The 141774-nt window shown below is 41.9% G+C and overlaps 11 protein-coding genes and 1 long non-coding RNA gene across 16 annotated transcripts in view; 6 read left to right on the top strand and 6 right to left on the bottom strand.

The window, feature by feature from the left end:
* atp2c1 (ATPase secretory pathway Ca2+ transporting 1) overlaps positions 1 to 41274 on the bottom strand; it is a 73358-nt gene extending 32084 nt beyond the window's left edge. The window contains exons 1-5 of one of the 3 annotated variants that reach the window (XM_078171292.1): positions 41181 to 41267; positions 15658 to 15790; positions 10699 to 10803; positions 8915 to 9031; positions 1922 to 2011 (exon numbers count right to left, since the gene is read on the bottom strand). In XM_078171292.1, the coding sequence (XP_078027418.1) occupies positions 1922 to 2011; positions 8915 to 9031; positions 10699 to 10803; positions 15658 to 15693 (348 nt within the window). In that variant the 5' untranslated portion in view covers positions 15694 to 15790; positions 41181 to 41267. Of the gene's footprint in view, positions 1 to 1921; positions 2012 to 8914; positions 9032 to 10698; positions 10804 to 15657; positions 15791 to 41180 lie in introns of all 3 variants that reach the window. The other 2 variants (XM_033640551.2, XM_033640552.2) reach the window with 2 other exon arrangements.
* Positions 41275 to 49759: 8485 nt separating this feature from the next.
* Positions 49760 to 52259, bottom strand: LOC144464456 (uncharacterized). 2 transcript variants are annotated; one of them, XM_078171290.1, is made up of 4 exons: positions 52068 to 52259; positions 51779 to 51944; positions 50371 to 50479; positions 49760 to 49964 (listed from the first exon to the last, which is right to left on the bottom strand). In XM_078171290.1, the coding sequence occupies exons 1-4, from the start codon at positions 52177 to 52179 to the stop codon at positions 49830 to 49832; spliced, it is 522 nt and encodes a 173-aa protein (XP_078027416.1). In that variant the 5' UTR covers positions 52180 to 52259; the 3' UTR covers positions 49760 to 49829. The 2 variants fall into 2 exon arrangements, with proteins under 2 accessions (XP_078027416.1, XP_078027415.1); XM_078171289.1 differs by having other exon boundaries at positions 52071 to 52237.
* A 5926-nt stretch (positions 52260 to 58185) lies between these two features.
* On the bottom strand, positions 58186 to 62778 carry LOC144464455 (uncharacterized). 2 transcript variants are annotated; one of them, XM_078171287.1, is made up of 4 exons: positions 62617 to 62778; positions 59642 to 59786; positions 58497 to 58617; positions 58186 to 58379 (listed from the first exon to the last, which is right to left on the bottom strand). In XM_078171287.1, the coding sequence occupies exons 1-4, from the start codon at positions 62693 to 62695 to the stop codon at positions 58254 to 58256; spliced, it is 471 nt and encodes a 156-aa protein (XP_078027413.1). In that variant the 5' UTR covers positions 62696 to 62778; the 3' UTR covers positions 58186 to 58253. The 2 variants fall into 2 exon arrangements, with proteins under 2 accessions (XP_078027413.1, XP_078027414.1); XM_078171288.1 differs by having other exon boundaries at positions 58497 to 58605.
* Positions 62779 to 67129: 4351 nt separating this feature from the next.
* Positions 67130 to 70715, bottom strand: LOC144464453 (uncharacterized). The gene is made up of 4 exons (XM_078171285.1): positions 70563 to 70715; positions 70303 to 70423; positions 67438 to 67546; positions 67130 to 67342 (listed from the first exon to the last, which is right to left on the bottom strand). The coding sequence occupies exons 1-4, from the start codon at positions 70639 to 70641 to the stop codon at positions 67217 to 67219; spliced, it is 435 nt and encodes a 144-aa protein (XP_078027411.1). The 5' UTR covers positions 70642 to 70715; the 3' UTR covers positions 67130 to 67216.
* Positions 70716 to 72051: 1336 nt separating this feature from the next.
* Positions 72052 to 99727, bottom strand: LOC117266359 (gamma-aminobutyric acid type B receptor subunit 2-like). Its single transcript, XM_033641519.2, has 19 exons — positions 97505 to 99727; positions 94069 to 94206; positions 92874 to 93044; positions 92660 to 92761; positions 90327 to 90392; positions 89726 to 89914; positions 88561 to 88803; positions 88397 to 88457; positions 86520 to 86600; positions 82790 to 82940; positions 81323 to 81455; positions 77782 to 77883; positions 77574 to 77696; positions 76134 to 76244; positions 75539 to 75766; positions 75219 to 75359; positions 75024 to 75126; positions 73734 to 73842; positions 72052 to 73562 (listed from the first exon to the last, which is right to left on the bottom strand). The coding sequence occupies exons 1-19, from the start codon at positions 97751 to 97753 to the stop codon at positions 73418 to 73420; spliced, it is 2646 nt and encodes an 881-aa protein (XP_033497410.2). The 5' UTR covers positions 97754 to 99727; the 3' UTR covers positions 72052 to 73417.
* A 132-nt stretch (positions 99728 to 99859) lies between these two features.
* On the bottom strand, positions 99860 to 104777 carry rpp25l (ribonuclease P/MRP 25 subunit-like). Its single transcript, XM_033639913.2, has 2 exons — positions 104639 to 104777; positions 99860 to 101980 (listed from the first exon to the last, which is right to left on the bottom strand). The coding sequence occupies exon 2, from the start codon at positions 101978 to 101980 to the stop codon at positions 101300 to 101302; it is 681 nt and encodes a 226-aa protein (XP_033495804.1). The 5' UTR covers positions 104639 to 104777; the 3' UTR covers positions 99860 to 101299.
* A 3701-nt stretch (positions 104778 to 108478) lies between these two features.
* LOC144464454 (uncharacterized) lies at positions 108479 to 113322 on the top strand. The gene is made up of 3 exons (XM_078171286.1): positions 108479 to 108638; positions 108756 to 108885; positions 108968 to 113322. The coding sequence occupies exons 1-3, from the start codon at positions 108545 to 108547 to the stop codon at positions 109152 to 109154; spliced, it is 411 nt and encodes a 136-aa protein (XP_078027412.1). The 5' UTR covers positions 108479 to 108544; the 3' UTR covers positions 109155 to 113322.
* A 2081-nt stretch (positions 113323 to 115403) lies between these two features.
* On the top strand, positions 115404 to 117663 carry LOC144464451 (uncharacterized). The gene is made up of 4 exons (XM_078171282.1): positions 115404 to 115564; positions 115682 to 115856; positions 115939 to 116044; positions 116867 to 117663. The coding sequence occupies exons 1-4, from the start codon at positions 115486 to 115488 to the stop codon at positions 116990 to 116992; spliced, it is 486 nt and encodes a 161-aa protein (XP_078027408.1). The 5' UTR covers positions 115404 to 115485; the 3' UTR covers positions 116993 to 117663.
* Positions 117664 to 119744: 2081 nt separating this feature from the next.
* On the top strand, positions 119745 to 122004 carry LOC144464450 (uncharacterized). The gene is made up of 4 exons (XM_078171281.1): positions 119745 to 119905; positions 120023 to 120197; positions 120280 to 120385; positions 121208 to 122004. The coding sequence occupies exons 1-4, from the start codon at positions 119827 to 119829 to the stop codon at positions 121331 to 121333; spliced, it is 486 nt and encodes a 161-aa protein (XP_078027407.1). The 5' UTR covers positions 119745 to 119826; the 3' UTR covers positions 121334 to 122004.
* Positions 122005 to 124069: 2065 nt separating this feature from the next.
* On the top strand, positions 124070 to 124724 carry LOC144464449 (uncharacterized). The gene is made up of 3 exons (XR_013492142.1): positions 124070 to 124211; positions 124329 to 124503; positions 124586 to 124724. It is a non-coding gene; the product is annotated as an uncharacterized LOC144464449 (long non-coding RNA).
* A 6297-nt stretch (positions 124725 to 131021) lies between these two features.
* Positions 131022 to 133274, top strand: LOC144464448 (uncharacterized). The gene is made up of 4 exons (XM_078171280.1): positions 131022 to 131175; positions 131293 to 131467; positions 131550 to 131655; positions 132478 to 133274. The coding sequence occupies exons 1-4, from the start codon at positions 131097 to 131099 to the stop codon at positions 132601 to 132603; spliced, it is 486 nt and encodes a 161-aa protein (XP_078027406.1). The 5' UTR covers positions 131022 to 131096; the 3' UTR covers positions 132604 to 133274.
* A 5354-nt stretch (positions 133275 to 138628) lies between these two features.
* Positions 138629 to 141208, top strand: LOC144464452 (uncharacterized). The gene is made up of 4 exons (XM_078171284.1): positions 138629 to 138787; positions 138898 to 139048; positions 139131 to 139236; positions 140466 to 141208. Exons 1-4 carry the CDS (start codon positions 138691 to 138693, stop codon positions 140589 to 140591), a joined length of 480 nt encoding a protein of 159 aa, XP_078027410.1. The 5' UTR covers positions 138629 to 138690; the 3' UTR covers positions 140592 to 141208.
* The last annotated feature ends 566 nt before the right edge of the window (positions 141209 to 141774 follow it).

The following is a 141774-nucleotide window of genomic DNA, read 5'->3' as shown; positions in this document are numbered from 1 at the left end:
AAATTTATTTAAAAAAAAAACAAAAAACAAAAAAACAAAAATACATTTTTTTTTTACCATATAATGTAAATATTTCTACTTCATTTTTAATAAATTATTTTTATTATTTATTTATTAATTGGTTCGATTTGTTTTTCTGAAAGCAGAGACCAGACCTAAGCACAGACCTAAGACAAAAATTGCTGCTATGGTGCATCTCATTAGTACTGGTTTGGAGGGGCTGAATATTCATGCAAACAAGTTTTTTATATTTCATTATTCATTAAAATCTGTTTGTAAGGATCTGTTTTCACTTTGATATTTTGTGCTCTTTTTCTGTTGATCAGCGTCAAAACAGCGACATTAAATCTAATTTCAGTCAGTGTTGAAAAACAAGAAAACATGAAAACTTTCAATGAGGGTAAAAAGTTTTTATAGTGACTATATGTGAAAGACTGACGTACTAAAACTCCACAGAGACCATGGTAATAAGAGCCAGAAACTAGTATCTAATATTTACTCTTTAGATAAACAACAAATCAGTGAAGCCACAAACAAACTGTGTGTTTATCAATATTTGTAGATAGTTTGCATATTACATTCCTTGTTTCAGTAAAACCTTTTTAAGCTTCCTGGAAGTTGTGCAAACGTTTAAAGTACATGTTCAAACAGTGAGATGATGCAATGTTTACTACGACTCTTTGTCCTGCAGCCTCACAGATGGGCTCTCCCTACAGGGGTCAGATCAGCCAATCAGCCTGTGTGACACTTTCCTCCGAGATTTAGCCTCTGAAACTTACAGCTAATCATAACAGTCTTGTCTGCGTCAGGTCACAGAGCATTTATGTGAAAATCCACTGGCATATGACCAGTTGTGTTTAGACAAATGTCAGCAGTGTGTGGGGGAAAAGCAGCCTCTCATTAATTTCTATAAGAAAAGAAGGGAAACTAGAATTACAGCCTCGTGGTTGTCTGCCTCCCCAACAAGTCAAGATGCTTTTACAGTTTACAACCATGCCTGTCCAGACTCATATGTAGCCATGAAAGCTGACAATTCTTCAAATGTGGATGTTGCTGCAAAGAAGCTCCATATTCTAAAACATGAATACTTGGATACTACACACACGTTTTCAAATCTAACCTGGCCCTAAGATGCTCTCCTAAGATTAGTGTCACCAATTCAGTATCTCACCAAATGCCTCCCCCTCTGCTCCTGAGATATGACACTGAAAAATACCCAGAAAAATGTTTTTGAAAAACATTATGATGTCACGGTGGAGCTGACCTTTGACCTTTTGGATATAAAATGTCATCACTTCATCATCTTATCCTGTTAGACGTGTGTTCTGTCGTAATTAGGGCCCAGGCAGCTCTACTGTCAGTCCCTCGGGTACTTGCCAAAATTCTCTTCCTCCTCCTCCTCCTCCTCTTCTCCTTCCAGGGAATTCTAACTTCCCATGCATGAAAACTTGGCAACAGTGTTGGGGAAGCTACTTTGAAAATGTAGTTACTCTACATCAAAATTCATTTTCACTACACTGAAGCAATCTCCAGTGAAATGATGAATCATCAAATTGTGCAACACAACAGAACTTAAGTTGTACATTTTACAATCAGACATATTTCCTTTATGTTTCTCTGCTTTTCTCTTCTCCTGCACATAATCTATTCAATTATTCACTGCTGCAACAACCTTTCCCCCACAAGGATCCAAAAAGAAAAAATAACTTTTATATAATCTAATTTACCAAACTCGCAGGCAGCGGATATCCTGCATGTTTCTACATCTTCTCCACTGCTGACGCTGCCATAAGCTGCTGTGTCTATTAATAACTTTACAAGAACTGCAGGTCTCTGGGGCGTTTTCTCAAGGAAGAAGAAAAAACACTAAAGACATTAACGACTGAAGTGCGCCTTTATTTTAGTGCAAGGTGTAACATACCACTGTGATGCTGATGGCGTCATCAAACTGGTGCATGAGAATGCTGATGACGGCCGACGCCAACAGCAACAGGATGAGAGGGTCTTTGAACTGCAGAGAGCGAGACAAAGAAAGAAAGAAAGAAAGAGACATCAGGGAGCTGAGTTAGAGGCAACGAAACAACACCAGAATCACCGCCTTGTGGTTGTATGCGTCCGCGAACCAGTCAAGTTGCAGTCGCAGTTTACATCCACATCTGTACAGACTCATATGTTGCCATGACAGCTGACAATAACTCAAAAAGGGATGTTACCGTAAAGACGCTACAAATTCTAAAACATAGATGCTTCACACACAGAAGATCTATACAATCAGCACAGTTTAGAGATTAGAGTCACCAATTCAGTATCTGACCAAATGTCTCTCCTTCTGTTCCTGAGATATGATGTTAAAACATGATGATGTCACAGTGAGGCTGACCTTTGACCTTTTGGATGTAAAATGTCATCACTTCATTATTTTATCCTGTCAGACATTTGTGTAACATTGTGTCATAGTTAGCGTATGAATTCTTAAGTTACGGCCAAAAACATGTTTTTGGTGGTCGAAGAGACCTTGACCTGTGACCGCCAAATTCTAATCAGTTCATCGTTGAGTCCAGGTGGATGTTTGTGCCAAAATTGAGGAAATTCTCTCAAAGCCTTCTTGAAATATAGCGTTCACTCAGATGAGATGGATGCAAGGTCACAGTGACTTTGACCTTTGACGAAGAAAATTCTCATCTGTCCACTGTTGAGTCCAAGTGGATGTTCGTGCCAAATTTGAGGACATTCCCTGAAATGTTTCTTGAAATATAGCCTTCATTCAAATGAGGCAGATGCAAGGTCACAGTGACGTTGACCCTTGACCACTAAATTTAAATCTGTCTGTTCAAAGTTAAAAATTTTATGTCCATGGTGTCAGTGAAATATCAATATTTCTTAAGGTATTAACTGAGGTCAGACATTACAGTACTGTGATTTGGAACGAAGCCACTTGATATTGACGTCATTTTTAACATTTTGGGAGGTGAGTAAGTTTGTAAAATTAGGTTTGGGAAAGTGAGAACATTTTGGGACACTGAGAAAATTGGGACATTTTGGGAAAATAAAATCAGTCATTTTGTTAAAAGCTATTTTGATACTGGAAACATCGATAAGTCCAAAATGGTATAAAACATTTCCACACACTTACATCTTTGCACTTAACATCAAACACTGTATGATGTAAGTGTGGAAAATCTTTTCGACAACTCAAAAGTTTTTTTAAGATTTCAAGCATGCTGAACGCTACTTGTAATTGTTTTTCAATGTGAAGCCACTGTTCTGTGTGTGTAAACTGTGTGTTGTGAATTGTTGTGTGTTTGTCAATGCTTGTACTGTATATACACTGATCAGCCAAAACATTACAACCACTGACAGGTGAGGTTCATTCATTTCGCTTATCCTGTTTGGGATCACGGGGTGGCTGACACTGGGCGAGAGGCAGGGTTTACCCTTAACCTGCATGTCTTTGGACTGTGGGAGGAAGGGCTCCCTCACCCAGGGGTCCAAACCCCCTACCCTGGAATCGAACCGGGAACCCTCTTGCTGGGAGGCGAAAATGCTAACCACTGCACCAATGTGCCGCCCGATTGCATTAATCATTTTCTTACAGTGCAATGATCTGTTGGGAAACCTTTGGTCCTGGCGTTCATGTGGATGCCACACGACATGCAACACCCACTGTTACAGACTAAGCACACCCCCTCATGGCGACACTGCAAAAACTGTTCTGGAATTTAGACAAAGAGCTCAAGACATCAGGCCCGTTTCCACCGCAGGAACTTCGGGGTAATTTTACGGGGCCGGGGCCGTTGGTGCGTGTCTCCACCGCAGGAACCACCCCCGAAGGCCAGAGTTCCGGAACTTTTACAGGGGCTAAACAAGTCCCTGCCTCGGAGTAGGTACTCAGAACGGCCCCGCAAGACTCCTGACTGGGGCTTGGGGATTTACTTGGTGCTGATTGGATATACTCAAGGAGGGATGTGACGTCAACAGAAAGCGACAAAAAGCCGGCATTTTTAAAACTCAGCAGACGAGGGTTAGCTCGTTCATATAGCTTCCACCGCCATGTAAAAAAACTCACTAAATGGCCCGTGAAAAAAATATTTTTTCCAGCGGATATCTTAGTTACAACATGATTGAGCTAGCAAAGCAGTTTTGTGTTGATATGTGTGGTATTTATTCAGTTTTGGGAAATCATGATGTCTGAAAGCATCAGTGGCTGCAGCTGACAGGGACAGCTGACAGCAGCAGCAAAGCTAACATCAGGACGTCATCTGTTAAAAGCCTCCCGTTGTCGGATACGACATGAAACTACTCCAGTTAGCTCAATAATGTTGTAACTAAGACATCCGCTGGAAAAAATATTTTTTTCATGGACCGTTTATTGAGTTATTACAGACACCGCTAACGGCTAACAGCTAACGGCGTCCCTACGTCGCCCCGGTAAATGGTCGCGCAACGATTACGTCACATCCAGAGCCCGTAACTTTACAGGAACCTTCCTCGTACTCCGCTCTCTCAGTAGAGGCACGGCGGTTAAGAGGGCCGAGCGAAAGGACATTCCTGTAGTAGTTCCTGCCCCCAAACAGTACCAGGAACTTCTTCAGTGGAAACGGGCCTATCGTCCTGGCCTCCCAGTTGCCCAGATCCCAAACCCATGGAGCATTCTTGGTACCCCAGAAGTACCCGCAATCCACGGCAGAGCTTTCTTGCATCGGACTTGGCTCTGACTTGTTGAGGCATGGACACAGGACCTCTGGGGGTGTACTGTGGTGTCTGGCACCGAGACACTGGTGGCAGGTCCTTTAAGTTTTGGCTGATCGGTGTATATAAACATTGTGTTCATTCTTGTGCACAAGTCTCTTGATCTCACTGAGGCGACCTGTTTAATAAAGGATAAAATATGTTTTTAAAGTGAGGACATTTTGTCTGCATCCTCACAGGGCTGTTTGAAGGTTTATACACTTGTATTTGGGGTCTTGGTATTGGTTGTCCTATGAGGGTCTCGATAAAGACAGAACAACAAGTGTGTGTGTTTTCCATGATGTGTGGACAAACGGAAACAAGTGTCAGTCATCCATAGCTAGAAGGCGGAGCTTGCTGAGTGAAGCAGGCCAACAGTTCCAGCTCTATTTTCAGCTCCAGCATCTAAATGACCCGGTTTCCACATCATCGACATGAACGACTGAACACAGCAGCAGCGAAAACTTTAACTCTTCACTGTTTCATCCACAAAGCTGCTGGATAAGTTATTTATCTGCCATCTGTTAGCGACACGGTCTTATTTTTCGGCATCAACACATCAACACTCCAGGGCAGCAGCTGTGGGACCAAATTCACACCTGTAGCGTGGCTAATTCCTCAGTGTGGATGGGTTTATGTTGTGAGTGCGCCATGGCCCACAAACTCAGAGTTTTACTGTGCAGATGCAGACATGAATCTGCACATGAATATCAGCAGCAGAGACACTGTGGATCCTCCTGTTGATAGAATAAAAGACAGACTGCCTCTCCTCACCTTTCAGGCCTGTCAGGTTAAGTGTGAACGAACCTGACAGATTACGGCTGATAGTGAAACAAGTTCACGCAGAAATCTCGAGGGTTTCATGTGTGCAAGGAGCTGAAAAGATTCAACACCTCCTCTCCTTTCCTTCACTCCTCTGCCTTCTGTCTCATCCTCGCTTCCTTTCCTTCTGTCCTCTGTATCCTCCCTCCCTCTCCTCCTCTCGTGCTGGCGTTCTATATTTAACCTCTGTGTTTTGCTCTCAGAGGTTTCTCGTCCCTCCTCTCGTCCCTCCTTCCTCTGGCTGCTCAGCTCAACAGCAGCAGTTTCTGTCCTTGTCGAAGTTCATGTGGACAAAACAGACCAGCAACAAAAACTCCCTCAGGCTGCCTCCATTATTTAACCACTCCACTCTGAATCCTGCGTTCAGTTTGTTTCCTGGTGTAAAAACTCCTCTGACTGTCTGGTTTGGTCCTTTGGTCACTTTGCCTCATATATGAGGAAAAGATTCATCCAAGTGCACAATACATGACATTTAAATCTTAAAGAGTCAAAGGTGAATATGTGGAAAACAACACCCTGGGGTCAAATTCAGACCTTTGTCCCATTTCATCTCCCTCTCCTCTGATTGGTCCTGTTTTCCTGCAGTGTTAACTATTAACACAAAAGGTGAATGAACGTTGTCTTTAACATTTCCCTAAAAATATCAAACTAGGAAACGAAACATGATGTTGGGACTGAAAAACAAGATTTTATCTTCGGAATTTATGTGAGCGAAAAGAAATCAAAATGCCTTTTGTAATATGTTATCCTTCAGACTATAATCTGAAAAGCATGTGATTATTTTTTGTTTGAAAAATTAAATAGTGTAATACAAAAAAAACAACAAATTATAATCAAATCGAACCCTGTCATAAAACAGTTTCCCCAGGCTTTTCTTAAAATCATGGCGGCCGTAAACTCCTGATTTCACAGCAGCTTTTCTAACAAAAACGTGACGCATATTGGGATGTTTAAAGGCATTTCTTTTCAATGAAATTTCAAAATTGTTCTGTTTTTAATTTTATTTGTATAAATGATTAAAAATCCAAAGCAACTTGTTTGAGTGAGAATAAAACTGCAGTGCTCTGAGTGTTTTTAATGACCTTACAGAGAAGGCTGAATAAAGTTTTCACACCATGTTTAAACATTTTTAGACTTCGACTGAGGAACTTTTCTAAAACTATTTCTTTATCACACACATTGAGTTTTTCTTTATCACTAACCATGCATATTTCATCAAACTCATCTCGATTTGAGGGATGCACCGATTTATCTATCGCATAAGGGCATCGGCTGATATTCGCCTTGTTTACTGCCATCGGCCTATCAGCAAAGAAGGGAGAGGCCGATGTTTAATTGTTGTGTCACATCAGTTCTGCATAAGCAACAAAGCAGGACTCGATGACTGACAGCATACTGACGTCGTGGGGACAATTCAAAACGTGTTTGAGGCAAACAGAGATCTTCCACAGGATGTCATCAAGAACAAAAGGACATGACAAAAGGACACAGTAAACACAGTGTCGACACATCAGGGGACACACCCTGCTGACGGAGGTTACACTGAGTTACATTATGATGTGTTCAAGCTCTATATGTAGAAATGGGTATTAGGTGAAGGTAAATTATCACGTCCTCATGATGTGTTTGAATGTAATCTAGTGAAATGCCTGAATAAATACAGACATTTTAAGGAGAAGCAGTGTTTTTAATAAAATATAAACTAGAGGGAATCACGATTTGTTGTATGTAGTAAAAATCCTATGGAAGCAGTAATTATTTCATGTGGAAGAAGGTTATTTTAAGAGTTGTTTCAAAATTGTGTATGATTGAATTTGTGCTCATTCAAAGGTTGTGTAATGAAGGACTGAATGACCTTCAAACTGTAAAATTATTTTTTATAATGAAAATTTCTTTGTGTGGCACAAAGGCAGGAATGAATAACAACAAAAACAAAATAAAAAACAAACAAAATAAATTGGCTATCGGCCAAATCGTCTCTGATACGGTGATTTTCAGTGAAAAAGTTTTGCCAATTTTTGTTGGTAAATGTGAGACATTGGTGTTGCATATGCCTGCATCTTCACAACCATAAACAAGGAGGAGAGTTTGGTGACTCGTGGGAAAATAAGATGACTAGTCAAATATGTGAAACGTTTTGGTGACTGGACAAAATAAAAAAGTCACACAGAATTTATAGTGATTGGTTGAATTTGCGTCAGTTGTTGCGGTCACAACAGTGCAACATCCTGGAGGGGCTGATAATGCAATAATGTTTGTTACTTCTTTTTTTTTACTTAAAACTATGTAAATGAATATGTAATACATTGAAAGTAAATTAAGTTATTTGTGTATTCATACACACATATACAGTTAATTTACACTTTCAAAAAGGTAAGGAGGGTTTCAAACAGTTTTCAGAGCATGAAACTGTTTCTAATCTCAACCTGCAAATTTCGGAGGTGAAGCATGTTTCCCTTTGAACATAACACACAAATAAAGAGATAACATTTGCAAACATCACTCGTAATATTCAACACTTTTCATTTAGTTGCTGCAGCATAAGACAAAAAGTCCAGTTTTAAACTACCAGTACACTAAATTTATTTTAAAGCTTCCTTTACATATTTTAATTCTTCATCTTCAAGTTATCATCACAGTGAATTTCAAAAATCAGTGTAAATGGATCAAGAATGTGGCAGTTATGCATTTAATCTTGCTTCCTTTATTTCTGCGTCACGTCTCCTGTAACTGTCTTGTCTTTTCTTATCAATTCAGCAGATTATCGAAACAACATGTTAAATAAAAAAAGCTTAATGTTACAGGTCTCTGCGCTCTGTTAGCGTGTAAAATGTGTCTTTTGTCAACTGCTGGAAGTCGACGAAGAGTTGTAACTGTTACGTAACCTAATGTGGGATTTAGGTGGAATGACACAAACGTGTTCATGAAATATTAATAAACCATATTTAATATAAAACAGCACAGTATTGTTCTGGTAACTGGATTATCAGTTTGACATGTATTCTGTCTGAGCTGACATTGTGTTGCTGTGACAAATCAATGACACACTGGAACATGACGAGCCTCAAGACATTTTATCAGGCACAAGATAAAAATAGTACGTTGGCTTTATCCCGGAGCTGCGTTCAGGCTGCTGCTGGATGTGTGGAGGGCTTCCTGAGACTCTGATAAGGTAGCAGCAGCGTTAAAATGTGGACTGTCAGATTAGCAAATGAGGACAAACTGCCGTCTATATTCTGCAGACTGGAGCTGACACACAGTTTATTGTCAGACACACTCGGTTATGTTTAAATGGTCAGAAAACAAACAAATACTGAACATTCCTGTATCAGACACAATCTCAGCGTGATGGATGATATGTTACCTGTAAGATGTATTTCTTCCATAGCGGCTCCTCTTCACTGATGTCAAACTCATTCCAGCCGTGGTAAGCTCTCCTCCGGCACACCTCCTCATGGGTCAGACCCAACTGCAGGTCGGCCTGTCGGCATCACAAACACAAACAGGTTCATTTTCACATACAAGTTATTTGCCTCAGTGTTTTGGTGCATTACAATAAATATATAGTAAATATAAAAAAAACTGTGACAGTCAGGAAACACAAATAAAATAGAAAATTTCATACTAAAAATATTTTTAAAAATATTAAAGAAAAGAAAAGAATATTATTATTATTATTATCAGCACCAACATGTCGGTGGCTGCTTTAAGATAAATCTAAGAAAAAATCCACCCGTTTACAAAGTTTGTGGCTAAGTTAAATAAGGCTATTGTTTTTTACAGGTACAGCTGTGTACGTGTCCCTGCCACAGATTTACTGGGCATCAAATTCAGTGCAGCATCATCTGCATTACAGGCTGACTGATAGTGGATTTTACGGCTGATATAAAGATGACAGTTTGGAGCAAGAAAAAGCTGATAAATGATTAATCGTGAGCTGCGTGTGGAGGACAGATGTTTACCTGACATTCGACACCTGTCCAAAAAACAGTGACTATGTTTATATGCACACTAGTATTCTACTAGTATTCTCACTATGACAATATTCTAATTTGAGGCATGTCATGAAAACAGCTTATTTCGTTTAGTTATCATGCATTAGGTTGATTAAAACATGTGGGATACGCCACGTTTAACTGAGTTTTGGGAGCAATCTATGAACATGTGTACAGTGCATTCAGAATATGCATCTCACTGGGGTTCTTACTTTAGTTTGTGACACATGGCCTGTTGTCTGTTTATGGTCGGCTCTGTGTGTTTTGCACAAACCAACAAACCAACAGTTTAAAGGCTGGTGTAGAGATGCACGCCCAAAAGAAAACCCCACATTACTGGTCAGAAGAAGAAACACAACTACTTTTAAACATTATTCAAGAAGGTTTGTTGAAGGAATGAAAGAGGGAGGCTGCGTTCACACAGTCCACCCAGCAATATTTTGATGCAAAGAAGTCAAAGAGTTCTACTGTTTCTACTGTTTCTACTGCTGCATTGCATGTGAAACCAAAACTACCTGGATCAAAAATATACAACATAACATAAACCTGCATCGAACTTTCAGAAAAAAAGTAACTCTTTCTCAGGTTTAACTTAAATCAGACCATGATGTTAACCTTGAGCTCTATGCTAAACACCTAAAACACCCGGGCAGCAACTAACAATTATTTTCACTCTTAATTAATCAATTCTTTAAGTCTATAATAATGAAAGAATGTCAATCTGTATTTCTCATAGCCTGAGATGACGTCCTCAAATGTCTTGTTTTGTCCACAACTCAAAGATACTCAGGTTACTGTCATAGAGGAGTAAAAGTTCTAGTGAACACAAATCAATGTGAAAAGTTCACTGGAGCATCATCACTGATAAATAACACAGGCAACTTATTAGTAATTCTTCACAGGCTCTTCCCCCGTTAAGAAGAACAGGATGCAACCAAACTTTAACACGTACAAGTTGCCTGGTTGCCCTAACAACATACAAAGAGGAGCTACAACCAAGTGTGATACGACATTTTGTTCATCAGTGTCAGAGCTATTGATTTGTTGATTGACAGGGTAAAAGATCAATTGCTTCAGAGACTGAGTGGGACACGAGCGTTACACTGGGATTGAAAGAGCTTAACTCTTGGTAGGGTTAACAAGGACAGCATACCTGCAGGACACAGGCTACTTCGTTGACGGGGAGTTCACTGGCTTTTCTGGAGGTTAGTACTGGGACCATGGTCTCATCTTCACTGAATTGTTGTCTCTCGGAAAGCTGCAACACAAACACACAAAGAGAGAAGAACTTTAGTGAACCCGAGAGGACACACAGGAATCAGACCACTCTTCACTGAGCTCGAGGACAGAGGTCAGACAGGAACAGACGAGCATGTTTGTCTCGACATTCAGTGACAATCAGCTGAAGTCTTTCTGCTAACCTCATGTTCACCTCCACGTTTTCACAGTGGAGACAAGCTGTGCGACCACAGTCTGACACTGGAGACACTGAGCAGCTCAGCTGGAGCCGCCTGGAGCTGAACAACAATTTAACAACAAGTTTTTATTCTATTGTTTTCAAACTGTGACGCCAGGGATCAGTGCGCCCGGCACACCATCCACCCGACCCTGATTCCTGTTTGCAAACTTTGCATCTAAACACAAACAGCTGCTCCACTCATCCATCGATCTGATCTGATCAGCTCTGACTGGATCGACTGATCAGTTATTCACCCCGCGACTCAAAGCCCAACAAACTGCTACTGAGGAGAAAAGAAGCCACGAAGAGCTCCCGCAAAAACCCTCTAAATTTAGAGAGGTGACACACATTGCAAACAAGGACACACAGGCAAGGGACATAAACAAAAAAACAAACAAACAAAACGGAGCATTAGAACATTTCTACACACATATTAGTGAATGAGGCCCGAGGAGTCCACAGCTATGCTGGCAGCTCTGTGAGGACGTGACACAGCGGTGCTCTGAGCTTAATGCTAACATCAGTATGCTCAGATGCTCATAATGACAACACTAACATGCCGATGTTCAGCAGGTATAAAGTTTATCGTGTTCAGCATCTTTAGATTTCATAAACATTAAACACAAAGAACAGCTGAGGCTGACGGGAACTTTGTTAGCTCTGCAGATGTTTGGTCAGAGGACCAGTTTCGTCCTGAGGGAAACATGACTCATGAACTACACTTCATCAAAGTCCATTCAACAGTTGTGGAAATATTTCACTCAAAACTACAAATGTTAACATCATGAAGGCGTTAGAGGAGGAGTCAGGTGATTACCAAAGTCAATAGGATTCATCCTCTGGGCCGTCTATGCAGCAAAAAGACACAAATACTTTTGCTACATGACCAGACGAAACAAAAAAAGGGACTGTAGCATTTGTTTGGCTCAAGAGATAGAAAACCTACAACTACCAGAATGCACTGCACCACACCGCACCAATAAACACTCCCACTGGTAGGTGACGTAATGCAAATTCATCTGTTTGACACAGTGGCGGCCGGCTGATCTTGTATTAGAGTTTAACAGCAAGTTAAAATGTTCCTGAAAATATTTTAGGTGAGAAATAGGTACGTCAGGAACAGAATCTTGGTTTGATCTGCTGCTTAGTTTTACTGCTTAATCTGAGTTTGGTCTGAGCATGAGAGAGAGAGAAAGAGATCTACTGATAATGCAGAAGTACAGCCTGTAGTTTGAGCAACAGCCTGAGATCCAGCAAAACTCCATCGGATGACACAAAACACACTACACTAGGACACACTACACTTCTTAGGTAGAGCGCCTGATGACTGAGTCGACTTTTTCATGGACCAATTCAACCATTTGTTAAATTTTTTACTCGACACTGTGGCGATAGGTTCATAAAATCCACCCGCCACCGGCCAAATTCACCCACATTTGGTGGGTGGTAGGTGCTTATTTCCAACCCTAAATTAAAGATCTGTGATCAGATGTCAAATCCAGAGATATAAGGAGGAAAACCTACTTGGCAACAAACCCTTTTCTCATTCTGTTTCTGATTAACAACAATCTCATGTCTGTGAGAAAAGCTAAGAATACTCTTCAACTGAAAAACATCTTGACAGCTTCAAACTGTTAACACTTCTACAATCACACGCCTGTTATCATGTGCAAGGATGAATATGATTATTTCCTTCCAGCAAGCAGAAGAGGACCAAAGAGTTGAGGTCCAGAGAGGAAGGAGGAGGTAGAGGGAAGCTGACAGCATCCTGGCAGCGTTTAAAGACATCGGGAAACAAAGGGACTGTAGCTCCGTCACAAAAAAGCCCACAGGGGTTTAAAAACAGAACAAAGCCTGCTTTCACTTTAACTCCTGATGAAGAGGAAAAAGATTCATTACTTTGTCAGCTCATTTTCCATGTCACGACGAGGGGCTATTTAAAACACTTGTCAAAGGTTTACAGTGAGTTTACTTCATGTGCTTTGGTATCAAAGTTTCTCTGACTTCTTCTCAGAAAACTGGATTTGTACCTGAAACTGCTGCGTGTCAGTGATTACTGTTATAATTCATGACTTTAATTTAGAGAAATTATGAATTCTAGAGATGCTCCAACTGAATTTCCCCTCTGATTTCCATTATTTAAAAGTCTGACCTGCCCCGGCCACCTGCCACCATCTTCATCAGCCATTCATGTCACTGCTGCCAAACTTTAAATCTGTTCTCCTCTCTGCTCCTGTCAGCATCATTTTAGGCTGAATCATCGCGCCCTCCTCCACCTCATCACCTCCAGTCATCTTATCCAGAGCCCAGGACGAGCTCATCAAAGCTCACTCCTCTTCACATCCAGATCCTCAGCTCCCTCTTCATCTCATCACCACCATCAGCATCTAGACTCCACAGTGGAGGGTAACCTAATCTACCCTGTCTTTACCACCCTCCTGGAATAGATGACATCACGATGGGGTCCATTCGCAAAAGACTTTTCACATTTGTCACACTTATGTGTACTCGGAATGAGTCTCTCAACATACACAAACTTATTTGTAACTTTTCTCTAAAGCCACTGGAAACATTACTTCAAAATATATAATATCAAAGATGAGCATCTCATTAAGCATCCACAAAAATCTGGGTGACAATAAATGTTCATAACGATTAAAAAAACACTTATTCCACAAACAGGTCGTGAGCATACAGGCGTAATCAGATCACACTTGATTGACAGCTCCTTTCTAGCTCAAGTAACATGACTATTTTATTTTTCTTTCAGTCGCTCGCATTAAAATGTTTTGTCATCACAAAATAAACTACCAAATCTATCTAATGAACCCCACTTGGCAAGAAAGCTAACTAAGCTAACCAACTGTTTTATTCTTGTTAATTATACCTCACAGAGTATGGAGCTAATCTATGCACTTTCTATTCACTTCCATGAAACCGTTAGCATTAGCTTTTCTGTGTGAAACTTTATAGCATATTATCAACTCTCCCAGTAATTGGCTAGCAGCCCAGTATATCCACCCATGTTTGTCTTTTTAGTGAGTTATTCCTCCCAGACTGAGAAGAGAAGTGTTTTAGCGTCATACTTCAAGGACAAGAAATAACAATTGTTTACAAGAGATTCAAATTATTTTCTACTTTTCACATGGTCATTTTTAAAATTTGTTTATTTTGCAAGAGATGCAAGTTATTTTCTAATTTTCATGCGGCATTATTTAATGTTTACAAGATATAAGTTATTATTTTCTACTTCTGACATGGCAATATTTTTTTGCAAGAGATGCAAGCTATGCAAGCTACTTTCATTTCGTTGCACCTTTAATTTCGTTGTACATGTGACAATGACAAACGATATTCTAAACTAAAATGTGACCTTTTGGAAGAGATTCAAGTTATTTTCTTATTTTTATGTATCATTCTTCAAAAAATTGGTTACAAGGGATGTAAGTTATTGTTTTCTACTTTTGACATGGCAATATTTATGTAGTTTTTTGCAAGAGATGCAAGTTATTTATTTTATAATGTTTCAGAGAACTTGATTTTTATTTTAAAGCTAAAATGTGACCTTTTTCATAAGAAGTTTTTTTTTCAAGCAATGTGTGACTTGATTTCAATTGTTCTAAATATTCAATAAATAAGATAACAGATAACACATCTGTGTGTTTCCTTCTATGGTTTTAAAATCACAAAGATAAATTGCGCACTCTTTCATTAGAAAAAAATATCCCAGCTTTAATAGTTTACAGAACAAACTTTGTCATTGAACTATGGGGGCAAAAAACAAAAACAAAATAATCACTGATGAATCGTAACCGAGGTCAAATGTTCAATTAATGCAATATTAACTTAAGGTCATATTGCCCAGCCCTACATTTGAGCTACTTATCAACTTAACACTGACTTTTGTTTTAAGCCAGCTTCATTAAGTGCTTACAATGTTCCCTCTGCCTCATGTTTGCAAAAGTGTTTCACTGGAAAAATGCCTGCAAACAGTCACTGCTCTTTCGAACATAACAATCAATTGCACAACAACTTGTTAGGAGCTCAAGTCAAAGAAAATCAAACTAACAAACCTTGACGTCAAAACAAATTCCTTAAAAATTTGAAAAAGCCTCAGGGATTTTGTTTCCTGAAAGCGGTCTTCTCAGGAGAAGTTTGCTCTAAATTAAAATAATAAATAAATAAAACCTTCGCCAGTTTGAATCTCAGCAAACACGTTAACATTCTCCCTAAACTCAACCTCCTCTAATATCAAAATAAATGTTTGATTTATGAATCTGGCTGTGAGAAAGCACCACCTGACAGGCCGTATTCAGGGCAGTAACAGTCATTTAACAGTGTTTAACTTCCTGCCAACATGCATCAGTGAAAGACCACTACAGGAAGAAGAATCACCACTGCCACACTAATGCTGCTCTCTCTCATCAGCACGAGTATGTGATGACACCCAATAAAACAGATTGATTCACTTCTTTCTAACCGATAATCAGTGGATGATTGCTCTCTGTTGTATGAGTGAGCAGGAAGCTCGTAAAATCACAAACACAAGATGCTCTGAAAATCTTATTATTCCCCAGTGTAAACAGCCCTGTGCTCAAGGGACATATTCCATACACTTCACAATACTGTGACTCAAAATAAAAATCTACCTACCAGGATGTGTCCCTCCTCTGCAGCGCAACAACCCATCAACACACAAAGAGGTAGTTTTTTACTGCTCTTTGAGGAGTGTGCTTCAGATTGGACGGTCACCACTGAGATCTCTGGATGGACAAGAAGGATCAATCTAAGTGGGTAAAATAAAAGAGCAAAGCTTACATTCCCTCATAACCACCACTGAGGTGCCACTGAGAGGGGCCCTTAACCCAAAACCTTCACCTGCTGAGCGCTGTGTGAGTGAACTTGTGAGCTGTGGCTGCAGGGGTGAATGAATTCCAGGTATTTCTCATCTACACTCAATATTTTCACAGCCTGAGTCTAAAGAAGAGAAAACAACAACCAGATGAACCTGCTGCAACCAAAACTGGAAAAAAAAAAATCACCGCCCTGCAGCTCGATGTGATAAACAAACAAACTGAATCAGCAGCAGGTAAACTCAGCAAGACAAAGAGTTCATTGTGGTGATGACAGATCAGATGAGCTCCTGGTTAATGACCTGAGCTGCAGGTTCATGCTGCTGCAGAGCGTCTGAAAAACAGGTGGAGATGCAACACCTCTGTGGAGCTCGGACGCTTTCCACTCACCACAAACACAACCTGACTGCAGGTGCAAATGCTAGACTATTTAAACACATTTTTATAGGTCAACTACAACCTGTACAAGAGTTATTTCACCATAAAAATAAAACAGCAAACTTCTGCAGAACCAGAGCATCTGCAAACACAAACATTTCTCTCTAGAAAACTAGTGCAGGGAGAACAAACATTATTGAGTGGCTGGAGAAGAAAGTCTCATCACATGCTTTAGACGGCAGGAAATGCCTCAAATTTGGTCCAATTTAGCAATTATTTACAAATCAAAGACGATGCATGAGCAGACACACAAAGGTTTTTCCTTCTTGTTGATTGTAGATATTCAAAATATCTGACTGAGAAGTCACATGACTAGAATCACCACCCCGCGGTTGTATGCCTCCACAAACCAGTCATGTTGCAGTTAGAGTTCACGTCCATGTCAGTTCAGACACATATGGAGCCATGACAGTTTATAATGTCTCAAATATGGGTGTTGCTAAATGAAGGGAGAATTCTGGAAATATCTTTAGCTAAGGAGCAGTATAGGGAGTCTGAAAAAATGTGTTTCCAGGGTCTGTAAGAAGAAGAAGGAAAGAAACTGACAATGCCTGACGAAGGTCTTTGTCAGATTCTTACTGTTATATTAACTCTGGTGGGGGCTGTCAGTACAATGACAGGTTTTGGCATTGTCCTATTGTAAGAGCAGCTATAATCACCTGTGATCAGATTGAGGCCAGGGTCACTCCTGCACACACACTGGCTTCATCAGGCCTCCTCTTCCTCCATTCAGCTCTCTTCAGCTCCATTACAAAGACAATAAGCCAGCCATTGACTCAGTAAGCAGCAGAGGAAGACTCTCTTAGCATTAGCTAATAATACGCAGGCAGACATCCAGGATCTAGTCTCCTCCTCTTAATACCTTATTAACCAAACAGAAATATAAGAAGCATCTATGCTCTCCTCTGTTCCTCTGAGCAAACGTCCGTCCTCTGCTTTACAAAGTTTCCCTGGTGGAGCGTGTTAAGTAAGTGAGAGGTTGAGAGGATTATTTTTGATTAGGAGCTTAAAGGAGGATCTTCCTCCTCCCCACCTCCACCTGGAGGATCAAGGTCTGCCCTCTTCAGGACGGGAGGACAGCTGCTAGAGTTGAGTCGATTTCTGGTTCTGTCGCTCCAGTCCGAGGTATGAGTTTAAACCAGTTTGATTTGATTCAAACCAGATGAACTGGTATATACAAGGCGTAAAAGGGGGTGCCAAGCACCAATGGCGGGAAAAAAATGAGTTTAGCATGTAAAACAAAAACACACACCTGCCAGTGGCCAATGGAAAATTTTGAATTGCATGTGGGTTTTTTATGTGTTTCGACCATTTCTGCAAGCTGTGTCAGAATATTTTGACCCTCGCGGCTTATTGTACGTGTGCCGGGAATGCATGACGTCAGCTACCGGAACCCTGGGCGTTCTATGGTAACCTATGAGCAAGATGTGGCGACACATTTCTGCCGTGAAGCCACCGCCAGACGAGGAAAAACGAAGATGAACATGTTGGATTTGGACAGGAAGAACAGACAGTTAAACAGAGTACAAATGTCGCATGGCATTTTATTGAAAAATGGAAACTAGACAACACTGGCCAGCCACGGTCATGGCTGACCTACGACCCCCACACCAACACGATGAGCTGCAGCCTTTGCCGCAAGCACGCCAAAGAAACACGGAGGACAGGGTTGGATTTTCCTAAAGTTGGATTTTCATACGAAAAACTTAAGGTAATTATTTTTAGTCAAACAAGACACGATTTTTTTTATTTGGCTGGTGAAAAATATGTTTGGTCGGTAAATTTTTGGAGGTCACTAGCCAATGGCAGATGAGGTAAAAAGTTAATTTTACGCCCTGGGTATATGTCATTAAGACACTTTCTGGCAAATTAAAAAGTCGGCAACATCATCAACCTGTGCTGACAGTGTCATTACTAATATGACAACATGAATAACATAATATTATGTTTATAAATGGACTAAATGAGCCTCTAGTGTCTGATGGGACGTGTGCAATTCACTGCAGAGCCAAAGACGGTGTCGGCAACATGAAGGACATCAAATTTCACTTGAGATAGGAGGGAGCAGAGCGGTGCATGCTGTTTCTTTACTTGCAGGTTTATGTGATTTTTGAGGTGACAAGAGGAGACATGGCAGAGTTAGTCTGATAACACATGACAACATTCTGGATTTGAAACAGATGAAAAAGCCGCCCGAAGCGCCATTTTGAGCTGAACTTCCATCAGACACTGTGTCTCTATTCATTCTTGTCACTCACTTTGAAAGTGCCACAATGGAGGAGGAACGGCTGATTCATGAAGTTGAAATGAGGAATTATCTACACAATACCTCCTTCTCGCTACAAAAAAATCAAAATACAGTGGCAGCTGACTGGAGGGAGATCGTCAGGGAGGTGAAAGTTTCTAAGAAGCTAAATGACCATCACTGCACTGGTTGTATGTTAGATTGATAAATGAAGGCCAAGGTGTCCACAGGCACTTCTCAAACCACTTCAAATAATCTACGTTACTACTATCCATCTGTGTGACCAGTCAAACCATTAAAACATGCCAAAATACAGCTGAATACACTTCTGTCGAGGTTTTGGAGGCAACACACGTTTGTTTGTTGAAAGATGATCAATAACAAAACTGAAACACTGGAACCAACATGAATTTAAGATGATCACAGCTGCATTTCTCTGAATGATAAAACTGCACATTTGTGCAGCCATGATTCATGCCAACAGATGAGTGAGACTCAAAATACTTTTGGTTTGATGGTGTCTTTATTTTATTACCTGAAGAGCAGATCGTCAAGAATTTTCAGATGTTAAGACCTGCATATATATAACTGTGTAAGAGTTGAAATTATAAATGTCACCAGCCCTTTGTTCCTGCTTCTCTGTTATCATTTGTTAATTTTCTCTGTCTTTAGTGATCATACACTAAATATCATTAGACTTTTTTGGTCAAACAAAATCAGCAATGTGAGGGCAACACCTTGGGAGATTAACCAAGAGACTAGTCACCAGATTAACAGATAATGGAACTACTGATAGGTTGCAGGTAAGGCTGGGCAATTAATGAAAAATTAATCGAAACAGACATTCATCACCTCTAACTGGACGACACTGAACAGACTGAAATCAAATGTAAACACTGCGGAAAATCCATTTCACCTACCAAAGGTGATACCACCAATCTGTCTCGACACTCAGGGCACAATCACGTTACCGAATATGAACAGTGCACGGCTCAAAAAACCCTAAAGCCCTGAACTGTCTTAATGACTGTTTTTATTTGTATACTGGATCACACACTGAAATATCTCAGACTTACACTATTACAAACACAAACTAGATCCAGCAGCAGGACTGCGTCAGACCGACCACCTCAGCAAACATCAGACGAACACCTCAAAGGACACAAACAGAAGAAGAAGCGCTACATTCAATACAGTTTTAGATAAACAGCAGATTAATACCATTAATGTCAACGACTGTTTATGTCAGCCCAGTCGTAATGAAATGAGTCATGTGATTAGATGTGTTGGGTTCTGTCAGCTCGGCAGACATCAGTGACTGACTGATCACATTATAAGTTTCCTTTGCGGTATGTAATCAGAGCAGCACATCTCAAAGTCAAAGCTGAATAAAGGAAACATGAAGACAAACAGCTCAATCAAAGAGTTCACCGCTTCCTGTGAAAACCCTGTATGTGACTTGTATTTGCACTGATTGGAATAAAGTGCTTCCTCGATAATAATAATCCCTCTTAATGATGTTGACAGCTTGTCTGAGCAGACGAGAAAACAAACCACACACAACAGGAGAAAGAGAGACAGAAAGATGACGAGTACTTTGGGATATGTAGTTAGTTTAGTTAGTTTAGTTCATTTACTTTATTAATCCCCTGAGGGGAAATTCAATGTTTTCACTCTTGCTTGTCAATTACACACAGGTCTGAAAGACACACACATGCACAAACAGGACCTATACATGCACAAAGTGGAGAGATGTCAGAGTGAGGGGGCTGCCCTTTAGTTGTAGGTGGAGAAAGACTGTGGACAACCTGGACGAATGAACAGCAACATCAACCCACCAAATACACACTACAATAATCTATTTGTGTTTAAGAGCTGGAGACACTTATTATCCTTTAAAACCTAAATGTGTCCTGTGGCAAGTTTTTCTTTCGGCTTATCATTTTAATCATCTATCAGATTTTTCTAGTGATCACTGACAGGTTAAACTGACAGTTTAGTGAGATCAAGTCCACCTGTTACTATAAACTAGGGTTGTACCGATGCCGATACCAGTATTGGAAATGCCTCCGGAGTTTAAAAAGCATTCTACTGTAGCCTTCAAAATGTCTTTTTTATCAAATTGCGTGGCTGCACTTTAACCTGTGTCTTGATCTGTGTCAACACTGGATAACAATAATAAAAGAAAGTTTTATGGCATTCATTCTACTATTATGTATTTATTTCTTAATATTTTACATAGAGATTTAGGAGTTGAGACATACAACAATTCATATCCCATCCATTTTTATTTTACGTGCTGCTATCGGATCAGTACTCGGTATCGGCAGATACCAAAGGTTCAGGGATCAGAATCGGTATCAGGAAGGAAAAAGTAGTATCGGTACATCTCTACTATAAACTAAGCCAGAAGATCACTTAAATTATTTTTACTGAATATTTTCTGAAAGACTTTTGTGCAAACATTTTAGTGACTCACACAATGCTAACAGCTCTGTGTGGCTGTACTCAGGCACAGTGGTGCTTTCAACTAAACCCATAGGTGTTAAGTAGGTAAAATATTCGCCATGTTTATTGTCTATGTTTTGAATATTAATATGATAAAGTCCAGCTGAGGCTGATGGGACAATCAAGCAGGTACTTGGTCATAAACCAGGGTTGGAAATCAGCACCAGCCACCAGCCAAATGCTGGTAAAATATGAATGTGACTGCTGGATTTGTTTCACTGACCAGCCAAAAAAGCACAGTGGTAGGTGGACAAAAAAAGTTAATTTCCAACCCTGTCATACACGACATTATTGGACAAATTAAAGGAATACTTCACCAACAAAATGACCAGGGGTGGACATCTCCAGGCACCTCACGATTCAATTACAGAACAATTATCAACGCATCACGATGCATCGAAAATTGCTCAAAGATTTCTTTACATGATTTATTTTTCTCACTGTGTGACTACTTGCTATTTTTAAAATACAGCAGCACATTGGTCAAGGAAAAGCCGCTATAGCAGGCCGGACGCAGGGTTGCTGAGGTAAAACAGACCGAGCATAGAGTTCATTTCTTCACCGCAGAGTTGATTTAACTTGTTTAATGCTGCAGCGTGTGTTGGTCAGCCTGTGTCATTCGTTAACATTACTGCTGATCGCTGCTTCGTTACGTTAACGTTAGTCTCTGGGTGATGGCGTAGAAACACTTTGTGAATGTAATTGTTGAGACATTAAATTAAAACAAGTGAAGATGAATTTCAAGCTAACTCGAGCTTGTCCGTGCGGTAGACTGTCCGGGTGCCGCCTCTTTCATTTCATCAACATCTTGTTATTAATAAACATCTAGATAACTGATTTTTGACATTTGTGAATTGATGCCAAATCGTCCATGTTCGCATCATGATGCATCTAAGAATGGATTATTTCCCCTCGCCCCTTGTTAGCACGACAAAGTCCAGTGAAGGCGATGGGAATGTCATTAATTCTGCAGGTTTTTGGTCATAAACCAAAGTATTGGCGCCCAGTAGCTCAGTAGAGAAGGCGTCCCATGTACAAAGGCAAAGTCCTTGCATCAGCGGTCGTGGGTTCCAGCCTGCGACCCTTTACTGCATGTCATCCCCTCCATCTCCCCCTTTCACACTTTATACTGTCCTATCAATAAAAAGGCAAAAGCCCAAAAATAATCTTAAGATAAACCGAAGTATTAACACATTAAAGGAAGACTTTAAACTTGTGATGTTACCTTGAATTCCTGAGGAAATCTTTGCTTTTCTTGCATGCCTCCACGGAAAACAGCAGACATATTCATTCAATAACTGATTGCGAACCTTGCCATTTGAAACTGAACTGAAGCCCTAGTTATAAACTAATGAAAACCTAGATATGAATATTTTATACTACTCCATAGATGCCTCTAAATCCTGCACAGTTTTAACACCTACTGCCAAAAGGCCAATACACAGCTGTTTGTAAAGAACTTAAAGTAATAAGTTGACCTGAGAAACACAGTGCAGTAAACACAGTAGCACTTGGAGCAGGTTTTTGTTTTCCTGCCTGTACAACAAACTCCAGCCTCATTTTCTTACTGACTTCCCAAACATGCAAAACAGAAACAAACAAATGGAAAAAACAAATCAAGTCTGTGGACAGGTCTCAGATGTTTCAGTCTGTCCTCTTCGCAACCTGCAGCCTTTTATCATTATTTCCCAGCAGCAGCTCCAATTAGATCCAGGTCAAACTCTATTAGCGGGTTTAGAGTCAGTGTGGGCTGAGTGCCAGGTCGCTGCAGGGACCTCAACATCACGCTCATAAAGCATAAGAGGCAAGCAGCAGCAGACCAGGACCTGAACTTTACAACCAGGATCTAGAGACAATGCTCACCAACCACCACTTTATGGCTTTGTATGTCGTTTCTGGACTCTACACAGGTGTAGTGTCCATTTCAGGAGCCACAGCATTTAAACAACAGTCAGTAAATTCACCTGCAGAGGTGAAGTCAATACATTACATTAATTGTGCAGACAGTTTGGGCTGCAACAATTTCTGTTTTTCTTAAATTCATAATCATACAATTCATTTTCACTTCACTAGATCAGCCTACAGATGTAGTTTTTCTCTTCAGTGCAAATTTGTTGTTTACACAACTCCGGTAAAGGAGTGTTGTTGTTGATTTCAAGGAAGCACAAGAATTTTCCAGTTCCGTTGTTTCTCCATCATCACCAACTCAGGAAGTGGCCACAGTGGTTAGAGGTAAGCTATGCTGTGTTGTCACAGTTTTGTTCTCCCTTCAGACAATCCCCGCAACCAGTTAATCCCCGATTCTGTGTCTGATTTCAATGATTGAAATCAAATGCTCAGTTCGATCGACTTTCGATTTAGAATCAAAATCGTGACACCCCTACATCATAAAACACACACTAAAGTTACCAGTGCCCAACATGACATCGTCAGATATCTTGTTTTTTTCGACCAACAGTCCTAAAGTGTATGATATTGGGTTCACAGCGGTTAAAAACTGAGAAAGGCAGCAAGTCATGCCGTCAGGCTCTGGTTTAAATCAAAGCTCAGGCAGCTGAGGAAGAATAACAATTACCTAACACAGTAAAATCAAACACTGTGACCACATTGGCACAAAGATGTTTGGAAAAGTGGGTGATAATTTTCAGTTTTGAACTTTTTTCTTGTATGTAGCCATAGTGTACTGTGTAACATCCAACACCTGACTTATTAACTAACAGCCAGAGGAACAGCTCAGTGTCTGATGTAAGTGAAGTCACAGCAGGGCACTTTGTTGATCCTGACGACAGGAAACAAACAAAACCACAACAAAGACTCAACAGAGTGGGAGCACTGGCTCGGCAAGACTCTTAGACACAGAGTTAATGACATCAGAACATAAGTCTCTGCATTAGTGAATTATAGACCTCACTATAACACCTGAGTTCACACCTACGTTTCTACAGACAATCATTTCTAAAGCTAAAACAATCATTTATTGTTGATTTTGAGCAGAAACAATTCATTGTTTGACTTATTTACTAGGTTAGAGTAATAAACAATTGTTGTTTGGGTTTTTATAACATAAAAATACTCAAAAAACAATGTTTAAAAACTTCAAGTATTCTCTTTGAACTCTGGTGACCTGTCATGGATCATTATTTCTGAAGACTTACAGACTAAATGAAAACAAAAATTCTAATCAATAACAACTATTAGTTGCAGTTCTGATGTATTAAAAACAATTATTATGAGCTCTTCTCCTGTTCAGACACACTGTCAGTAGCTGTGTTTCCATCCAAAAGTGATTCGAATCATTGGGAAATGCGCATTAAAAGAAATACAAATCCTGTGTGTTTCCATTAAATGTACGGACTTTGGTGAAAACTACGAACTCGCGCGAGTTTTCCGCAGAACCGGAAACAAAACAAGTCCCGCATTCTTCTTCTTCTACATTTTCTGGCGGTTGGCAACCAGCTTGTAAATGCATTACCGCCTTCCCGACCCAGAGTGTGGATATCACCATGAAGAGAGGTGCACTACGTCAGACTTAATTCAAACATAACTGTTTCCATCCCCCGTTTTGCGAATCAACATTTTTTCGAATCAACCAAAACCCGGCTAAAGCGAGCGTATTTTAGTTTGTGCAAATCAGGGGATTTTAATTCGAATTTTGGCGTTTCCATCATAATTTTCTGATGAGATACTTCTAGACGCGCATCCAAACAGGCTGAAGGAAACATGGCTATTGGTGCATTTACATGGACCCTAATATTGTTCATACACATTCATACACGTTAAGGGCCTGTCCCAATTCCGACACTTCCCCTACAAATACCCACTTGCACTTGGTTGTGCGCGTTCACGTTTAGGTTAGTGGTGTACCAAAACAGAATTGAGGTAGTGGAAGTGGTTTCCAACACTTAAAATCTGCCCTAGATTCCAAGGGAGCCCCGACCCACACTTTCAACGAAGTGGAAGATGAAATTTCCCAGAACACCTTGCGAAGTCAGCAACTTCGGCAAGTTTTGTAAAACAATTTGTTACTGTACGATCGGAATGTATGCTATACAAACAACAGATGGCAAAATGTCATGGCACCACAGTGACTCCCAAACTGAGAGGTGACTCAAGTCAGTGTGTGAGACTCCCAGTTGACTGGAAGAACCAGACGAACGTGGCAGGTGAGTCTGGGCGTTACACCACTGTCCAAGAAATCTTTAGACTGACCAGAGTACGTGGCAACTTATGTGTAAGGAACCTCCTATCAGAGAAGAAACAAATGATGTCATAGAGCTGTACGTGTAAACGTCCTCTTATCAAAGTGCTTCATCTGTTCATGACACATTTAGCGATGATATGAAATTGCCTCAAAAATCTTTGGGTGGAAAAAGATCAATAGTGAACATGCCAAATACAATAATCTGCAAATGTTAATGAAATTTCCACGGATGATCATAATCTGATGGCAAATATCTATTGCACTGATTACGTCAGATAAAGCAGAGTGGTGACATTTTCCTATTTGGTGAGTTTAGGTGTGGTTGCTCTCGGAGATAAAAAGGAAGCTATTATATGTTGACAAAGTAGGTGTTAACCCACGGTGTACGTGTTTTAAATTGTCTGGTCAAAGACTATTGTTTGCAGAGTTATTAAACAGACTGAGGACACATCATATCTGGTTAGTAACAGTGACTTATCTTAACCATTGGAAAACGCTGGTTCTGGCTGAGCGCCGGAGGCTGCACCTAGGGCTGGGTGATATAACTGCTATGTACAATATATCTGTATATTTTCAAGCAAGTTATGAATTTAGAGACAACCCATTTTTTATCCATGTAGGGTCAAGCTGTGTTACATGGTGCATACCAGTGTCTATCTCCTCTCTCACGCTCTCTGCACAGCACTGCCCCCTTATTTACTCACAAGTTCTTCAGCAACACTTCTTAGCGCTGTACCCTGACGTGCACCTCCCCAGAAATGTAACTGCACATCACAGCGACGCAGACCTCCTGTCTGTCCCTGTAAGCTGAAACCATTTCCCTCAGTGGAAACAAAGCTTTGATTTACTTTAATTTCACAGATAAGAAACAATAAATTGTGAAGACAACAAAGCCTCCACTAAAATAGCATTTTAAGTCTTGTGTGTGATTTATCCTGGCTTCATATGAGCAGAGGAAATCTCTGCTAGTCGCTAGACTAATTTACACAATGTAAAATGCCATAGGCTTGTGCTAATAACGTTAGCATGTTGTATTTGTTTAGAAAACGTGTTTAGTATAAGACAGTTGTTTTGTCAGTGAACCTTGTGAGCTGTAATGGAGCTGAATTTTGTAAAGTTATCTTTGTTAAATGTTGCTGTTGTCCCTGGCTTCATATGAGTAGAGGAAAAGTCAACTAGCTGCTAGGCTAATTTATACAATGTAAAATGCCATAGACTTGTGCTAAAAACATTAGCATGTTGTATTTGTGGGGAAAATTTGTCCAGATAAGGGTCTGTCTGTGAATGCTGCGAGTTATAGTGAAGTTGATTTGAGTACTTGTGTTTTAAAATTTCTCTATTAAGGCATGTTAAATGTGTGTTTAATGTGTGTTTTAAGTGGGTTTTGAATCAACTAAACTTTACAGCACTTCACAGAAACCCCACCGCCCACTAGTGTTTTGGAGTTGTAACTGTTGTGCAGCTGCATATTTTCAAATGTTAATAAAATCCTTGTCTTTGAATTTAATTTTGATCACAGTCTGTTTTTTTTTTTAAACTGCTTGTGACATCTCAAATGTGGCTTCGACTTGTAACAGAACATATCACCCATATATCTTGGTACCACTCATAGAAAATACAGAGATATACATCGTGTATCACCAGTCAGCCTGTAAATACCGAGATGTGGATTTTTGTCCATATTGCCCAGGCCTAGCTGCACCCATAATTCACGCAAGGTATCATGGGTGCTACAAATAAGGTGGATTGAAACTACCAAAAACTAAACCACAAACACTGTATATGCACTGAGGCTTATTCTCTGAGAAGATATTCCTTCCTAAATTTTGAGGAAGTATCACAACAGAAGCCCCGATGTCATACAGGCAAAACAGATGTACTGAAACACATGGCTTGGCTCATGTAGTGTGCTGTAAGCCATCAGAGGTTTGTAGTGGACAACAGCTCCAGTTTCAATCTTTCCTGGCCAACTAGATTTGAAGAATTAAGTTAAACTCAAGATGACGCCTGGCTTTCTGCCAAAACGGCTATTAACAAACAGGCTTGTGTATCTGCTGGTGTTCATTTCACTTCCCGGCTGAACACACTGAGGGTCTGCAACTACAGCAGGATGGACATGTGTTTATTAGCAGCTAAAACATACAGACCAGTTCTCTTCCAAATAGTCATGAGGTTGATAATCCCCATCTTGCTCCTCTAATTTAATGAAGGCTACAGTGAAAAACTGGTTGGAGGCAGAGTAAGCAAAAAAAAAAAAAAAAAAAAAAAAAGACTGGTCGCCTTAGTCGCTCATCTTACAGAGTTTGAAAGACAGAAACCTCCTAACAATCAAACAGCAGCTTCTATTTTCAACTGAAAGACAAATAGCATTAAAAAATATTAGTCGGGCCCCGTTCATCAACAAACCAACAAACGTATACACACACACACACACACTCCCACTCAGGTTAACCTGGCCTTAGAAACGGTGAGATAAACCACAACCTAACAGGAACGAAAACAGGGGAACTGCCAACAGCAGCACTGGAGTGTAACAAATAGTACTGGTATTCTCAGTGACTAATAACTGTATCTGCTGCATGCTTGGGCAGAGTCTAATTTAATGTCTCATTAGTATCAGCTCACGTTGAGTTTGAGTACTGCAAAGTGAAAATGTACTTAACGCAACAAATGTTGTCTAGAAAACTTCATGTGTACAAAACTGCTGTATGTTCCCATTTAAACTTGACATTTAAAGAATCTTATATCAGGATAAAATCCAGATGAGATATTTTTTTTCACAGTATATTCATCTCTGGACGAAGTATAAATATGATTTGGTTCTGATCTGGTTTTCCCACGTTACATGCAAATCACCAGTCCAGAGGGAGGTGACGCATCTTTCTACTCAGAGGTGAGTATTGTTGTTTCCATGATAGGGCTGGGCGGTATGACCTAAAATTTATATCACGGTATAAATCGAATCCCTTCAAAGTAACAGTATATATCGCGGTATAAATTTAAGTGTAAAAGTTATAACAGAAGTGTTTCTGAATGGGTTTTGTAGTCCCTTAGCAAAGCTAAATTGATAAAAAAAAAACAACAACAACAAAAGCAAAGATATAATGTATTTTTTAGAGCATTTATTGTGCAGAATGCAGATCTCAAAACTCAAAATTAAAACCCAGTACTCTATGGTGCAAAATGTCCCCTGGGATCTATATCAAAAGGTAATTTCCTTCTTTTAGCAAAATCCTAAATGACTGAGTTGTGTTTTTTCCACCTGGACCTTTATGCTCTGCCATTTCTCCTCTAATCATCACGCTGTAACCTGTGACAGGCTGCTATGATACCACAACTATCACACATTCACATATGGAGTTTTTTGTGGAGCCCCTAGCGTCACATAGGTTTACATTACCAAAGGTTTATGACAAACTCTCTTGCCGAAAACCAACTCCCGTGTGTGCACGGCGAGAGAGGAGAGACGCTGTGCTGCTGCCAGAGGAGACACTGAATGAGTTCACTCTGAGTGGTAAGTCACTAAAAGAGTCTGAGAAGTCCAGGGCTGTTAATAAAACATTAACTCACTCACTCACAAGTTCTCCAGCAACACATGTTGCACATGCTACGCTAAATCACGGACGTGAACCAGCTCCTCTTGCTCCACTGTCTCTGTGCTCGCAGCCATTTTCACACTGAGGCAGGTGCGATGACGTCATCGACGATAGGACGGTAGAGCGCAAATCTCTACCGTGGGCCAAATTTATATCATTTCTACCATCTACTGCATATACTGTGCAGCCCTAATCCATGATGCAGTTTAGGGTTGATGATGATTACCAGTTTATTTAGTTCCTCAAAAGCAACAACAGTATGAATGCATATGTTGATTGATTTTATGATTGATTCAAAGTGTAAAAATAAAAATACATCCAAGGTGATGACTAAAAAAGGCTCGTTTTGTCTGATCAACCATCCAAAACCTAAAAAGATTCAATTTACCATGATACAAAAAGGGAACGGCAGCAAATCCTCACATTAGAGAAGTTAAAATCAGATGACTGACCTTTTTAGTGGAGCTAAATGAGCGGCAAAAGTTTTGAAAATTAAGGTAACTGAAAGACTAAAATTTGAAAAAGAAAGTTAAGTTTTGAGCTTGAATTCTGAAAAATACAACAATATATTCAAAGTAAAAATAAGTGAAGGAAAAGTTTTTTCAGTTTACATATAATTCACATTATATCGAATAATCAGCTGATTTAGTTAGATACTTTTTGCTTTTTAAATCACTTTAATAATTAATCAATTATCACATTTGTTCTAACCTTTATTTATTTGACTTATAAAATAACACTGAAATTGAAACCTGTTTTGCAGGTGAGACCGAGCCAAGACAGGGTCATATGGCAGCATAAATTACAGGTCATTCAAGCCAACTCACACAGAACTTCTCCCAGTTCATGTCAAGACGACATCATCTAGTACGCAAAACAAAGGCAGCAACAGAAAGTCTGCTGATCGGACAAGGGGTCGGGCCGGGATCAGACCCACGGCACAGAAAGATTCACATGCAAATATTATTTAACTGGAGATGTTTGGACACTACTTGATACTGAGTGATGTCAGTTGATACCTTCACGGTATTGAGTACCAATACTCATACCCTAAAGGTGAGCAGGTATGGGAGGACCCGAACCTGTCCACAAATACATCAATTAACTTCTCTCTGTCTCGTTTGTGGAAGACTGTTTTGAAGAAGGGTCCAGAAGTACTGCAGGGAAGCACTGAGTGGATGTTACCGGATATATAAACGCTGCCAAACGGACTAACAGGCTGCTGTGGAGGCCATGGATCAGTGTGACCTCACCACAGACACAAGCTCACTTTAATGGAGGGAAGCAGCAGCGTGTGAAAGAGGCTGAGAAACTCGGAGGATGCTGCTCTCTACAAATAGGTTATCATGAGGAGGGGAGGAGGGAGGGGACAGTCTGTTTAACTCCTCCACCTTTACACAAACAGAGACACACATCTGTCCTCACACTCCTCCACCTCCTCTTCCTCTTTGGCAGGCACACAGCAAGTGCAAACACACCACCCTCGGCTCGCCGCTCAGTCTCCGGATTAAATGAGACAGTTTTTTAATGTGATTCATATCCTGAACACCGCCTCACATCCTGGTCATGGTCTTATTATTCAAGATAAGCTGCTTATAGGTGTCTTTGTGTCCCACTCTGCAGGAATAAACAACATGTTACAGAGTCAGCACACACCAATAAAACCTACGATTATCTGCTCCACACTGCGGACATTTACACTGTTTTTCACCATGCAGCTGAGTCATACAGATACAGTCATAATAATCATTTCACTATCATTAGAGACCAAGCAGCTTATTAAACTCCACTATCAGACTTCTGTTAATGGCTTTCAGCTCCGAGGGGATGTGGAGTGGTGTTTTCATCAGGGATTGTAAAGTTAATTTGTTTACTTATTCAGTTAAATCATGCATTATTTAGTATATAAAGATGTCAAGATAAATGCTAAATGCTTGTTACAAGCAATTAAATATGTCCATTTGGGGAAAAACAACAATAAGTAAAAGGACATGTTCACATTTGAGAAACTGAAATCATCATGTTTGGATGTTTTACTTGATAAACAAATAACTGATTATCACAATTTTCTGTTGACGGACTTCAATATATTGTTTCTTTGAATGTTTTGGAACTGAGTTCTATAGCAACAAATGGTCAATTGAAGACAGAGCATAATTATGTTATTATCTTATTACATGATGATTCCACAGATACAAAATTAATTACACTGTTGAACCATGGAGTGGCCACATTTCAAAGAGCGTAGTCCTTAAACACTCAAACACAAGACAATGGGTCTCTGGATCACTGAATCCCATGTGACTTCGCCTGACCTCTGACCTCCATGTAAAGAGAGAAACAGCAGAGCTAAAACGATTAGCCAATCGACAGAAAAATTAATTGCACACTATTTTGATGATGGATTAATAATTCAAATTAGGAAATCTTTCTTGTTCCTGTCTCTAAATTATGAATATTCTCTGCTCTCCTTTGTCTTTTGTGACAATAAACTAAAGATATTTAGGTTTCGGACTGTTAGTTGAAAAACAACAAAAGATTTGTGATGGCTATTTTTCATTATTTTCCGACATTTAATAGAACAAACAAAAGCCCCTTTCACACTGCCAGATTTTCTGCGAATGTTGGGCCGTTTTGCCAGCCAGCTGCAAACGTTTAGACACACAGAGCTGGATTGGCGAGTTGATCCGAGGTGCCCAATTTTCCGCCTCGTAGGGTAGACATATTGATGAAACCCTTTTTGGTATACACAGAACGAGGCGGCCTTCCGCAACGGGAGGGGCTGTTTAAGACTTGTGGGAGGAGCTGTTGATGACGCCGCATGTGCAACCCACTGGCGGTGGATAAACAGGAAACAGCTGATAGCAGGAATTAGCGAGCAGCTAGTAGCAAGAGGGAAATGCAAACCTGACAGACACTGTAAAGATGAGCAACTGGGGAGACAAGGAATTGTGCGCCCTCCTTGTCCTCGCAAACAAAGAGGCCATTAACCGTCAGATGATGGGGACGGTGAAGAACGGGCTGACTTACGAGAGAATCGCCGAAGGACTGACCAGCGGCAGCTTCCCTCCCACGTCACTGTTTACGTCACACGCTGAGCTACACATTTTTTTACTTGCTCACGCCCCCCATTGCCCCGAAAAAGGCACATTCTGTATAAACAAAAGTAGGTAGGCGGCATTTCGCTGCACTCCCCGATTTTGTTTTTATACTGCCAATGCTGAAAAAAGACTGATTGGGCTTTCCTGCAAATTCCTATCTAAAAAGGGCTAAAGAGTAAGTTAAACAAGATCTTATTTGGCAGATTAATCATTTGTCATAGTTAGCTTAGGCCCGACACTGCGGTTTTCTCAGTATATAGTATGACAAGTTCAAAACTTCTTGAGACTTTGAAACACTGAAATTAATTTCCTTTTTGGGTCTGATCCTGATCCAGGTCCTTTAATGTTAGATGTCTGATTAAATGTATCTGACAGGCTAAATTAAAAGTTGCTTGATCCAAATACCAAAGGTCATAATAAAAAAAAATAGCTTTATAAGATGAATCTATTGATACATGATGAGAAATGAAACTTGAGGAAACTGGAGGAATGAGAGTTCTTGCAGGTGCATTTTCTCTGTTGCCGTCAGGACGTTGTTACGTTTTACCTGCTTGTATTGAATCTGTTATTCTCTCTGCTATTCCTCTTTTAAATTCTCTATCTTTTAATCTCTGTCAAAGATAATTAATAGTCTATTGACTTTTATTATTTATAGATTATTTTATTCCATTGAACTCCTTGAAATATTTTATATTTTTGATTTTTATTTATTACTCATCTATGTATGTGTCTACATGTTACTGTATGTTATAGTATGTGTGCAAGGCAAGCTGGTCAAACAAATCGCCCCTGGTGGGATTAATAAAGTTGTCTGAATCTGAATCTGTACCTGAGACTCCTGAAACCATTGAGAAGTGATGATCCACAGAGAGAAGACGTCTCACTCTGTGGGAACCACAAAAGCACTCAGCTCACTTGCAGTTGTACTGTGGTGTTACAGGGTGGAGCTCCTTTAAACTCAAACAATCATCGGCAGGGTACCAGACAAAGCTTGGGCAGTGTGTATTTTCATACTATCATACCTTTGTGACCTTTCACTGCTACTTAATAACTAAAAACACAAACCATGACAGCTGAGTTGCTGCTGATAGAATTCACCATAGCTTGGATGACTCAGACAAGTCTTGCTGGGTTTAAATACCTGTGGCCTGTGGAATAATGAATACATAAGATAATTACTGGAGGAAACAATGATGTTGCCAGTAGGGATGCACGATATTGGGCTTTTTGCCCATGTTCGATATTACAACTCATTTGGCCAATAACTGATACCGAAACCTGGAGGTACCAGAAGCTCAAAACAAGAGTCATTGCAACAGCGAAACAAAAAAAAACCAAAAAAAAAAAACGCTGTTTGGCATCGGCAGAGAAGATTAGGTAAATTAACATGGGTATACTCATACTCAGCTCTGCTGCTCATCCCACAAATGCATGTTCCTTACAAATGTGGCACCATTTAAAAAGGGAAATAAAAAGGCTTCCCAACGGTATAAGATTGACTGCCAAGACACATTGTTACAACAACGAAATAATCTACCAAACACAAATTTCCTTACTTTTTTGTGCTTAGTTTTTATGCTTGTACCCCTGTTTATATTTATTTGTATATGTAATTTAATTTACGTAGGCCTACTTATGTAACACCCAGGTTTAAGACCATGTAACCTATTTGTTTTTCAGTCTGATTTATCTGCAGGAAAATAATAATTCACAGCCTTTTGATTTACTTTGTGGTGGTTTAAGAAATTTCATGTAAGATGGAACAGATGTAAGAACTTGTTTTTAAAGCCATGATGAAGACCTGCAGTGGTTGAAACATGTTGGCTCTTTAAATGATTTAGCCACTACAATAAAAGCTTTAATACTTTCTTCCTGGTTTTCTATATTTGACAGGAGTGCCTGTCTGTGTATCCTGTTGTTTCCAATGAGGACCCGATCTATGTTTGATTATACAGAGCAACCAGTCGTCTCTATCTTGCTCTAAAAAAATTATATATATCTGTTTGTCATATTGGCAGAAGTCAGCATGTTGGCCGATTCCGGTATTTCATTTTAAAGCCAATATCAGTCCTGATGGTGCCAATATTGCAGCCGAATGGAAATGGTATGCAGGGTGTGGTGGTACAGTGGCAGCAGAATAAAACCATGTGGCTAATTAACAGCTTTCGTAGCTGGAAGCTCGAGGTAGTTGGCAAGCACTCCCAAACAGGGAGTACAATACCTACAATACATCACCTCAATACAGCGTCTTCATAGCAGTTCAACAGAAAGAGGAGTGTCTGTGTTTTTATATTGAAAACATACCTTTGGGATTTCTAAATACCCTGGCAGGGTTCCTGAGGCATTTATTTGTGGCAGGCCACCATGATTAAAATATCTGCCGCCACATTTTGATTAATCATTCACAAACTGCGGCTAAAGGAACTGTGCTGCATCCAAGGAGTTTAGTTTCTCTCCTGCGTCCTGTTTTTACTTTAGATATCTGCTTTATTTTACTGTTTCATTTCATATTTTTAATTTGGGAACTCGTCTAACCCAAGTTCACACACACACACACACACACACACACACACACACAGAAAAATTTACTTCTAAAGCATTTCTGATAAAATGAGCAGAACACTTCTGGACATGTGGAGCCATCTTGTCAATACGGACTTGATTTGAGACAGTGCAAAGTCCCAGTATCTCCTCCTCAGTGGTTATAATGGAGTGTATTATTACAAAGAGGAGCTGATTCATCACACTGACCAGTGGGTAAATATCACAGCTGGGTGGTCAGTCAGTCTGAGACATGGAGGGAATCTGCTCCTACTCTAGGCGCCCGACATAAAAAAAAACTGCTTCATAAAACAGGAAGCAGGTCGTTTTTTCTCAGCTGGGAAAAATCAAACCTAACGACACAGTAAAGTCCAGACAAGTGAAGTTTTTTAGGACCCTTATCGTTTACTAGTTTATATTTTTTTGGCAGTGTACATATTTTGGATTTGCACCTTGAAGGATATCACATATTTTCACTCCTTCCTCCTTTGTACTGCATCTGCTGCAGAACAGTTTCCCTCGGGATAGAAGTAGATCAATAGAGTTTATCTCATCTTATTTCACATCACAAAAAACCTACGTCAGTCGTGTGTCTTTTGCTTCAAATCTTTGATTGTTCCGAGCCAGCAACAATCTGCGACCACAACTTTAATCCAGAGTGAAACTAAACCTGGAGGATTTTATATCGACAGTCTTACAGAGTGGTACGGTCCCACCATCTGTCTGGAGTGAGTTGAGACAATATGCTGGGTGTGTTCGAGGCTGCTGGACTTTAGATTTGTTAACGCTGTTTAAACAAACTGCTGAAATCACACTGCAGCTCACTGTGATGCCACCGCTGCTGCTGCTGCATCTACTCAAACACCGACAGCAGTGTTACTCTGAAATCTGGGGCAGCTTTACTGTGGTCACATGCTGTAAAGTTGATCTCATCTTTGTTCGGTAAATCCAGCAGTTCTTCACTATAGTTTTACGTCGTCTAGTGTGTTCACAGGGTCATATGTCTGAGCTGTGTGTATGTAGAGCCTTACCTCAACCTCAATGGTCAATATTAAATCAACCTATCAGTGGTTTATTTCAGTGACTTCACTGTTACAGTTTGTTTCTCTTTCATTTTAGATCAAACTCCAGGGCTGCAGAAGAATAGGAAAAAGGGAAATTACATCGTATGTCTTTTCTGAAACGCTTTTCCTTGACCTCGATGGAAAAAGCCACGAGGTCAAGGAGAATTCGTAAGGACATACAGTAGGAAAGGACAACCGCAGTGCAAAGAGAAACCAACTGCACTTACACTGGTCTGCATAATGATGTGGCCGCAGATGTTACTGACGTGAGTCTGCTGTGGTGAAACTACAATGTTCTGCTTCATGTTCATCTTAGATATTTCACCCCTTGAATTTCCATTGGAAAATCTATGTGAAATGTATGTAATATAATTATGGAAAACAGTAGTTTCTAATAAATCTCAAATATTTTGCAAACTTTTACATTCATACATGTAAATTTGCTTAGGTAAAACCTCACTTTTATGTTTTCAAGAAAGAAATGGAGCATTTATATTAAGACAATAACAAGACCTGTGAGACTGTACTCTCAGTGTAATGTTTTCATTCATGCTACTTTATATTTATTTAAGTTGATCTTCGGCATGTTTTGTGTTGCTTTATGTCATTTCAATTTATGTGTTGACAGTAATATATGTAAATATTATTAAGGATGGGCATTTTACATAATTCTCACAATTAATTACCCGTATTTAATTATTATCAACTACTCGATTTCTGGCCCAAAAAACCCCAACATAACATAAGACTGGGGTCCAAAGTGAACACTTAGGTGAAACTGCGGGTAATGGAGGGATGCACGATAATATTGGTACATCATCAGAATCGGCCAACATGCTTTTTCTTATTACATCACACATCGAAAAGTATTGTATTTCCTGTCTCCATCTGCTGGTGGGCCGTCACAATATGAGTATGCATGTATAATATGATAATTCCACTAGAGAAGAGACTTGATGCCCACTAAAATTAGGTGGGAAAAAAGCAAATAAATCTATATCGATATCTATTATCAGCCGAATAACTTGTTACATATTGGCATATCGGATATTGACAAAAAAATCAATGATCATGCATCTCTAAATGTAATGTTTTCATTCATGTTACTTTCTTTTTATTTAAGCTGATGTTTTGTGTTACTTTATTTTATTTCAATTCATGTGTACCCAGTATTATATACATTATTCAGTATGGGCATTTTAAATCATTTCCATATTTGAGTACTCACATTAAATTATTGTCAATTACTTGATTTCTTGTAAAAAAATAAAAAAATAAATAAATTAAAAAAACCTAATGAAAGAAAAGGTTCCAAAATGAACGCCCAGACTACACTGGGACTACACAGACTGCAGAGATCAGCTACGATGTGCGAGTTTAACGTTACGTAGCCTGCACTGTATGTTTAGTATACTTTGTCAAAATACTTCCAAACATCCCTCATCTTTCATCTTTCTGTCCGAAATGTTAGATTGAGACGTTTGACTGAAAACACTGCGGCTGCACTGATCTGTCATTTTTGCTTTATAGATCTGTGAAGATATTCATAGACAACAAAATGAAACTTTTAATATAGGACAGTGTCAATGTACTTGACATCAGAATTGAATACTACAGTACTCATGCCCATCCACACTGTGTCTGTTTAAACTGAAGTGTTTTATTTCTATTACTAACTGATTCCGGTTTGATGCCTGAAATAAGGTCAGTGGTTAACACAAGCTGAAGAGACGGTCACGTTTTGTTCTACCACATAAAATATGTCAGCAGATGTCAAACTAAACACTGCTTTACAGCCTCGTTGTGGTGACGTGGTGTAGTTTGTTTACAGCCTAATGTTACCTTTTTACCTCAGGCGATTGCATTGAGGCCTCAAAAATCACAAAAGTCGTGTTTATTTGTGAAGATTATGTTGCTGAACAAAGCGTGTATGATAAACATTTGTTTGTAAAGAGCTAATTCTGTGCAATAATCCAAAATACAACAGTAAAACCCCATAGGCTTTTTGACACAGGAACCAGGAAGACGTAATTTCCAGGGCGACCTGCAGAAAAACATCATCCCAAAAGCACTCTACTCCAACAGCTCTCATCATGACTGCCACTTAGATATGTCTGGGTCACTTTTAACCTTCCTACCCAAAAAACACTGATCCATCACAGCCCAGTTTAATAAAATACCAGGAATCACTTCACTCAGAGGTTATCGAATCTCTTACCAAATGTTTAATCTCTCGTCATCTCAAGCAACAAAGTACAAAAACATTTAGCAGCTAATCATTTTTAGCTGCCGTTGACATCACACTGACAGCGTAGAGCTGCAGGTAATTAATGTATGCTAATTTTATCAGTATCTTGACCAAGTCCAGAATTACACTTCAGCCGGGTTTATCTGCTCTCTGCACGCTGATGTCTGCGCTCAGCCAACCATTGTGAGGATGCGAAACAACACCCTGAAGCATCACTACAGGGTCACAACAGGACTTCTGGAGTTCAACAGATGATCAGCTGATCACCTTCAGTTTCACGTGTCTGAATTTTCCTGGGAATTCATATCAAATCAATAATCAAAGCTTGGCTCTAAACCAGGACCTCTGTCATTTGGATCAAGCAACCATTGTTGTAGCTGTTTCAGTCAACACGCCTGTTTCAACATTGAAATTTTAGTAAACATTTACTATATTGTGCTGCTTGTCTCGTCTCAATACAGAGCGTCCTCATTCAGAGAAAAGGCTGCTAAATCCCTAAAGTAAACACAGTAGTAGTAGCGTCATATTAAGATTCAAATAACCATTCAACTCTTGCACCGCAGCTCCTAACTTTTAATTAAGCTGCCAATCAAAAGTGCAGTGATTCTGAATTCTCGCCCAATTAATAACATTACGTCACATGACAGCTGAACCTGATGGATGCCATCAGGGATTCAAAAGGATTCTCATCGATTCTTCTCGAACTCCAGGCTGGCTTGTGTAAAGCTCTAGAGGATTCTTTACTCTCTTATCCTGAGCACAGTATGTCATTATAACAGCTCAGTAGGGGATCCTTTCTGTTTCTTTCAGATAGACCTACACTAGGAACCAGTGGTTATACTGTTGTTTACCATCTTTCCTGCAGTAAGGGCTATTTTAAGAGACATAAAAACTATAATTAGGACACCAAAAGTATTATTTCACTCTGAAACAGTTTTGGCCCCACAAGAAGAATTGCATGATTTAAACTTTCATTTAATCGATGTCCCCACGATGTTGGCAGAAGATTCCAAACTTTAAAAAGTTAATGTGCGTAAGAAAATATTAGATAAGTCTTTATTGATCCCCAGAGGGAAAATTAAGGTGTTGCAGGACCACAAAGACAGAAGAAAGCACATAGAAACAGAGAAGTCCAAAACGAGAAATGAGAATAAATAAAATAAGTGGTAGATACAACTAGTATGACAGGAGAACTAAAAAAAGAACTATACAAGAGCAATTGAGGACAAGTTCATGAGGTAAAGTGAGAAGTGTGATTGATGAGTGTCTTTAATTACGAGCTTTTCTAGATAAAATAAAAACAATAATGTTATTTGTAGGGCTGAGTTAAAATAACCGATTCCTCTGATTCAAATCAATCTTCACTTGAATGACCTGTTGTCGATTTCTAAAATCCCAGATCGATCTTTTAACATTCACTTTTTCCTGCATATGTGTGAAGCTTTAACACTGTTAATCTCGCTGGTAGTTAATGGTCCGCAGCGCTAAATTACTTACAACCAGCTCTTTTGCTGGTGACATAAGCCCCTTTCACACTGCCAGATTTTCTGCGAATGTTGGGCCGTTTTGCCGGCAAGCTGCGAGCGTTAAGACACACAGAGCCGGATTGGCGAGGTGATCCGAGGTGCCCAATTTTCTGCCTCGTAGGGTAGACATATTGGTGGAACCCTTTTAGTTTAAACAGACCAAGGCGGCCTTCCGCCATGGGAGGGGCTGTTTAAGACTTGTGGGAGGAGCTGTTGATGACGCCGCATGTGCAACCCACTGGCGGTGAACTAACAGGAAACAGCTGATAGCAGGAATTAGCGAGCAGCTAGTAGCAAGAGGGAAATGCAAACCTGACAGACACTGTAAAGATGAGCAACCGGGGAGACAAGGAATTGCGCGCCCTCCTTGTCCTCGCAAACGAAGAGGCAATTAACCGTCAGATGACGGGGACGGTGAAGGACGGGGCGACTTACGACGGACCAGCCACGGCTTCCCTCCCACGTCACTGTTTACGTCACACGCTGAGCTACACGTTTTGTTACTTGCTCATGCCCCCCATTGCCCCGAAAAAGGCGCATTCTGTATAAACAAAAGTAGGTAAGCAGCATTTTTCTGCACTCCCCGATTTTGTTTTTATACTGCCAATGCTGAAAGAAGACTGATTGGGCTTTCCTGCAAATTTGCACAACTCCTGTCTAAAAAGGGCTATAAACTATTGTTGGATTTCCAAATTTCTGACAGTCCTTGAACACATTATGTGAGACAAACTTCCATCAAGAAAAAACATCAACAAAAACAAAACAAATCTGAGTTTAAAATATTAATATTTCAGCAAAATCACTTTATTCAACATCTCATTTGAAATTCGGCTAAAAATAAACAGTTTGCATGAACTAACCAGCATGACAAGAGTGAAACAGCAAGGCTTTTTTCAACTCCAGGATAAATTTCAAATATCAGAAGGGTAAGTTTTAAAAAACTAATTATTGATTGTATGATGGAGGGAGGGTCATGCACTCAGGAAAGCTCAAGGTAAAAATATCTGTAGCTGCAGGAAGGGTCACCCAAAAAAGCAACCCCTGCTCTGGTAAATTAAGAACACTCCCTTACATGATTTACATGGTATAATTTACATTAAAACTTAAAGGATATTTGCTTCATACTCTACATGATAAATCAGGCACGTTTAAATTAAACCTAGAAGACTAACACAGCCCAGATAAGTAGAGAGGAGCATCTTTTCTGTTTCATGTCATAGAATTTCAGGTTGTATTATTTCATACCATTATGTCATGTTGACATGAAGCTAGCTGTGAGAAGAAAACAATAAGCTAATTGAAATTCACCTGCAATCCCTGAGCTGGTTTCAGTGATAAGACAAACGCATCGTTGCTGTAATAATCCCACCGATAGTATAACCCTCACTATCACGGCATCACACACTCACACACACACCTACAGGACGTTTATGTTGATGTTAGCCACGGTTAGCTTGTTAGCTACCACCGCTGCCGGCTAGCTAACAGGTTCGATGAGCCATAACAAGGACGAGCAGAGAGAAAGCCCGAAACTGGGCACCTTAACTCGGCCAACAACACCAACACACCCCGCCGACTCGTCCACCACCATGTCAACAAACAACAACGTCTAGTCACCGGCTAACATTAGCGTCGCCCCGGTGACAGCAGCAGGCTAACAGCAGAGTACAGAGCTCCACTCCGGGAGGTAAACTACCCAACAAACCTGCCGCCCGGCTGCCTCCCATCGCGGCGGGGCTCCTAACTCCACAGGTATCGGTGTTACAGATGTCGTTGTTCCGTGAACAGTGATCCGGAGTCGGTCCTTTAACGCGTCACAATTTTAAAAATCAAAGTCAGTAACTGTTAAACTTACCAGCAGCTCCCGTTTCTTCAGCATCTTCCGTGAAATCCCACCGCGGAGCGATTTTGTGACAGAACAGAGTCCACTATGACAGGCTCACTGACGCTTCCGGGTAACCTTTCAATATAAAAGCATTTTGTTTACTTAGAAGGTGTGCCGGAAATGATCCGGGGTTTTTTTTTTTTATCCTTCTTCTTCTTCTTCTCATCATTATTATTATTATTATTATCATTTGGCACATTAACTACTATTTTCCCTTCTATTTTAGATTTTAAACCTTATTTTTTATCTGTTAATTTATTCATTTATTTATCTTAATGAGTCTATCTTTTTTGCCCTATCATCGTCATTCTTTTATTTGTATTTATTAATTTTTTTTAAAAAAATATTTTCTATCCTTCTGGTCTTACTCTCATTTGTCTTTACCATGACATTTGTGTGTTTAATTTTCATGGCTTTGCCCTCTATTTTCTCTGTTTTATCCAATTTGATCTTGCCTCTGTTTTGCCTGACTTTTCGTTGTTATTTGCCCCTGAGTATTCCGCTTTTTGCTTTGTTTGTCAAAGCCCTTTGTAAATTCTGTTTTTAAAGGTGCTATACAAATAAAGTTATTATTATTATTATTATTCACAGGTCAAGAAAGGTCATGAGCTCCCCTGTTCACCTGAGCTAACGTTACCAGGTGACACATACACGTGTCATCCCTCTTCCCAAAAACAACAAGCTGCAGATTGCAGCACTTGCAGATAGCAAGTGGAGAAACAGTCACTGCTTTATAAATTAGGCCTACTTTAATTTTTCTTGTCACGGGAAAAAAGGAACTCTAGCAGGACTGCAAGAGAGGTAAGTGTCGACTTTTCTAAACTCTTACTGTTTTGAATTATGATCCTTGTCTTCGGTCTTTTTTTTTTTTTTACTTTAATGTTTCTTGAGTTTTAGTTTGTGTATACAACCACAAGTAGGCTATTATAATAACTTACCAGAAAGGCAAAGAGATGTCCATTTTTAACTAAAAGGGTGTGTGCGTATACAGGATCTTGAAATTCATAAGCCAGTTAGTCAAAATGTTTTTTCCACTGACTAATAAATCATCTAGTTCTTATATTTACTTGTACATTTTTTCATTTTCTTTCCCCCATAGTATAAATCTCTAGTATCCAACCAATTGTTTTCTTGTAACAGGTTCAGTCTTGTACTAGTTCCTTGTTATTGCCTTCTTGCATATGATGAATTATATCTTGGCTACATATCTACCATAATCTATGACATAATCATTTATATTTCCAAGATACATAACCTTGCAGTCATTATGTGTCCACACTGTTGTTTTTATCATGTGTTTCATAGCACTTTGAGATTCCCCGGAATGTAAAGTGCATTATAAATAAAATGTATTATTATCATTATTATTATTATTATTATTATTATTATTATTATTGTTATGTGGCTGAAAGACATTTCCTCATATACAGCACCAGAATAAGGAGCTACATGGGAAATACTTCACAGTCTGTTGTGGGTTAGATATGTTTCATATGTGCACATGAACATGTGTGCAGACATGTATAACTGAATTTTATTAATATTTGATGCCATTACTTTTAATATGGCCCTTGGTCTGGTGGTGGGGGCCCTATCTTGTGGAATTATTACTTATTTTAATTTTCAAGTCTGTGTTTTCTTTTGCAGACTGCTCTGTGTTTGGGAAAAAACATCAATAAATAAATATACATTTTTAAAGAATGGTCTCGAGCTGATGGATCAAATCAGTCACGTTTTAAATGACAATTTCTACGCTTTTAATTTGAAGGCAAACCGTCTAACTTCCTGTTATGTTCCGGGTCACTTCACGGAGCTTCTAGGTTCAGACCGACGGTGGCTGTCATGTGCTGTCGGTGCCAGAAAGTTCCTTTTGATCCAAACAAAGATCGTGTGTGAAGAACAAGATGACTTAGTAATGGAAAACGTGACAACATCCACTCAGCAGTCAGACAGACTAATACTGATCATTGCCACATCCATCCATCCATTTTCTAACCGCTTATCCTCTTGTCCTCCTCCTGTCTCACATGTGTCCAAAAGGTAACCTAGAGGTCACCTGGATGGGATGGGAGGCAGGACATGAGCTCTCTATTGAATTCATGTTGAAGGAAAAAAGCCTCACGCCAATTTTTTCCTCCAGCATGAATCCTATTATACGTCACCTAAAAGGGGGAGACCCCCCTGCAGGTTGAAGTAAAGGGCTTGGAGATCACTTTGCCCAGACTGGAAAAGAACCTGCAGATGGCGTTACCTTTTCTCTGTGGTGTCATAAGGTGACGTGTAAAGGTGCAGACTGTATGATCAATTTCTGGTTGTTCTTGATACAAAGAAACCAGAACCAGCTCTGCATAGCCCCAGAATTCAACGAGGTCCTTGAAAACTGCCTTGTCCAGGCTTTTAAAAGTTTCCGGGGTGATATCAAAATCACCTCCCTGGACTTCAGCCCATATCTTCTTGGACAGGCGGTCGATGATGATATGGGGGTCGTTCAAGTTAATGCTGACCTTAGCTTTCTTGTAGACCCGTGTAACCAGCTTTTCAACAAGAATTTGGACAGAGAGTTTGTTTTTCTCTGTCTGCAAATCCCTGTCTGGTGTTACATGCAGCACAGGTTCAGCACCAACAGGGTCAACAACCTTCAGATCTGCACATGTTATTTTGCGACATAAACTGACGCTGCCCATGAATGATGTTATCATGGAGCTAGCGTGTTTGATCATGTCAGTCAGTCTGTGAGTCTGAAACCTAAACCGACTCTTCTTGTCCCGGCTCCTGTAGATGGAGGAGTTGATGCTCTTGGAAATCTCCTCAGACATCATCTTGATAAGGCTCTGAGAGCTGACCCCTGGATCCTGAACATTAACGCCCAGAGCCTGAGCAAAAGCCTCAGGGACTACACTGCCCAGTGTGGACGCAACGCTCTCTTCGGTGACCGATTGATTTCCTGCCACATTTGTCATGGTGGAGTCAGTCAGGTACACTATCAGATCCACGAGCAGCTCCGCCAACATATCTTTGGTGGCCTCATCAGTTTTCCCATCCTTCAGCTTTTGGAGCTGAACTCCTGACAGCTGCTGGAAAAACCTCTCCACAAATGGACGAACTTGGTCCACTCTCAACTGAGATGACTCTGTTGTCTGTGATGGTACCATGATGACTTTTAAGTTGAAGCTCTCATCATCATCATCCTCAGTGTCAACAACGGTCAGATCTGCACAGATCTGTGTTCTTCATGTTTAGATAACGTGACTTTCTTCACTCAGTATTGTGATGTCAGGAGGAATATTTATTTTAATCACATGTTAGATTTGTTTCCACTGAGACATTATTGAGTTTATATCGTGACTTTGTTGTTGTAAACATGACTGTTGCTGCCACGGACTGTATAAAACTATATCCTGTGTAGCTGACCTATAAGGAAAGCATCAGGAGGTGAGGTGTGTGCATGTGTGTGTGTGTGTGTGGAGGAGAGGAGAGAGGGAGATGCTGGTAGAGAGATAGAGTGTGTTGTTAGATACTGTTAATGTTACTTATTATGCTTCTGTGCAGTGATAGCTGTTTTTTATTCTGTTTCTGAATGCGTGTGTGTGTGTATAGGCTTACATATAGGCTATATATATGTAGGCCATTATCTGGTTTAAAATCCGGCCCAGATGAAATTGAAATTGAATAGCCCTGTCATAGAACTTGAATTGAATTAAAAGTTACAGTGCTGCTGGTTCCTGACTTTTCCTAAAAATGTCTGTATTATTATTTAAACCGTCATTTAACCAAATTGGACAAAAGGCATTAAAAATGTGATCATTTCTACCTATTTCGGCCACAGGAGGTCATAATGATAAATTGATCAATTTATGGCAGCAGATGCATCTTGATTGCTAGGCAACTATCACTGTCTCTGTCAAAAGGTAAACTCCGGGAGAGAATTCACTCACAGATCCGATTTTTTAACATGTCATACTAAAGTAAGTGTCGATAACTGGAGGAATCAATAATGTGTGAACAGAAGGGAAGCCTGGAAACTGATTCAGGAAATGGACAGCGCCAATTCAGATGCTGGTGATCAATCTGATGAGGAAGAGGATGAAAGTGACTCATCCTGGGTTGAGGAGAAAGTTCCATCCTCATCCTCATCTCAAAGTGATTCTGAGGAAATGCCAAGGAGAAACAGAAAATGTCAACTCTCATCGGAGATGGATCACCCAGATCCGCTCCCGACTGACGCAGGTGAGACAGGAGAGACCCCACAGACCGAGGAGCAGTGCTGCCATCATGTGTCTGTGCTGTTGGATCACATTCAGGAGAAAAAGTGCAGTCTCCAGCCTGCACAGGCCACCCAGCTTCTAGGTATGTGGCAGGATGCCAGAGCTGGGTTGGTGACGCTGTCACAGGAGAGCATACCTGTCAAGTTTTGGATTTGAAAATAAGGGAAATTTTTCAGCGCCCGCCGCAAAACCAATACCAGTGAAAGTATCATGGTTCTGAGTAGTATCACGACACCACGGCAAAAATGAGGCAGATGTGCCTTTTGTCATTTATAAAAAGATAAATCACTTTTCTATAATACATCAATGATATTTCAATGGAATAAATTACTTATTGACTTATTCATACTTCAAAAACAGCATCAATCAGTGATGAACACATAGGGGGGATCAAAATAAAATGAATAAATAAAATAAAAATCAACCAGCCACCCTCCTCCCCTGACAAGTAAAGAACAGTCCCTCCATAAGTAAAGAACAGTCCCTAAAGTGCGGTGAGGTTTGTGGACCGTTACCTGCCACAAACAGAGAAATGTGAACGGCTCGTTTCTCCTCTGACACGTCACATACCTGTGTGCAGGAATAGGTATTCCTGTCTCTGTGTGTGTGACCCCCGTTCAACCCACAACCGGCAGGATTCGCCGTTATTGACCAGCGCGCGCCGTTATTGGACGGCGCATGGACACTCACCCTCTTGCGACTGGACTTTGAACTTATCCCACAGCAGTGTGCGCGTCTGTGCGTGTGTGTGTGTGTGTGTGAGAGAGAGAGAGAGAGAGAGAGAGAGAGAGAGAGAGAGAGTGTGCGCGTTTGTGTGATTCTCCGCCGTATTCCTGTACTCCTCGCGAGGCTAGTGACAGAGTTCAGTTTGGAGAGGCAGAGGAATGTTTCTTTTTTTTATTATAGGCTATTATAATACGGGAGATTTACGGGAAAATACTAATACGGTAGGACGGCGGGAAAGAGGGGTAAAATACGGTAGCTTAAAAAACGGGAGACTTGACAGCTATGCAGGAGAGGCATGGTTCAATATGGGCCGCGCCTCTCTCATTTTCAGCTGGGTGCCAGGGTCATGGGGTGACTATGTCTCCACCTTTTGGGTCTTATGGCAACCTTGGTACAGGTGGTGCCATTGGCTCTCCTACACATGCCTCCAGTCCAGAGGCGCCTATTCAGCCTGGGGATCTGTCTGCAGAGACAGCTGCAGGCAGCGGTGCTCATCACTGTGCAGCTTTGTGCGGACCTTGGGTGGTGGCAAGACCCAGCCAACATCTAAAGAGGGAGAACGCTTGGTCCAATACTGCGTCACCAGGTGCCCTCTACAGATGCATCCCTGGAAGGGTGGGGCGCACTCCATGAGGGCAGGGGCACCAGTGGGGTCTGGTCCAGCAAATCAATGCTCTAGAACTGAGAGCCATTCACCTGGCTCCAGCATTTTCTCCTAAGTCTGCAAGGACGTCATGTGCAAGTAAGAACTGACAGCACAGTGGCAGCAGCATATGTCAACAGGCAAGGGCTTTGGGCCTGGTCCCTCGAGGGCCGGTCTGCTAGGCTCGGTTCAGACCATGCAGAGTGCTCGGGAACTATCTACAAAGGCGGTATACTCTTACCGCTGGGAGTTCTTTGCATCATGGTGCACAACTAACTGGATCAATGCACTGACATGTGCAGCCCCAGAGGTGCTCCAGTAGCTGCAGGGGCTGCTTGAGGCGGCAAGTTCACCTTCAGCCCTTAGAGGCATGGTGGCAGCTATCAAGGCTGCTCGTACAGGGGATAATAGGTTTGCAGATGGTGACTGCAGCCTCATCTCTCTGTTCCTGAAGAGTGCACAGAGGCTTGCACTGCCTACCAGGAGGCTGGCCATTCCACCGCAGGACCTGGGTCAGGTGCTGGCCACCCTGAGCCTTTGGAGTCAGTCAGCATTAAGTAGCTGTCTCTTAAAGTGGCTTTTCTCTTGGCAGTGACATCAGCCAAAAGAGTGGGGGAACTGCACGCTCTGTCAGTGGATAAGAGTTGTTGTGGTTTCCAGCTGTTAATGCTGGTGTCATGTTAGGTCCAAACCCTGCCAAAAGTAATCACAGACTTTCATTGGAATCAGTTGGTGGAGTTTTGACCCTACAACCCCCACTCCACCCCCTCTGGTGAGGGTCAAGAAGACTCAAACCTCTGTCCTGTTAGAGCCCTGAAGGTCTATGTCTGGCGCACTGCAGTGTTCAGAAAGACAGACCAACTCTTTGTTTGCTTTAAGGCCCAGTGCCAGGGCCAGCCGGTGTCAAAGGCTAGGCTGTCTCATTGGGTCAGGACGACAATTCAGCAAGCTTTCAGATTCAACACAAGGCGTAGCTACCTTGTGGGCCTTGTGGTGGGGTGCCACCCTCTCGGAGGTCTGTGCAGCTGCTACATGGTCAAGTCCATCCACATCTGCTCGATTTTACTGCCTGAATGCGGCTGCTGCCAGCTCCTTTGGGGAGCATGTGCTGGGTGCCACCACACACTAGGTCATGCAATTCCATGCCCCTGAGCTAGGGGGCATCTTACCCAGCCAGGGTGATGTCGTATATTATTGATATTATTGTCAGTGGCCTGGCAGCAGGCTGGCCAGCTGAGCAGTCTTCCTGCACCAAACCCCTGCATCTGGCGGGGTTGGTCATGCCAATGCAGTCTGGCACCTGGACTTCAGTACAGTGGCACACAGCGTCCAGCAGTGTCATTGACTGTAGTACGTGCATGATGGTGTACATCTGTATATAGTTCATTGGTGTTTTTTCATATATACACACTTATTGGGTATTTTCTGCTGTTAATGCACCTGGTGGCGGGGCTGCTCATTCGAATACCAGGGGGAGGGCCTGTGTATCTGCATCTGCTATGTCTCCTGGGGCCCCTCGTGGTGTGTCTTAAAGGTTTCCCATTGTTATGATTTAACTACTGGGTGAGAAGATAATCTCAGTATGATAGAGAACGTTCGGTTGCATTGTAACCTTGGTTCTCTGAGTGAGAAGATTATCTGCCCAGGCTCAAGGCCGCTCGGTACCCATTCCAATCAATGTTAATCAGTTGGTGTAAGGTGGGGCTTTTATATCCTGGCACACGCGGGCCACTTAAAGTGATGTGTCTAAAATCAGTTTCCACGTCCATTACCCCAGATGGGGATAATCCCCATAGTTATGATATAACGACTGGGTGGGGAGATAATTTCCTCACTCAGAGAACCAACAATGGTACCGAACGATATTTGGGAATGTGTGTGAGAACAGAGGTCACTTGTGATGATTGTGAAGCTTCAATAGCCAAGCAAGCTATTTATGTAATTAGTAAATAAACAATTAGAATTATGTCATAGTTTTTTGTTGTTAGCATTGGCTTTGTTCTCGGCTCTTTTATTTGTTTTAGAACAGCTAATTCTAAGCTTTTTAAATTGTTCTCTGTTGTACATGTGTTATAAATCTTAAGATGAAATATTTCAGAATCTATTCAAATGTAATCAATTGTTATATTCGTGTTCTGAGCTCTGTTTGGGGAATTCTCTGTTGAAACAATTAGCTTTTGTTTTGTGTGATGATCAAAAATATTGAAAAAATGTTTAATTGATTGTCTGATGATTTAAACAAAAACCAAGCCTTCTTGTGCTGGTTCTTCTAAAATTAGCGGTGGTTGATGTTGCTATATTCCATTACGATTGGGGAATTGATATGCAGACACTAGCTAGCACTAGCATAGCTAGCTAGTTGAAATGTTGACTTCTACCACTACTGTGAAGTGATTGACTGAATTTAATACGTTTTGACTGACGGAGGATTGTGAGCCTCTGAATAGCCACATAAAAAAAATAAATAAATTAAAAAAAAGACAGCTACCCTGCCCTCTTGAGCTTGCGCATGCATACATCAAATATGGTGGTTGTCTGGCTCTGCAGGGGGATGATACTGAGGAGAGCTGGCAACTGCTCCAGAGACAGACCTTTGCTCAGCAGCTGTAGTGGCTTGAATTCAGCCAGTACAAACCCCCCCCAGCGCCAGGTGTCACAGCAGGCTGGTGGCCAGCAGCAGCGCAGGGTCTAACCTGCATAATGGCAGCAGCCTAAAGTTTCCTGATTCAGTGAGCAGCTGGGGCTGTCTGGTCTCCCCGAGCTGTGGTTTGCGCTGGCTGGATTCAGGTTTCTGCGGTCGTTGACTGGGGGTCTGTCTCCAGAGCTGCTGCCTATATTGAAATTTGATTTGAAAGTAAATAAACATGACCTTACATTGGAGCCCTCTGGTGGAATGAAAACCACATGACACCCTGTGAGAGGTTTCACCTTTATTATCTGAGAGGACACGACTTTAAATGTGAACCTGTCTTAAAAATGAAGAGATCATTTTTCCTGATTCATCATGTCATGTGTTGCACGGTGACAGTTGGCTGTGCAGAGATCATAGGTTTCTCCTCCAGCTTCCACAAAGTCAGTCACGCGCTTTGCCCCGTTAAAGTCTCTTGACTCTCCCGTTTCCTGAGAGAAAACAAACAAAGAAGGAGGAAAACCACAGCGTCTGTCTCATATTGTTTATAGGTACATAGAACAGTTTGTTTTGTTGAACAAGACGTGTTTTTTGGGGGTACAGTCAAAAATCAAAAAGGTAACAAAATAATTCAGTTATTTAAGGTCCTGTGAATGAGTCTGTGAATTACTTTTGATGTGTATGAGTAGTTTCTTTCCATTTATGTTGTATGTCCTGTGGTTTATTATTTTACATTTTGAATGTACTGTTGGGTGATTTCAACACCATGATGAGGTTGGTTTTTGCATGTGTGTTGTGATACGTTTACTATATGGAAAATTTGATATAGTTTGAAAAAGTTTGAAATGTTAGCACAGACCTGTAAAAAAAACCCTAAACCTGTGATTTCTTGCTTACCCTCCATCTTTTGCTCATGTTGTCAGCGCTGGTCACCACCGTCTGAGAGGACTTGCCAAAGTCTGGTCCTTTGTGGATGAGCCACTGAGAATCGTCCTCTAGTGTCACTCTAAAAACCAAACAGCAGTTTAAAGATGCTTAAAATGTTTTATCTTAATTTTTCATATTATTTTGTTTATTTAACCAGAAACGTCCTCCTGAGATTAAAAATCTATTTGTCAAGAGTGTCCTGGCCGAGACAGGCAGCAACATAAAGTTACAGACAACATAGAACAAAATTCAAAATAAAAATATACAGCTCTAAAACAAGCAATATAAAACACCAAATGAGATTACTACAAAGAAAAAACAAAAAATATGTTAACATATGCTACAAGTGAACCTTAAAAACATAAAACAGAGGCAACTACATGTGGTTACAAAGACCAGCTAAAGTACTCGTGGCTTACTCATAATATTCATATCCTCCTGAGACCTTGTTTCCTCATATGAGAACATCACATTTTGGTTTGCTGCACCTTATACTTCATTCTGCTCAGCTTAGCCCTGTTGTCTTTGTTTGTGGACACATTTTGTCTCATCCAGTGGCAGTAAGAGCACAATACACTAATCCCTGTGAAAACAAGATGGCGGCCATCTCTGCCAAGTCAGTCTGCAGCTGATCCCAACACAAAAGTGAACAAGATCCAAAACCTGATCAAATTTTTATTCTTGAAACTTGTTTATGATTAATAATGTTTGTAGTTTGATATGGCAATTTGGCCAATTTCAGCAACAGTAACAAGATAAGATGCTGTTCATTATGAAGTACTCGAGGAGACATTAAAAATTTATACCAAACAAAAGTTCCAGTCTCAGGAGGATATAACTTGCGATGGAATCACTCCAGCTGTGATGCAGCCATCTGTGATTTAAACAAATGTTGGCCAGGGACGTAAAGAAGGAAGCTAATGGCACCTGACCTACTTCTGGCCCCCTTGCTTTGACCACACACATCTTCTCAGTTGACCTTCATTTTCATCTCAGCTAAACACCTGTAATGTTTTGTGACTCTACCTTGCATGTTGGGATGTTATCACAGACAGACATATAACATGGGGACTTACTCGAAACCGCCTCTGTGGTAGCCTCACTACAAACAGGCTGTTCTTCTAAACTTTTCGTTCTGTGCGTCCTTTGAAATGTAATACACCCAAATTCGTACATATCCCACCTAATAATGAGTCAGTAATTCGTGCATAACCCTGGTATTTTGGAAGGCTGCGATCAAGTGACCCATGAGCTGACAGAGTAACGAGGGAAGCTCTGAGTGATTTTAAGGTATGTCCTCACCATGTTTCTTTTCCGAAACCTGCCCTCTGTAACTTTTACTGTCTAAACTTAACTTAAATTAACTTAACTGACTGACCTGACTCCAGTGTGGCTGATCGGTTCCCTTGCTGGAATCAATGAAAATGGAAAGGGGAGGTTCAGTGGTCGTTCCACCTTCTCAGCTGTACTAACTGGAGAGTTTAAGAGATCCGACAGCTCACGACCTGACAGGTTGTCGGGGTAGTCGAAGCTCTTGGGGCTGCCTGTTGGAGAGGAAGGTCAGACATGCGTTATCTAATGTCACAGAGAGGTTTTAGAGCTGCAGCCCGTCACAGTTTGGAACCACATTTTACTGCAGAATCCCCGAAATAACCCAAAGTACTCACTACTGCTGCTGCTGCTGCTGCTGCTGCTGCTGCTGCTAAACCACCAGGACTCTGCAGGAAGAGCCAGCAGAGTGAGAGTCAGAGCACAGAGGAACATCCTGACGAAAAACATGTTGGATTATGATCTGGTCTTTGTCCTCCACTGTAGTTAAGTAAGACATTCAGGTCTGATTTTATAGAGTCCTGACTCTCCTCCCTGTTTGGACACAGTTATAATTTCCAGTAAACATCAGTGTTTGTCACTTGGCAGGAGGCATCTGTGATTTCCATGCTGTTGAAAAGTAAACATCCACAGGGGGAAATTCAAAGGTTAATATTAAGACTTTAATCACTGCTTTCAAGTCAAAATATTTATACTCTGAGTTTTATATAACCTTACCCTGTAGAACCTCAACATCTTCATCTCTGCTACCTCCAGCTCTGCCTCCTGTCTTTTCCTCCAGTGTCTCTAAACCAAATAACATCGCTGCTCTCACCACCGTCTTGTACACCTTTCCTTTTAATCTTGCTGGTACTCTTCCATCACACGTCACACCTGACACTTTTCTCCACCCATTCAAACCTGCTTGCACACGTGTCTTCACCTCTTCTCTTCACTCTCCGTTGCTCTGGACTGTTGACCCTAAGTACTTAAAATCCTCCACCTTCTTTTGTTCTACTCCCTGTAACCTCACCGTTCCACTTTGGTCCCTCTCATTCCCTCACATGTGTTCTGTCTTGCTACGACTAACCTTCATTCCTCTCCTTTCCAGGGCATACCTCCACCTCTCTGGATTTTCCTCCACCTGCTCCCTGCTCTCACAACAGGTCACAATGTCATCTGCAAACATCATAGTCCATGGAGATTCCTGTCTGACCTCATCTGGGAACCTGTCCATCACCATAGCAAACAAGAGGGGGCTCAGAGCTGATCCTTCATGCACACACCTACAACACACCTCGCCACTGTCCTACAACTCTCATACATGTCCTGCACCACTCTAACATACTTCTCTGCCACCTCAGACGTCCTCATACAACACCACAGCTCCTCTCTTGGCACCCCGTCAAATGCAAATCCCTCTGACCTTCTCTGTACGTGTCCTTCAGCATCCTCAAAGCAAATACTGCGTCTGTAGTACTTTTTCTTGGCATGAAACCATACTGCTGCTCAGATGCTCACTTCTGTTCTTAGTCTAGCTTCCACTACTTTTTCCTATAGCTTCATTGTATGGCTCATTAACTTTATCCCTCTATAGTTGCCACAACTCTGCACATCTCCCTTGTTCTTAAAAATCGGCACCAGCACACTTCTCCTCCATTCCTCAGGCATCCTCTCACTCTCTGAGGCCTCGTTAGAACCCAAATGAAATTTGGTTCTATGGATACCCACTAGTGAAAGTGAAGTGAACTAGTTTTTAGGGTTTTTTTTTTTACTCTTTTTACTGTGAGTACTCTCATGATGTTGTCCTTTTTATGTTATGTTTGTAACTGTGTTTATTTTATGCTGCTGCCTGTCTTGGTCAGGTCTATGGAGCTACATTAGGGTCAAAAGTTTTGTACTTGAAAAAATAAAATTTGAAACTGAAAATTCATGTGTTGATCTTGAATTTTGAAAAATACAACAATGTATTGAAAATACAAATAAGTGTGTGAAACGTTTTTTCAGGTTAAATATAATTTTGATTCACTTTGGTATTTCTTTTGAATGAATAATTTATTTTCACTTTTCACTTCCATATATATTTTAACATTTGAGGTCTTATTTTTTTCAGTTGCATGTTTTATCTTTTCAGATTCAGATCTTATTTTTACAGTTTCAAATCTGTTTTTTCAGTTTCAGACTTTTGACCCTGATGTGGCGTGGGGGGCGTGGCATCAACTGAGAGGGGTGTGGAATCATGAGTGACAGTGCCTTCAGGGAACGTAGGAACTAAACAAATTCTGACTCAACACTTATATACACCATATTCATGTGACTGGCAGTGTAAAAATTGATGCCAGTGACAAACTTCCATTTAGAAATCTGTTTTAGACAGTACTGAGCACCAACTGCGGTATAAGAGTGATAAATTATGCCAGATTTTGCAGTTCAACTGCCACATTTTAAGTGCTGATATGTCCGATTTCCACAGAGCACTGTGAATGCAGCGTAGTGTCCACTTCACTTGCGATGATGGCGTCCGGTCGGTCGGGTCAATCAGCTGGAGCCCATACATCCAGCACACAGGTGAGACATGTTAACTAAGTTTTGGGAAATCATAACAAACATTAAGGGGTCGTTTTTGTGACAACATACATTTTTTTGTGACGTCTTTTAAGTGGCGAATTTGTCAGAGCTGGAAAGTGTGATTGTCCACAGCTCCATCATCACGGCCCTGTTGATGCTTCCTCATCCAGTAAACGTGTCCCCTGGATGAAACCTTTGAGCTTGGGGAAAAAGAAACAATCCTAAAACACCTCCCTACTCACCTGACCTGGCTCCAGGTGATTTTTTTCCCCAAGCTTGACCTCGGGGAAAAAAAATCACCTGGAGCCAGGCCCTGTTCCCCAAGCTCAAAGGTTTCATCCAGGGGACACGTTTACTGGATGTGGAAGCATCAACAGGGCTGTGACGATGGAGCGGTGGACAATCACACTTAAAAGAAGTCACAAAAAAAATGTATGTTGTCACAAAAACGACCCCTTAATGTTTGTTATGATTTCCCAAAACTTAGTTAACATGTCTCACCTGTGTGCTGGATGTATGGGCTCCAGCAGATTGACCCGACCGACCGGACGCCATCATCGCAAGTGAAGTGGACACTACGCTGCATTCGCAGTGCTCTGTGGAAATCGGACATATCAGCACTTAAAATGTGGCAGTTGAACTGCAAAATCTGGCATAATTTATCACTCTTATACCGCAGTTGGTGCTCAGTACTGTCTAAAACAGATTTCTAAATGGAAGTTTGTCACTGGCATCAATTTTTACACTGCCAGTCACATGAATATGGTGTATATAAGTGTTGAGTCAGATTTTTTTTAGTTCCTACGTTCCCTGAAGGCACTGTCACTCATGATTCTACACCCCTCTCAGTTGATGCCACGCCCCCCACGCCACATCAGGGTCAAAAGTCTGAAACTGAAAAAACAGATTTGAAACTGTAAAAAATAAGATCTGAATCTGAAAAGATAAAACATGCAACTGAAAAAAATAAGACCTCAAATGTTAAAATATATATGGAAGTGAAAAGTGAAAACAAATTATTTATTCAAAAGAATTACCAAAGTGAATCAAAATTATATTTAACCTGAAAAAACGTTTCATACACTTATTTTTATTTTGAATACATTGTTGTATTTTTCAAAATTCAAGATCAACACATGAATTTTCAGTTTCAAATTTTATTTTTTGAAGTACAAAACTTTTGAACCTAATGTAGCTCCATACAGGTCTCCCTTGAAAAAGAAGTTTTTAATCTCAGTGGGACCTCCTGGTTAAATAAAGGTTGAATAAAATAAAAATAAAACAAGTCTCCTTCTTACAGACCTGCCCACTTTATGGTAGTCTCATGCAGTTTAGGGCAGTTATTGTATCTGAATATTTCTGCACACTGGGACATCTAAACTAATCTTTGAATTACATAAATTGGGTCTGACTGGAAAGCTGAGACTCTTGTAAATTCAATGAGGCCCAATTTGATCATGTGTGATGAAGTTAGTCCCCAGAGTAGCCATTTTATTGCCATGAGAGCATTTCTCTGAAACAAACATCACTCTTTAAAATGACCTGTGGTGACCTCTAGGATAATCACACCCTCTTAAACTTAAAGCTGATAATACTTCTGTACTTGTACTGCTGATACTTTAACTCGTGGAGATGATAATACTTGCGCATTTCTACTGTGAATACTTTAAGTTAACTACATGAACCTGAGTGGTCTCTGTACTTTTACTGTAAGACTTCTATGAAGCCAAGAATACGTGTCTACTGTTCACCCTTCATGTGTCTCTTCACCACTTCACTGATAACAGTGTTGGTCACCTGGCAGGCTGCAGACCGCTGACAGTAAATGCACCACAATGTCATCACTGAGCAGGCCATTTAGGAGAGAATCAATTATACAAACTCACCTCAGTAGAGTAAATTTTGAATACAAAGACCTGCGAATTGTCTCGCGAATTAAATGTATGAAAAAATAAATAGTCTCTCTCTCATTTAATTCTTTTCATTTCTGGAGAGAAGTTGTAGTAAAAAGATGTCTTTGACCTCAGGTGGTGCTTCTGTCACAGTGGGTGAATACAGGCACCAAGAGATCACTGGACCCTCGATCAGTTCAGTGTTTCCACAAGCTACTTTATCAGTGTTTTTTGGCGTCACATACCGACACCAAAAGCTTCCTTTCACCATGTTATGATACCCTGCCTGTGTTGGCAGTATTCTATACTGTCAGTTCATAATGTGGCCAGACGGCACCTGTTGCAGCATTATGATGTGCCACAAGACGGCAGTTTGAAATGCTGCTAGTAACAGTGTAATATAAGGAGCTGGGAAGTTACTATAGGGCAGGACGGGGTGTGGATGGGTCCAACAAACCCTGGACTTTCACCTGTGAGCCTGGTATTTGCTTCCTGTATGAATGTTGAGCCAAACCGTGATGTTTTTATCTAAACCTAACCACATGCTTTTGTCGACATCTTGGTAGCAGCATCCAGGAGCATCAACATCAGACGCAGGAGGATACCTAGCTTAATATGTAGACGTGAAAGTCCAGTGACGACGTGGTGATATCTGATGACTTGGGATGTTGCAGCAACTGTCCTTGTGAAATTAGCCTGTAACACCAACTGTCCTCTTTACCAATACATTATAGAGTTTTATTTTTCTAAATACTGAATTAAATCTTTTTTGAAAATCTGTCAGAAAATAATATAAATCTAAGCTTGATGTTTACAGTGTATATACTGTCACATGCACCTACCTCATGCATATAAAGCAACTTGTTACATGAATCATATCATATTTTTGACAGCATCACTTACTTTGCACAACTGTACTTCTGTCTTTCTGTCTACAAATATATTTTTAGATTTCTATCTGTAAATAGCAGTCAGTTTGTTTTACCTGTACATCTATTTCTGTGTATTTACACTGAAAGAAACAAAAGAAGTCACATCACTTGTGTGTGTGTATATTTGGCCAGTAAATCTGATTCTGATTTTAAGCATATCATTTTTTTTAATTTTCATTTTTTATATATACTTTATTAATCCCCCTAAATTAAAAAAAAAAAAAAACACACACAGGTCCGAAATACACACACATGCACAAACAGGATCCATACATGCACAAAGTGGAGAGATGTCAGAGTGAGGGGGCTGCCTTGGTGAGGCGCCCCAAGCAGTTGGGGAGTTAAGTGCCTTGCACAAGGGCACCCCGGCAGTGCCCAGGAGGTGAACTGGCACCTGTCCAGCCACCAGTCCACGCTCCGCATTTGGTCCGGGCGGGGACTTGAGAGGAGAGTGCACGGCCGGAGGGAGGTGAACAGGTTCTGGAGACAGAGGCCCAGTCAACATACCCTGAAAGCTTTATTCAAATTGACCAACAGGGGGCGCTGCAAATATAAAAAAGAAACAATGTGTGTGGCCTAACACCAATCAGACTATACATCACTGAGATTGTTTGTCTAATCATTACAAAACTCACAGGATATGTTAAACTATAATGTTGAACCATGTGTGTGAAATTATTTTTGAAATAGCTCAGTAACTGCAATGACAGTTTGTCTAAACATCATTACATTTCGTAGATTAATTTAATTGTGCTGCTGAAAGAGGTTCCCAGATTTATTTATTTTTTGTGCAACTGACCAATAGAGGGGGGCCGACACTGATGCTGAAGGGTGCAGCCTGACACAGATTTGGTCATAAATGAATGAGCGTCTGTCACATGACACCTGTTAGTTAGTCTTAACACAGGTGTTAGAAACTGTGAAACGTCTTGATGCTTCGTAGCTTTCAACTTTTAACAGTCTGCGCTGGCTTAAAGCACAGCATTGCTGCTTGCGGCTCTATATGTGTATTTTTTTAATTTGGAAGTGTATGGGCATCAAATATACACATGTATATATATTTACAATCAAAAACGTCATGAGACTTTCAGTGAAATTTCACCTTTATTATCTGTTCATCAGATAAACTTCACCTTTCACAAAAAAGAAAAGTTTACTGATTCATCATTCGACGAGATCCCAGGTGACAGTTATCAAAGATGAAACTGTAGTCGGAGCCACCGTCCGCCACAAAATCTGCCACTTTCTTCGTACCCTGGAAATCCCGTGTTGCAACAACCTGTAAAGATTTATAAAAAAAGAGCAGAAGAGTCTGACCCACTGACACTGTGCTCCGTAATGTTGTCAAATTGATTCATAGATATGAATCTATTTTTGGAAAGACATTAAGATTTACCCTCCAGTCTGAGCTCATGTGTGTAGCCCTGACCACCACCGTCTGAGAGGAGATGCCATAGTTTCCTCCTTTATGGATGAGCCACTGAGATCCATCAGCCAGCGTCACTCTGAGAGAGACACTGCAGTTTAAAGACGTTGAAGGTGTTTTGTTTCTTCATCGTCTCTTAGTACTTCCAGCTCAGTCAATAATGGAAAATGTCTTATTGAAGTGTAGAGAATACCTCTATTACTAATCTCCAGCTGTATTTGTTTATTGTGTAATGTCTGGTAGGTGTTCCTCAGGGTCTTCTTTTCGGGCCACTATATATATAAAATAAAATTGGGTCTGACTGGAAAGCTGAGACTTTGTGGATTCAATGAGCCCAATTTCATTCATGTGTGATGATGATAATCAGAGCCTCCTGAAACTTTACAGCCCCATCTATTGATCCGGAGCATTCAGAGGATGTTTGGCTTTCACAGGTATATTGACAATGAAGGGGTTTTTCAGTAGTTTCCAGAACAGGAAAGCTTGTCCAATCACAGAAAATTTTTTTATTTTTTTTTTTTTAACAAATGTCCAAATGTCAAAAGGTTTTCAAACCAAATCACACCATTTTTCTTTGGCTCTTGGTGTCTTAATGTGGTGTTTTGGAGGGATTTTTAACCATTTTCATCAATTCTGGAGTGGTAAAAACTAAAAGCTGATTAAATGTAGGACTAAACTGTGCCACAACTGGTATCAACCCAAAAATGCTGCAACAACTTACGAGATATAACGGAGCATTGAGCTGGGCATCATACGCTTCCATTTTAATGTTTTAATTCCTTATACACTCTAAACTTTTACATTTTGAAAGGCCCCTAAACATAACACAATGTTTGTTACAGATTTATGACTAGAAAAACTTGACATACCGCTGAGCTGCATCTCAAATTAATCTTCAGGTTCCCAGCATTCAGATGATGTCTTCCACGTCTATATGGCTTAAACTGTTGATCTGCTATTTCCCCCAAAGATCCCCTGCCCTCCCCTTGAAATAGGCAAAAATGTGTCTATGATCTACTGGCCGAATGAGGAGACTGAATCAGAGTCATCACTCTGGGTGCTACTGGATGATGTGCAGTGTGTGTGTGTGTGTGTGTGTGTGTGCGCGGACTGACCTGACTCCTGAGTGGCTGATCGGTCCAAGCACAACGGAAGTCCCGTCCAGTGGCCTCTTCATCCTCTCCGCCTTATAAACTGGGGAGTTGTAGAGTCTCGTCAGCTCTGAACCTGACAGCTCGTAGTTGTGGTTGGGGGTGCCGCCTGTCGGAGCAGCACATTTATGTTACTTGTATTTTCTACAAGCAAGCGTTGCACAGAATTACACAGCAGCAAAGATCATACATCAGCATATCAGCACAGAAACAGATTTCCTGTGTGACTCTGGTGTGGACTTCATGACAAATTTGATACACAAATTCAATTTCAGCTTAGAAGAGAGTTCGAATCTTTGCAGCAGTGGTGGAGATATCATGACTTTTAGTCTCTAGTTTGGATCAGACTCCAAAAACACTGGATCCTACATTTCACATGATGCAAATGGAAGTGTCTTTCATAGAGTCTGCAAGGAATGAGCCCTAAAACTTGGAAATGAGTTAGCATTTTACAGCTTCTGGTTCCCTCCCTTCAATAAGTTTTTGGTTAGATGCCTTAGATAAGGTCTGTGGTTCACACAACCTTAAGAGACTTTCATGTTTTGTTCCCCGACATTAAAATATGTCAGTAAATGCCCCACTGTGAACTTTGAAGCTTTTATTTGTCGAAAACAAGGTGGTTGCCAACAAGTGGCTAAATGAGACTATAGAATATCATCACGCTGAGCCGAACATGGCTTTACAGTGTTGTTATGGCGGTGACATTAGGTCATGCGACCGTAGTGTAGTTCCTTATAGCCTTATGTTAGCTTTTTACTTCCAGCGATTCCATTCAATCTTCAATAATAATGAATGAGGGAACCAGCGTGATGCTAATTCCTGCGTTGGCCTATGGAAAAACATCATCCCTGGCGGACTCTATTAGAGACTCTGGGTACATCCTAAGTCTCTTATCTGTCATTTCCTCGCTCCTCAAGGAAGTTGTTTTAGCGCGCCAACGTTAACACCATCCCAAAGTTCTTATTTCTGCTCTGGGAAGTTACACAAAGATACACCAGAGCCGACATGCTCCCATGTTGTACACTGCAGCTGATCAGACAGATAGTGATTAACGCACTCCCAGTTTTTATATTTTATTTGTTTTCTGACTCACCATCCAGTTAAATAAAATCAGCTGTGTAAATTATAGGTTTGAACAACAAAAGAAAGACAACTGTCCTCATTTATTAGAAAGATTTTTCTTTTCACAATCTGTTATTTCCCAAACTAACTTTTATTATGGAAACAAAGTCTGAGAGTCTGTCTGTCTGTCTGTCAGCAAGAAACACTTTGTACATCAGTCATTTCCATCCAGTCACATGTGAGGTTGATTATTTTTGAGCGTCAGGTTGATGAGTTACAGTCTTACAGAATTTCAATTTTCCCTGAAACATTTCGCCTAATAGATAATTTTCGGTGTTCAAAAGACATCATAATCATATTCTGGGTTATTAAATATCCATCCATCTATTTTCAGCCGCTTATCTGAGCGGGGTGACGGGGGCAGCAGGCTGAGCACAGTATTCCAGACGTCCCTCTCCTCAGTGACGCTTTCCAGCTTCCAAGGTGTGGGATGAGATATATGTAATCCCTCCAGTGTGTTCTGGGTCTGCCCCGGGGCCTCCTACCAGTGGGACATGCCCAGAACACCTCTAACAGGAGGCGCCCAGGAGGATCCTCATCAGATGCCCAAACCACCTCAACTGACCCCTTTCAAGACGAAGGAGCAGCGGCTCTACTCCGAGCTCCCTCCAGATGTCTGACTCCTCCCCCTATCTCTAAGGCTGAGCCCAGACACCCTACAGAGGAAACTCATTTCGGCCGCTTGTATCCGTGACCTCATTCTTTCAGTCACTACCCAGAGCTCATGACCATAGGTGAGGGTTGGGGCGTAGATGGACCAGGAAATCAAAAGCTTTGCCTTCTGGCTCAGCTCCCTCTTCACCACGACAGTCCTGTACAGCGCTCACGGACGCCGAACCAAACCGCCGATCCATCTCACGCTCCATTCTACCCTCACTTGTGAACAAGACCCTGAGATACTTTAACCTCCTCGCTTGGGGCAGTAACTCTCTCTGAACCCATTGAGTACTTCCATTTTCTGATATACTACTTAATTTATACTTCCTTTACATATGAAAGTAGACACATTCATGTCAAACGTAACTGTCACTGCCCACATACTTCTATGAGTCCTTTATGTTGGTATAGATACAGCCACCAGATGGCACTACGTACCATGTGTCTGACTTCTCCAAATACACATTTTAACGTTTCCTCTCTCCTCATATGGTTTCCTTGTGTCTTTTCATGCATCCCTGGTGGGAGGGACTAGGACACAAGGAAAAGACACAAGTGAAGGAAACATGGATATGATTTAAAAGACTTGGGATGAGCCTGGAAAACAGACCCTTCTTTCAGACTCCACATCTCCAGTTTGTGTCATTAAAATGTTCATCACTTTAACATTGCAACTGGTAAAGATTAAGCCCATCTCAATTACTTTATATACTGCTGGGTAGCTTGTACATTTACCCCAGTGATCAAAAATAAAAGTGCAGTATTCACCTCTGAAGTGTAGTGGAGTCCAGAAGTATTACGTAGTATAAAATGGAATACTAAAGCGGGTCTACTTTCTACAACTGCTCTGAAAATGTCACTTTGGTAAAAGAAGTAAGCACTCATTTAAAAACAAGTTTCAAACCCAAGATGACGAGTTTAGACAATGTCATTCTGGCTGAAACAAAACTTTTTTTCAGAGTTCTTTAAAGTTTGAAGTACAATATTTTCATCAACATTAGAAACAGCAGTTCTTTTGAATTTACCTCCTGCTGCTGAAGATAAAATAAGAATCGAACACAGTGACCAGCAGGAGAGGAGAGAAAACAGTCGTCTCCCCAAATGAAATTCAAACAAAAGAAGCAGAACTGCAGACAACCAAACCAGAAAAAAGGATTTACCTCCACCGGTTGACGGCTCCACAGTAACAGCCAGCAGAGTGAGAGTCAGAGCACAGAGCAGCATCTTGAAGGAGAACATGTTGGATTATGATCTGGGTGTTGTTTCCTCGTCACAGCACAAAGAGACGATCAGGTCTGATTTTATAGAGTCCTGACTGTCCTCCCTGTTTGGACACAGATACTGTTTATGTCCTACTTGTACAGGTTAATAAATAACATCAGTGTTTGTCACCAGGCTGTAATTTCCACACTGTGCACAGCAAAAACCCCAGATTACATCACATCAGTGATGAGAGCAGGACATTCTGGAGAAAATCAATTCTGAGACACTGTCTGTGTGATCTCCCCTTCTTTATCTGTTCGGCTGCACAATATATAGTTTTTTAAAATCATCATTGCAAAGTCAAGTTGCATGATAAACACAAAGACTGAGACCCCGTTCAAATCTGCATTAAAATGAGTCTCGTATCCAGACTGTATCCAGATGATATTTAGCCTGATTAATTGATACGATCACTCAGGGTTAGCTGTAACACTCGATCTATCTATCGATGATAGATATCCAAACACCTGTACATCCCTTATCTAACCACACAAAAAATTAAGGGAACACTTAAATCACACATCAGATCTCGATGAACGAATCATTCAGGTTGAAAATCTTGTGTTTTCTACTGATGTACAGTGTATAATTTGTTGAGAACAAAATGACCTAACAACGGTCAGTGGAAACCAAAATCATCAACACACTGAGAGCTGGATTCACCACACCAGCCACACCAGGAGGAACCCAGGGCCCTCTGCACCAGGAGGAACCCAGGGCCCACTGCACCAGGAGGAACCCAGGGCCCTCTGCACCAGGAGGAACCCAGGGCCCTCTGCACCAGGAGGAACCCAGGGCCCTCTGCACCAGCGTAAGCTCTGACAGTCGCTCTGAGGATTTCATCCTGGTACCTAACAGCAGTCAGGGTACTGTTGGCTATGACATGGAGGTCTGTGTGACCCTCCAAGGATCTGTCTCCCCAGACCATCACTGACCCACCACCAAACCGGTCATGCTGGATGATGTCACAGGCAGCATAACGTTCACCACAGTGTTTCCAGACTCTTTCACGCCTGTCACATGTGCTCAGTGTGAACCTGCTCTCATCTGTGAAGAGAACAGAGCACCAATGGTGGACCTGCCAGTCCTGGTGTTCTCTGGTGAATGATGGAGCTGCACGGTGCTGGGCTGTGAGCACAGGTCCCACTAGAGGACGTGGGGCCCTCATGCCACCCTCATGGAGTCTGTTTCTGACAGTGTGGTCAGAAACATGCACACCAGTAGCCTGCTGGAGGTCATGTTGTAGGGCTCTGGTAGTGCTCCTCCTGTTCCTCCTCACACAAAGGAGCAGATACCGGTCCTGCTGCTGGGTTGATGCCCTTCTATGGCCCTGTCCAGCTCTCCTGGTGTAACGGCCGGTCTCCTGGTATCTCCTCCATGCTCTTGAGACTGTGCTGGGAGACACAGCAAACCTTCTTGTACCATCCTGGAGGAGCTGGACTACCTGTGCAACCTGACTGGGCTGCAGGTATGGCCTCATGCTACCATAGTGACAAGGACACTAGCAGAAGACCAAACTAGAGAAGAATCAGTCAGGAAGGATAAGGAGAGAGCAACTGTCTGTGGACACCACATGTAAAACCATTCCCTTGTTGGGGGTTGTCTTGCTTTTGCCTCTCCATTGCACCTGTTGTCACTTTGATTTGCACCAAAGCAGCTGAAACTGATTCACAATCACTTGTGCTTCCTGAATGGACACATTGATATCCCTGAAGTTTAACTGACTTCCTGTTAAACTGTGACCATTAAGTGTTCCCTTGTTTTTTTTGAACAGTATATATCTGAGTGAAAGCATAAAGTTTGAGCAGAAGCAGAGCAAATTTAAGTGCAAGCAGGGGCTATTTGAGTGCGAGGGCAGGATTTCGAGGGAAAGAAACAAAATCTGAAAGATTAATTGATAAATCTTGTCCTCAAAAAAACAAAACCTTGAATGAAAATAGGAATAAAGCACCATAACATCCCACCTGCCTTTTCAACTGTTTTGTTGTCCTCCTTTTTAGCTGTTGTCTATTTCTGTGTGTAGCCTACACTGTGAGCAACGAAACAACAGAGTAAAGTCCTCACGTGTGTTCACATATTTGACTACATATTGACTTTGAAATTATATCGTCTTACCTTAAGACGAAGGACTGACACACTTGAATCTCCCTGTTCAGTACAGACTTCAGTTTAAGGTTCTACTGACAATTTAAAATCCCTTAACGGTCTGACTGCATGTTACATCTTAGAACTCATAACCTCCTGTTCTGCTCCAAGATCCCTCAGATCAGAAAACCAAATGTTGTTAGAAGTACCTTGTTCCAGGCTTCAAACAAAGGGCGATCAGGCTTTTAATATTTTAGCCCCAAAGTTATGGAACAAACTCCCCCTCGATCAGTCCTCAGTCTCGACTCCCATCATCTCCTCCATGTTGAGTTTCAGATGCATCCATCAGGGCAGAGGTTCAGCCTCCCTAAATGCAGCACTGAGTGTTACAGATCGTCCTTTGTGCCATCTGCTATCGCTTATCTTAACCAGCAGTGACCACTGGTAGTCCATGATTTCCCCTGACAGTGTGTGAGACTGGATACTGTGTGTTATGTGTCGTACTGTGTGTTTTGTTGTACTCATGACTACTGTCTGTATCCAGACTGCCCCTCGGGGACATTAAAGTTTACCTTACCTTACCCCTTATCATCAAATCAGCTGAGTCAGTTTAAAAAGCTGTTAAAAACCCACCTGCACAGACTGACATTTATATAACACTGTATGATTTTGTATGTGTGTATGCATGTATATGTGTATGTATGGACGTATGTATATATTTTATATATACATGTATGTATAATACTTAAATGGTGTTTTCTGTGTATGATGTTTTTTTACATCTTTGTTTTCTCATATTTTATGGTATTGTACTATGAAGCACTTTGTAACTCTTGAAAAGCACTACTGAAATAAAGTTTATTATTATTATTGTTGTTGTAGCGACAAACTTAGAATTCCTCTGCTCATATGAAGCCAGGATAAATCACACACAAGACTTAAAATACTATTTTTGTGGAGGCTTTACTGTCTTCACAATTTATTGTTTCTTATCTGTGAAATTAAAGTAAATCAAAGCTTTGTTTCCACTGAGGGAAATGGTTTCAGCTCACAGAGACAGACAGGACGTCTGCGTCACTGTGACGTGTAGATACATTTCTGGAGAGGTGCACGTCAGGCTATGGCGTCGGTTACAGCATAGGCTCTGCATTGACGCAGGCACGGCATCAACTCCCACTTCAGTGGGCAGAGCAGGCCTACCATATGAAGGCAATGTTCTTGCTGCAGCGGCCGCAGGTTCAATTACAGCCTCCGACCCTTTGCTGCATGTCATCTCATGTCTTTCTCCCCTTTTCCTGCTTAGACTGTCCTCTCTAATAAAGGCAAAACCCAAAAAACTAATCTTAAAGAAAAACAAAACAGTAAACAAATAAGCGTTCTCGTGACACTGCTCATTATGGAGGGGCTGGCAACTACAGTGGCTATTGTGAAAATGCAAAAACATGAATGCCCCTATCTAAAGCCAGTTTATCCATACTGGGCTACTGTAGCAACACAGTGGAGCAACATGGTGATCTCTGTAGATGAGGACCTGCTCCCGATAAATGACTCGCTTTATAGTAACAAAAACACAACAACTCTAATTTTCAGGTGATGACACACTGTAGAAAATATACTGATTATATAATATTACTTTCTGCAGATACATCCCCTTAAATCCGACACACTGGACCTTTGTGTGTAAATGAGGTAAATTTTCCTCAGTCATCTCATGTCTGTATCAATGAGTTTGGACCTCCCAGTCTCACTCTAAAGTCTTTGAAAAGCGACGCTTGGTCAGTGACATGCAGCATCAGACACCAACAAAAAAGCTGACCTTCCATGTTGGCATGATACATGTCCGGTCACCATTATTGTTTAACGGTGCCAGGTGGCATCAGCAGGAAACGCTGCGGGATGGACACTGACAGCCACTGACTTTCACCCAGGAGGCCAGTGTTCACTTCCTGTAAGGCTGTAAAGCCAAACCCTGTTCTTGTTTCCTGAACCCAACCATGTGTAAATGTAACTACATGCTTTTGTTGTTGAAGGGAAAGAATGTCAATTCGCGGTGTTGTACCGATGTAGTGCTTTTATTTTGAAAGAGACTGTATGCAAACTGTACATTTCCTGTGAAAACAGAAGTGTATTTTGAAAACAGACAATGCATGTAACAGGCTGAAGTTGACACGGCGTCCCAGAACGTCAACAACCAACACACCCAGGGTACCTTGGACGTCATATGTGGACGTGGAAAGTCCATGACCAAACGTGGACATGTGACGAGGTCACAGTGAGAGTGTGTTGCTGTAGAATCCTCCAGTGGAATAAAAAGCACATGACACCTTCTGTGAGGTTTCACCTTTATTATCTTTTCAGCAGAGAAGAAACAAACTGAAACTTCAACCTCTCACAGAGCAGAAACTCTCATGTTTACTGATTCATCATTCGATTAGATGCCCCGTGACAGTTATCGAAGAGGACGTTGTAATCGGTGCCACCGACCCTCACAAAGTCCCCAACGGTCTTCCTCCCACGGAAATTTCCGGTTCGGACCACCTGAAAAGATGAAGAGCACAGAGCAGAGTCTGACCCACTGACACTGTGATCTGTAAGTACATGAATCTATCTTAGGAACAAACACAAAGACTTACCCTCCAGCCTGGGCCCATGTTTCGGGCGCTGGTCACCACCGTCTGAGAGGAGATGCCGAAGTTGTGTCCTTTATGGACGAGCCACTTAGATCCATCGGCGAGTGTCACTCTGAGAACAGTCAGCAGGTTTATTTCATGTTAGTTTTTTTAACCTGTTCAGAACCTGATCATGTTCCGAACACAAAATATTGTCAGGGTGGATATTTACTCTAACTTTAAGAATTGATCAGGATACTTATGTAGGTTTTTTTCTGCCCATTCAAAGAGATGAAAACTTTTAGAAGGCTGTTTTTTGGAAATTCTGATTGCTTAATAATTCCACATTAAAGGTATTATAATCAAATCCAACTGCTTGAAATAGAATACAGCAATAAATCTGGAATTGACTGGGAAGGAGGAGGAAACGTGGCAGACAGTCATCTTATTTACACTGATCTTCCCGACCACAGATAATGGAAGGGTCTTCCAGAGGTCGATGTTGCTCTTAACTTGCTAAATCTTGTTTTGCCAATTCAGTCGTAAAAGATCATCTGGATGGTTTTGTTGTGGCGAAGATTTTTAACGCAGAAATCACTTAATAAGAAAAAACGACAATAAATGACCTTAACAGACTTTTTTCAACAAAAAATACAAGATTTTTTTTTATGAATGTTTTATGAAAGTGATGCTTTAACACACACTGTGTGTACTTTGCAGTGTGTTCATCATTACGACCCAAAAGCTCCTTAACTTCTGAAGTCCTACCAGAAAACAGTATGTGGAAACTTCCTGAAATGTATCTGTCTACATAATCCATAAAATACATGATAAACTGATTGTTTCATTCAAAAATCAAATCAGAACAGTAGTTTCCTATTTAAACGTATTTATGTGCTCATTTTCTACGGACAATATTTTGACATCTTACTATATAATGACAAAAACTCTGTGTGTCTGTTCCACGTTTTTCTCCTCACTGACTTGGTCAATCCATGTGAAATTTGGCACAGTGGTAGAGGGTCATGGGAGGATGCCAATGAAGCAATATTACATCAATTGGCCAAAGGGGGGCGCTATAACAACCCATTGAAATGTCAAACTTTGAATGGGCATATCTCATGGCCCGTATGTCGTAGAGACATGAAACTTTGCACAGAGATGCCTCTCCTCATGAGGAACACATTTGCCTCAAGAACCCATAACTTCCGCTTATATAGATTTTCCGCCATTTTGAATTTTTTGAAAAACACTTCAAATGGATCTCTTCCTAGGAAGTTTGAGCGATCTGCATGAAACTGGGTGAACATAATCTAGGGACCAATATCTAAAGTTCCCTCTTGGCAAAAGTTGGAAAACTTACTAAAACTGAGCTTCTATAAGGCAATGAATATTGCGGAGGGCGTGGCTCATCACATAAAGGTGTATAACATCTCAAGGGTTTCACCCATCACCACGCAACTTTGTAGGCATATGACCACACATAATCTGAGGGGACCCCTCCATTATTGACCCCATCAAACAAAATGGGGGCGCTAGAGAGCTCATTTCTTATCTAGGCCTAACCGCCATATGGATTTTTACTAAACTTGGTAGATATGTAGAACAGGACGCCTCAAGGTGACTGGAGAAATTTAACTCTAATTGGCAACTGGGTGGCGCTATAACAACAGAAAAATACTTCAAAATGGCTAAAATGCGACCGATCGCTGTGGCTCCCCCTGTGGACCAATGTTGGTGTTGTTTCTAATGTTTGGTATGACTAAGTCATGGTATGGTATGCTGTACATAATCACGGAAACTGTCAGTGTGTCATTCTGTCAGTCCCACGTTTTTCTACTCATTGACGTGGTCAATCTATGTGAAACTGCACATAGGCATTGAGGACTGGCATAGGTAGAAGGGGACAAAGCTACCAATGGGTATGGACTAGTGTATAAGTAATTTAACATCTCATGTTTACTTTAAACACAGTTTAAACACAAATTATGCACTTTAACTATATGATTCATGGACTGAAATGTGACTTCCTCCTTGCCTCACAGTCAGCCGCACTTGTTAAAAAAGGGGGCGTGGCTCTCTGCAGTCCATCGTAGATGATGTGGAACACTGTGATTGGCTTACTGGGTGGAGTCAGATGACAGTAATCATAGATCTAGCTAGAAAAGTTATGTCCATTAAAATGGACAGGGGATCTGAGCAGGTTAAAATATCTCCTGTCACCTAAAGCTGTATTTATACTTCTGCGTGGAATCAACGCTGTACCTACGTCGTACCCCACACTGTAGCCTGACGTGCACCTCCCCAGAAATGTAACTCCACGTCACAGTGACGCAGACCTCTTGTCTGTTTCTGTAAGCTGAAACCATTTCCCTCAGTGGAAACAAAGCTTTGATTTACTTTAATTTCACAGATAAGAAACAATAAATTGTGAAGCCTTCATAAAATAGTATTTTAAGTCTTGTGTGTGATTTATCCCGGCTTCATATGAGAAGAGAAAATCTCTGCTAGCTGCCAGGCTAATTTATACAATGTAAAATGCCATAGGCTTTAGCTAATAATGTTAGCATGTTGTATTTGTGGGGAAAATGTGTCCAGATAAAGACAAGTGTTTGTCTGTGAATGCTGCGAGTTATAGTGAAGCTGATTTGTGTTTGAAACTGTCTCTATTAAGCCATGTTTAATGTGTGTTTAACGTGTGTTTTGAATCAACCTAACTTTACAGCACTTCACAGAAACTCTGCTGCCAGCTAGTGTTTTGGAGGTGTAACTGCAGAGTGACACAGACACACCACTGCAGAAGTAAAAATGCTCACAACGGCGTAGGCTCTGCATAGAGCTGACGCACAAGTTAAAATCTGCCATCAGTGTGTGTGTGTGTGTGCTGACCTGACTCCAGAGTGGCTGAATGGTCCGATGGCGGACGAGCTGGATCCCAGTGGTTGTTTCATCTTCTCAGCGTAATACACTTTGGAGTTGTAGAGCCGTGTCAGCTCTGCACCTGACAGGTCTGACAGCAGCACATCAGGCACATTAATCGAAACCGCCTTTTTACAAACAGGAACGTCACGCAGATTTACAGCAGCACACTGAAACTGTTTTAAACCACATTTTACTGCAGAATCCCCCCAAAAACCCAAAGTACTTACTGACTTCAGACCAGGACTCCACAGCAACAGCCAGCACAGTGAGAGTCAGAGCACAGAGCAGCATCTTGGAGGAAAACATGTTGGATTATGATCTGGGTTTTGATTCTGCTACACAGTTCAGTGAGACATAGAGGTCTGATTTTATAGAGTCCTGACTCTCCTCCCTGTTTGGACACAGTTATCATTCACATCACTTTTTCCAGTAAACATCAGTGTTTCCACCGGGCAGGATGTGTCTGTAATTTCCACAGTGCTGACAGGAAAACCCCAAAATTTCATCACATCAGTAGAAGAAAGCTCAAACGTTGCTTACAATGAAAATAGACCCCAGACATTAGCAAGTTCTGTTGTCTTGTTTTAGACGATGGAGGAAGATGATGTGAGTGGTGCGTTCAGAAACACTCATTGTGAGTGTGGGAGCGCACTCTGACACAAACTGGAGCGTTGATAAATTGGGAGCGCTGTCTGAATGTAGCGTTGGGTTATCCAGAGCAGCGCACTCTCAGAGTGGCAGAGCGCACTCTGGACACTCTGTCTGTGGAGACGGAGCAGCAGAGCGCCGAGCGGAGTGAATGTGTGATTAACTTAACCGTTGGTTCATTCATGTAGAAATATAACGCTGCGTTTCTTCCACCAACAGGGCTCTCATTTTAGTGTAGAGCGTCAGACTGAATTTACCAACGCACCATGTCAGGTCACTCACTCTCCGGGACCGCCAGTGATACTGGAATAAGTAAACACTGACCAACGGGACCAGACTGGCCGACCCGTATGCTCTCACTCAGTGGATGGATGATGTCACAGGAAGCCAATCTTACAAAGGAGGACCACACTTGTTTGTTTTGCTATGGAAGCTAACGTTAGCTAATGTGCTAAAAAGTTAGCGTTCCAGAGAAATCCAATATTCCTCTTAATCCCTCCCCAGTTTCTGATGAGGTGGACATGATAACCCTTAATACACATAACCTTATTCATCCCTACAACAGGAAATACTTTTTCCCTAACCTGATATGAAGTGTGCGCTGCACATGTGAGCATTTTTGATGATGGCCTCCGTCCAGTCCTTTGGTCTTATCACATTTAACCACAGTTGTCTTTGTTTTTGTTGACGGGCAGTGGCGGCTGGTTTTGAGCCATGACTCCTTCTATTCTGGCTCCCAATAACACAACAAGACATACACATTTTTACACTCCTGTGGAGCCTACAGCCCTGTGGGGGAGAGGCAGCTGCACTCTCCAGATGGGCTACAGCAGCAGAAGAGCATCTCTGAAGCAACAACACCTTGTCCAACCTTGAAGCAGATGGGCTACAGCAGCAGAAGACCACACCAGGTGCCACTCCTGTCAGCTAACAACAGGAAACTGAGGCTACAATTCACACGGGTTTTCTCACCAAAACTGGACAATAGAAGATTGGAAAAACCACATTCAGATGGAAGCATGGATCCATCCTGCCTTGTATCAACGCTTCAGGCTGCTGCTGGTGGTGTAATGGTGTGGGGGAGATTTTCTTAGTACCAACTGAGCATGGTTTAAACACCACAGCCTACCTGAGTATTGTTGCTGAGCGTGTCCATCCCTTTATGACCACAGTGTACCCATCTTCTGATGGCTACTTCCAGCAGGATAACGCACCATGTCACAAAGCTCACATCATCTCAAACATGACAATGAGTTCACTGTACTCCAATGGCCTCCACAGCCTCTATAGAGCACCTTTGGGATGTGCTGGAACAGGAGATTCTCATCATGGATGTGTAGCTGACAAATCTGCAGCAACTGTGTGATGTCATCATGTCAATATGGACCAACATCTCTGAATCTATGACACCAAGAATTAAAAAGGAGGTCCAACCAGGTACCAGCAAGGTGTCCCTAATAAAATGGCCACTGAGTGTATTAGTTTGAGTTTATTAGGTGCCCTGTAATACCAACTCTCCTGCCTCTCCCTCCTGACCTGCAATAACTCTGCTGCCACCACACCCAGCTCAGTCACCAGCCCGGCAGTAGCCTACAAATACAGCTCATATCCACCTGTTCCCTGTCAGATTATCTGATGTGTTCCTCACTACGTGTTTCAGATGTCCGTCACCTGTCTCCACTGGTCGCCTCAGGGTGGACTGGTGCCCCCATGTTTGAAAAAATACAGCACAAATGCCCTCTTGGATGCCCCAAGGGTGGAGTCATTAAAAAAGATCTGTTTGTTCAATGTCGCCTGTCAGTACTTCTGACTGTTCATCCAGTCAGTTGTGTTTGGTTGAATTTTTGCCTTAATGTCAATATTTAGGATTATTTAGTAAAAACTATTCTAATCCTGTGGGAGAGTTTTCTTCATCTGCACGTGACGTCTGAACTGAACTGAGAGGTTTGTTCTATAATCAGTTCCCATTTAGAGTCAAACTCTTCTTCTGCTTGTTTGCAGAGTTGAACTGCAGCCTGAAGCAGCTCAATGGTCATGTTTACAAAGATACTGGAATCAAAAAATTTCCAGAGTTGGCAAAATCATGATGTTCTTTCAGAGCAAACATGGATCAGCTTCTCTTCACAATATTCCATCCAACAATTTGTTCTCTGTTCATTTTCGGGGAATTGCTGATTAAACAGGAATCGTTTTGGGATTAAAAAAAAACATTTTAATGGTAAAAAAACTGTAAACTCTGTCTTCTTTATATTCTTCTTACAAATCAAGTAACTGGCAGTGTTAGATTAACTCTGGGTGTGAACGTGTACTACTGTGTGTACAGATGGTCCCATATATCAGGACCAGAATCCTCTGGTTCAGAACAGTCAGTCACAGATGAAGGTCGACCGCTGTTTGTTCTGTTCAGCAGTAACATGGCCCCAGTTGTGTGGCGTCAGGTGAACAGGAAGTTGTCATTGCTGTGGACAAAGACGTCCTGGCTGCCAAACAAACTGGAGCTGCTGGCGCTGACGCCACCAACGGCAGGAAGGTAGGAATGATGGAGGATTGGCAGCTGCATGGACAGACGGCGCCGCACGCTGAGAGAAACCAAAGGAAGGAAATCAAAATACACATACTGTAGACCACTAAACACTGTGACGGGACTTTTACTTGTAACAGAGTATTTTTACAGAGTCAGTACTTTTACTGCAGTTAAGTATCTAATTACTTCCTCCACAGCTGTCTAATGAAGTAAATATGTTTCTCACTGTTCAGGAGAGTTGATGCCGTCTGGACTCGAAGGTTTCCTCCCCGAGTTTCTGTCCTGAGGACAAACCTGAGCTGCATGAGTCCACGTCACAGATCTCCCCTCACCTGCTGAGAGGAAACACAGCAGCGAGAGGAAAAGGTTAATTATGATTACTGAATACATTTCCATCATGAAGGGACATTGGAGAACAGTATGTCAGTGTGGTGCTTAACTTTCATTTCCCCCAACTGTTTTGCAACAGTTAACGCAACTTAAACCAATCCTCCTGAATTCCATGCAATGTTGCCAGTTTGTCCAATCACCGCAATTTTTCTGCAGACAGACAGATCATTGTAGCAATGTTCATTCTGACAGCCGTTTTAGATTTACTCTTAGTCTTCAGACAAAAATGTTTATTAGTTTTAGTCACATTTTAGTCATTTTTATCCTTCATAGTTTTAGTCGACAAAAAATTCAAAACATTTTAGTCACTGAAAATTCAAGACCTTTTAGTCAACGAAAATTTTAAACCTTTTTGTCGACAACAATTCAAAACGATTTAGTCAACACTGACTGTGCGGAGTCCAGCCGGTGGCTGCTTGCACCGCTGTCACTCAGCAGCTAGTGAAACATCTGTGTGCAGATTATTTACTGGGCGTTTCCCAGCCTGTCACTCATGCGGCATTTGACGATAATTGCAAGCACATCTGTTATCGACTTTCAGTGTCTGACAGTCCGCCACTAACATTTTCGTCACGTCTTGTCAACAAAAATGAAACAAAGATTTCATCTTAGTTTTTAATATCAAGATCTTTTTTTCAACTCATCATTGTCTTGTTTTCATCATGGAAAAAAGGTCGTTAATGAAACATTTTCGTCAACAAAACAAACACTGCATTATACCTTCCTTGAGTTTCACCAATCATTGCAGTCACCTCCCACAACCTCACCAAATCCACCTCCATGTTTCTGGTTGTGGAGATGCAGACATGTGCGACACAAACGTCACACATTTACCAATAAAAATGACTGCTAAAGGCCGAGCAAGACGATTCCTTAATGTTCTGCACTAAAGCTCCAACCTCAGGAAGACTAGCTGATGTTAGGCTGTTAGCTAATGGGGATCCTAATAGACTAAACTGTTTTGCACTGTATGCAACATTGTGGTTAACACAAATGACTTACACTGACAAACCATTAAAGAAGCCGTTAAAACTTAGATGCAGTTCTGTAACTGATCTGATGTTAGTTCAGTTTTTAACCTCTTTGGTTTAACAGCGTCTTTGTTTGTCCTCATGTTTGTGTTTACCGTTGTTTTGTCCTCTGGTCATGTGGTGAAGCTTCAGCTCAGGAGCAGCTGGCTCAGACGGTTCACACAGTTGCATGGTGATGGTTTCTATTTCTACATCGAGCTAGAAGAAACACAACAAACAGCGCTGCAGTGTTAATTCACTCACAGCGCGACAGACGAAAGTAAAGCCAGGTGATGTTTCTGCATCCTCACCTGAGCAGTTTGACTCCTCAGCTGCTGATTTAACCTGCTCAGCCTTATCTTCTCCTCCTCCTCCTCTTCTTCCTCTGCAGCTTCACCCTGCAGCTCTGACGGCTGCTGCGGCTCGCTGCTGCTCAAACACACGTGCAAGAACTGCGAAGAAATAAAACCACAGAAAACAAGTCAGAGGATTCTCCCTAAGAGGGTCGACTGCAAGTCAAGAGCATTTCATCTCTAACTTCACGGTCTGAGTTCTTTAAGTGTCCAAAAAGAGACTTAATGACTGACAGAAGAGAGAGCAGAGAGCAGACAGCAGAGAGCGTCACACTGACCTTTGGTCCGAACATCCAGCTCAGGGTGAAGATGTTACAGCAGAGGATGAGGGCGCTGGTCAGACAGAAGTGAACAGGAGGATTGTGGGACGTCAGCAGTGATCCTGACACTCCTGACACACTGAACACGGTCACAGTGAACATACTTAGAGCCAGGTGTTTGCTGCTGACAGCAGGGTGATCCACCTGCACAGTCCTGATGCTCCAGGCCAAGAAACATCCAAGACCCTGACGGAAAAACATTTTATCTGAATCAATTTCTCCCTCTCAACATACTGCTATGGTTATTTTGGAAAAAGATATGTGTGTCATTCTATATGGATCAGCTTTGGTCATTCTGGTTCATCAAACCAAATTCAAACACTTTCTCATAAAGGTTAAAATGTAGGACAAAGTCTGGAGTGAGGTCACAGAGTGATTTCTAACAGGATGATCGTGGTGTGAAAAAAAGAATTAAATCACTAGTAGGTGCTGAAGGCTGCAGACTTTCAATCTTGTCCAGTTTTACCAGTGAGTAAATTCTAAAAGACTCCACATGTGGAAACAAATGGCAGAGTTAATATCAGATCAGAGTACGTGCTGCGTGAGTGCTGACCAGCAGAGGTGCTTTGTATCCGTAGACAGCAGTGAGCCACAGCTCCATGTTGGTGCTGCTGCAGTGTTCAGAGTACGACCGGACGAGAACGTCCCGATCAGCTGAGTCTCTCTGAAACAAACAAAAGTATTTATTCATTAAACACCTGAGAGACAACTACAAGTAAAATAACTGCTGACATTCAGATGCTCCATGTTGTCTTGACTTTTGTTGCCCTCTACGGAGGGTCAGAGGTCAGAGGTGTCCCCTCCGTAGTGTAATATACAAAACAATTACTCAAGAAATGAACTTAAATTCTTGAGTAAATGTACTTTATATGAGTATTTCCATCCAGATCCATCCAACCGCTTATCCAAAACTGGGCCGCAGCGTCAGAAAGACAAGCAAAGTATTCAAGACGTCCCTCTCCTCAGCAACACTTTCCAGCTCCTCCTGGAGGACCCTGAGGTGTTCCCAGGCCAGATGAGATATATAATCCCTCCAGTGTGTTCTGGGTCTGCCCCGGGGCCTCCTACCAGTGGGACGTGCCCAGAACACCTCTAACAGGAGGCGCCCAGGAGGACCCTCATCAGATGTTGGAACCGCTTCAACTGACCCCTTTCAACACAAAGGAGCAGCAGCTCTACTCCGAGCTCTCTCCAGATGTCTGACTCCTCCCCCTATCTCTAAGGCTGAGCCCAGACACCCCACGGAGGAAACTCATTTCAGCCGCTTGTATCCGCGATGTCATTCTTTCAGTCACTACCCAGAGCTCATGACCATAGGTGAGGGTTGGGACGGAGATGGACCAGTAAATCGAAAGCTTTGCCTTCTGGCTCAGCTCCCTCTTCACCACGATGGTCCTGCACAGCACCTGCATCACTGCAACCGCCAATCCATATCACGCTCCATTCTACCCTCACGTGTGAACAAGACCCCAAGATACTTGAACGTCCTCGCTTGGGGCAGTAACTCTCTCCCAACCCACTGAGTACTTCCATTTTCTGTTATACTACTTAATTCATACTTCTTTCACATATGAAAGTAGATATGTTCATGTCAAACATAACTGTCACTGCCCACATACTTCTACGTGTCCTACGTGTCTACGAGGGTGGAGGCAAACATTCCTGACAACAACAAACGATGGCGATGGTGACGCTGGAGGGGGCACGTGCACAGACAGATCCCAGGTGGTGCTCATTATATAAGTGTCATTTTTATGAAGGTTTTCTTTTTCTAATTCCATATTTGATGTTCACAGTTTGGCCCATATTATCAATTCTCAATTAAAAGCGTGTTGCATCTGAGTTTTAACTCTGTGAGACGGAAGGAGCCCGTCTCTCTTGGAGTGCCCTGCAGAGCAGCGTCCTCGACCTCCTGACCTGTTTTCATGGACAGCCTTTGAGCACTTTCTCTCTTCCTTGCATCAACACAGTGAGATCTTCGTGTGGTTTTTACCTGTAAGCTATGCTGCAACACCACCCGTCTGAGAGGGTCCAGGATCTGCCAGGTGATTAAAACGAACACATCCAGCAGGAACATCCAGAGCACCACACGACTCTGCTGCTGCTGCTGCTGCTGCTGGAGACGAGAGTCAAACTTTACTGTGAGAGAAGTGATTCACAGACGCAGAGAGTCACATCAGGCTCTGGTGGTTGTACTTTACCATCTGTTTGACGCTGCAGCAGAGAGAATAAACCCTCCATGTTTTGGTGAACAGCACAGCGAAGCCCACAGTGTGTCCCACGGAGAGTGTCCACAGACGAACCTGAGAAACAAACATGACTCTGAAACCTCCACAGTGCAGATGGTGAGAAACTCTTTAATACCACACTAGATGCCAAACAAAGTTAATCTAAGCCACCGAGTGAAGGAGTTTTATTTATTTTGATGGCAGTAGTCTTTGTAGAAAAGTGAGATAATCCTGATTAAACTGGTGCAAAGCCTGCACAGATTTGACCCCAGGACTGGGGGAGGAGTGAGTGTCACCTCCAGTCCTGTCCAGTCGCAGCAACAAAACAAATGCAGCCGGCCTCAAAGTTATTTCAACGGTGCCCCTTACTTTAATGGTAGAGCATAATTTTGATTCAGGAAAAAGCAGCCAGAACACATTCTGTAAAGGCAGAAGATTTTGTGGATGTACATGTTTTTGTTTTTGCTTCTGTAGATAGCATTATATGTATAAACTGTGCTGTACTCTTTTTTTTAATGTACAGTGTGTCTTTATGCAGTGGAGGAATAAATATTCACATCTTCTACTACAGGGACCAGTGTGGAGAATTTAGCAGCATCTAGTGGTGAGGTTGCAGATTGCAACCATCTGAAACTTCTCCCGTGTGCCAAGCATGTAGTATCCCTTTTCAACAGTCATGGTTTGGTTTGGTTTGGTTTGGTTTGGGCCATCAGCCCAGCACAACAGGGATTTGCGTCTCCATTCCAATGGAGCTGCCTGCCTGAAGGTGTGTCTTCAATGGCGGCTTGTCTTGAGTGATGACGTTTAAAAGCAGCAGCTGATCCACGGCTAAAGTCCCCTGTTCTTTTTGCTGCATGTGTTTTTTCACAGCAGGGCAGGTAGAAGAAGTTCACCTGTTGGAGGTGAGCTGTTTGCAGAGGTGCAGGAAGAGCCTGTTGTCTGCAGCTCTTCATCAACATCTCACTGTGGCTGTTTCTGCTTTCACTCTTCCTCCCTGCTGTACTATTAGGCTTGTCTTTATTAAAAAAAAGCTGCTGACAAAGTTCTGCTAATTCAGTGATAAACACATTTCATTTCCTGTAGATTCTTCACAATAAAAGTCCCCTGTTAATTTGTTACGTAAGAACTTTTATTGTGAAGCCGCAAAATAAGGAAATGTTGAGTTTTTGAGCAGCAACTTCACACAACTTCTAATCCGGCTGATAGTGAACATGAAACAGTAAAATAAAGCAGATATGTAAAGTAAAAACAGAATGCGGAAGAGAAACTCCAAACCACAGAGATTCAGTTAGAAGCTACAGACGTACTGAGAGCTGAACACACACAGACCTTTAAAGGGCCAGTGTGTAAAATCGGTTGAAAACCATTGAAAACAGCGACATCAGTGGTCAAATTCTAGATTGCAGGGCTCACTCGCTCACCCCTCTCGTCGGGTAAATGACGGTGGCCTCGTAGGGACAAAAAGCCTTACGCAGACACGAGTTTTTCAGGAGTAGGTCTATCTAGCGACGAGGTGAATGTTTATTTAGAAATCTAAACCATGTTACGATATTGTAATGAATCCCTCACGAGCAGGAGACCAGAGGAGCGTTCGGGAAAAAGGCCCGTTTATTTGAGCACTCCAGAAACTCTGGTAACACTCCACCCCGTTCCAAACTCTGACTCTTCTAGCATAACACACACACTTCATACACACATACTCGTTTACGATACTAAGTGGGGACCCCCCTCTGCTCCGCCAATCTCCAGCCTGCACACTGACTGACAGCGTAGCCTGTAAACAGAGCTCAGCTGTTTATTTAGCCTAGCAATATCTTCGGACTATAGTAGCTGCAATGGACGACTTTGAATGCGATTTTGAAGAGTTTCTTGTAGCGGACACAGACCCAGAGCCATACCTGTTTGAGCCGGAGCACACAGATGAGGAACTTAGATGCTGAGCGGGCGAGAAGAGAGACTGAATCCTCCGCTCACATTTGGCTGCACAGAATGGGATTCGGTGCTACTGCTGCCATCGTTGGGGAGATATATCATCAGGAGGAAAAGCGCTGCAGAGAGTGCATCACAAGGAGTGAAGTTGCGTCTTCTTTTCCTCGCAGATGACGGTTCGGGTTCATTCTCTCCTGTTGCGTGGTAAGTGTGGTCCATTCGCAAACTTCATAACTAAAAAAACTTTTCACTACTCTCTATCGACGAACTACTAACGTAACACTCTCTGCTGTTTCCTCCTCCTTCTTCCTTCCTTCCGCTGTCTTCGTTGGTTCATTTATACACGCGAAACGCGTTCTCTGGCTGGCTGGATTGTCTGCTCGGTCTGCCGTACATACATGGCGGCGCAAGATGGTGATCTCTTTAAAGCAAGGCCCTTGATATATATATATATATATATCTATATATATATATATATAAAAGCATAATTTTAAGGCAACGAAAACCAAACAAATTTTATTTTATAGCGATTATACACTTATATAAACATATTAATGGGTAGAATATTCAGATTCAGATTTGACAATAAATCATGCCAAATATTACACACTGGCCCCTTTAAAGACGCCAGTCTCTCTGCTCTCCTGCAGACAGAGGGGAGGAGAGTCTCACAACACACATGGCTTGTTTAAAAAGAGGGGTTGTTTGGGGTTTGTTGCAGTTGGCGAGATTTCACCGCTTGCCCCTGAGGCCGGGCAGCCCGGCTTTTGGACCTACTTCAGAGAAGGTCTATCTCTGGTGCAGCTCAGTGTTGCACGGTGCGTCTAAACTGCCAAAAGTGACAGGAGAACTACATTGGCGGCCGCAAAAACGCAAATGGCCCTTTCTGGAGCCAGTGTTTAGTTTGTCCGTCCTGAGCTACTGTAGAGACTTGGCGGACTCTGTAGCCGAAGAACCGCTCTGTATGTAGATTTAAACGGCTCATTCTAAGGTTATGAAAAAATCTCAGCGTCAGGTGAGTATACACTAAAGAAAACATAGTAATAAATATCATATTGAATTTTTACCAATATGTCCTCTTAAATCCCACACACTGGACCTTTAAGTCAAAATAACAATACTGCAGTAATAAAATACTCCCTTATAAGTAAAAGTACAAAAAAAGTACAAATGTATTAGCATCAAAATATACTTAACTAACACTAAAAGTACTCATAATGCAAAATGGCTAATTTCAGAATAATATATATTACTGTATACATTAATGTGCTCATCACTTTAATGTTGCAGTCGGTGAAGGTGAAGCTCATGTTTATTACTCCATAAACTAAAGAGAAGTTTGATCTATAATAACACATCATCGTTTGTTAGCTGATTATATTTAGTCAATAACCTGAATGTGTAAAGTAACTAAAGTAAGCGCAGTAAAAAAACACAATATTTGCCAACAACATGTAGATGAAATACTCAAGTACTTTAGAGCTGTTCTTAAGTAAAGTACTTGATTAAATGTGCTTAGTGACCGTCCACTACTGATGTCTTATTAATAAATATATACTTTTTACATGCAGCCATGTGAACTCACAGAGCAGAGGATGTCAACAGTCCGCTCGGACAGCAAGGCTCCGTCCAGACCGGAGATGAGGATGGAGGAGGAGGAGAGAAGGACGCCCAGCAGCAGCAGCTCGTCCAGGGATCCACTGCTCGACCTCAGCAGCCTGCAGCCACAGAAACTTCTGAGTTATTACACAAGAAATTTACCTTTGTGTGTTTGTTTATTGTTTTTATGTTGAATCTTTTCATTTATTATAGTTTATTATAGTCATATGTGCCATAATCACTATATAAGATATATATTTATGTTGCTGTATCGTCATCATGTTTTCCTTTTCATTTAAATCAATCTTCTCGTGCACAAAAGGAAATGTTTATGTATCTTACATATTGTAATGACACTGTTACTTGAGCATCTTTCAATCAAACTATTTTTTTTTAAAAATAATTCTTATGAGTATCATAAGTATAAAATAGAAATCTAAACAAACAGGAACAATATATATCCCAGCCCTGAGAACTGGGACAATCATGTCCTACTAAAAGCCCTTAAAATGATCTGCCAAAAGACCTTAGACTTGGACTCTGCCACTCTTAGGGCTGTTAAATGCCTTATTTCTGATCTTGTTCATCATCCTGTATTTCTACTTTTAGTGATCATTCATTGCTATTAATGTTTGTTGTTTTGTATGATTTCATTTCTGTTTTAACTGATATGCATGATGGCTCTTTGTTTGCTTATTGATTATTTTTAACTGTCTTCATTTGTGCTCAGCGTCACTGAAAATCAAGTGATCTCTGGAGTTTTAAAAAAAGGTTTGAATGAATGAATGAAAAACATGTACTGCTATAATCACCTTAGCTTTAGAATCTATATATTTTTGTGAAAATGTTGTCTCTTTGTTTGTCTCCCAGATTTTTGTCGAGTCTGTCAGATTTCTATAAAAACATCATTTAATCAGGCGTAAAAGATTTAGCTTTATCACAATGACTCCTGTCTCATTCCAGGTTTCCAACAAGGCAGAAATGCTGCTCAGGTTCTGGTAAGCTTTATTTATTTTGTGAAGATACTCTTGCTTTTAGCTGTGTCACAACCATAACAGGTCAGCCCTTCTAAATTCAAACTAAATTGAAATTATGGTTTAAAGATAAGAGCTTTCTCTTAATTATCATTAAGAGAAAGCTCTGAAAAACTCTGAAAAATAAAATGGTTCCTCACTACGACTGCTGTGAAATTAATTTATATACAACTCTTTGTCAACTCCGTCCGATTTGACCTCTGACATCCATCTTGTATGATATTCAAGACAAAATAAAATCACTGGGAGGTCGGCTCATTACGAGGTTTTACAGTCTCAACTTTGATCTTTGCAAGGAGCAGTGAAGTCTAAAACAAAGAGGGCTGACTGTGCAAACAGTATGAAAACGTGTGTAAAATAACATAGATAAAAAACAACGACTGCAGCAGATCGACTGAACAGATCTACAGAAGCTGTACCGGTGTTTATGGCTGGTCACAGTGAAGATGAGGACGGTCAGAGTGATGAAGATGGTCACAGCTGCAGCTGACGACACCAGGCTGTACAGGAGGAGGCCGACGTGCTGCCACTGGACCAGGACCAGAGTCTGGTCTCTGGCTGGTCCTGGACCTGCAGAACATGCAACATCCATCCAGATGCCAGCACGACTGATCTACAGTTTGACTGTTATTATGGTCTGTAATACATGTTGTTATGGACTGTAATACATGTTGTTATGGTCTGTAATACATGTTGTTATGGTCTGTAATATATTTAATGGTCTGTAATACATGTTCTTATGGTGTGTAATATATATTGTTATGGTCTGTAATACATGTTGTTATGGTCTGTAATATATTTTATGGTCTGTAATACATGTTCTTATGGTGTGTAATATATATTGTTATGGTTTGTAATACATGTTGTTATGGTCTGTAATACATGTTGTTATGGTCTGTAATATATGTTGTTATGGACTGTAATACATGTTGTTGTGGTCTGTAATACATGTTGTTATGGTCTGTAATACATGTTGTTCTGGTTTGTAATATATGTTGTTATGGTCTGTAATATATGTTGTTATGGTCTGTAATACATGTTGTTATGGTCTGTAATATATGTTGTTATGGTCTGTAATACATGTTGTTCTGGTTTGTAATATATGTTGTTATGGTCTGTAATACATGTTGTTATGGTCTGTAATACATGTTGTTATGGTCTGTAATATATGTTGTTATGGACTGTAATACATGTTGTTATGGTCTGTAATATATGTTGTTATGGACTGTAATACGGGTTGTTATGGTCTGTAATACATGTTGTTATGGTCTGTAATACATTTTGTTATGGTCTGTAATACATGTTGTTATGGTTTGTAATACATGTTGTTATGGTCTGTAATATATGTTGTTATGGTCTGTAATATATGTTGTTATGGACTGTAATACATGTTGTTATGGTCTGTAATACATGTTGTTATGGACTGTAATACATGTTGTTATGGTCTGTAATACATGTTGTTATGGTCTGTAATACATGTTGTTATGGACTGTAATACATGTTGTTCTGGTTTGTAATATATATTGTTATGGTCTGTAATATATGTTGTTATGGTCTGTAATACATGTTGTTATGGTCTGTAATATATGTTGTTATGGTCTGTAATATATGTTGTTATGGTCTGTAATATATGTTCTTATGGACTGTAATACATGTTGTTATGGACTGTAATACATGTTGTTATGGTCTGTAATACATGTTGTTCTGGTTTGTAATATATATTGTTATGGTCTGTAATATATGTTGTTATGGACTGTAATACATGTTGTTATGGTCTGTAATACATGTTGTTCTGGTTTGTAATATATATTGTTATGGTCTGTAATATATGTTGTTATGGTCTGTAATACATGTTGTTATGGTCTGTAATATATGTTGTTATGGTCTGTAATACATGTTGTTCTGGTTTGTAATATATGTTGTTATGGTCTGTAATACATGTTGTTCTGGTTTGTAATATATGTTGTTATGGTCTGTAATATATGTTGTTATGGTCTGTAATACATGTTGTTCTGGTTTGTAATATATGTTGTTATGGTCTGTAATACATGTTGTTATGGTCTGTAATATATGTTGTTCTGGTTTGTAATATATGTTGTTATGGTCTGTAATACATGTTGTTCTGGTTTGTAATATATGTTGTTATGGTCTGTAATACATGTTGTTATGGTCTGTAATACATGTTGTTCTGGTTTGTAATATATGTTGTTATGGTCTGTAATACATGTTGTTCTGGTTTGTAATATATGTTGTTATGGTCTGTAATATATGTTGTTATGGTCTGTAATATATGTTCTTATGGACTGTAATACATGTTGTTATGGTCTGTAATACATGTTGTTCTGGTTTGTAATATATATTGTTATGGTCTGTAATATATGTTGTTATGGTCTGTAATACATGTTGTTATGGTCTGTAATATATGTTGTTATGGTCTGTAATACATGTTGTTCTGGTTTGTAATATATGTTGTTATGGTCTGTAATACATGTTGTTATGGTCTGTAATACATGTTGTTATGGACTGTAATACATGTTGTTATGGTCTGTAATACATGTTGTTATGGTCTGTAATACATGTTGTTATGGTCTGTAATACATGTTGTTATGGTCTGTAATATATGTTCTTATGGACTGTAATACATGTTGTTATTGTCTGTAATACATGTTGTTCTGGTTTGTAATGTATATTGTTATGGTCTGTAATACATGTTGTTATGGTCTGTAATATATGTTGTTATGGTCTGTAATACATGTTGTTATGGTCTGTAATATATGTTGTTATGGTCTGTAATACATGTTGTTCTGGTTTGTAATATATGTTGTTATGGTCTGTAATACATGTTGTTATGGTCTGTAATACATGTTGTTATGGTCTGTAATACATGTTGTTCTGGTTTGTAATATATGTTGTTATGGTCTGTAATACATGTTGTTATGGTCTGTAATACATGTTGTTATGGTCTGTAATACATGTTGTTCTGGTTTGTAATATATGTTGTTATGGTCTGTAATATATGTTGTTATGGTCTGTAATACATGTTGTTCTGGTTTGTAATATATGTTGTTATGGTCTGTAATATATGTTGTTATGATCTGTAATACATGTTGTTCTGGTTTGTAATATATGTTGTTATGGTCTGTAATACATGTTGTTATGGTCTGTAATATATGTTGTTATGGTCTGTAATACATGTTGTTCTGGTTTGTAATATATGTTGTTATGGTCTGTAATACATGTTGTTATGGTCTGTAATACATGTTGTTCTGGTTTGTAATATATGTTGTTCTGGTCTGTAATACATGTTGTTATGGACTGTAATACATGTTGTTATGGTCTGTAATACATGTTGTTATGGACTGTAATACATGTTGTTATGGACTGTAATACATGTTGTTATGGTCTGTAATACATGTTGTTATGGACTGTAATACATGTTGTTATGGTCTGTAATACATGTTGTTATGGTCTGTAATACATGTTGTTATGGACTGTAATACATGTTGTTATGGACTGTAATACATGTTGTTATGGTTTGTAATATATGTTGTTATGGTCTGTAATATATGTTGTTATGGACTGTAATATATGTTGTTATGGTCTGTAATATATGTTGTTATGGTCTGTAATACATTTTGTTATGGACTGTAATACATGTTGTTATGGTCTGTAATACATGTTGTTATGGACTGTAATACATGTTGTTATGGACTGTAATACATGTTGTTATGGACTGTAATACATGTTGTTATGGTTTGTAATATATGTTGTTATGGTCTGTAATATATGTTGTTATGGACTGTAATATATGTTGTTATGGTCTGTAATACATGTTGTTATGGTTTGTAATATATGTTGTTCTGGTCTGTAATACATGTTGTTATGGTCTGTAATACATGTTGTTATGGACTGTAATACATGTTGTTATGGACTGTAATACATGTTGTTATGGTCTGTAATACATGTTGTTATGGACTGTAATACATGTTGTTATGGTCTGTAATATATATTGTTATGGTCTGTAATATATGTTGTTATGGACTGTAATACATGTTGTTATGGTCTGTAATACATGTTGTTATGGTCTGTAATATATGTTGTTATGGTCTGTAATACATGTTGTTATGGTCTGTAATATATGTGTCTCACCTTTAAACTTCAGCAGCTGTTTCATCAGTCGCAGCTGCTGGGTGGAAGTACTGAAGTCTCCGACCAACACACCACTGCTGCCTGAGGACACACACACACACACACACACACACACTGAATTTACACTTGATGATTAATAAACATGCAGATATGAAAGAGGACCCACTGTGCTCACTGTCGTTGTTGTTCATACTTATATTTAGTCTTTCTACTGGAACATATTCACACGCTTTGATGTTCCAAAGTCACTTTATTGTCCCTCACACTGTGCTGGAACACCAACATCTCTGCACCATGGTTGTGTCTAGATGGTGACCCCAAATTTGTAAAAACAGACTCCAATTAGTATGTGAATTTCCAATTCTTGACCAATTCTTGGCACGACCCACTGGTAGGACGCCCCTGGGCAGACCCAGAACACGCTGGAGGGATTATCTGGTCTGGGAATGCCTTGGGATCCTCCAGGAGGAGCTCAAAAGCATCGCTGAGGAGAGGGACGTCTGGGGTGCTTTGTTCAGCCTGCTGCTCCCACGACTCAGCTTCAGATAAGCAATTGAAAATGGATGAATGGATGGACTTTGTGTTACGGACAGAAACATGTTTTGTGAGGTCACCGTGACCTTTGACCTTCGACCACCACGTTCTAAACAGTTCATTCTTGACTCCAAGTGGACGTTTGTGCCACATTTGGGGAAGGCTTTTCGAAGATATTGCATTCACAAGGATTAGACAGATTCAAGGTCACAGTGACCTTTGACCACTAAAATCTAACCAGCTCATTGTTGACCCCAGTCAACGGTAGTAGTCTGAAGCATTTCCCTCAAGGTGTTGTGGAGGTATCACGTTCAGGAAAATGAGATGGACAGACGCAGGCACAGAGACATAACAGCCAGACATGCTCCTGCAGGAATATGATCCCAAAGTGTGGAGAAATAAACAACATCAGCAAACAAGATTACATGTTTCCCTGATGTTAGCATGTAGCTACATGTAGTAGTAGGGCTGCTCCTGACTTAGGTCCATCAGTGGACTAGTCTCCTGCATGTTTCTGATATGAATGTAATGATGAAATGATATATTTTGGTGGTTTGAGTTGAAGGTGTGAGAAAGAATAGTATCAGTAACATTGTTAACACTGTGCTACATTACAGAGAAATACAAACCGTACTAATGAACCTTCATTAATATAGGCTTATATTTTATCTCCAAGTGCACGTCACACACTGAGCGAGCCGCCTGTTAATGACGCTGTGGGCTAATGGGCATGTAGCTACTTCCATGTTTTAGATGATACGTCATGTTTGTAGTCGACCAATGAAGATGAGTTTACATATCACCTTGGGTTCGTCCTTCACCTTCTCAAAATGATCCCACACTTTGGATTTCCTGCCCGACATGTTATTAACTAGCCTGTGGAATAACCGCAGGTACCAGCCCTGGAAATTAACCTGACTCCTGTCTGACTGCTGAGCGTGGACACTTCCTGTGTCTGTCCTTTCAAAGTAAATCCCCACATGCTCCAGTCATATAGGTTTGGATTTATTTTGATGAGGTGCAGCTCATAATAGAGTTTCACATATTTTTGTTTATCTGAGACTAAATGACCAATGAAATCTTGCCAACTAATGACCTTCCTGGTCGACTAACGATTGGTCGACTGCAGCTCTGTAGTAGTGTGTGTAATGTAAACACTTGCAGTCACATGCGTGGAGCAGATATTCAAATATACAAATCTGTCATTATCAGACAATTTTTGAAACTTCGGCCACGTTTAAGACGAAGATCTGACACTGTAACGTCATATATGACAGGGTCAAAGCATAATAGGTCCCCTTTAAAACAGACCGACTTCTACAGCAAAGAATCATGTGACTCACCTTGAAACTGGACCAGCTCGATTGATGTCATCCTCTCCCCATTTCGAAAGACAACTGGACCCTGAATATATAAAAAACATTCTGTACATCTCACATATCTACAAATACATGTGTAAAAGCTGGTGTGTGTTACAGGTGTGTCACAGGTGTGTTAACGTGCTCACTGTGACTCCTTCAAACTGCGTCTGCCTCACGGCCTCCAGCAGCATCCGCTGAACCTCCTCTTCACTGACGCTCACGTTTCTCTGGCTGCTGTACTTCTCTCTGTGCTTCACAGTCTCCATCACCTGGCTGAGAGCTCTGGCAGCCACCCACACGGCGTCGTAGGCATAGGCGTGGAGGGGGCTGACCTTTGACCCCTCCTGGATGAGCTCTCTGAGGTAGGAGTCCTGGTAATCCTGAGGCGTCTGCAGAGAGACGACAGGACGGGAGTCAAAGTCATTATTAAAACAGGACTGAGGTGAAATCACTTTGTCTTAACTTCAGGTCTATTTATTAGTTTCTCCACAGCTTTCAGTCACGTCTCACTGTCTTCATCAGTGGATGGAGTTTTGATGGAGAGGTCGAACGACTGATCTTCTGATTAATGGACAACCGGCTCTACCTCTGAGCCACAGGCTGCAACTTTGACCTGTACTTTCTTTTTCAGGTAGATGAAATCCTTGTAATTAGGTCACAGCATGTCATGAAACAAACACTGCCATCTACTGGTCAGCTGTCATAACACATAAAGCCTGAAGCAAAAAATCTCGGTGTCAGGTTTTAAAGTAATTTATGTTTTAAGCAACACGTCACTGAGCTTCACGTCTTTATCACCTCAGAAACAAATGTGACAGAAGAAAAGGCCCATTGTTATTTTATTCTTAAACTGAAACAGCATTTGATGAACTTTCACACTTTATACATGAAACATTGTGAAATAGAATGAAAACTTTAAAAGAAATGCTCGACTAGCCAAAAACTTAACTGTAAAATTTAATAAAGAAAAATTCTGTTTCTAGACAGTGAATAAATAAAAAAGTGCTCATTTATTTAAATGCTTTTTCTTTAGATTATGTTTGAGAGCCACATATGCATTTCTGGAAGAGAACTTTAAACCCTGTTTATTTGAGTTTATTTAGTTTTTTCCTAAAAGTCATATTTGGTCTAAAAAAATCAGACCTGACGTGTGAACTTCCTGCCTTGAAAATCCTACACACTCACATCACACCAGTATTAAAAACGACAGAACCAGAGACTCCAAACTGAAGGAGATCATCGTATCCGCTGTAAATACAGACTCCCAATGAAACAAGGCTCATGTACAATAAAACATGACTGGTTTCTGACCCGTCCGGAGACTCCTGCTGTGTTCGTGTTGCTGATCTGTCTCATCTGCAGCCTGATGGATCCGTCTGCAGCCGTCAGCAGACTGTTGGCCGTGCAGCCAGACACGTGCCAGCCAAGCCTCCATCCAGATGTTCCTCCATCAACAACTACCCACTGGTATCGAGCTCCGAACATGTTCAGCCTGTAGGCCTGGAAAACAGAGAGGGTAATTTTTGAGGACATTTTTGGGAAAGTGTGAATGTTTGTGGACATTTTTAAAAAGTGAGGACAATTTAAAAGTAGGGACGCTTTTACTTCCACCAAGGAGGTTATGTTTTCTGCTCAGTTTGTTTGTCAGCAGGATTACGGAAAAACTTCTGGTCGGGATGAGAGTCAGCACCTCCAAATCTGAGGCCATGCTTCTCTGCCTTAAAACAGGGGACTGCCTCCTCTGGGTTGGGAGAGTTACTGCCTCAAGCGAGGGAGTTCAAGGAACACTGTTGGCTGACATTTCATTGAGCTGGAGCATTAAAGTTTCCCTTCATTTGATCTACTGGGGCCCAAAGCAGGACAAACACACCATCAGGGTGTCCACATACTTTTGGCCATATAGTGTACTTACACAGCAGAAGACCTCAGAGGCAGATTCCTCTTCAAACTGTCCAATGATGATTCGGACGTCATTCTCCTGCCAAACAAAGAAGCATCACTGAATCATTTCATTTTGACATTAAAGGGCCAGTGTGTAAAATGGGTTGAAAACAGTGACATCAGTGGTCAAATTCTAGATTGCAGGGCTCACTCGCTCACCCCTCCCATCAGGTAAATGACGGTGGCCTCGTAGGAACAAAAAGCCTTGCGCAGACACGAGTTTTTCAGGAGTGGGTCTATCTAGTGACGAGGTGAATGTTTATTTAGAAATCTAAACCATGTTACGATATTGTAATGAATCCCTCACGAGCAGGAGACCAGAGGAGCGTTCGGGAAAAAGGCCCGTTTATTTGAGCACTCCAAAAACTCCGGTAACACTCCAGGGTGTAAAAGACTCCGTCCCAAACTCTGACTCTTCTAGCGTAACACACACATTTCATACACATATACTCGTTTGCCATACTAAGTGGGGACCCCCCTCTGCTCCGCCAATCTCCAGCCTGCACACTGACTGACAGCAAACAGTGCTCAGCTGTTTATTTAGCCTAGCGATATCTCCGGACTATAGTAGCTGCAATGGACGACTTTGAACGTGATTTTGAAGAGTTTCTTGTAGCGGACACAGACCCAGAGCCATACCTGTTTGAGCCGGAGCACACAGATGAGGAACTTAGATGCTGAGCGGGCGAGAAGAGAGGCTGAATCCTCCGCTCACATGTGGCTGCACAGAATGGGATTCGGTGCTCCCATCGTTGGGGAGATATATCATCAGGAGGAAAAGCGCCGCAGAGAGTGCATCACAAGGAGTGAAGTTTTTTTTTTTTTTTTTAAGATTTTTTTTTAGGGCTTTTTAGCCTTTAATGTATAGGACAGACAAGCGTGAAGGGGGGAGAGAGAGAGGGAGTGACACGCAGCAAAGGGCCACAGGCCGGAGCCGAACCTGGGCCGCTGCGGCAACAGCCATGTACATGGGGTGCCTGCTCTACCACCAAGCCACCAGCGCCCCAACAAGGCGTGAAGTTGCGTCTTCTTTTCCTCGCAGATGACGGTTCAGGTTCATTCTCTCCTGTTGCGTGGTAAGTGTGGTCCATTCGCAAACTTTATAACTAAAAAAACTTTTCACTACTCTCTATCGACGAACTACTAACGTAACACTCTCTGCTGTTTCCTCCTCCTTCTTCCTTCCTTCCGCTGTCTTCGTTGGTTCATTTATACACACAAAACGCGTTCTCTGGCTGGCTGGATTGTCCGCTCGGTCTGCCGTACATACATGGCGGCGCAAGATGGCGACCTCTCTAAAGCAAGGCCCTTGCTATATATATATATATATATATATATAAAAGCATAATTATAAGGCTACAAAAACCAAACGAATTTTATTATTATTATTATTTTATAGCGATTATACACTTGTATAAACATATTAATGGGTAGAATATTCAGATTCAGATTCAGATTTGACAATAAACCATGCCAAATATTACACACTGGCCCTTTAAAGGGGAACTTCTGTGTTTTTCAACCTGGACCTGATGAAAACTGGTCCACTACTGAGAGAGAGCGCTGTAGAGAGCAGCAGCTGTCTCCACTCAGGGCATGTTCACATCGTCAATGTACGTCTACTAAAAGTGCTTGTTTTTGCCACTATCAGTGGAGAGATGAACTGAGATGGTTTTTGTAGTTTTACTTTGTTTCTGTCGACTTTGAATGTGGCATGTTTTACAATAATAAAATTACTGTTCCATAAATGTAGTCTGGTGGGTTTGGGACTGTTACTCTTTAAAAAAGAGGTCTATCTCTGAAAGGGTTATGTTTTATATATTTTAATCTTCACTTGGAGAAAAAAAAGTGTTGCGGAGCATCGTTCCTGTGGGCTACAGCAACACTAAACCCCTGAGCTTGCCTGAGAAGGACTAAATGCACAAAGCTGCTATTTTTAAATATCCCATGGAGAGAGACTCTCACTGCAGCCTGTTCTATTTTGTTGTGAAAATGTGGGCGTGCAGCCTCGTTCTGTGGACGATAAACCAGGTGCAGACTTCCATCTGTGTCACCGCTGATGAGGAAATACAGCGAGTGCTGGACGGAGCAGTGAGTGACAACAACCCCGCCCACATTTAAGAGGACTGTCTGAACAGACCGAGGGTCTAGGTACCATGTCTGAAGGCTTACTGCTGGTTCCAAAGGGACTGGACTGAAAGGGTTTGGTGGAGACGAGGCTTTAGGCGCGAATGTTATTTAACTCTGAATTCAGTTTTAGATCAAAGAGGTCAAATGTAAAGTTCATGTAAATCCTCTCTGTACCTTCAGCCTCCTCAAACTGCTGCAGACGTCTTCAGAGAAACTCTCTGTGGAAACAACCTGAACACCAGCCTTCAGCAGCTGCCTCATCAGATCCTTCTTCATCTGCACAAACACACATCAGACGAGAGGCCACAAACAGAATACAAAGAGCCTTCACCACCAATGGCCATCATCATCATCATCATCAGTGTCATGAACAGTGTGTCAGCGTCACCTCTGAGAGTCGGGGTCCGTCCTGTGTGATGATACCGACTCTGGTCCACTTGAAGCGCTGCAGCAGCTTCACCGTGGCCTGGTTCAGAGCTCGGTCTGACGGCACCGTGCTGAACAGGTTCCCGTACCACTTCCTGTTGGACAGGCTGGGGGATGCCGCCGCAAAGGACACCTGAAACATCACAGGGCAGTTGTGTGAGAGGAAGACTCTGTATGTGTGAGTGGCCTTTGGTGCTGTTAGGATGTACAGTCCTCTGACGTACAGTCACACTCCCACTTTATTATCATATTTTACTTTATGTGTTTATTTGATTTATGTTGCTTATTTTATATTTGCTTATTGACCCTTTTTTTGCTTGAGAAGATTAAACTTCTGGAGGAATACAATCATAGAAAACACAAACAACAAAATAACTTTGATCCCCAAATACGACTGTAGAAAGAAGCAACGAAAAAGACCTCAGTCAAATCTAGAGTGTGAACTCAAAAGTGAATCTATCAGGTTCTCCTGGTCGCAGAACACTCTGCTCAGGGTGTGTTATGTTTTTCATTCATCACAATAAACTCAGTCACGTTGCAGGTAAGATGGAGTCAGAGGTACCTTAAGTGTTTTTTTTTTTCTTTACCTTGCTTTGGTCGCTAAGGTCTTTTGTGCAACAATCAAGGGATTCCTCAAGTACAAAACCAAGACAAGAAGAAACTTTAAAGAGAAGACTTAAGGGTGTTTTGTGCAACTGATTTTATTCTGAGGAAACCTTAACTAGGACTGTGAAAGGAAAAATGTTAACTTAAGGTGTTTTGTACAACGGGCCCCTGAGTCTTTAGTCAACAAAAATGTAAACTCACTAATCTGGTTTTCATCCATGTAACAAAATCATAAATAAATGTGAATCTATTTATCCTTAAAACTCATTCTGTAAATCTGAAATAATGTCTTCCTGCTTGGTTTATTTTCTGCCTTCATGGTCTGTGATTTGCTCATATCTATCTCTGCTGTCATGTTTTTTTTCTGGGTTACATTCTGTTATTGAATATTAAACAAAATATTGTGTGAAAAAACTAACAAACAAAAAAGCGTTTGTTTGCAGCAGAGCTTATTTTCTGTAATAATCCAAAGTAGTTTTTGACGAGGGACCCAGGGTGAAGCTAACGTCTGTATAACTCAACAGTAAGAGTGAGGTGGGCTGGGCGTGTACCTGCAGCAGGTTGAGAGCGGGCAGAGAGCGAGCGATGAGCGCCGTCGCAGATGGACACACCCCTCCGAACACCAGCAGGTACTTTGGCCCCGCCCACATGGCGTCAAACAGAGCTTTGAGTGATTTAGCAGGGTCACACTGTGAGACATGATGAACACATGAAATACTGATGACACTCATGTGACACCTGGTTCAAGATGTACAGAGCAGGAAGAAGACAGAGGGGCTGTAATGAGGGTCAAAGGTCAAACACACTCTGAACCCTACAGTCCACAGACAGTTATTTCTACAGCTGATACATTTATCTTCACATGTTGTTTAATCTACAGCAATGCACCAAGATCATCACATGTTTGTAGCGAAGTTTTTCAGCTGATCCAGGAGGGTTTTCTGCTGCCGTATGTAAATGTAAGTGTGTAACTGGGCCGACGTACATGTGTATATGTATGAACAGACAGAGGAAACACTAACCCAGGGTCACAAATGTTTGCTATCACAAGAGCCATATTCTTGAAATTTGTCGGGAACCAAAATACATGTTTGTGCAGCATTCGAGTGAGAGAGACTCCACTGCTAGCTAGCCACCGCTATTTAGGTTTTCCAAAATTTAGGCGAAGGGACCAGGTCATAGACGTGTGACGCACACTTAAGATGGCGGGATGTTGAAACCTTTTTTGTATAGGTGTATAGGTTACACATTTTTACAGCTGGAAAATGTAAGAATCACTTTAGGCCTACAGCAATTTAAAAAATTGCAATTAAAATGTTAAAAAAGAACTGATATTAGTTTCCATATCATTTTTTGTAAAATACATACAGAGCCAATGTAGAGGGGCTAAGGAGCCGCAGGCTGCCGACCACTACTGCACCAAACCAAACCCATCCTGCAAAGCTCACTTTAAATGAACCCACACAGATGATGCACTCTGTTTTTTTTATTTTATCTCCAACCTTCTTCTTGATTTTTGTTTCACCTTTACCTCGTCTTCCTCTTTATTTACTGTCAGAATTACTTTATTTCTTTTGCTTATTTTCTTTTCCTCACACGCTGTCCTGTCACTGATCTGTCTTTTTGTGTTTTGTAAATTAATAACATCTGTTGTTGCCTTATTTGTATTTATCAGCATGTCCATATTGTCTCCATGTATATGCACTAATATGTGTATCTGTGTACCTCTGACAGGGCTGAGCGATATAGAGAAAGTCAAATATAACAATATTTTTGACAAAGTACCTCGATATCAATATGGTGACAGTACTGTGGGGCTGACTATTGGTGCCTTTACAAAATATTTCTGCAATGAGATTTTTGATAAATAATCATCCACTAGTCCATACCCACTGGTAGCTTTGTCCCCTTCTACCTATGCCAGTCCTCAATGCCTATGTGCAGTTTCACATAGATTGACCACATCAGTGAGTAGAAAAACGTGGGACAGACAGAATGACTGACTGACAGAATGACACACTGACAGTTTCCGTGATTATGTACAGCATACCATACCATGACTTAGTCATACCAAACATTAGAAAACACCAACATTGGTCCACAGGGGGAGCCACAGCGATCGGTCGCATTTTAGCCATTTTGAAGCATTTTTCTGTTGTTATAGCGCCACCCAGTTGCCAATTAGAGTTAAATTTCTCCAGTCACCTTGAGGCATCCTGTTCTACATATCTACCAAGTTTAGTAAAAATCCATATGGCGGTTAGGCCTAGATAAGAAATGAGCTCTCTAGCGCCCCCATTTTGTTTGATGGGGTCAATAATGGAGGGGTCCCCTCAGATTATGTGTGGTCATATGCCTACAAAGTTGCGTGGTGATGGGTGAAACCCTTGAGATGTTATACACCTTTATGTGATGAGCCACGCCCTCCGCAATATTCATTGCCTTATAGAAGCTCAGTTTTAGTAAGTTTTCCAACTTTTGCCAAGAGGGAACTTTAGATATTGGTCCCTAGATTATGTTCACCCAGTTTCATGCAGATCGCTCAAACTTCCTAGGAAGAGATCCATTTGAAGTGTTTTTCAAAAAATTCAAAATGGCGGAAAATCTATATAAGCGGAAGTTATGGGTTCTTGAGGCAAATGTGTTCCTCATGAGGAGAGGCATCTCTGTGCAAAGTTTCATGTCTCTACGACATACGGGGCATGAGATATGCCCATTCAAAGTTTGACATTTCAATGGGTTGCTATAGCGCCCCCCTTTGGCCAATTGATGTAATATAGCTTCATTGGCATCCTCCCATGACCCTCTACCACTGTGCCAAATTTCACATGGATTGACAAAGTCAGTGAGGAGAAAAACATGGAACAGACACACCGAGTTTTTGTCATTATATAGTAAGACAACATGGACATAGTGACTACTCCAGTAAAGGCGAATAATTTATCAACTACAACGGTCTGTTGAGTTGTAATGCAGCCTTTAACACTAGGAGAAGAGCACTTACAATATTACGATATCGAAAATCGAGGATGATGTTTAGTCTCATATCACAATATTGATATAATATGGATGCATTGCCCTGCCCTAACCTCTGAGCTGCAGTGGAGTAGCAGTATAAAGTCACATTAAATGGAAATACTTAAAGTGCCACAAACTTGTACGAGTACGTCCAAGAATTCACAAAATCAGAGATAAGAAAAAAGGAAAAATAAACGGAATCTGTGTTGCAGAAACAGATTTTTTTCTGGTTCCTGTCCGCTCATTTGTCCTGTGACACACCCGATTTTTCTTGCAACTACTAGTGAAGGTCGATAAACACTGATTGTGATTTGGGAAATGATCAGCAGCAGTTTCCTGATATTGAGACACAGCTGTCAACTCTGTGATGTGGACGCGCTCCAAAGTCTGAAGGCAACAGCGTGTTGAGTGTAGAATCTGCTGTAGTTGTAGCTAAGGTGCTGTAATGATTTAACCCACTGCTCCGCTGCTGTGATGCCTCATTTCCACTGCATGTTACATTGTGTTAATTGTCAAAAATTGTGAATGGTAACTGGTACTTTTTTTTGGAGGTCCCAAGCGAGCTGAGCTGAAACTAGAGGTGAGTGTCAAGGCTTCAATGTGTTGTGCTGGATTTTACTGTGAAACATGTACAAACCATCAGGAGGGTGGGGTTGACATAACAAACCTGAGCAACCACAAAATAACGAATAGGATGGAGTCGAAAAATAATTTCTGAAATACAAAATTATGTTTATTTTCTAACGTTTTTTTCTCATGTTTGCTTTTTTGGGGTAAATACAGCACAGTTTTACCTCTTCACACCTCCAGCTGAGATTCAGATGTATCTAAGAGGACAAAACGCCTCTCTGATCAAACTCCTCACCACATTTAGACACATACAACCTTTGACAGAGTCTGAAGCAGCTGCACATGAAGAACCAGCCATCAGCAGTCAGTCAGGAGTCTGTACTTAAGTGTGACACTGACCTGTGAGTCCAGCAGCTGGAGCTGGATCTCGTAGTTCCCCAATGGTGGCGGTTGTCTCTTCAGGTCCTGCAGAGCCAGTCGGACAGCCGGGGCCACGGCGGCCGTCAGGTTCTCCCTCCCAGACCCAGAGCTGACAGGCATCATCCACAGCACGGGCAGAGGGTGGCGGACCTGGGCCGGTGCCGGCCCGACTACCAGCCAGCAGACCAGCAGCAGCCTGAACACCTCCACCTGTCCACGCCACTCCATTCTCTGCTCCTACTGCTGACACTTTTCCTCCCTGATGCTCCTGCAGAGAAACTCTAATCCTGTGTAAGCAGCTGAGGAGGCTGAGTGAGGAGATAAAAGGATCAGCATGGACACAAGATGTCACCAAGATCCTCAGCAGACGGCTCGCTGTCTCTCAGCACTCACACAGGAGCTGGTTTACCACAATCATGCTAAATTTTGCTTCATAGAAAAAGGTAAATCCACCTCCTGCTTCAAGTTTAAACCAGCTGCAGGTTTAACTTGCTGCAACTTCAGGACAGAAATCACAAAACTACACGACACAAACTAAAGTCAGCGGTCAGACTAGCAGCAGCTGTCAGTGTGGCTGCTGACTTAATCTTCATCGCACAAAACTAAACTTAACAACTTGATTACAGGCCACACAGAATATTCAGCAATCTAATCTCCACCTGCTACACCCTGATGATATACTAAGATGTGTCTGTTAACTTGTCTGTAAAGGGAGAAGTTGCTGATTTTTAACTGGGCCTGTTGCTGCAATTCAAAGAGACAGAAACGTACAATGAATCAAAATGTGCTCTATCAACATTGTTGCTGCCATTTGCATTCAGCTGGTTTGTGTTTAATAAAAGTCTTGACCATTGACTTTGGAGGTTCACGTTATTATGCTTATCATCTGTTGACACAATTTTGAGCTGCCGTACGTTATCTTAACAAAGAGCAAAGACGAACAAGACAGTTGACTTTTTTATAGGCTCTTTCTCTTCACTAATGGTGCTGTGATAACTGAGACTTGACATCAAACAGTTTGCTGTGGACGTCCATGTTTTCCAGAGCGGATGCACTGAGACACATTCAGACCACACCTCTGGAATACTGAGTCAGAATAATCGACTTGAACCTTGGAAACCTGTGGATTGCCCCGTCTGGGGTAAGAGTTACTGCCCCAAGCTAAGAGTTCAAGTATCTTGAGGTCTTGTTCATGAGTGAGGGCAGAATGGAGCGTAAGATAGGACGATTTGGAGCGGCGTCTGTAGTGATGCAGGTGCTGTGCCGGACAGTCATGGTGAAAAGGGAGCTGAGCCAGAAGGCAAAGCTTTTGATTTCCTGGTCCATCTCCGTCCCAACCCTCACCTATGGTCATGAGCTCTGGGTAGTGACTGAAAGAATGAGGTCACAGATACAAGCAGCAGAAGTGAGTTTCCTCTGTAGGGTGTCTGGGCTCAGCCTTAGAGATAGGGGGAGGAGTCAGACATCTGGAGGGAGCTCGGAGTAGAGCTGCTGCTCCTTTGTGTTGAAAGGGGTCAGTTGAAGCGGTTCCAACATCTGATCAGGATCCTCCTGGGCGCCTCCTGTTAGAGGTGTTCTGGGCACGTCCCACTGGTAGGAGGCCCCGGGGCAGACCCAGAACACACTGGAGGGATTACATATCTCATCTGGCCTGGGAACACCTCAGGATCCTCCAGGAGGAGCTGGGAAGCATCGCTGAGGAGAGGGACATCTGGGGTGCTTTGCTTGGCCTGCTGCACCCGAGACCCGGCCTCAGATAAGCAAATGAAAATGGATGGATGGAATTATGGATTTACGTTGTGCAATGATTACAGCATGTGTCACAGCAGTGTGGGGAGTGTGTGCAGCTACCCCCCGTGCCGCCAGCTCCTAGAGCTCCCCGCCTGTGCTGTGAGCAGAAACCCACCAGATGGCGCCAAACATGTGACTTTGAGTCACTGACGACATGTTTTGTATCATCCTGTGATTTTTGGCTGGTGGACAGGCAGGGAGCTCCTGCAGCTGGCAGAAGGGGTGAGACACACTAACCTGACCACAGTGACATGTCCCTTTAATGGCTCACAATCAACAAAATAAATAAAAGCAATAAAAACTGAAGTGGATTAAAAAATGAAGAACTTTTGTAATCTTTCTTTGACTTGTTGGCAGTGGATGAACAGTCCAGGGATCATGAATGTCTATGTGACATTTCATGATCAATCCACCTGAAACAAAGCGAAAGACCGTCAGACTGATGAGCTGTCAGATCGTCCCATTATATAATGACTCATTTGAATGGAGGGAACCTGGAAACAACTTATATCAACAACAAGAAAGTGAAACAAATAAAACCTCTTTACTGTTTTTTCTTTTTTACTCAGATGGAAAACATGTTTTCAGAACTCAGATTTCAGCACAAACAAAACCAAAGTCAGGACCCAAAATCAAACATCGAAAAACAGCTTAAATAAAACTCTGGTGTACTTTAATGAAAACACATGAAATTATTGAACTTAAAAATCTGTCTTGAGACATTTCTAAGGGTCACCACTTGTGATTGATCTTGTTTCAACAAATTACAACAACTCAAACTTTCCATTCTTGTTGAGACTTTTCCAAACCATCAGTTTTGGCAGAAACTAATCCACCAGTCAGGACTTAAGGGGTCGACCACACATGCTGTCGGGAGTGTTATCATCAGGTCTAATTATCCTCAAGGCGTCTCCGGTCGCTTTGGATCAGATCTCTTTCTTTTCCTTTTCAGTAAAGATTGTTTACGCACGTTTGGATTTGTGGGGTTTCCACGGATCATTTTCATTTCAGGGCCAACATCTTGGACTCTTTAAAGAAATGTCGACAACACACTGACCGTCCAGTTGCTTCAGGTAGATATTCAGAGAAATGAAATGAAACTAACGGGAAGAAAATGAGTCTAAACACTAAATGGTGATTTGGAAAATGATCAGCACGAGTGGAAAATCTACTCAAGTTGAAGTTTATGTGCTGAAATCACTCAAACCACTGCTTCACTCCTCTGGTGACGCATTTCAACTGCATGGTTCGGCAACTCGACTTGCTCTGTTTGGTTTTCCATTAGCAAGAGTTGTGAATAGTGTCTGCTACTTTTTGGTCGACTTTCCAAGCGAGCTGAGCTGATACTGGAAGAAGGAAAGGCAGAAGGTCGGAGAGAATCATCGCTACCACGACATCCTGTAAAAAACTTTTAAAGAATATTACACAGGATTTTTCTTAAAAAAATAATACACTGACTCATGCAGAAGCAATCCCTCTCAATCGGCACTTATGACCCGTTCTCAGTGTGTGGTGGTGTATTTCTCTGCAGAGACTCTTTCCATTTTTTAGTCTTTTTGTCTTTGTTCCAGGTGTTTATGGGCATGTCCCTCCACAGCCCTTAGGTGAGGTCGGGGCTTTACAGAAAATTAGTCACAAAATCCAAGAGACGCAGCGCTGAAAAAACACAAATAAAGCCAGTATATAGTCAGCCCACAAAACTACAGTGAACAATCGAAGTGCAGTCGTTCTTCTGTTTAGCTGCTAATGAAATGGTTCATTGAGTGTTGTGTTGAAGATGATGTCACTGCTGTTTCACATGGGGTCACTTTGGTGATCAGCTGAGAATACACTGAGGGGGTACGATCTGCTGAGGAAAACAAAAAAGAAAAGCATGAGAGTTGAGTCGAGCCATGCGGTGGGAATGAGGCGTAGGTATCCACTGAGCGTCCTCCTCATGCTCTTTCACAGTGCTTTTGTTCAAGCAGTTTGTAAAAAGTTAAATCAACTCTGTCCTTTAGTCGGCTCTTTGGACCATCCAGTTTGACGGCCGGGTCCCCTCCCTCTGCCGCCGCTGCTGCCACCACCACCACCCCCACCCACTCCTCCTCCTTTCTTCCTCTTGTGTCCTGGTCTCTGTCCGCCCTCCTCCCTGTTAGCAGACTGAGCCCACAGGGCATCATAGCGGCCCGGTGCCTGGTACCCGGGCTGGCTACAGTCCAGCGGCTCTCTGGAGAGGAGGATCCAGATGGTGGGCAGGTTCCTGCTGACCGTCAGGCTGTCGAGGCCGGCGGCGGGCTCCAGCGGCTCCCACACCTCCTGCACGGTGCTGAACAGCAGCCTGGTGAGCTGGTGCAGCCCCTTCACACGCCGCTTCACAATCTCAGCGCACGTGATGGCTTTAGACACGCCCTTACCGACCGCGGTGAAGATGATCTGTTTGCAGAGTGGCCGGCCTGGTGCTTCCTGTTGTCCCTCCACAGCCACGCCTCTGTCCTCAGGAGTGTGTCGTCCCTCATCCTCCGCTGCGCGGGGTTTGGCCTCCATGCGGATCTGAGCGTAGCGCAGCAGGTTGCGGATCTTGCTGTTTTCTTTGACACGGACCTCCGGCGTGTCAGGGGGGAGGCCGGGGAACGGACAGACGGGCGGATGCTCCACTGTCCGAGCTTTATTGTAGTTCTCCATCTGCAGACAGACACAGGACAGACAGACAGAAAGGATGCAGAGCACAGTCACAATATTAATAAGATCGTTTCAGTATGAATCTAAATCTGTAAAAAAAAAAAAAAAAAAAAAAAAATCACATATAAATAATCAAAATGATGTTCAGAAAGTGACAAAACTCTTCATATGTGTTAAACAAAAACTTAAGTTTGCTTCCTCTGAATTCGTGATGATACGATCATGATACGATTTCTAACTTTGATACAATACCTTAAACAACATCACTCTCACTTTTGGATTTGGGAAAGAGTTGCTCATGTTCACTAATATTTTTAGACTGTCTTAGGACACAGGAATAACATGGAGTTTTAAAATGATTGTAGTTTCCCTTTAAGATGCTGACTGTGAATTTCACCCTGCCCAGTTTGAGCTCATTATTCAGTAGGTGAAGATAATAATCAGGCAGTTGGTCACTGCTGCTAACTAAGTTTATCAAATTACTAAAAATAATAATTGTGACAAAATTAAAATATTCAGTCGAAACAAAGATCTGTCTTCCACAGCGTGACGCCAAATCACCAGAGAGACAGAAATCCTCCACACAGAGAGGTTTCCTCAGAGCAGAGCAGTTTCTGACATTTATTTTTGTTACTGATTCATTTGTGGATTATTTTCTCAATAACTGGTTTGGCCTATCAAAGATTAGTGCACAGTGATAAAAACCTGTGACAATACAGAGCCTAAAATAACTTCATCAAATGTCTTGTTTTGTCTACACAACATTTTCAAATCCCCAAAATATTATATTTCTTATTATGTCAGCAAATCCCCATATCCAAGGAACCTGGAAATATCACGTTTGTGGTATAATTGTTGCAGCCCAACGTCACAGTGAAGGTGTCCATGCAGGTCCAGAGTGATGATATCAGACAGGATATAACAGAACATTAATGGCAAAGATGCTCAACTTGGTTTGCTCAGGGCCACTTTGACACGGGGCCAGTTAATGAACAAATAATCATATTTATCAGTAGATATAACAGGGTTGGGGAAAAAATAGATACAGCCTCATATCACAATATTTGTGTGTGGCAATATTATTCTGTCACACAGTGCTCAGTATCGATTTTTTCATTATACAAATTATTACAAATACAAATTAAACTTTAAGCAGACTACTTGAATAACATAATATTTTTTTCAGTGTATTAGATAAATTTTGCTGCACAAACAAAAGTTGTGGTGAGTTGAACAGACGGAAAACTTTATCCTATTAGATAAAACAGACGTCTTTTTCCTTTATGGACATAATTTCCAGATGGAAAAAGGTAATAAACTGCAGTATATCACAATATATTTTATCACAATACTCAGCATATCGCAACATAGTTAAAATCACAATAATATCGTATCGTGGGTCCTCTGGTGATTCACACCTCTGATAATAAATGAACGTCCTGTTTTCTGCCCTTCAACATTTGCTGGCCTCACTCATCTTTACCAAGAAGCAAAAACATGCAAGTGACTGATATATTTGATTCACTGACCAGCCAAAAAAGACAATGGTAGCCTAGTGGGTGGCTGGTAGATTTTGGAATGACAAAAAACTTGAATCCCACCCCTGGACTCCACACAGGTCAGGAGCATGTAGGGGCGTTTCTAGGATTCGAGGTCATTCGGGGCATAACCTGGCCCCCTAACGAGGGATCCTTCTATATCTAAATAAAAAGCTCTATTTTTATTTTTTTAATGCACTCTCACACCTTATTTACATCCACACCACTGTGAATTCATTTATTTTCATCATGATTTAGCGAGCGGTCAGCGGGACACCCAGCTCTCTATGGTGGGCCAGATTTAGCCCGCAGTATCAGTGATTTATGGTAACATCTGTGTAACTTCACTGGCAGTGCTCTGTAGTAACATTATGGATGTCACATCAGATGCTGACTACTGTGGAAAACATCAGCACCAGACTCCACTCAAAAATTCACTCACTTTTACTTGAGCCACTCCTCCACTTGCACATTGGAAAGAAATTGAACCTGGTGGGACAGTACCCTTTTAAGCAAACTCATGAAAATTCGGGATACAAATAATTTAATTCCACAGTGAAGTAACAGTTATATTTCGGAAGTGAGGTCCTTTTTTCTTACATCCACGGTGCTACATTTGGTGAGGACTGCCATATTAGCAAGCTGCTCAACTGTACAATTACATTAAAACAAACAGTGCTTGGTGTACTGAAGGTATGCCGAATGAAGAAGGGCTTCGTCATGACTCAACACCTTATTGAAACATACTCTGCCAAAAGTTTATTTTCACCGGGGGCAGAGAAAATTTTAAATCTATAGTATTATTAACGGAGATCGGCACGGTGACTTTCCTGAACGTCACAGGCGCGTTGAGGCTCGACAAACGTTAGGCTGATAACGGAAGGACAAACTTAATGTTCTAACATTGATCTAATTTCACAGAGACTCCGTGTAATTCCGCTAATGTTGAATAATCTGACAGGAAACTTTGTTATTAGCTATGTTAGCAAGTGCGGCTAAGCTACAAGCTAATGTAGCCTCAGATTCTGCTCGCGGAAATGTGCTGAACGCAAAAACGATAAAAGTGTGAGTTCTTTGTTACAATAAGGACTAAAGTTAATCAATAATAAGCGTATAAACGTACCTGGTGGTGTTTTGTTTGGTTACTGAACTCTCCACATGTTATCTTCTGCAGCAACGCTTTACGTTACCGTAAAACGATGAGAACTGTCGTCACTGTGAACTGTCGTGAAGCCCGGACGCGATCAAAAATACTGTTACAGTCAGAGAGTGTTCGTTACTCATCAGAGGTTGTGACTCAGTTTCACCCTCTTTTTTCATTGAGCCATACATGAATTATTAAAGTTATAAACTCATCCTTTGATGTTTGAAAATTAAAGACAAATTACAGACAGTTTTTTTTTTTTTTGCACGGGACCTTTTTTTCAACATTTATTTATAATTGTCAGACAAAATACAAACAAAACAAAACAAAGGACATACAAATTGGACAATTAAAACTTTTTTTTTTTAAAATCCGCAGCATCTCCAACCCCTTCAAGTCCAGCCTCCACATCCAAACCCTCCCCTCATCCTCTTTCCTTAATCAAGGACCACTATTATCCTTCTCTTGTCTTTGCACCTCATCCCACAGCACAAACAACAAGCAGTTCTCTGATTTATCGAACAGCACCAACAAAGGAAAGACATTCGTTTTTAGTTCAACATATTCTGTCTCATTATTTTGCAACCTGAAAGCTACTTTTTCCAAGTTTATAGTTTCTCTTGCTCCAGTGATCCACTCTTTATGAGCTGGTGCTTTTGAACAAATCCAAAAAATTCTCCAAGTTAAAAAAAAAAGCCTTGGTTTTCCACATGCATTGTAGATATTGTAGATATAGATAGTAATATATTCATGATAGTAAAATTACATGTGTCCATACATTTCTCTGCCATTGTTATTTAATACTTATGCCCTTTTGTTGTTGATTATATTTATGATTATTTCATTTAATCAAACAATTAATATTCCTTTCATTACTAATGTAAAGTCGAACACGTTCTTGGTGGGTGTTGGCCTCCGCCAAGGTTGTCCCTTGTCACCAATCCTGTTTGTGACCTTCCTGGACCGGATTTCGAGGTGCAGCCGGGGGGAGGAAGGGGTCCGGTTTGGGGACCTCAGAATTGCATCTCTGCTTTTTGCAGATGATGTGGTTCTGTTGGCTCCATCACACCGTGACCTCCAGCATGCACTGGGGCATTTTGCAGCCGAGTGTGAAGCAGTTGGGATGAGAGTCAGCACCTCCAAGTCTCAGGCCGTGGTTCTCTGTCGGAAACCGGAGGATTGCCCCTTCTGGGTTGGGCGAGAGTTACTGCCTCAAGCGAGGGAGTTTCTTGGGGTCTTGTTCAAGAGTGAGGGTAGAATGGAGCATGAGATGGATCGGCGGGTCGGTGCGGCTTCTGCAGTGATGCAGGCACTGCGCCGGTCTGTCGTGGTGAAGAGGGAGTTGAGCCGGAAAGCAAAGCTTTCAATTTCCTGGTCTATCTGTGCCCCAACTCTCACCTATGGTCATGAGCTCTGGGTAGTGACTGAAAGAATGAGATCACGGATACAAGTGGCTGAAATGAGTTTCCTCTGTAGGGTGTCTGGGCTCAGCCTTAGAGATAGGGGGAGGAGTCAGACATCTGGAGGGAGCTCGGAGTAGAGCTGCTGCTCCTTCGCGTCGAAAGGGGTCAGTTGAGGTAGTTTGGGCATCTGACTAGGATGTCCCCTGGGCACTTCCAGTTGGAGGTGTCCTGGACACAGCACACTGGTAGGAGGCCCCGGGGCAGACCCAGAACACACTGGAGGGATTACATATCTTGTCTGGCCTGGGAACACCTCGGGGACCACCAGGAGGAGCTGGAAAGTGTTGCCGGTGAGAGGGATGTCTGGGGTGCTTTGCTCGGCCTGCTGCCCCTGCGACCTGGCCCCGGATAAGCAGATGAAAATGGATGGATGGATGGATCACTAATCAACTGGTCATCAGTCACCTGAATGCGCTGTCATCCATCATTGCCTGTTTGCAGCTCAGTCGACGTGATGTATTGTCCGCTATACAGAGGATTATGGGTCAGAGAAGCCAGTAAAGCATGCTGGTTTACAAACTGCGAAATCAGACCAGAACATCCTGGTATTTCTGGCATACTGCATTTGCCACACTCTACTGGGACATACTTAATCTTTTTCTGACATACTGTATGGTCTGGTAGTATGGAGATTGGAACACACAGAGTGACACCTTCCTGTTTGCCTGAACCCACATACTGACTGCTCTGAACCAGAGGACACTGGTTCTGTATTTAATTTCAACATACTGACAATTCTTTTGTGTTTGCCCCAACACACTCTCACTCCGACCTTGTCGCATATCGACGTTTGGTCATGGACCTTCCACTTTGAGAACGTGCAAGGATCCAAGATTGTTGGTTGTTGACATCATGGGGAACTGACTTTTTAATCTAACAACGTCAGACTGTTACTGATTGATACAAAATTTTGTTTAAGCAGGCTATTTTCAGGGTTACAAAATCCATGTAAACATGAGCTTTGAGCTGCTTCAGGCTGCAGCTGAACAGTTGGTCCAGTTGGTTTGCCCCCTCAGTGCAGTTCGTTTGTGCAGGTGTGAACACACCAAAACAACCGGACTGAGACCTTCTTGAAGAGGTGGTCTCAGTCCGGTTCCAAAGGAACTCTGGTGCGGTTGGTTTGTGGTGAGAAGGTGTTCCGACCTGGATGTGAAGCAACTGCAGTCACATGACACATTGTTTGGGTTAAACATGAGCATGTTACAGTCCTGGAGGATTATTAATGTGCACCTCCTCCTGTACTGCCTTAATATGCACATTCAGCTCATCCAATGCATCAAAACATTGTTTTCTAGTTGGAGCCGCGCCTCGTTTTCAAACTGTATGCTTTGACTAAAATGAACAATGACAGCAATATAGTCCACGATGAGCAGCGCTAAAATCAACCTGCGTAGTTGTCCCTCCATTGTGACATTAGAAAGTGTCACATTTATCTTGCAAGTGTACTCTTCTTCAACGTTTGCTTTACTTCCTGGATTTTTCCCACATGGAAATTCTGACCAATCAAGAGCAGCTTTCTCACACAAGGCATTTGATCTGGTCCTCTTGTAAATGCTGCCGTGAGAACACGAACCAACTCCAGGCAATTATACAACTTTGGAACAACATGAGTCCCTGATTCAGACCAGAGGAGACGACTCTAGGGCTGACAGCAGCCTTACAGACTATATGCACGCGAACATCTAACTTTAAAGCAGTGACACCAATAAAAAGTTACTTAGATAGATACTTTCACTGACCAAATGACGAATTTCCCTTAGCAGGTCACGTGTTCAGCAAGGAGTCTGCCTTTGAAGGGAGTATAGAGAAGTTTCACCATAATTCATTTTCCTGTGGGAAAGGGCCGTCTGTTTGGGAAGCACTGAGCATATGACTTGATAAAGTTGCGTGAGAGTTTGTAAACAGATGATTTGATATAGTTTTGCTTTTGTTAAACATGGACCCTGTTTACTTCAATTCATCAAGAATGTTTGCCATTTTTGGATTTTTCGTTCACCTTTGAGGCAGGTGAGAAAGACAAACTTTTCTCGACAAATTCAGTGTAACACTGGGTTAGTGACTGGTATACAGATGGTCATTTGGGGGTTTAAGTATTCCTTTACGAAATGACCAAACTAACGCAGCTTCATATAAACCTCAGAATATAATCAGCATGACTCACAACAGGTTTGTAGAACCTTACAATACAATAATAAACGTTTGCATTTTCTTCAGCTGATGTGACCCCTGATGTGATGAACTCTGGTGTGTTTACTGTCGGCAGTGTAGAAATAACAGACACATCCTGCCAAGTGACAAACACTGATGTTAACTGGAAATTATTGATTGTGTCCAAACAGGGAGGAGAGTCAGGACTATAAAATCAGACCTGAATGTCTCACTGAACTGTGACAGGGAGACATCAACCAGATTATAATCCAACATGTTTTCCTTCAGGATGCTGCTCTGTGCTCTGACGCTCACTCTGCTGGCTGTTACTGTGGAGTCTGGCGACTACTTTTATGAGGATACTCCTAGTAAGTATTTTGGGTTTTGGGGGTATTGTGCAGTAAAATGCAGTTTAAAACCATGACTGTGCTGCTCTACAACCTCTCCATGAGTTTAAATTAATCTCACTGATGTGCTGCTGTCAGTCGATACAGTGGTGGAGTATACATACCTTGACTATGCCTATGAGTCTCCAGTTGTTCGTGCTGAGAAGGTGATGCGGCCGATAAGATCCCTTCAATCTGCATATGGACCAATCAGCCACTCTGGAGTCAAGTCAGTCCAAACACACTCAGCTGACACGACATATAATATGAATAATGAAGATAAAACACTTTAACTGTTGTTTGTTCCTCAGAGTGACACTGGAGGACGGATCTCAGTGGCTCATCCATAAAAGAGACACCGGCACCGACTCTCAGATGGTGGTGACCAGCGCTGAAAACATGAGCTCAAAGTGGAAGGTGAGCCACATATCAGTCTTATTTGTTTTGCAGGGCTCTGATATGTCAACAAGTTCTAACAAATGGTGCTTTGACTTCTGAGTGTGTGGACACATGGTCATGACATGTATGAGCTCATGTCTGCTGCAGGGAGACGAGTCATGGACTTGTTACTTTAGTAAAATCTACGGCCCCGTTTACACTGCTTCTTCAAGGCAGGAGTTTCACGCTGTTACGCTGCCTCGCCATGCTGCGTTGAAGGTACAGTCCTACAATGGGAGACAGTGTCTCGCCTTTAAGGCTGGCATCAGAGGGAGTGACAGCGCAGAAATGATGTCTGTATAAACGAGACAGGGAAAAACCATGGGCAGACCGGGTGTGATGTTTTGCAAACTTGTTATGTTTGCAACCCACCACAGGAGATATCAAAAGTAGCTCATAGCAGTTAGCAGCTACCTCAAAGAAGCAGAAGAACAGCGACTGAAAATGTCAGCAAGTTGTGAAAACAATGAGGCTTCTTACCCTCCAAGCAGATCAGCTGCCATATAACAGGAACGGTAAATGTCCGATATGTTGTAATATTGTTACCTCTGCCAAGGAGGTTATGTTTTCGCGGGCGTTGGTCTGTATGTCTGTTTGTTTGTCTGCAAAATAACTCAAAAAGTTCTGAATGGATTTCGATGAAATTGTCAGGAAAGGTTGATAATGGGACAAGGAATAGATGATAAAATTTTGGTGGTGATTGTTTGAAGCGAAGTGGATAAAATAATAAAATGGTGGGAAATCCGAGCTGCTTGGCGGAGGTCTGCGCTCTTTCTAATTGGTTATAAAACGCTGACGAGGCGTATGTTATGTCACACTTGAGGCCAATGCTCTTGTGTGACATGTCACGCCTCTTTTGATTACACGATGCCGACATGCCGTCTGAAATCACACACTGGGGCAGCATGATGCGCTCGGTCTGTTTCTGTCCTCCTCTCAAAGTTGGCGGTTTGCTGGGCGGGTTCGGGTGGTTAATCAACAGATATTTTTGGGGAAGGTGTGGATTAGCTCTCAAATAGATACCGATGCTGCTATGTTGCATATCTTTTGCTTCTGGATACTGAGGCAGCATTATGCCGCTGTTAGTTTGGTTCAGTGTAAAAAAGCAAAGCAGGCGTAACGGTGGGCCTTCATCGCTGCAGTAGCACAGAATCCTCCAGATTCCCTCTGTTGACAGTCTTTATGCTAAGCTAAGATAAACGGCTGCTGGCTGTAGCTCCATACAACCCATCCAGTACCTAAAATTATCAAAGTACCTTGTGGTGGAGCTGACGTGCTGACGTATTGCGGTAAGCGAGTTGTGTCATTTCCGGTGTTTCTGTGACAGCGTCTCTGTACTGCTCTGGTGAATTCTACTAGCCTGCTTTCTCACTTCAGTTGCTTTAACATCTACTCCAAGTCTTAACCCACACTGGTTCTGTTTAAGCACTTATAGCTCTCCTCCTTTCTACGACTTTCTACCAAGTTCAGAGCAGTCCTTCAGTAACAGAGGTTTCCTGTACTGACTTTAACCTCTCCCAAATTGATCATTTTGTTGATAGCGCCGTAGGCTCGCTGCGAACAACACTCGACTCTGTAGCTCCTCTTAAAAAGAAGTTAACAAAGCAAAGAAAGTTTGCTCCTTGGTATAACTCTCAAACCCGTAAGTTAAAACAAATATTGCGAAAATTTGAAAGGAATTGGCGATTAACTAAACTGGAAGAATCTCGTTTAATCTGGACAGACAGTCTCAAAACTTATAAGAGGGGCCTCCGCAATGCCAGAGCAAACTATTACTCAGCATTAATAGAAGAAAACAAGAACAACCCCAGGTTTCTTTTCAGCACTGTAGCCAGGCTGACTGAGAGTCAAAGCTCTATTGAGCCTTGTATTCCTTTAGCCCTTAGCAGTAATGATTTTATGAGCTTTTTTAATGACAAAATTCTAACTATTAGAGGCAAAATTCATGACCTCCTGTCCTCAGATAGTACCTATCTAACCTCAAACGCAGCTGTAAGACCTAATATATATTTAGATTGCTTCTCCCCAATTTCTCTTCAAGAATTGACCGCAGTGATTTCTTCATCTAAATCATCAACGTGTCTCTTAGACCCCATCCCAACTAGGCTACTTAAGGAGGTCTTTCCTTTAGTTAACACTCATATATTAGATATGATCAATATATCCTTATTAACAGGCTATGTACCACAGTCTTTTAAGGTAGCTGTAATTAAACCTCTCCTAAAAAAGCCCACCCTGGATCCAGAGGTGTTAGCCAACTATAGCCCAATATCTAATCTTCCCTTTATGTCAGAGATCCTTGAGAAAGTAGTCGCAGACCAGCTGTGTGATTTTCTCCATGATAATAATTTATTTGAGGAATTTCAGTCAGGATTTAGAGTGCATCATAGCACTGAGACAGCTCTAGTTAAAATTACAAATGACCTTCTGATTGCTTCAGACAAAGGACTTGTCTCTGTACTTGTTTTATTAGATCTTAGTGCGGCGTTTGACACTATTGACCATCAAATTCTACTGCAGAGACTGGATCACTTAATTGGCCTAAAAGGTTCTGCGCTAAGCTGGTTTAAATCTTATTTATCTGATCGTTTTCAGTTTATTGGCGTTCATAATGAATCATCCTTACGTACTAAAGTTTGTTTTGGAGTTCCGCAAGGTTCTGTGCTCCGGAGCCTTTGTGCTCCACTGTCTCTCAGATTAACTCATATCGCAGCGGTGCCTGGACAGCGTGACATGTGTGGTTGTGCTGCTGCCGTGGTCCTGCCAGATGCCTCCTGCTGCTGCTGCCATCATTAGTCATTAGTCATACTTCTACTGTTATTATACACATATGATTATTGTCACACATGTATACTGTCAGATATTAATACATACTTTCAACATATTGTACCACAGTAGCCAGAATTATAATTATAATAATATTACTTTCAATAATGTTGTTGTAACCTACTGTCATTACCGTCTGTCCTGCATCTCTCTCTCTCTCTCTCTCTCTCTGTCTCATTGTGTCATATGGATTACTGTTAATTTATTATACTGATCTGTTCTGTACGACATCTATTGCACGTCTGTCCGTCCTGGAAGAGGGATCCCTCCTCAGTTGCTCTTCCTGAGGTTTCTACTGTTTTTTTTCCCCGTTAAAGGGTTTTTTTTGGGGAGTTTTTCCTGATCAGCTGTGAGGGTCATAAGGACAGAGGGATGTCGTATGCTGTAAAGCCCTGTGAGGCAAATTGTGATTTGTGATATTGGGCTTTATAAATAAAATTGATTGATTGATTGATTGATTGATTGATTGATTGATTGATCCAGACATCAGAGTGGCATCAGTCTGAATCTTTCCACTCTACAAAAACATTTTGTTGATGTACATCCAGAACATGTTCAGGAATATATACTGTGTGTATATATTTACTATCAATTACCAAATGTTCTATGTGGAAGCCAAAGAAATTAATGGGAGGAGGACGGTGGCTGAGTTTGTGAAGGCTGGAGGAGACACCTACGACGTCCACGGGGCCAACTGTCACCATGCAACAGAAGCCATGATGAATCTGTAAACATGAGCTCTTCTGTTTCCTCACAGTTTGTTTCCCCTCTGATCAGCAGATATAAAGATGAAACCCCTCACAGGTCTTCTCTTTATGTTGGTTTAACGTCGTCCAAATCAAATTTCACTACAAGATTTCCTGTAACCTCACATGACTGAAATAAAATGTCTAAATAGTATCCTTCCTCCCACACAGTTGTTTCTGCAAGGGTCTGTTTCAAACTGACTTTCTAGCATGTAAATCATCCAAGGCTGTTTCAGAGAGCAGGTTTAGTGAAAACTCTGAGTTAGTTAACCCTGAGATGATGGAAACTCTGACAGAGCCAGACATGATGTTTCATCTCCTCACTGAGTCAGTCTGCATCAAGCACAAGTGCAACCTGTGTGTGACGTCGTCTGCTCCAATGAACTGGTAGCTGGTAGCTGGTGGTAACAGCCAGGTTTATCACCTTGTGGAAAAACCCTCTGTAGCTCTGGGATAAATAGCAAAGGACAACAGTGTGATGTCACCTGGTGTGGACGACCCACTCATGCTCTATCTCATGAAAAATCCTCCGTAGCTCTGAAAATTTCTCTGTTTATATTTGTTTAAGAATCAAATTACAATGAAACAACAAAGTGACACAGTGATCGTATAGCGGATTTTAAATGTATGCCAATAAAATGGTTTCAGACACTGAACTGTTACCCTTTATTTTTGCACAGAGATAACACACTGTTTCGCCTCGTCATGAATCTTTGGTCTGAGTTTTAAGATGCACTAAACCACCCGCTCACAGCTCAGAAAAAAACAGCACTGAATCATCAAACAGACCCAGAGACCAGAGTTTCTGTCTGACAGCGTTTGCTAACATGAGGTCTGCACTGGATTGATGAAGGGTCAGAATGTCCTGATTGTCCTCACCTTTCATAAGCCCTAAGGACGGGCGTCCTCACACCCTGATCGGTCCAGAGGGGAAACACACCAAGCTGCTCTCCAGTCTTCATTAGGAGTCGATGCCTACACCCTGCACAACAGGTGATCTGAATTACCCTCCAATCAGCCATGACATCCAGCCAACATGAACTGCAAAAAGAGAAATGACGGCAGGTACCAAACCACGAGGGACTGCAACACAATCTCTACACACAACATCAAAACACAGTGTTCAGGGATGTAGCTCCAGAAATTTTTTTTTAAGCCAGGAACACTCCCCGTACAGCAGCACAAAGTGTCAGAGACCTGGACTATGGCCTGTTGTCCAGTGACGTTCCTGCCTCTCCTTCTCCTCCTCTTTGTCAGACTGAATCCAGCTCCATCCACAAAAATGTATTCATGGAGTCCAACTCAAATGTTCTCTTTCAGATGAAAACAGAGTCAGTGTTACAGACAGACAGACAGACAGACAGACAGTCTGCCACCTCTCACACACACTCCTCCTCATCTGGTCTGCCACCTCTCACACACACTCCTCCTCGTCTGGTCTGCCACCTCTCACACACACTCCTCCTCGTCTGGTCTGCCACCTCTCACACATATTATTAAATATGGAAACATATATGGAACCAAATATAAACACAAGAGTACATTTTCCCGCCCTGAGTAACAGGAGGAAGCTGACTCTTTAATCTAACACCGTCAGACTGTGAATGATTAATACAAAAATTTGTCGACTCAGGCTTTTTTCTTTTAGGATTACGAAATCCCTGTAAACATGAGCTTTGAGCTGCTTCAGGCTGCAGCTGAACTCTGTGAACCAAGAGAAGAAGCGTTTGAATGGGAACTGATAGTAAAACAAAACTCTCAGTTGAAGAAAACCCTCGCACAGGATTTACATTGATTTGAGGTTAATTCTGATAAATAATCACATGCTAGTCCATAGCCATTGATAGCTTTGTCACCTTCTACCTATGCCAGTCCTCAATGCCTATGTGCAGTTTCACATAGATTGACCACGTCAGTGAGTAGAAAAACGTGGGACAGACAGAATGACTGACTGACAGAATGACACACTGACAGTTTCCGTGATTATGTACAGCATACCATACCATGACTTAGTCATACCAAACATTAGAAAACAACACCAACATTGGTCCACAGGGGGAGCCACAGCGATCGGTCGCATTTTAGCCATTTTGAAGCATTCTTCTGTTGTTATAGCGCCACCCAGTTGTCAATTAGAGTTAAATTTCTCCAGTCACCTTGAGGCGTCCTGTTCTACATATCTACCAAGTTTAGTATAAATCCATATGGCGGTTAGGCCTAGATAAGAAATGAGCTCTCTAGCGCCCCCATTTTGTTTGATGGGGTCAATAATGGAGGGGTCCCCTCAGATTATGTGTGGTCATATGCCTACAAAGTTGCGTGATGATGGGTGAAACCCTTGAGATGTTATACACCTTTATGTGATGAGCCACGCCCTCCGCAATATTCATTGCCTTATAGAAGCTCAGTTTTAGTAAGTTTTCCAACTTTTGCCAAGAGGGAACTTTAGATATTGGTCCCTAGATTATGTTCACCCAGTTTCATGCAGATCGCTCAAACTTCCTAGGAAGAGATCCATTTGAAGTGTTTTTCAAAAAATTCAAAATGGTGGGAAATCTATATAAGCGGAAGTTATGGGTTCTTGAGGCAAATTTGTTTGCATTTTCTTCAGCTGATGTGACCCCTGATGTGATGACCTCTGGTGTGTTTACTGTCGGCAGTGTAGAAATAACAGACACATCCTGCCAAGTGACAAACACTGATGTTAACTGGAAATTATTGACTGTGTCCAAACAGGGAGGAGAGTCAGGACTATAAAATCAGACCTGAATGTCTCACTGAGCTGTGACAGGGAGACATCAACCAGATTATAATTCAACATGTTTTCCTTCAGGATGCTGCTCTGTGCTCTGACGCTCACTCTGCTGGCTGTTACTGTGGAGTCTGGCGAAGTATTTTGTAAGTATTTTGGGTTTTGGGGGTATTGTGCAGTAAAATGCAGTTTAAAACCATGACTGTGCTGCTCTACAACCTCTCCATGAGTTTAAATTAATCTCACTGATGTGCTGCTGTCAGTCGGTCCGGTGATTGGGAATACAGTGGTCGAGAATTCAGTGGTCCGGAATACAGTGGACGAGTATACAGACCTTGACTATGCCTATGAGTCTCCAGTTGTTCGTGCTGAGAAGGTGATGCGGCCGATAAGATCCCTTCAATCTGCATATGGACCAATCAGCCACTCTGGAGTCAAGTCAGTCCAAACACACTCAGCTGACACGACATATAATATGAATAATGAAGATAAAACACTTTAACTGTTGTTTGTTCCTCAGAGTGACACTGGAGGACGGATCTCAGTGGCTCATCCATAAAAGAGACACCGGCACCGACTCTCAGATGGTGGTGACCAGCGCTGAAAACATGAGCTCAAAGTGGAAGGTGAGCCACATATCAGTCTTATTTGTTTTACAGGGCTCTGATATGTCAACAAGTTCTAACAAATGGTGCCTTGACTTCTGAGTGTGTGGACACATGGTCATGACATGTATGAGCTCATGTCTGCTGCAGGGAGACGAGTCATGGACTTGTTACTTTAGTAAAATCTACGGCCCCGTTTACACTGCTTCTTCAAGGCAGGAGTTTCACGCTGTTACGCTGCCTCGCCATGCTGCGTTGAAGGTACAGTCCTACAATGGGAGACAGTGTCTCGCCTTTAAGGCTGGCATCAGAGGGAGTGACAGCGCAGAAATGATGTCTGTATAAACGAGACAGGGAAAAACCATGGGCAGACCGGGTGTGATGTTTTGCAAACTTGTTACGTTTGCAACCCACCACAGGAGATTGGGGAAGGTGTGGATTAGCTCTCAATTAGATACCGATGCTGCTATGTTGCATATCTTTTGCTTCTGGATACTGAGGCAGCATTATGCCGCTGTTAGTTTGGTTCAGTGTAAAAAAGCAAAGCAGGCGTAACGGTGGGCCTTCATCGCTGCAGTAGCACAGAATCCTCCAGATTCCCTCTGTTGACAGTCTTTATGCTAAGCTAAGATAAACAGCTGCTGGCTGTAGCTCCATACAACCCATCCAGACATCAGAGTGGCATCAGTCTGAATCTTTCCACTCTACAAAAACATTTTGTTGATGTACATCCAGAACATGTTCAGGAATATATACTGTGTGTATATATTTACTATCAATTACCAAATGTTCTATGTACATATTAAATATATGTCACAGACTCTCTGTGTTTTCTCTCTGCAGTCGGTGGAAGCCAAAGAAATTAATGGGAGGAGGACGGTGGCTGAGTTTGTGAAGGCTGGAGGAGACACCTACGACGTCCACGGGGCCAACTGTCACCATGCAACAGAAGCCATGATGAATCTGTAAACATGAGCTCTTCTGTTTCCTCACAGTTTGTTTCCCCTCTGATCAGCAGATATAAAGATGAAACCCCTCACAGGTCTTCTCTTTATGTTGGTTTAACGTCGTCCAAATCAAATTTCACTACAAGATTTCCTGTAACCTCACATGACTGAAATAAAATGTCTAAATAGTATCCTTCCTCCCACACAGTTGTTTCTGCAAGGGTCTGTTTCAAACTGACTTTCTAGCATGTAAATCATCCAAGGCTGTTTCAGAGAGCAGGTTTAGTGAAAACTCTGAGTTAGTTAACCCTGAGATGATGGAAACTCTGACAGAGCCAGACATGATGTTTCATCTCCTCACTGAGTCAGTCTGCATCAAGCACAAGTGCAACCTGTGTGTGACGTCGTCTGCTCCAATGAACTGGTAGCTGGTAGCTGGTGGTAACAGCCAGGTTTATCACCTTGTGGAAAAACCCTCTGTAGCTCTGGGATAAATAGCAAAGGACAACAGTGTGATGTCACCTGGTGTGGACGACCCACTCATGCTCTATCTCATGAAAAATCCTCCGTAGCTCTGAAAATTTCTCTGTTTATATTTGTTTAAGAATCAAATTACAATGAAACAACAAAGTGACACAGTGATCGTATAGCGGATTTTAAATGTATGCCAATAAAATGGTTTCAGACACTGAACTGTTACCCTTTATTTTTGCACAGAGATAACACACTGTTTCGCCTCGTCATGAATCTTTGGTCTGAGATTTAAGATGCACTAAACCACCCGCTCACAGCTCAGAAAAAAACAGCACTGAATCATCAAACAGACCCAGAGACCAGAGTTTCTGTCTGACAGCGTTTGCTAACATGAGGTCTGCACTGGATTGATGAAGGGTCAGAATGTCCTGATTGTCCTCACCTTTCATAAGCCCTAAGGACGGGCGTCCTCACACCCTGATCGGTCCAGAGGGGAAACACACCAAGCTGCTCTCCAGTCTTCATTAGGAGTCGATGCCTACACCCTGCACAACAGGTGATCTGAATTACCCTCCAATCAGCCATGACATCCAGCCAACATGAACTGCAAAAAGAGAAATGACGGCAGGTACCAAACCACGAGGGACTGCAACACAATCTCTACACACAACATCAAAACACAGTGTTCAGGGATGTAGCTCCAGAAATTTTTTTTTAAGCCAGGAACACTCCCCGTACAGCAGCACAAAGTGTCAGAGACCTGGACTATGGCCTGTTGTCCAGTGACGTTCCTGCCTCTCCTTCTCCTCCTCTTTGTCAGACTGAATCCAGCTCCATCCACAAAAATGTATTCATGGAGTCCAACTCAAATGTTCTCTTTCAGATGAAAACAGAGTCAGTGTTACAGACAGACAGACAGACAGACAGACAGTCTGCCACCTCTCACACACACTCCTCCTCATCTGGTCTGCCACCTCTCACACACACTCCTCCTCGTCTGGTCTGCCACCTCTCACACACACTCCTCCTCGTCTGGTCTGCCACCTCTCACACATATTATTAAATATGGAAACATATATGGAACCAAATATAAACACAAGAGTACATTTTCCCGCCCTGAGTAACAGGAGGAAGCTGACTCTTTAATCTAACACCGTCAGACTGTGAATGATTAATACAAAAATTTGTCGACTCAGGCTTTTTTCTTTTAGGGTTACGAAATCCCTGTAAACATGAGCTTTGAGCTGCTTCAGGCTGCAGCTGAACTCTGTGAACCAAGAGAAGAAGCGTTTGAATGGGAACTGATAGTAAAACAAAACTCTCAGTTGAAGAAAACCCTCGCACAGGATTTACATTGATTTGAGGTTAATTCTGATAAATAATCACATGCTAGTCCATAGCCATTGGTAGCTTTGTCACCTTCTACCTATGCCAGTCCTCAATGCCTATGTGCAGTTTCACATAGATTGACCACGTCAGTGAGTAGAAAAACGTGGGACAGACAGAATGACTGACTGACAGAATGACACACTGACAGTTTCCGTGATTATGTACAGCATACCATACCATGACTTAGTCATACCAAACATTAGAAAACAACACCAACATTGGTCCACAGGGGGAGCCACAGCGATCGGTCGCATTTTAGCCATTTTGAAGCATTTTTCTGTTGTTATAGCGCCACCTAGTTGCCAATTAGAGTTAAATTTCTCCAGTCACCTTGAGGCGTCCTGTTCTACATATCTACCAAGTTTAGTAAAAATCCATATGGCGGTTAGGCCTAGATAAGAAATGAGCTCTCTAGCGCCCCCATTTTGTTTGATGGGGTCAATAATGGAGGGGTCCCCTCAGATTATGTGTGGTCATATGCCTACAAAGTTGCGTGGTGATGGGTGAAACCCTTGAGATGTTATACACCTTTATGTGATGAGCCACGCCCTCCGCAATATTCATTGCCTTATAGAAGCTCAGTTTTAGTAAGTTTTCCAACTTTTGCCAAGAGGGAACTTTAGATATTGGTCCCTAGATTATGTTCACCCAGTTTCATGCAGATCGCTCAAACTTCCTAGGAAGAGATCCATTTGAAGTGTTTTTCAAAAAATTCAAAATGGTGGGAAATCTATATAAGCGGAAGTTATGGGTTCTTGAGGCAAATTTGTTTGCATTTTCTCCAGCTGATGTGACCCCTGATGTGATGAACTCTGGTGTGTTTACTGTCGGCAGTGTAGAAATAACAGACACATCCTGCCAAGTGACAAACACTGATGTTAACTGGAAATTATTGACTGTGTCCAAACAGGGAGGAGAGTCAGGACTATAAAATCAGACCTGAATGTCTCACTGAGCTGTGACAGGGAGACATCAACCAGATTATAATTCAACATGTTTTCCTTCAGGATGCTGCTCTGTGCTCTGACGCTCACTCTGCTGGCTGTTACTGTGGAGTCTGGCGAAGTATTTTGTAAGTATTTTGGGTTTTGGGGGTATTGTGCAGTAAAATGCAGTTTAAAACCATGACTGTGCTGCTCTACAACCTCTCCATGAGTTTAAATTAATCTCACTGATGTGCTGCTGTCAGTCGGTCCGGTGATTGGGAATACAGTGGTCGAGAATTCAGTGGTCCGGAATACAGTGGACGAGTATACAGACCTTGACTATGCCTATGAGTCTCCAGTTGTTCGTGCTGAGAAGGTGATGCGGCCGATAAGATCCCTTCAATCTGCATATGGACCAATCAGCCACTCTGGAGTCAAGTCAGTCCAAACACACTCAGCTGACACGACATATAATATGAATAATGAAGATAAAACACTTTAACTGTTGTTTGTTCCTCAGAGTGACACTGGAGGACGGATCTCAGTGGCTCATCCATAAAAGAGACACCGGCACCGACTCTCAGATGGTGGTGACCAGCGCTGAAAACATGAGCTCAAAGTGGAAGGTGAGCCACATATCAGTCTTATTTGTTTTACAGGGCTCTGATATGTCAACAAGTTCTAACAAATGGTGCCTTGACTTCTGAGTGTGTGGACACATGGTCATGACATGTATGAGCTCATGTCTGCTGCAGGGAGACGAGTCATGGACTTGTTACTTTAGTAAAATCTACGGCCCCGTTTACACTGCTTCTTCAAGGCAGGAGTTTCACGCTGTTACGCTGCCTCGCCATGCTGCGTTGAAGGTACAGTCCTACAATGGGAGACAGTGTCTCGCCTTTAAGGCTGGCATCAGAGGGAGTGACAGCGCAGAAATGATGTCTGTATAAACGAGACAGGGAAAAACCATGGGCAGACCGGGTGTGATGTTTTGCAAACTTGTTACGTTTGCAACCCACCACAGGAGATTGGGGAAGGTGTGGATTAGCTCTCAATTAGATACCGATGCTGCTATGTTGCATATCTTTTGCTTCTGGATACTGAGGCAGCATTATGCCGCTGTTAGTTTGGTTCAGTGTAAAAAAGCAAAGCAGGCGTAACGGTGGGCCTTCATCGCTGCAGTAGCACAGAATCCTCCAGATTCCCTCTGTTGACAGTCTTTATGCTAAGCTAAGATAAACAGCTGCTGGCTGTAGCTCCATACAACCCATCCAGACATCAGAGTGGCATCAGTCTGAATCTTTCCACTCTACAAAAACATTTTGTTGATGTACATCCAGAACATGTTCAGGAATATATACTGTGTGTATATATTTACTATCAATTACCAAATGTTCTATGTACATATTAAATATATGTCACAGACTCTCTGTGTTTTCTCTCTGCAGTCGGTGGAAGCCAAAGAAATTAATGGGAGGAGGACGGTGGCTGAGTTTGTGAAGGCTGGAGGAGACACCTATGACGTCCACGGGGCCAACTGTCACCATGCAACAGAAGCCATGATGAATCTGTAAACATGAGCTCTTCTGTTTCCTCACAGTTTGTTTCCCCTCTGATCAGCAGATATAAAGATGAAACCCCTCACAGGTCTTCTCTTTATGTTGGTTTAACGTCGTCCAAATCAAATTTCACTACAAGATTTCCTGTAACCTCACATGACTGAAATAAAATGTCTAAATAGTATCCTTCCTCCCACACAGTTGTTTCTGCAAGGGTCTGTTTCAAACTGACTTTCTAGCATGTAAATCATCCAAGGCTGTTTCAGAGAGCAGGTTTAGTGAAAACTCTGAGTTAGTTAACCCTGAGATGATGGAAACTCTGACAGAGCCAGACATGATGTTTCATCTCCTCACTGAGTCAGTCTGCATCAAGCACAAGTGCAACCTGTGTGTGACGTCGTCTGCTCCAATGAACTGGTAGCTGGTAGCTGGTGGTAACAGCCAGGTTTATCACCTTGTGGAAAAACCCTCTGTAGCTCTGGGATAAATAGCAAAGGACAACAGTGTGATGTCACCTGGTGTGGACGACCCACTCATGCTCTATCTCATGAAAAATCCTCCGTAGCTCTGAAAATTTCTCTGTTTATATTTGTTTAAGAATCAAATTACAATGAAACAACAAAGTGACACAGTGATCGTATAGCGGATTTTAAATGTATGCCAATAAAATGGTTTCAGACACTGAACTGTTACCCTTTATTTTTGCACAGAGATAACACACTGTTTCGCCTCGTCATGAATCTTTGGTCTGAGTTTTAAGATGCACTAAACCACCCGCTCACAGCTCAGAAAAAAACAGCACTGAATCATCAAACAGACCCAGAGACCAGAGTTTCTGTCTGACAGCGTTTGCTAACATGAGGTCTGCACTGGATTGATGAAGGGTCAGAATGTCCTGATTGTCCTCACCTTTCATAAGCCCTAAGGACGGGCGTCCTCACACCCTGATCGGTCCAGAGGGGAAACACACCAAGCTGCTCTCCAGTCTTCATTAGGAGTCGATGCCTACACCCTGCACAACAGGTGATCTGAATTACCCTCCAATCAGCCATGACATCCAGCCAACATGAACTGCAAAAAGAGAAATGACGGCAGGTACCAAACCACGAGGGACTGCAACACAATCTCTACACACAACATCAAAACACAGTGTTCAGGGATGTAGCTCCAGAAATTTTTTTTTAAGCCAGGAACACTCCCCGTACAGCAGCACAAAGTGTCAGAGACCTGGACTATGGCCTGTTGTCCAGTGACGTTCCTGCCTCTCCTTCTCCTCCTCTTTGTCAGACTGAATCCAGCTCCATCCACAAAAATGTATTCATGGAGTCCAACTCAAATGTTCTCTTTCAGATGAAAACAGAGTCAGTGTTACAGACAGACAGACAGACAGACAGACAGTCTGCCACCTCTCACACACACTCCTCCTCATCTGGTCTGCCACCTCTCACACACACTCCTCCTCGTCTGGTCTGCCACCTCTCACACATATTATTAAATATGGAAACATATATGGAACCAAATATAAACACAAGAGTACATTTTCCCGCCCTGAGTAACAGGAGGAAGCTGACTCTTTAATCTAACACCGTCAGACTGTGAATGATTAATACAAAAATTTGTCGACTCAGGCTTTTTTCTTTTAGGATTACGAAATCCCTGTAAACATGAGCTTTGAGCTGCTTCAGGCTGCAGCTGAACTCTGTGAACCAAGAGAAGAAGCGTTTGAATGGGAACTGATAGTAAAACAAAACTCTCAGTTGAAGAAAACCCTTGCACAGGATTTACATTGATTTGAGGTTAATTCTGATAAATAATCACATGCTAGTCCATAGCCATTGGTAGCTTTGTCACCTTCTACCTATGCCAGTCCTCAATGCCTATGTGCAGTTTCACATAGATTGACCACGTCAGTGAGTAGAAAAACGTGGGACAGACAGAATGACTGACTGACAGAATGACACACTGACAGTTTCCGTGATTATGTACAGCATACCATACCATGACTTAGTCATACCAAACATTAGAAAACAACACCAACATTGGTCCACAGGGGGAGCCACAGCGATCGGTCGCATTTTAGCCATTTTGAAGCATTCTTCTGTTGTTATAGCGCCACCCAGTTGTCAATTAGAGTTAAATTTCTCCAGTCACCTTGAGGCGTCCTGTTCTACATATCTACCAAGTTTAGTATAAATCCATATGGCGGTTAGGCCTAGATAAGAAATGAGCTCTCTAGCGCCCCCATTTTGTTTGATGGGGTCAATAATGGAGGGGTCCCCTCAGATTATGTGTGGTCATATGCCTACAAAGTTGCGTGATGATGGGTGAAACCCTTGAGATGTTATACACCTTTATGTGATGAGCCACGCCCTCCGCAATATTCATTGCCTTATAGAAGCTCAGTTTTAGTAAGTTTTCCAACTTTTGCCAAGAGGGAACTTTAGATATTGGTCCCTAGATTATGTTCACCCAGTTTCATGCAGATCGCTCAAACTTCCTAGGAAGAGATCCATTTGAAGTGTTTTTCAAAAAATTCAAAATGGTGGGAAATCTATATAAGCGGAAGTTATGGGTTCTTGAGGCAAATTTGTTTGCATTTTCTTCAGCTGATGTGACCCCTGATGTGATGACCTCTGGTGTGTTTACTGTCGGCAGTGTAGAAATAACAGACACATCCTGCCAAGTGACAAACACTGATGTTAACTGGAAATTATTGACTGTGTCCAAACAGGGAGGAGAGTCAGGACTATAAAATCAGACCTGAATGTCTCACTGAGCTGTGACAGGGAGACATCAACCAGATTATAATTCAACATGTTTTCCTTCAGGATGCTGCTCTGTGCTCTGACGCTCACTCTGCTGGCTGTTACTGTGGAGTCTGGCGAAGTATTTTGTAAGTATTTTGGGTTTTGGGGGTATTGTGCAGTAAAATGCAGTTTAAAACCATGACTGTGCTGCTCTACAACCTCTCCATGAGTTTAAATTAATCTCACTGATGTGCTGCTGTCAGTCGGTCCGGTGATTGGGAATACAGTGGTCGAGAATTCAGTGGTCCGGAATACAGTGGACGAGTATACAGACCTTGACTATGCCTATGAGTCTCCAGTTGTTCGTGCTGAGAAGGTGATGCGGCCGATAAGATCCCTTCAATCTGCATATGGACCAATCAGCCACTCTGGAGTCAAGTCAGTCCAAACACACTCAGCTGACACGACATATAATATGAATAATGAAGATAAAACACTTTAACTGTTGTTTGTTCCTCAGAGTGACACTGGAGGACGGATCTCAGTGGCTCATCCATAAAAGAGACACCGGCACCGACTCTCAGATGGTGGTGACCAGCGCTGAAAACATGAGCTCAAAGTGGAAGGTGAGCCACATATCAGTCTTATTTGTTTTACAGGGCTCTGATATGTCAACAAGTTCTAACAAATGGTGCTTTGACTTCTGAGTGTGTGGACACATGGTCATGACATGTATGAGCTCATGTCTGCTGCAGGGAGACGAGTCATGGACTTGTTACTTTAGTAAAATCTACGGCCCCGTTTACACTGCTTCTTCAAGGCAGGAGTTTCACGCTGTTACGCTGCCTCGCCATGCTGCGTTGAAGGTACAGTCCTACAATGGGAGACAGTGTCTCGCCTTTAAGGCTGGCATCAGAGGGAGTGACAGCGCAGAAATGATGTCTGTATAAACGAGACAGGGAAAAACCATGGGCAGACCGGGTGTGATGTTTTGCAAACTTGTTACGTTTGCAACCCACCACAGGAGATATCAAAAGTAGCTCATAGCAGTTAGCAGCTACCTCAAAGAAGCAGAAGAACAGCGACTGAAAATGTCAGCAAGTTGTGAAAACAATGAGGCTTCTTACCCTCCAAGCAGATCAGCTGCCATATAACAGGAACGGTAAATGTCCGATATGTTGTAATACTGTTACCTCTGCCACGGAGGTTATGTTTTCGCCGGCGTTGGTCTGTATGTCTGTTTGTTTGTCTGCAAAATAACTCAAAAAGTTCTGAATGGATTTCGATGAAATTGTCAGGAAAGGTTGATAATGGGACAAGGAATAGATGATAAAATTTTGGTGGTGATTGTTTGAAGCGAAGTGGATAAAATAATAAAATGGTGGGAAATCCGAGCTGCTTGGCGGAGGTCTGCGCTCTTTCTAATTGGTTATAAAACGCTGACGAGGCGTATGTTATGTCACACTTGAGGCCAATGCTCTTGTGTGACATGTCACGCCTCTTTTGATTACATGATGCCGACATGCCGTCTGAAATCACACACTGGGGCAGCATGATGCGCTCGGTCTGTTTCTGTCCTCCTCTCAAAGTTGGCGGTTTGCTGGGCGGGTTCGGGTGGTTAATCAACAGATATTTTTGGGGAAGGTGTGGATTAGCTCTCAAATAGATACCGATGCTGCTATGTTGCATATCTTTTGCTTCTGGATACTGAGGCAGCATTATGCCGCTGTTAGTTTGGTTCAGTGTAAAAAAGCAAAGCAGGCGTAACGGTGGGCCTTCATCGCTGCAGTAGCACAGAATCCTCCAGATTCCCTCTGTTGACAGTCTTTATGCTAAGCTAAGATAAACGGCTGCTGGCTGTAGCTCCATACAACCCATCCAGTACCTAAAATTATCAAAGTACCTTGTGGTGGAGCTGACGTGCTGACGTATTGCGGTAAGCGAGTTGTGTCATTTCCGGTGTTTCTGTGACAGCGTCTCTGTACTGCTCTGGTGAATTCTACTAGCCTGCTTTCTCACTTCAGTTGCTTTAACATCTACTCCAAGTCTTAACCCACACTGGTTCTGTTTAAGCACTTATAGCTCTCCTCCTTTCTACGACTTTCTACCAAGTTCAGAGCAGTCCTTCAGTAACAGAGGTTTCCTGTACTGACTTTAACCTCTCCCAAATTGATCATTTTGTTGATAGCGCCGTAGGCTCGCTGCGAACAACACTCGACTCTGTAGCTCCTCTTAAAAAGAAGTTAACAAAGCAAAGAAAGTTTGCTCCTTGGTATAACTCTCAAACCCGTAAGTTAAAACAAATATTGCGAAAATTTGAAAGGAATTGGCGATTAACTAAACTGGAAGAATCTCGTTTAATCTGGACAGACAGTCTCAAAACTTATAAGAGGGGCCTCCGCAATGCCAGAGCAAACTATTACTCAGCATTAATAGAAGAAAACAAGAACAACCCCAGGTTTCTTTTCAGCACTGTAGCCAGGCTGACTGAGAGTCAAAGCTCTATTGAGCCTTGTATTCCTTTAGCCCTTAGCAGTAATGATTTTATGAGCTTTTTTAATGACAAAATTCTAACTATTAGAGGCAAAATTCATGACCTCCTGCCCTCGGATGGTAGGCCTACCTATCTAACCTCAAACACAGCTGTAGAATCTAATATATATTTAGATTGCTTCTCCCCAATTTCTCTTCAAGAAATGACCGCAGTGATTTCTTCATCTAAATCATCAACGTGTCTCTTAGACCCCATCCCAACTAGGCTACTTAAGGAGGTCTTTCCTTTAGTTAACACTCATATATTAGATATGATCAATATATCCTTATTAACAGGCTATGTACCACAGTCTTTTAAGGTAGCTGTAATTAAACCTCTCCTAAAAAAGCCCACCCTGGATCCAGAGGTGTTAGCCAACTATAGCCCAATATCTAATCTTCCCTTTATGTCAGAGATCCTTGAGAAAGTAGTCGCAGACCAGCTGTGTGATTTTCTCCATGATAATAATTTATTTGAGGAATTTCAGTCAGGATTTAGAGTGCATCATAGCACTGAGACAGCTCTAGTTAAAATTACAAATGACCTTCTGATTGCTTCAGACAAAGGACTTGTCTCTGTACTTGTTTTATTAGATCTTAGTGCGGCGTTTGACACTATTGACCATCAAATTCTACTGCAGAGACTGGATCACTTAATTGGCCTAAAAGGTTCTGCGCTAAGCTGGTTTAAATCTTATTTATCTGATCGTTTTCAGTTTATTGGCGTTCATAATGAATCATCCTTACGTACTAAAGTTTGTTTTGGAGTTCCGCAAGGTTCTGTGCTCCGGAGCCTTTGTGCTCCACTGTCTCTCAGATTAACTCATATCGCAGCGGTGCCTGGACAGCGTGACATGTGTGGTTGTGCTGCTGCCGTGGTCCTGCCAGATGCCTCCTGCTGCTGCTGCCATCATTAGTCATTAGTCATACTTCTACTGTTATTATACACATATGATTATTGTCACACATGTATACTGCCAGATATTAATACATACTTTCAACATATTGTACCACAGTAGCCAGAATTATAATTATAATAATATTACTTTCAATAATGTTGTTGTAACCTACTGTCATTACCGTCTGTCCTGCATCTCTCTCTCTGTCTCATTGTGTCATATGGATTACTGTTAATTTATTATGCTGATCTGTTCTGTACAACATCTATTGCACGTCTGTCCGTCCTGGAAGAGGGATCCCTCCTCAGTTGCTCTTCCTGAGGTTTCTACTGTTTTTTTTCCCCGTTAAAGGGTTTTTTTTGGGGAGTTTTTCCTGATCAGCTGTGAGGGTCATAAGGACAGAGGGATGTCGTATGCTGTAAAGCCCTGTGAGGCAAATTGTGATTTGTGATATTGGGCTTTATAAATAAAATTGATTGATTGATTGATTGATTGATTGATTGATTGATTGATTGATCCAGACATCAGAGTGGCATCAGTCTGAATCTTTCCACTCTACAAAAACATTTTGTTGATGTACATCCAGAACATGTTCAGGAATATATACTGTGTGTATATATTTACTATCAATTACCAAATGTTCTATGTGGAAGCCAAAGAAATTAATGGGAGGAGGACGGTGGCTGAGTTTGTGAAGGCTGGAGGAGACACCTACGACGTCCACGGGGCCAACTGTCACCATGCAACAGAAGCCATGATGAATCTGTAAACATGAGCTCTTCTGTTTCCTCACAGTTTGTTTCCCCTCTGATCAGCAGATATAAAGATGAAACCCCTCACAGGTCTTCTCTTTATGTTGGTTTAACGTCGTCCAAATCAAATTTCACTACAAGATTTCCTGTAACCTCACATGACTGAAATAAAATGTCTAAATAGTATCCTTCCTCCCACACAGTTGTTTCTGCAAGGGTCTGTTTCAAACTGACTTTCTAGCATGTAAATCATCCAAGGCTGTTTCAGAGAGCAGGTTTAGTGAAAACTCTGAGTTAGTTAACCCTGAGATGATGGAAACTCTGACAGAGCCAGACATGATGTTTCATCTCCTCACTGAGTCAGTCTGCATCAAGCACAAGTGCAACCTGTGTGTGACGTCGTCTGCTCCAATGAACTGGTAGCTGGTAGCTGGTGGTAACAGCCAGGTTTATCACCTTGTGGAAAAACCCTCTGTAGCTCTGGGATAAATAGCAAAGGACAACAGTGTGATGTCACCTGGTGTGGACGACCCACTCATGCTCTATCTCATGAAAAATCCTCCGTAGCTCTGAAAATTTCTCTGTTTATATTTGTTTAAGAATCAAATTACAATGAAACAACAAAGTGACACAGTGATCGTATAGCGGATTTTAAATGTATGCCAATAAAATGGTTTCAGACACTGAACTGTTACCCTTTATTTTTGCACAGAGATAACACACTGTTTCGCCTCGTCATGAATCTTTGGTCTGAGTTTTAAGATGCACTAAACCACCCGCTCACAGCTCAGAAAAAAACAGCACTGAATCATCAAACAGACCCAGAGACCAGAGTTTCTGTCTGACAGCGTTTGCTAACATGAGGTCTGCACTGGATTGATGAAGGGTCAGAATGTCCTGATTGTCCTCACCTTTCATAAGCCCTAAGGACGGGCGTCCTCACACCCTGATCGGTCCAGAGGGGAAACACACCAAGCTGCTCTCCAGTCTTCATTAGGAGTCGATGCCTACACCCTGCACAACAGGTGATCTGAATTACCCTCCAATCAGCCATGACATCCAGCCAACATGAACTGCAAAAAGAGAAATGACGGCAGGTACCAAACCACGAGGGACTGCAACACAATCTCTACACACAACATCAAAACACAGTGTTCAGGGATGTAGCTCCAGAAATTTTTTTTTAAGCCAGGAACACTCCCCGTACAGCAGCACAAAGTGTCAGAGACCTGGACTATGGCCTGTTGTCCAGTGACGTTCCTGCCTCTCCTTCTCCTCCTCTTTGTCAGACTGAATCCAGCTCCATCCACAAAAATGTATTCATGGAGTCCAACTCAAATGTTCTCTTTCAGATGAAAACAGAGTCAGTGTTACAGACAGACAGACAGACAGACAGACAGTCTGCCACCTCTCACACACACTCCTCCTCATCTGGTCTGCCACCTCTCACACAGACTCCTCCTCGTCTGGTCTGCCACCTCTCACACACACTCCTCCTCGTCTGGTCTGCCACCTCTCACACATATTATTAAATATGGAAACATATATGGAACCAAATATAAACACAAGAGTACATTTTCCCGCCCTGAGTAACAGGAGGAAGCTGACTCTTTAATCTAACACCGTCAGACTGTGAATGATTAATACAAAAATTTGTCGACTCAGGCTTTTTTCTTTTAGGATTACGAAATCCCTGTAAACATGAGCTTTGAGCTGCTTCAGGCTGCAGCTGAACTCTGTGAACCAAGAGAAGAAGCGTTTGAATGGGAACTGATAGTAAAACAAAACTCTCAGTTGAAGAAAACCCTCGCACAGGATTTACATTGATTTGAGGTTAATTCTGATAAATAATCACATGCTAGTCCATAGCCATTGGTAGCTTTGTCACCTTCTACCTATGCCAGTCCTCAATGCCTATGTGCAGTTTCACATAGATTGACCACGTCAGTGAGTAGAAAAACGTGGGACAGACAGAATGACTGACTGACAGAATGACACACTGACAGTTTCCGTGATTATGTACAGCATACCATACCATGACTTAGTCATACCAAACATTAGAAAACACCAACATTGGTCCACAGGGGGAGCCACAGCGATCGGTCGCATTTTAGCCATTTTGAAGCATTCTTCTGTTGTTATAGCGCCACCCAGTTGTCAATTAGAGTTAAATTTCTCCAGTCACCTTGAGGCGTCCTGTTCTACATATCTACCAAGTTTAGTATAAATCCATATGGCGGTTAGGCCTAGATAAGAAATGAGCTCTCTAGCGCCCCCATTTTGTTTGATGGGGTCAATAATGGAGGGGTCCCCTCAGATTATGTGTGGTCATATGCCTACAAAGTTGCGTGATGATGGGTGAAACCCTTGAGATGTTATACACCTTTATGTGATGAGCCACGCCCTCCGCAATATTCATTGCCTTATAGAAGCTCAGTTTTAGTAAGTTTTCCAACTTTTGCCAAGAGGGAACTTTAGATATTGGTCCCTAGATTATGTTCACCCAGTTTCATGCAGATCGCTCAAACTTCCTAGGAAGAGATCCATTTGAAGTGTTTTTCAAAAAATTCAAAATGGTGGGAAATCTATATAAGCGGAAGTTATGGGTTCTTGAGGCAAATTTGTTTGCATTTTCTTCAGCTGATGTGACCCCTGATGTGATGACCTCTGGTGTGTTTACTGTCGGCAGTGTAGAAATAACAGACACATCCTGCCAAGTGACAAACACTGATGTTAACTGGAAATTATTGATTGTGTCCAAACAGGGAGGAGAGTCAGGACTATAAAATCAGACCTGAATGTCTCACTGAGCTGTGACAGGGAGACATCAACCAGATTATAATTCAACATGTTTTCCTTCAGGATGCTGCTCTGTGCTCTGACGCTCACTCTGCTGGCTGTTACTGTGGAGTCTGGCGAAGTATTTTGTAAGTATTTTGGGTTTTGGGGGTATTGTGCAGTAAAATGCAGTTTAAAACCATGACTGTGCTGCTCTACAACCTCTCCATGAGTTTAAATTAATCTCACTGATGTGCTGCTGTCAGTCGGTCCAGTGATTGGGAATACAGTGGTCGAGAATTCAGTGGTCCGGAATACAGTGGACGAGTATACAGACCTTGACTATGCCTATGAGTCTCCAGTTGTTCGTGCTGAGAAGGTGATGCGGCCGATAAGATCCCTTCAATCTGCATATGGACCAATCAGCCACTCTGGAGTCAAGTCAGTCCAAACACACTCAGCTGACACGACATATAATATGAATAATGAAGATAAAACACTTTAACTGTTGTTTGTTCCTCAGAGTGACACTGGAGGACGGATCTCAGTGGCTCATCCATAAAAGAGACACCGGCACCGACTCTCAGATGGTGGTGACCAGCGCTGAAAACATGAGCTCAAAGTGGAAGGTGAGCCACATATCAGTCTTATTTGTTTTACAGGGCTCTGATATGTCAACAAGTTCTAACAAATGGTGCTTTGACTTCTGAGTGTGTGGACACATGGTCATGACATGTATGAGCTCATGTCTGCTGCAGGGAGACGAGTCATGGACTTGTTACTTTAGTAAAATCTACGGCCCCGTTTACACTGCTTCTTCAAGGCAGGAGTTTCACGCTGTTACGCTGCCTCGCCATGCTGCGTTGAAGGTACAGTCCTACAATGGGAGACAGTGTCTCGCCTTTAAGGCTGGCATCAGAGGGAGTGACAGCGCAGAAATGATGTCTGTATAAACGAGACAGGGAAAAACCATGGGCAGACCGGGTGTGATGTTTTGCAAACTTGTTACGTTTGCAACCCACCACAGGAGATTGGGGAAGGTGTGGATTAGCTCTCAATTAGATACCGATGCTGCTATGTTGCATATCTTTTGCTTCTGGATACTGAGGCAGCATTATGCCGCTGTTAGTTTGGTTCAGTGTAAAAAAGCAAAGCAGGCGTAACGGTGGGCCTTCATCGCTGCAGTAGCACAGAATCCTCCAGATTCCCTCTGTTGACAGTCTTTATGCTAAGCTAAGATAAACAGCTGCTGGCTGTAGCTCCATACAACCCATCCAGACATCAGAGTGGCATCAGTCTGAATCTTTCCACTCTACAAAAACATTTTGTTGATGTACATCCAGAACATGTTCAGGAATATATACTGTGTGTATATATTTACTATCAATTACCAAATGTTCTATGTACATATTAAATATATGTCACAGACTCTCTGTGTTTTCTCTCTGCAGTCGGTGGAAGCCAAAGAAATTAATGGGAGGAGGACGGTGGCTGAGTTTGTGAAGGCTGGAGGAGACACCTACGACGTCCACGGGGCCAACTGTCACCATGCAACAGAAGCCATGATGAATCTGTAAACATGAGCTCTTCTGTTTCCTCACAGTTTGTTTCCCCTCTGATCAGCAGATATAAAGATGAAACCCCTCACAGGTCTTCTCTTTATGTTGGTTTAACGTCGTCCAAATCAAATTTCACTACAAGATTTCCTGTAACCTCACATGACTGAAATAAAATGTCTAAATAGTATCCTTCCTCCCACACAGTTGTTTCTGCAAGGGTCTGTTTCAAACTGACTTTCTAGCATGTAAATCATCCAAGGCTGTTTCAGAGAGCAGGTTTAGTGAAAACTCTGAGTTAGTTAACCCTGAGATGATGGAAACTCTGACAGAGCCAGACATGATGTTTCATCTCCTCACTGAGTCAGTCTGCATCAAGCACAAGTGCAACCTGTGTGTGACGTCGTCTGCTCCAATGAACTGGTAGCTGGTAGCTGGTGGTAACAGCCAGGTTTATCACCTTGTGGAAAAACCCTCTGTAGCTCTGGGATAAATAGCAAAGGACAACAGTGTGATGTCACCTGGTGTGGACGACCCACTCATGCTCTATCTCATGAAAAATCCTCCGTAGCTCTGAAAATTTCTCTGTTTATATTTGTTTAAGAATCAAATTACAATGAAACAACAAAGTGACACAGTGATCGTATAGCGGATTTTAAATGTATGCCAATAAAATGGTTTCAGACACTGAACTGTTACCCTTTATTTTTGCACAGAGATAACACACTGTTTCGCCTCGTCATGAATCTTTGGTCTGAGATTTAAGATGCACTAAACCACCCGCTCACAGCTCAGAAAAAAACAGCACTGAATCATCAAACAGACCCAGAGACCAGAGTTTCTGTCTGACAGCGTTTGCTAACATGAGGTCTGCACTGGATTGATGAAGGGTCAGAATGTCCTGATTGTCCTCACCTTTCATAAGCCCTAAGGACGGGCGTCCTCACACCCTGATCGGTCCAGAGGGGAAACACACCAAGCTGCTCTCCAGTCTTCATTAGGAGTCGATGCCTACACCCTGCACAACAGGTGATCTGAATTACCCTCCAATCAGCCATGACATCCAGCCAACATGAACTGCAAAAAGAGAAATGACGGCAGGTACCAAACCACGAGGGACTGCAAGACAATCTCTACACACAACATCAAAACACAGTGTTCAGGGATGTAGCTCCAGAAAATTTTTTTTAAGCCAGGAACACTCTCGTCATAAATTTAACCATTTATTGCAACAAATGGAAATACAGTTATGTTTGGTGCTGAAGGCGTTGCTCTTGATTAGATGAGCAGCATGCTCTGCCAAAACAGGCATCAAAATGCAGAAACCCCCCCAGGTATACAAGAGTGGGCCCAATTTGACCTTAGAGCCATGTTGGGGCTCTGAATGAGGAAGGTGGAGGTAAAGCTTTGCCAGCAGCAGGAGTGTGTGGCAGCGTTGGCGTAGCAGGGGTCAATGCATAGGAAGCCATATTTAAATGTACCACCTTGTGTGGGAATGGACATGTATAGGGTGTATAGCCTCTGGTGTGCCTGATCCAGCCCTGCCTAGACTCAACAGCTGTGTCATCAGACCAGTTCTATGGCCTGGAATTTTTTTTCCTGGTGTGGGTTTGTTGGTCATCGACCTTCCTCCACCATGCAGAGAGAAGCAAACATTTAAGAACTGCTGATTCATGTTGAACGACTCCCGTATCAGGACACGTCTGTAAAAACTGACGTTGCTCAAGATGCTCTGCTGCTCATTATCCTACTGTACACGCCCAAAAGGGAAAACCCGAAGACTACCCAGAAATGTGAGAGGATGTTGTGTGTTGATTAGGCCAAAATGCTGCACGTCAAAAAATACGCCCCTATTATTTTCCATGTACAACCCCACACTGGCCTCGACGCTCCTTGATGTGCTGCCCCGCGACCACTGTCCCATTTCCAACCCTCGCCAGCCTCTCCCCCCACTCGCTCTCTGCTTGTACACACCAGCTCCCATAGCAGCTTCTTTTCTCTGCTCCTGTGGCAGCTCGACTCCTCTCCTCATCAAAGAACTCTGTAGCTGTTGCTGTGTCTCGTGTGTGATGAAGAACGGATGAGGAGATACTTGATGAGGTTAGAGGAAGCTAAACGACCCACAATCCCGTCATTATAAAGACAACCGCCAAAAAGATACTTCCTGGTGAATCACGGCTCTGGAGATCAGCTCAGGTGAGAAGTCAAGTTTAATTAGTGGCTGTCCACACATGATTTTAAGCTAATGCAGAGGTGGAGGAAGTACAGATCTGTCAGTAAAAGTAGTGTGAAGGCCCATTTATGCTCCCTTTACGTATGAAAATGTATACGTCCGTTTCAAATGATGTTACCGTCACTGCCCACATACTTCCATGCGCCCTTTACGTTGGCAATGATGTTAACCAATATATTCACCAGGGGGCAGCCCAGCGTCAAAAGTTTATGACAACAACAAACTCAAAAACAAACATGGTGACTGGAGGATGGAGAATTATTTTCTCTAGTACTGCCGATGAGAGGAATTGAATTGTTATTTCTTCTTTGTGTCTCACTAGAGCTACGTATCGGGTAGTGACAGCAACACTGCCCCCACGGCTTCCGGTGGTACTGCTCCGTTTGGCCCGTATCCGTAAGCTTTATGGAAACGTGCAGAAATACGGACGAAATGAACGCAGAGCACGGACAGAAGGCTCCGTCCGTATCTGGATCTGTATTTAACGTTGAGCATAAACGGGCCTTTAACAATACGTGGTCATCTGTTGACAAGCTGCAGCGCAACACATCCAGTGTGTGCTAGGGGCGGCGCTTGACACGCGTCACATGACGCACCAGCACTGGTGTGTTTTCAGCTTATGGTCCCAAGGTGCCATGACAGTGGAGAACCCCGTACAGCAGCACAAAGTGTCAGAGACCTGGACTATGGCCTGTTGTCCAGTGACGTTCCTGCCTCTCCTGCCTCACTGAAATCGTTGCCCTTTGACCCTGTCTGAGTTGCGATCAAAAGGTACTCTTTACGCTTGCTTCTAGCGCACCCTGCTGGACGACGTGTGGAAAGGCTGACACTTTTTATTCCTTGAAAATCTGCACTGTCCTCAACAAGTTGTTGCTGTATTTCAAGCAGTCTCGTGACACTGTTTTGTAAGAATCATGTCAACAATGAGAGCCTCTTGCTGTTAGTAGAATAGAAGAATCCTTCCACCCTCACGTGGCTGTCTGGGAGTTCTACAAAAGAGAACATGCAGTTACAAAAAAAAACACACAGTAAAAACAGTAATGCAGACGTCTGTAACAGTAAAACTTCAATGACCACAAAAAACCCAAAACAAAATAAATACAGATTCTCATCCGCCTGGTCTGCCACCTCTCACACACACTCCTCCTCGTCTGGTCTGCCACCTCTCACACACACTCCTCCTCGTCTGGTCTGCCACCTCTCACACACACTCCTCCTCGTCTGGTCTGCCACCTCTCACACACACTCCTCCTCGTCTGGTCTGCCACCTCTCACACATATTATTAAATATGGAAACATATATGGAACCAAATATAAACACAAGAGTACATTTTCCCGCCCTGAGTAACAGGAGGAAGCTGACTCTTTAATCTAACACCGTCAGACTGTGAATGATTAATACAAAAATTTGTCGACTCAGGCTTTTTTCTTTTAGGGTTACAAAATCCCTGTAAACATGAGCTTTGAGCTGCTTCAGGCTGCAGCTGAACTCTGTGAACCAAGAGAAGAAGCGTTTGAATGGGAACTGATAGTAAAACAAAACTCTCAGTTGAAGAAAACCCTCGCACAGGATTTACATTGTTTTGAGGTTAATTCTGATAAATAATCACATGCTAGTCCATAGCCATTGGTAGCTTTGTCACCTTCTACCTATGCCAGTCCTCAATGCCTATGTGCAGTTTCACATAGATTGACCACGTCAGTGAGTAGAAAAACGTGGGACAGACAGAATGACTGACTGACAGAATGACACACTGACAGTTTCCGTGATTATGTACAGCATACCATACCATGACTTAGTCATACCAAACATTAGAAACAACACCAACATTGGTCCACAGGGGGAGCCACAGCGATCGGTCGCATTTTAGCCATTTTGAAGCATTTTTCTGTTGTTATAGCGCCACCCAGTTGCCAATTAGAGTTAAATTTCTCCAGTCACCTTGAGGCGTCCTGTTCTACATATCTACCAAGTTTAGTAAAAATCCATATGGCGGTTAGGCCTAGATAAGAAATGAGCTCTCTAGCGCCCCCATTTTGTTTGATGGGGTCAATAATGGAGGGGTCCCCTCAGATTATGTGTGGTCATATGCCTACAAAGTTGCGTGGTGATGGGTGAAACCCTTGAGATGTTATACACCTTTATGTGATGAGCCACGCCCTCCGCAATATTCATTGCCTTATAGAAGCTCAGTTTTAGTAAGTTTTCCAACTTTTGCCAAGAGGGAACTTTAGATATTGGTCCCTAGATTATGTTCACCCAGTTTCATGCAGATCGCTCAAACTTCCTAGGAAGAGATCCATTTGAAGTGTTTTTCAAAAAATTCAAAATGGCGGAAAATCTATATAAGCGGAAGTTATGGGTTATGGGTTGATGTAATATAGCTTCATTGGCATCCTCCCATGACCCTCTACCACTGTGCCAAATTTCACATGGATTGACCAAGTCAGTGAGGAGAAAAACGTGGAACAGACACACACACAGAGTTTTCCTTATATAGTAAGATAATGACGCCTCAGAACCAGTCTGTGATGTCAGGGCTCAGCACGCCGAGGGTCCCACCTTTGACTGCTGCACGGCTGATAATGCACGTTGAATTTGTGAATTTCTTACATGCCTTCACGTTGAATGAAGAATCCAACGATGGTGAACATTGCTGATGAATTAGAGTCACAGGGGTTCACGTTTAACAACAGCAAAATTATATCAAAACATCCTTTTACAAACTCTCACACAGCTGGTTCAGTGTACTCCAAGTCTCGTTCATCCAGTCGCAGCACTTCCCAAACAGACAGCCCTTTCTGATGGGGAACTAAACTTAAGGTGAAACTTTATCTGTGCTCTCTTCAAAGCCAGACTCCATTGACAAAAGCAGTAATTTTACCCTGCTGATCACAGGAGCTGCTGGTCTGCCACTGCCTCAATCTGCATGAGCATATGACTGGATGAACGAGACATGGATTACACTGCATTAGTTGTGTGATTGTTTGTAAACAGATGTTTTGATATATCATAAAACTTTAATTAAACGCCCAGTCCCTTTTACTAACCTGGTGTGGCTTCACATTCTGACAAATAAAGGCCTGTCTCAATTAGAGGCCTGGTCTGGTTGCCAAGCAGTTCATTTTTATATAAGTTATTCAGATTTATAAATCCAGGTTGTTGCTACCTCAGATTATGTGTCCATTCCTCAATTATCCTGTAAGTTTTTCACATTCCTTCAGTCTGTAAGGGTCCTCAGATCAAAAGAATCAAAAGGGTTTTTCATAAAATGAATCCAAGTTGTGAGGATTGTTTTAACAGGATAAAGTGGTGTTGTGTCAGTGTGTCGGTGTGCCAGGTGCCGTAACTCACTCTCTCTGATGCTCTGTCTGTCGGAGCTAAATGTAATGAATATTCATAACTGATATATTATCTGAAGCTTAATTTCTTTTTGAAACAAATCTTCATACAGGTTGAAATAAACAATTTGATTGTATTTCCCTCATCAAAGCCCACTCCTCTTCACATCCAGATCCTCAGCTCCCTCTTCATCTCATCTCATCACCACCATCAGCGTCTAGACTCCACAGGGTCCCTGATCTACTACATTTCTCACACTTATGCGCACATGTAACTAAATATTCTTTTCTCTCAGAACGAGTCTCTCCTGATTGAAATAAGCTTTGAGTGTCTGCCGACTGGATGAACTCTGGTGTGTTTACTGTCAGCGGTGTAGAGATCACAGACACATCCTGACACGTGACAGACAGCGATGTTGACTGGGACAGATAAGCTGTGTCCAAACAGGGAGGAGAGTCAGGACTCTATAAAGTGCCACCTGACTGTCTCACTGTCCTCTGACGGGGAGACATAAACCAGATTATAATCCAACATGTTTTCCTTCAGGATGCTGCTCTGTGCTCTGACGCTCACTCTGCTGGCTGTTACTGTGGAGTCTGGCGAGTTTCTTGGAACTGCAGCTTCTATCAGTAAGTTTTTTGGGGGGATTGTGCAGTAAAATGTGGTTTAAAGCTGTTACTGTGCTGCTCTACAACCTCTCTGTGACTTTAAATTAATCTCACTGATGTGCTGCGGTCAGTTGATACAGTGGACGACACCCTCGACTTGTTAGACCCAGAATCTGAGGAGAGCGGTGTCCACGACTTTCCAGTTACACGTGCTGAGAAGGTGATGCGGCCGATAAGATCCCTTCGATTTGCATATGGACCAATCAGCCACTCTGGAGTCAAGTCAGTCCAAACACACTCAGCTGACACGACATATAATATGAATAATGAAGATAAAACACTTTAACTGTTGTTTGTTCCTCAGAGTGACACTGGAGGACGGATCTCAGTGGCTCATCCATAAAAGAGACACCGGCACCGACTCTCAGATGGTGGTGACCAGCGCTGAAAACATGAGCTCAAAGTGGAAGGTGAGCCACATATCAGTCTTATTTGTTTTACAGGGCTCTGATATGTCAACAAGTTCTAACAAATGGTGCCTTGACTTCTGAGTGTGTGGACACATGGTCATGACATGTATGAGCTCATGTCTGCTGCAGGGAGACGAGTCATGGACTTGTTACTTTAGTAAAATCTACGGCCCCGTTTACACTGCTTCTTCAAGGCAGGAGTTTCACGCTGTTACGCTGCCTCGCCATGCTGCGTTGAAGGTACAGTCCTACAATGGGAGACAGTGGAGAAATGATGTCTGTATAAACACCACAGCTGGCAGGACAAAAGCATGGGCAGGACGGGCTTGACGTTTTGCGGACTTGTTATGTTTGCAATGCATCACCAGAGATTTAAAAAGTAGCTAATAGCAGTTAGCAGCTACCTCAAAGAAGCAGAAGAACAGCGCCTGAAAATGTCCGCAAGTTGTGAAAACAATGAGGTCCAGGAGCTCCTTACCCTCTGAGAGGATGATGAGATCAGCGGATCAGGCACCAACGGCGGACCTACCAGTTCTGGTGTTCTCTGGTGAATGCCAATCGAGCTGCACGGTGCTGGGCTGTGAGCGCAGGTCCCACAGGAGGACATCTGGCCCTCATGCCACCCTCCTGGAGTCTGTTTCTGACAGTGTGCTCAGAAACATGCACACCAGCTGAGTCAGAAGGCAAAGCTTTCGATTTCCTGGTCCATGTACGTCCCAACCCTCACCTATGGTCATGAGCTCTGGGTAGTGACTGAAAGAATGAGGTCACAGATACAAGCGTCTGAAATGAGTTTCCTCTGTAGGGTGTCTGGGCTCAGCCTTAGAGATAGGGGGAGGAGTCAGACATCTGGAGGGAGCTTGATGTAGAGCCGCTGCTCCTTCTCATTGAAAGGGGTTAGTTGAGATGGTTCGGGTATCTGATCAGGATCCTCCTGGGCGCCGCCTGTTAGAGGTGTTCTGGGCACGTCCCACTGGTAGGAGGCCCCGGGGCAGACCCAGAACACACTGGAGGGATTACATATCTCATCTGGCCTGGGAACGCCTCAGGGTCCTCCAGGTGGAGATGGAAAAAGTGTTGCTGAGGAGTCGGACGTCTGGGGTGCTTTGCTCAGTCTGCTGCTTCCGCGACCCAGCTCCAGATAAGCAGATAAAAATGGATGGATGAACAAGATGGGACAGACTAACTGTGTTTGTTCATCCTCCTGTTTTTGTGTTTTCTCTCTGCAGTCGGTGGAAACCAAAGAATTTAACGGGAGGAAGACGGTTGGTGACTTTGTGAAGGCTGGAGGAGACGCCTATGACGTCCGCCGGGCCAACTGTCACCATGCAACAGACGCCATGATGAATCTGTAAACATGAGCTCTTGTGTTTCCTCAGAGGTTGTTTCCTCCCACAGGTTTTACCTTTATTTTTTTTATGTTGTTTATCGAGTTAGAAAATCAAATTTCAGATTTACTGTAACTTCTCATGTTTGAAATAAAATGTTGTGTTGAAATATTACATGTTCATCATACCGTGTGTCAGATTTAGGGGGATTTAGTGGCATCTAGTGGTGAGCACTGCACACTGCAACCAGCTGAAACTTCTCCTGGTTAGAATTCCTTCAGTGTTAACTGTTCGGGAGGTTTTTACCAGGAGCTGAATTATTTCCCAAACCAAACCCTCCTCACATCCAGTTCGTCACGGAGTGTAACTCTGCTTATCGTCACCTTTACAGCTGAACGAAGCACCTTCATTAAGGAGTAGGGAACTGTCGTAAGTTTTCGTTATCATGGAGAAAAAATAATCTTATGTTGTTCATATGTTTTTGTAGCACTTATATTTCATCTGTAGGCTTACCTGAATTTTTGTACGTTATCCTTTTGTCATTAAAATAAATACATCAATGAATAATACATAAATAAGAAGGCTGAGTAAATAAATAAATAAAAACATACATAAATTGAAATAAATCTTCCTTCTAAGCTTCTTTGGTGGCTTTTCTTTTCTTCTACTACTGTGAACATCTTGTTTTTTACTGTTTATAAACTGCTCAGTTTTTGCATCAGTTCCTGTGAAACTTTACTGTAAAATAAACATGACGACTGTTTTCTAGATACTACGGGAGGATATATTTGAGGTGTTAATGTCTGTATGACAATAGTTAATGTCTATCTTAGTCTGAGCCGTTAAAGGAGTGTGAGGTCGTCTCACTGAACTTTCTTTGTATGGAGTGTCTTCCATGACAAACACACTGCAGCACATTGTTTGGGAAAGGACCATCCTCTCCAAAACACGAAACCAGTTCAACGTACCCAGGAAATCTTCTCATTATCTGGTTTGATTGATTTTAATTTGATTGGTCAGAGGTCAGGGTGATGACAGGCTGTGATCTGATCTGATGCTCTCTACATAACCTGCTCTGGAGCAGGTTAGCTGTTCAGCGTCAGTGATGACTGATGTGATAACTGTGATGTGAAAAAGTTTATTCTTCGTTAACTGGACTAAACAGTTAAACACTTTAATTCAGTTCTTTTCTTTTAGATGATTTAACCCT

This window comes from Epinephelus lanceolatus, chromosome 10 (genome assembly GCF_041903045.1).
Source record: "Epinephelus lanceolatus isolate andai-2023 chromosome 10, ASM4190304v1, whole genome shotgun sequence".
In the NCBI taxonomy this organism is placed as follows: domain Eukaryota; kingdom Metazoa; phylum Chordata; class Actinopteri; order Perciformes; family Serranidae; genus Epinephelus; species Epinephelus lanceolatus.
Note: the sequence above shows the minus strand (reverse complement) of the source record. Positions and strands in the feature narration are given on the sequence as shown.

What these genes read in the sequence shown, in the direction of transcription:
- LOC144464456 (XM_078171290.1), bottom strand. Translation starts at nt 52,179, where the DNA reads ATGTTTTTCGTCAGGATGTTCCTCTGTGCTCTGACTCTCACTCTGCTG. An exon ending in CAGCAGCAGCAGCAGCAGTA is followed by an intron (nt 51,945 to 52,067) that starts GTGAGTACTTTG and finishes CCTCTCCAACAG; the next exon opens with GCAGCCCCAAGAGCTTCGAC. An exon ending in ACATGAGCAAAAGATGGAGG is followed by an intron (nt 49,965 to 50,370) that starts GTAAGCAAGAAA and finishes GTTTTCTCTCAG; the next exon opens with GAAACGGGAGAGTCAAGAGA.
- LOC144464455 (XM_078171287.1), bottom strand. Translation starts at nt 62,695, where the DNA reads ATGTTCTCCTTCAAGATGCTGCTCTGTGCTCTGACTCTCACTCTGCTG. An exon ending in GGAGCCGTCAACCGGTGGAG is followed by an intron (nt 59,787 to 62,616) that starts GTAAATCCTTTT and finishes CTGCTCCGACAG; the next exon opens with GCGGCACCCCCAACCACAAC. An exon ending in ATCAGCCACTCAGGAGTCAG is followed by an intron (nt 58,618 to 59,641) that starts GTCAGTCCGCGC and finishes TTTAAACTGCAG; the next exon opens with TGTCTCTCTCAGAGTGACGC.
- LOC144464453 (XM_078171285.1), bottom strand. Translation starts at nt 70,641, where the DNA reads ATGTTTTCCTCCAAGATGCTGCTCTGTGCTCTGACTCTCACTGTGCTG. An exon ending in TTCAGCCACTCTGGAGTCAG is followed by an intron (nt 67,547 to 70,302) that starts GTCAGCACACAC and finishes GACTGTTCTCAG; the next exon opens with AGTGACACTCGCCGATGGAT. An exon ending in ACATGGGCCCAGGCTGGAGG is followed by an intron (nt 67,343 to 67,437) that starts GTAAGTCTTTGT and finishes TCATCTTTTCAG; the next exon opens with GTGGTCCGAACCGGAAATTT.
- LOC117266359 (XM_033641519.2), bottom strand. Translation starts at nt 97,753, where the DNA reads ATGGAGTGGCGTGGACAGGTGGAGGTGTTCAGGCTGCTGCTGGTCTGC. An exon ending in ACAGCTGCTGAAGTTTAAAG is followed by an intron (nt 82,941 to 86,519) that starts GTGAGACACATA and finishes CATGTTCTGCAG; the next exon opens with GTCCAGGACCAGCCAGAGAC. An exon ending in GTGACCAGCCATAAACACCG is followed by an intron (nt 81,456 to 82,789) that starts GTACAGCTTCTG and finishes CTGTGGCTGCAG; the next exon opens with GCTGCTGAGGTCGAGCAGTG.
- rpp25l (XM_033639913.2), bottom strand. Translation starts at nt 101,980, where the DNA reads ATGGAGAACTACAATAAAGCTCGGACAGTGGAGCATCCGCCCGTCTGT.
- LOC144464454 (XM_078171286.1), top strand. Translation starts at nt 108,545, where the DNA reads ATGTTTTCCTTCAGGATGCTGCTCTGTGCTCTGACGCTCACTCTGCTG. An exon ending in CTTTTATGAGGATACTCCTA is followed by an intron (nt 108,639 to 108,755) that starts GTAAGTATTTTG and finishes TGCTGCTGTCAG; the next exon opens with TCGATACAGTGGTGGAGTAT. An exon ending in ATCAGCCACTCTGGAGTCAA is followed by an intron (nt 108,886 to 108,967) that starts GTCAGTCCAAAC and finishes TTTGTTCCTCAG; the next exon opens with AGTGACACTGGAGGACGGAT.
- LOC144464451 (XM_078171282.1), top strand. Translation starts at nt 115,486, where the DNA reads ATGTTTTCCTTCAGGATGCTGCTCTGTGCTCTGACGCTCACTCTGCTG. An exon ending in GGAGTCTGGCGAAGTATTTT is followed by an intron (nt 115,565 to 115,681) that starts GTAAGTATTTTG and finishes TGCTGCTGTCAG; the next exon opens with TCGGTCCGGTGATTGGGAAT. An exon ending in ACATGAGCTCAAAGTGGAAG is followed by an intron (nt 116,045 to 116,866) that starts GTGAGCCACATA and finishes TTCTCTCTGCAG; the next exon opens with TCGGTGGAAGCCAAAGAAAT.
- LOC144464450 (XM_078171281.1), top strand. Translation starts at nt 119,827, where the DNA reads ATGTTTTCCTTCAGGATGCTGCTCTGTGCTCTGACGCTCACTCTGCTG. An exon ending in GGAGTCTGGCGAAGTATTTT is followed by an intron (nt 119,906 to 120,022) that starts GTAAGTATTTTG and finishes TGCTGCTGTCAG; the next exon opens with TCGGTCCGGTGATTGGGAAT. An exon ending in ACATGAGCTCAAAGTGGAAG is followed by an intron (nt 120,386 to 121,207) that starts GTGAGCCACATA and finishes TTCTCTCTGCAG; the next exon opens with TCGGTGGAAGCCAAAGAAAT.
- LOC144464448 (XM_078171280.1), top strand. Translation starts at nt 131,097, where the DNA reads ATGTTTTCCTTCAGGATGCTGCTCTGTGCTCTGACGCTCACTCTGCTG. An exon ending in GGAGTCTGGCGAAGTATTTT is followed by an intron (nt 131,176 to 131,292) that starts GTAAGTATTTTG and finishes TGCTGCTGTCAG; the next exon opens with TCGGTCCAGTGATTGGGAAT. An exon ending in ACATGAGCTCAAAGTGGAAG is followed by an intron (nt 131,656 to 132,477) that starts GTGAGCCACATA and finishes TTCTCTCTGCAG; the next exon opens with TCGGTGGAAGCCAAAGAAAT.
- LOC144464452 (XM_078171284.1), top strand. Translation starts at nt 138,691, where the DNA reads ATGTTTTCCTTCAGGATGCTGCTCTGTGCTCTGACGCTCACTCTGCTG. An exon ending in TGGAACTGCAGCTTCTATCA is followed by an intron (nt 138,788 to 138,897) that starts GTAAGTTTTTTG and finishes TGCTGCGGTCAG; the next exon opens with TTGATACAGTGGACGACACC. An exon ending in ATCAGCCACTCTGGAGTCAA is followed by an intron (nt 139,049 to 139,130) that starts GTCAGTCCAAAC and finishes TTTGTTCCTCAG; the next exon opens with AGTGACACTGGAGGACGGAT.